At 36.3% G+C, this 144,179-nt stretch overlaps 9 protein-coding genes and 1 pseudogene across 11 annotated transcripts; 6 read left to right on the top strand and 4 right to left on the bottom strand.

Annotated features, from left to right (window-relative positions):
• Nucleotides 1-22,577: 22,577 nt before the first annotated feature.
• Nucleotides 22,578-26,566, bottom strand: LOC141824933 (coatomer subunit epsilon-1-like). Its single transcript, XM_074712281.1, has 7 exons — nt 26,265-26,566; nt 26,083-26,166; nt 24,838-24,989; nt 24,071-24,206; nt 23,842-23,997; nt 23,641-23,720; nt 22,578-22,851 (listed from the first exon to the last, which is right to left on the bottom strand). Exons 1-7 carry the CDS (start codon nt 26,514-26,516, stop codon nt 22,758-22,760), a joined length of 954 nt encoding a protein of 317 aa, XP_074568382.1. The 5' UTR covers nt 26,517-26,566; the 3' UTR covers nt 22,578-22,757.
• A 4,654-nt stretch (nt 26,567-31,220) lies between these two features.
• Nucleotides 31,221-31,754, top strand: LOC141823773 (glutathione S-transferase T3-like). Its single transcript, XM_074711013.1, has one exon. The coding sequence runs from the start codon at nt 31,221-31,223 to the stop codon at nt 31,752-31,754; it is 534 nt and encodes a 177-aa protein (XP_074567114.1).
• A 4,236-nt stretch (nt 31,755-35,990) lies between these two features.
• Nucleotides 35,991-39,712, top strand: LOC141825579 (uncharacterized). Its single transcript, XM_074712958.1, has 2 exons — nt 35,991-36,207; nt 39,085-39,712. Exons 1-2 carry the CDS (start codon nt 36,146-36,148, stop codon nt 39,710-39,712), a joined length of 690 nt encoding a protein of 229 aa, XP_074569059.1. The 5' UTR covers nt 35,991-36,145.
• A 4,764-nt stretch (nt 39,713-44,476) lies between these two features.
• On the top strand, nt 44,477-47,689 carry LOC141824904 (transcription factor HBP-1a-like; annotated as a pseudogene).
• A 5,969-nt stretch (nt 47,690-53,658) lies between these two features.
• LOC141824232 (heterogeneous nuclear ribonucleoprotein 1-like) lies at nt 53,659-59,346 on the bottom strand. 3 transcript variants are annotated; one of them, XR_012601426.1, is made up of 5 exons: nt 59,197-59,346; nt 58,601-58,830; nt 57,302-58,496; nt 54,119-54,366; nt 53,659-53,909 (listed from the first exon to the last, which is right to left on the bottom strand). XR_012601426.1 is itself a non-coding variant. In XM_074711481.1 (4 exons), exons 2-3 carry the CDS (start codon nt 58,820-58,822, stop codon nt 57,303-57,305), a joined length of 1,416 nt encoding a protein of 471 aa, XP_074567582.1. In that variant the 5' UTR covers nt 58,823-58,879; nt 59,197-59,346; the 3' UTR covers nt 53,916-54,366; nt 57,302. The 3 variants fall into 3 exon arrangements, 2 of the variants coding, with proteins under 2 accessions (XP_074567582.1, XP_074567581.1); XM_074711481.1 differs by lacking the exon at nt 53,659-53,909 and having other exon boundaries at nt 53,916-54,366; nt 58,601-58,879; XM_074711480.1 differs by lacking the exon at nt 53,659-53,909 and having other exon boundaries at nt 53,916-54,366.
• A 5,806-nt stretch (nt 59,347-65,152) lies between these two features.
• Nucleotides 65,153-79,243, top strand: LOC141824300 (transcriptional adapter ADA2-like). The gene is made up of 13 exons (XM_074711563.1): nt 65,153-65,420; nt 67,242-67,297; nt 69,692-69,870; nt 71,047-71,112; nt 71,206-71,331; nt 71,441-71,516; nt 75,752-75,815; nt 75,908-75,963; nt 76,150-76,215; nt 76,911-77,130; nt 77,754-77,964; nt 78,253-78,597; nt 78,871-79,243. Exons 1-13 carry the CDS (start codon nt 65,368-65,370, stop codon nt 79,078-79,080), a joined length of 1,728 nt encoding a protein of 575 aa, XP_074567664.1. The 5' UTR covers nt 65,153-65,367; the 3' UTR covers nt 79,081-79,243.
• Nucleotides 79,244-80,883: 1,640 nt separating this feature from the next.
• On the top strand, nt 80,884-81,512 carry LOC141822700 (uncharacterized). Its single transcript, XM_074710035.1, has one exon. The coding sequence runs from the start codon at nt 80,982-80,984 to the stop codon at nt 81,309-81,311; it is 330 nt and encodes a 109-aa protein (XP_074566136.1). The 5' UTR covers nt 80,884-80,981; the 3' UTR covers nt 81,312-81,512.
• A 629-nt stretch (nt 81,513-82,141) lies between these two features.
• LOC141822652 (uncharacterized) lies at nt 82,142-83,511 on the bottom strand. The gene is made up of 3 exons (XM_074709985.1): nt 83,219-83,511; nt 82,740-82,824; nt 82,142-82,648 (listed from the first exon to the last, which is right to left on the bottom strand). Exons 1-3 carry the CDS (start codon nt 83,509-83,511, stop codon nt 82,331-82,333), a joined length of 696 nt encoding a protein of 231 aa, XP_074566086.1. The 3' UTR covers nt 82,142-82,330.
• A 6,731-nt stretch (nt 83,512-90,242) lies between these two features.
• Nucleotides 90,243-93,738, top strand: LOC141825663 (luminal-binding protein 2). The gene is made up of 7 exons (XM_074713045.1): nt 90,243-90,380; nt 91,198-91,465; nt 91,544-91,758; nt 91,856-92,578; nt 92,650-92,804; nt 92,880-92,962; nt 93,065-93,738. The coding sequence occupies exons 1-7, from the start codon at nt 90,323-90,325 to the stop codon at nt 93,561-93,563; spliced, it is 2,001 nt and encodes a 666-aa protein (XP_074569146.1). The 5' UTR covers nt 90,243-90,322; the 3' UTR covers nt 93,564-93,738.
• Nucleotides 93,739-125,835: 32,097 nt separating this feature from the next.
• Nucleotides 125,836-138,076, bottom strand: LOC141823455 (protein VERNALIZATION 1-like). Its single transcript, XM_074710741.1, has 8 exons — nt 137,892-138,076; nt 128,064-128,142; nt 126,842-126,906; nt 126,631-126,730; nt 126,494-126,535; nt 126,296-126,337; nt 126,069-126,187; nt 125,836-125,947 (listed from the first exon to the last, which is right to left on the bottom strand). The coding sequence occupies exons 1-8, from the start codon at nt 138,074-138,076 to the stop codon at nt 125,836-125,838; spliced, it is 744 nt and encodes a 247-aa protein (XP_074566842.1).
• Nucleotides 138,077-144,179: the final 6,103 nt, after the last annotated feature.

Here is a 144,179-nt window from a genome sequence, read left to right as displayed (position 1 = left end):
ATCCATTCGCCGGAGCTGGATCTGGATATTCCTAGATGATGTGTTTCAAATCCAAGTAAGGATAGTATGATTCTTACTATCCCAGTCATCAATAGCCATACGATAATCATCAATTTCCTTTGTAGTAGGCGGAGTAGTGGGAGTTCCAACAGGTCGCACTGGCACCGTGAAGTCACCCGTGACATATCTCCACAGCTTCTTACCAATTAGAAAACTCTTCATAGATTCGGACCACAAATCATAATTGTCTCCTGACAATATAACAGTAATACCAGATGCTTCCACACGATCCATATTGAGAGAAGCCACCAAAAAAAAAAAACTCTTTCGCGATAAAATTCTCTGCTCTTTGCTTTTCTCCTTTGTTTGTATCTTGACTGCAATTAATTCAAGCTTGCAAAAGAAGCTTTGATATCAAAGTGATCTCATCATAAAGAAGCTTGCAAAAGAAGCTTTGACTGCTCTTTTGCCTTTCTGTCACTATCAAAAGAAGCTTGCAAAAGAAGCGTCGTTCAGTGCAATGTTGGCAAAAGGAGTCCTGTTTTGCTTTGCAATTTGATAAAACCAAGGCCTGCTCTCTGGAGCTTGGTTCGAGGAGGAGAAGCAAAGGAGTCCTGTTTTGCTTTGCAGTTTGATTCCTGATAAAACCGAGGCCTGCCCACTAGAGCTCGAGTTCGAGGAGGAGAAGCTACGCAACGCGGTGGCCGGCTTCCCCTTCTACACGTCGCGGTCGGCTTCCTCTTCGTGAGGAGCGGCAGCCTCTCCAGAGCACGGCTAATAACAAGAAGGGTTCCTGCGCCGAAGCCGCCTCCGGTGGTGTCGAACACGGGGAGAAACAGAGGCGGTGCGATTCCTTCTTCCTCGGTGCTCTCAAGATGTCGTTCAAGCGGAAAAACAGAGGCGGCAGCTGAGAACTTTTGCCGCGCACGAGGAAGAGGTGGTTCTGCCGCGCTCGAGCAAGATCACGCAGACAGCAAGATGAAGCCCGCCGGTGGCTTCGAACAGGGCGCGCGAAACGAAGGAAAACACGAGTTTCCTAGGCGGCGGCGGCACCAAAGAGAAGAGAAGTAGAAGCCAGAAAACCCTAGGCGGCGGCGGCACCAAAGAGAAGAGAAGTAGAAGCTAGAAACCCTAGAGCTCTGATACCATGTCAGAAATAATTGTATATTTTCTTAATCATAAAACAAAGAGGATACAGCCATATATATAGATAGTTAGGGCGGACCGGTTATATGACCGGGTCACATAATAATATTAATATATATTATATTAATATTCTAACAAGAACAAAAGGAACATTGATTTTGACAATATAGTATCAGGACTCGATGAGATAATAGTACATTAGAAAAATTTAGACTAAGTATATGTCTAAGCTGGATAAGACGTATCCTACCTAATACACCTAACTAAGTGAAATTAGTTGAAATTAACTCACTACATCCTAAATTAGTTAGACCAAAGTTTTGTACTAAGTGGGTCAAGAGTGTAATTTCTTATATTGACTTTGTCTATGGAAGTAATCGTTGATCTGATTAAGAATGTCTCTATGCCTCACCCACCTTGGAAACCATTTTAAGAAATGTTCACTTAACTAACTCAAAACTAAACTTAAATTCAACCCAAGGTCAAATATCCTTCCCAAATCATCTCTTATTCAATCATGTAAAATTGAAAAATTATTTCACAAAACTCATAAGGCAACTGTATATTAAGACACATAGCACGAGTGAGATGCTAGGTTAATCAATTGAAAATATTTTTAAAATTTATAGAAATATTTTCTTAAAATTATTTTCAAAAATATTAATGTTTAATTTAGATTCATGATTGAGTGAAACTATATGAATTTTTAAAATATATATATATATATATATATATATATACAATTTAAAAATGATGATTATTAATTAACACCTAAGTTTATAGCACCCTTAGATCAACTTTGAACACCTAGACTCCTAAGACACACATATGTGTTCTTTGTAGCTACCAAGAATATCATAAAGAAGTATCAGGTTAAGAAAAGATACTTAATGAAAGATCAATATTTAAATTAAAAGAGAGAGTTTTTCAAAATTAATTTTAAGATGAAAAAAGTATTTTAAAAATTTTGAAAAAAAAAATATTTTAAAAAATCTATTTTATAAATTCCTTTAAGAATAATTTCAAATTATCTTTATTATTTTCAAAATTGTGCCTTGAAAAATATTTTGAAAAAGATTTTAAAAAATATTATAAAAATTATTTTAAAATGTGTTGAAAAATTGTGTGAGGATGTGTTTTAATATTACTTTGATAATTATTTTAACAATTTCTTAAAATTATTCTTTCAAAATTACTTTGCAAAAATTCTTTGAAAAATATATTTTATAATATTTTGAAAACGTAAGATTTTGAAAAACCTTAGAAATAGATATTTTTAAAAATATTTTGAAAGGTTTTTTCAAATTAAGGTATAATAATAACAATAATAATGGCAACCAAACTTTATCCCACTAGATAGGATCAGCTATATGGATCCTTCTATGTCATTGAGCTCTATCCTCTATTATATCATTTTTATATTTAAATAAATTTTATCTTATTTTATTATTGCTATTAAGTCTTTTTTTATCTTCCTCTTCTTCATTTGATGTGCACATTTGTTATAATTTTACATCGTCTAACTGGAGCATTTATTGATTATCTAAATACATATTCGTGTCATCTTAAACATGTCTCCTGGAGTTATTCCTCAATAGGTGCAACCCCGACTTCTTCTTCTTAACATCTTCATCTACAACTCTTATCTTCTATTCATGTGCTCGAGTCATAACCCAATATTTAGCTTGATATAACATAGCAGGTCTAACCGTCATTTTATAAAATTTTTCTTTAAGTTTTAGAAGTACTTTATGATCACACATAACACCTAACGTTCTCTTCTATTTCAATCATCTTACTTGTATTCTATGTAAAACATCTCTCTCAATCTCTCCATCCTTTTGCAACATGATCCTAAGTGTTTAAAACTCTCAGTTAAAATAATTCATCATCTCTTATCTTGACAATTGTCTCATTACGTTTAATATTACTAAACTTAAATTTCATATATTCTATCTTTACTCTACTAAGCCTACAACATTTACCAAGATTTGAGTTTAGTATTTACTCATTCACGTGTTTTATTTATTAAAACAATATTATCTACAAACAACATGTACCGCAATACCATATCTTGGATGTGTCTAGTGAGTTCATCCATGATTAGTGTAAAAAGATAAGGATTTAGTGTGGATCCTTGATATCTTTATGGGAAATGCTTCGGTTTATCTGCATAAAGTCTTCACTCTTGTCATTATATCTTCATATATATCCTTAATTAGTTCAATATGTGTTATGCTAACAGCATTCTTTTTAAAATTCTCTATATAATTTCCCTTGGGACTCTATCATAAATATTTTCTAGATTGACGAATACCATATATAAGTCTTACTTCTGTTCTCGATACTTTTTAATTAGTTATCTTAGAAAATGTATAACTTCTATTATCGATCTTATAGGCATAAATCCAAATTGATTTTCGATCACCATTGTCTTCTTCCTTAATCTTTTTTCTATTATTCTTTCTCAAAGTTTTATGATATGACTCATTAATTTAATACTCCTATGGTTTGCACAATTTTATACATCTCATTTATTCTTATATAAGAGAACTAGAATACTTATCCTCCACTAAAAAGGATGAGAGTTTTAAATAAGGAAAACTTTGTAATTGTTGATGCAAAACCTAAGGAGGACCTTAGGTAATTATCTTTTGATGTGTGCCAAAGGGAGAGAGTAAGGTTTAAGTTTGAAACATTTATTCCCTCTTGGTTTGACATAAAACTTGAAAAGTTAGGTTGAGTATTTTTAATCCAACTTAAATGTATTGTCAGACATAAAAAAACCAGAGAGATTGTTAGTGTAATTAGCCCAATGTTTTGATGTTTGACAATATACTTATGTTTGGTTAAAGATTGGTCAAGGATTGATCTAAATATGTCAAGGTTGACTAAATATTTAGAAGTGAGTAGGTGAGAAGTACAAACAAGTTAAGATTGACATGATTCTTAATAGTTTAATAAGAAGTCTAGTCAGGTCAAAGTTGACCGATAATTAATAAAGAGAAAGTTCAGACAAGTCAAAGATGACCAAATATTTACAAATGGCAAGTCAAAATATGTCAAGATAACCAAATGCTTGGCAAAGAAAAAAACCCTAGGAGAGTGAATCTTAGGTAGTGAGAAGACTTAGAGAAGTAAACTCTAAGCAAAGGGAAGTCTTGGAAGAGTAAACTCCGAGTAAAAGGTAAGTAAGTCAAGTAAACTAAGGCTTGTTTGCCTGCATGTACTTGCATGTTTATCTTCCATAGAGTAGGAATTAGACAACTGAAGGAAGACTGAAATCAGACATAGATAAGGGTGGTCGACAATTTTTGGTCGACCTAAAAACTCAGATAAAGATGAGATCGTAACGCTCAATCTTCAGATAGAGTTTGACCAAGTTTTCAATCGGTTGGATGGGTTTTTCAGTCAATCAAAAAAGGTTGAATCAAGCTCTATAAAAGGGAGGTAGAGGAACTATTTCAAACAAATAATTTCAATCTGATACAGTGGAAGCCTAAAACTGCCATGTGGTCCTAGATTTGGAATGAGGTGGAGCTATTAGGCAAGATCAAGGATGATTAGATAAATCTCGGAGGATGACCTATTGGCAACCTTAGCATTGGGTCCCTGACCTCGACCTCTACTAACCTCCATCTAACCTCATGTGCCAACCTCATCTCACTCTCAGGTCCTAACCTCGTTTTGACGTCTATTGGATCTCATGCATCGACCTCATCTCTGCCTCGGGTCTTTTGTCATTCGTTTTAGGTTGAGCCCATAAAATTAAGTCATCCACAAGATCACGAAACCCTATGACTGTTTCTCCTGAAAAACAAGAAAATATCCAAAAGACATGAATAATTAGAACACAAATATCAGAGTATACCATAAACGGTAGCACATATTTCAGAACATATCTTAAACGGATGCTAATGTTTCAGATTGAATACATTAATAACTCTATAAAAGGTTGTTCATACCCATGGGTATAGGTATGCACACATCAAACTCTAATTTTTCCAAGTCCTTAATCTCCTTCCTCTTGTAGAAATTTATTTGAGCGTTAGAGTTGCGTGTCGGGATCACTTCTGACGTCATTCTCACTCTCTTTTGGAGTGCTTTTCAGGTCCTTTCATCCTTTCCATGACTACTTCTGGGAGTGTACATTTCAGTCTGTTCGTTGATCAGTGACTTGATCATCCATAATATTTGGTCGGAATAAATTGACGCGTGTCTATGGAAAATGTGAGCTAGATGCTATGATGGTTAACATCGAAGAACTAATGACAATCACAGCTCTATTGGAGAAAAAAGTTATGACGAAGTAATAGTCATTACCATTAATGAGTTGGTATCCAAGTGATGCTAAAGGTACTGCAACAATACCTGTTATTACAGACTTCATCCCTAGGGGTTCCTCCTCCCTCATAGGACGAATCTTTTCTTTATGGCAAAGTGTCACCACCATTAGGGGGCATACCCATTATGAACCCTCTTAACAAGGAGATAACCCTTCCTGGTGAGGATTCACATGAATCTCAGGGCAAGATGCCCCCTCGAGATCGCAAAGGCAAGATAGTAGTTGCTAGTGAGATAACATACAAGGAACACCTTTCTTCTAGGAAATTTCTTGAATAAAGTTTACCTCAACACTTTCAGCAATTGCAATTAGGGGAGTACACAAGATCGTCAAATCTGAAAGATCATCTATGTTGCTTTGAGAATGCTGCTTTATTACACCAATATCCCGATGGGGTTAAATGTTGAGTCTTCCTAACCACATTGTCAGGCTTTGCCTAATGGTGGTTCAATCTTCTTCCTGTCTCTTCCATCCATTTCTTTGCAGATTTTAAAGTCACATTCCTACATTAATTTGCCAATAGTAAGATGTATCAAAAAATGCCTCTAAATTTGTTTACCATGAAGCAGAAGCCTTTGAGAAACTCTTCACAACTATATCCAGCGGTTCGATCGAGTCATTTGGGATGTCCCCTCAACTCCTTCAGAGGTACTAACCAGTGCCTTTTTCCAAGATTTGGTGGATGAAGAATTCTTCAGATCTTTGGTGAAAAAATCCTTGACGAATTATTCCAAACTACTAAATGGGCTAAGAAGTACATATATTTAAAAGAAACTCAGCTCGCTCGTAGGGATGACATCTCAGTCGCTTCTTGATTGGATAAGAAACCTTTTTCAACCTACGTTGATGAGTAAAGACATACCACAACTCAATTATATGCCCCCTCGATGAGAAGGATGCAGTACAGGTCGTGACCTCCCATCTTGCTCTTGCAGAAATACCAAATCAGATTCCTCCAGTAGAGCAGATTCAATTCTATACATACCATCAATCACATAATGACACTCAAGAATGTTGGCAGTTAACTCAAGAAGTCAGACCGAGTTATAAAGGAAAGATAGCAAGGAAGGAGGACCTCACCTTCAGCAGCTAGGCATCTATCCCATAAGTATTCTCGGTGCGAGGACTCAGGGAATAGATCGAATCAGCACCGACCCAGTCCTATCCGACATCAGGAGGCAGGCAGAACCCCCACAACAATGTTCTCCTAATCGACATCACATCATTGGGATGATCGACAGGAAGATCATCCAAACCCGGACAAAAAATCACCTAAGAAACACACTCCCACCATAGCATCATTAATATGATCTCAGGTGGTCCTACCGACGAAGACTCCGATCGAGCAAGGAAAGCTCATGGACAAAGGATTAAAAGTTATTGCATAGGCACCAGGAGGGGCCAAGAGAAAAGGCTCATCATTAACTTTGGATCACAAGATTTGAAAGGAGTCTCCACTCCTCACAATGATGTCTTGGTGATTCATGCAGTGATAGCAAATTACAATGTGGCTAGAGTATTCATTGATATAGGAAGCTCCATCAACGTATTATTCAAAGAGGCCTTTAATCAAATGCAGATCGATCGAGAAGAACTAAGGTCCATGTCAACAACTCTATTCGGATTCACTAGACATGAAATACAACCATTAGGCCAAATCAGCCTCCCTCTTTCTTTAGGCCAAGAGCCCTTACGGCAAACTCGGAACACCATCTTCATAGTAGTAGATGCTCCCTCCTCCTACAATGTCATTTTGGGAAGGCCAGCACTTAGCACATTCCAAGCGGTAGTTTCTATTTTTCATCAGAAGTTAAAGTTTCCGATTGCTGATTAGATCAGCTCGGTCAGTGGAGATTAGGTCGTCTCTCGAAAGTGTTACACCGCAATGGTTCATACAAACCTTAAAAAGATGCGAAGAACTTCACAAGAGGAGGTACACTCTTTACAAGAAACATCCGCCCAATAACTGCCACATGAGAAAGAAGAACCACATATTGTACCTAACCTATCCGACAGAGTCACTCAAATCGTAGTCGACTTGACACTAGAGTTTAAGGCAGGGTTGATCGCTTATCTCATCCAGAATAATAATATTTTTTCCTAGTCTCCTCATGAAGTTACAAGGGTAGCATCCACCATAATAGAACATTGACTCAACATCCTCTCAGAGTCTCGACCTGTTCGATAAAAAAAAGTGACACTTCGGACCCGAGCAAGACAAGGTAATCCATAGTGAAATCACCAAACTCCTTGAGGCTGGACACATCCGAGAAGTTCAATTTCCAACATGGCTAGCAAACATAGTGTTGGTACCCAAATCCAGAGGTAAATGACGAGTCTGTATCAACTTCCAGGACCTTAACAAAGTCTGCCCCAAGGACTGCTATCCGCTCCCCAGAATCGATTAGCTAGTAGACTCGATATCGGGATGCAAACTCATATGTATGCTAGATGCGTATCAAGGATATCATCAAATCCCTTTGGCTAAAAAAGATCAGGAAAAGGTTAGTTTCATCACCTCTGACATAACTTTTTATTATATGGTTATGCCTTTTAGGTTAAAAAATATAGGAGCTACTTATCAACGGCTCATGGATCGGTCTTCAAACACCAGAAAAGGTGCAACATCGAGGTATACATGGATGACATACTAATCAAATCAGTTCAGGCTAAAAACCTGATCAATGATATCAAGGAGACATGCAGTACCTTGCAGAGGTATAATCTCAAATTAAATCAAAGCAAGTGCTTATTTGGCATAAAGAATGGTTCACTTAGTCCTAGAAGCCAACCCAGAAAAGTTCAAGCTTTACAAAATATGGCTTCACCGTGAAACATTAAGGAGTCTATACATTATCACGATTCATATCACAATCAACTGAAATTTTTCAAAATATTACACAAAACTGCTAGATTCACCTAGGATGAAAAGTGTGAGCAAACTTTTAATGATTTGAAGACATATCAACTCTTTCAGTTCTGTCTAAACCTTATAATAAGTGAACCTCTGTGGCTATATTTGTCGGCTTCTGCTTTAGTTTTGGTACAGCAAGAAGGGAACATCCAACAACCTATCTATTTCACCCACCTATTGAAAGACAAAATCATTACACTAGGTCCAGAGAAGCTAGCTCTAGTGTTAGTATTAACCGAATCACTCTGACATTCCTCTCACATCCTATCACAATGCTCAAATAGTACTGGCCAAATGTTAAATCTTGAAGCCTTCCATTCTTGATCAAATGGACCATAGCTTACGAATATGACATCCAGTATCAGCCAAGGATGCCCATAAAGGCCTAGGCCTTGGCTGATTCACCGAACCTAATTGCAAGAAACCTAGAAAATCTTTGTGGACAAATCAACTACCAAGAAAGAAAGCGGAGTCAGAATCTTATTATGCTCACCTAAGGGGGATATGTTACAGCTCACAATAAAACTTCATTTTAAGGCCTCCAACAACGAGGTCGAATATGAGGTATTACTTGTTAGTCTTCAAGCAGTCAAACATGTGGGAGCAACCCAAATAATCATCCACTTAGACTCACAATTAGCCACCCAATAGTTAGAAGACACTTTTGAAATTGTAATGACAAACTCCGAAGATATACTAAAGCCTTTGAGAAAATGAAAGTTGACTTCCAAGAAGTTATCCTCCAAGGAGTGCCTCGATCTGAAAACTAGAAAGCTAATGAGCTAACTAGATTGGTCAAGTGCCTTGATAACTTGGGAACAAGAAAAACTTATAGATCAAGACAACTGATCGCCCACATTGATAGGGCCACCTATGTGTCTAAACCCGCTGATTAGAGAGTTCTCATCACTGCCTTCTTAAAGCATGAAACCCTATCTCTGGATTCAAGTCAAGCCAAGACACTTAAAAGGTGAGTGACCCGATTCACCTTAGTAGGAGACATCTTGTATAAGCAAGCTTTCTCCCATCCTCTACTCAAATGTCTCAGATTAAATGAAGCAAAATACGTCATGCAGGAGATTCATCAAGGTATTTATGGAAATCACATCAGAGGACAAACTCTGGCCCGAAAGATCTTGCTAGTCGGATATTTTTGTGCCCACTCTACAGGCTGACATGGCTCGGATGGCTAGCACCTGCCTGAATTGTCAAAAACATCAACATCTCCCCCATTATCCTACAGAGTTACGAAAAACTACAACTGTCTCATGCCCTTTTGATCAGTGGGGATGATATTGTAGGTCCTTTCCTGATATGGCCTAATCAGCAAAAGTTTCTTTTAGTAGAATGTTAACTACTTCTCCAAGTGGGTCAAAATGGAGCCATTAGTATGGATCACTGAAGAATAAGCCATCTTAAAATTTCTTTGGCAGAACATCATTTGCAGGTTTGAGATCCCTTGCAAGTTGGTATCAAATAACGGTCAATAATTTCAAGGACGTAAGCTCCAAGAATTGGCTTAGAATTTTACAAGCCTTCACTTTTGTGGCCTATCCCCAAAGCAATGGGCAAGCGGAGGTGGTCAATAGGGAGCTTCATCAGAGGCCTCAAGATAAAGTTAGATCAGGTACATAGAGCAATTAGGTTAATGAATTACCTGGTATCCTATGGGCTTATAGAACTACTCTAAGAGATAGCACTGAGATGACACCTTTTCATCTCATCTATGATGAGGAGGTAGTAGTTCCTATGGAAATCAACCTAGAATCTACACATATCAATGCCTACGGAGAAGACAACTCATGTAAATGACTCCTCGAGTTGATCTTATTACCAAGACCAAGGAGATAGCAGCTGCTCGTCTCACTTTATACCACCAGCGTATGTGCCAAACTTATAACAAATGAGGTCATTCCTCATTCTTTTCAAGTAGGAGATTTCATCTGGAAGAAGGTAAAGCCCGTAGGAGATGTCAAAAAATTAGAACCACAATTGGAAAGGCCTTACCGAGTTACTCAACGACTCAGTAGTGAATCTTATTATGTGAAAGACTCTGAAGGAAGAGAACTCGGTAGACCTTGGAATGTCACCCACCTTAGGCCCTATCATACCTAGGTTATAAAGCTGATCGTCAGAATCTTAACTTATCTAGTTATTAGTTTGCTTTCCCATTATATCGACACATTATATTAAATAGGGTAGTATTTTCTATTCACATCTCTGTCCTCTTACTTTATACCCCAATGACAGGCATGGAGCCCCGAGCTCACGAGCCTTATAACAGGCATGGAGCACCAAGCTCCGGACTTGTGGCATAGCCTTACAACAAGCACAAAGCATCGAGCCTCAAGCTCGCGACATAACCTTACGATAGGAATGGAGCACCGAGCCCCGAGCTCACGACATAGTCTTATGACATACATGGAGCACTGAGCCCTAATCTCATGACATAGTCTTACTACATGCACGGAGCACCAAGCCCAGAGCTTACACATAGCCTTACAATAGGCACGAAGCATCGAGCACACAACAAAGCCTTACGACAGACAGAACACTGAGCCCTGAGCTTGCGACCTAGCTTTATGACAAGCACGGAGCACCGAGCCCCGAGCTCGTGACATATCTTACGACAAGCATGGAGCACCGAGATTCGAGATTGTGACATAGCATTACGACAGACACTAACCACTGAGCCCCAAGCTCCCGATATAGCCTTATGATAGGCATGGAGCACTAAGTCCTGAGCTCGTGACATAGCCTTACGACAAGCATAAAGCATTGAGCTCTGAGCTCGTGACATAGCCTTACGATAAGAATGGAGCACCGAGTCTCGAGCTCATGACAGAGCCTTACAACGGGCATGAAGTACTGAACCCCAAGCTCGTGACATAGTCTTACGACAGACATGGAGCACCAAGTCCCGAGCTCGCGATATAGCCTTACGACAAGCACTAAGCCCTGAGCTCCCGACATAACCTTACTACATGTATAAAGCACTGAGCCTCGAGCTCACAACACAGTCTTACGACAGACATAGAGCACCGAGCCCCAAGCTCACGACACAGCCTTATGACAGATACGGAGCATTAAGCCCCAATCTCATGATATAGTCTTATGACACGCATGGAGCACCGAGCCTCGAGCTCGTGACACAGTCTTACGACAAGCACAGAGCATCGATCCCTAAGCTCGCGACATAACATTACGACAAGCACGGAGCATCGAGCCTTGAGCTCGTGACACATCCTTAAGATAGGCAAGAAGCACTTAGCTCCGAGCTCACGATATGCCTTATGACAAGTGTGGAGCCGCAAGCCACATGCTCACTTTATGTCTTACGATAGGAAGAAAGCATCAAGCCTCAAGCTTGCATCCCAACTTTACTCAAGAGGTGAAACTCTCTCATTTAAGTTATACCTTGATCTGGTCACAAACACACATAACTCTGGTCATTATTTTATCAATAATGTTATAAGTGGGGTGTTCACATACTTTGAGGATTCGCTATACCACGACAAATAGCGGTAGGAAGAAGATACTCGTTCCTTTGAGGACTTGTTATATCGACACAAACAACGACAAGGGAAAGATACTCATTCTTTTAGAAATTCATTATATCAAGACAAGGGAATTATAAGAAAAGGATATTCATTCAGTGGTCAAAATTATTACATCCAAAGGAAGAAGACAAATAGATACAAAAGAGATAACAAAGCATCAAAATTAGTCTTGTTTCTCAGAAGAAGGCAGATTATCTCAGACCTTCCTAAGGTTCAAAAAGCTCATGTCGGCACCTCGAGGATTAATTCGAAATTGCAAAAATTGACAGTTAGCTCCTTCAAAACCATGATGCAGCATGCTGCTGGCCGACGCCCCTAGCAGATCGTAGTATTCCTGAGAGGTAAGGAAAGTAGACTTCTGCTCTTGCCAGCGCCCTTCCTCACCTACTTTGTACTCGACCAACTTTCTTTTAATAACCCCCAGTTTGAAGGTTGTCTGCTTTAACTATGAGAAGGTTTTCTCTCTCTTCCCTTTCTCCTCGGTAGTTGTTGCTCTAGATCTTATCTCTTCACAATCGCTTCTCGTAGATTATGGCGGAGCTCTCCTTGTTACGTGCGGAAGGACACTAGTTCAGCCTTGGCCTGAGCAATATCCTTTTTGAAAGTCTTGGCCTCTGCTCTTGCCTTGTAAACCTCTTCTTCTAACACTTGAAAGGTGGCCCGGGCCTTCTCTAAAGCTTGCTCCATTTGATGAATCTTCTCGGTTTGGAGCTCGATCTCTTGGCTCAGTTTATCTGTCTGAACCCAAGCTACCTCAGTATCAGCTTGAGCTTTCTCTGCAGTAGCTGGGTCTCCTCAAAATCTCTAGTTGGTTGAGTTAACTGATTCTTGAGCTCGACTACCTAAGCTTCTAGGTGATGATGCTCTCGAATATAATGGGGCAGCAGGCGATGAAGCTTTCTATGCTCCTTCCAAGTCTGTGTAAGCATGAAAAATTAGTGTGCCCATTGAGGAGTTCACTCAGACTCTCTAAGCCCATGCGGGGCAGGACTTTGGTTTCATACTGGCGAATCTCTTCCACATTATGCCTAGAACGTTCCTCGCTCTCTTTTGAGGAAGCTCGAGAAGCCCTAGGAGGAAGGGTGTGACAACCCTAGATTTGATGGATATGTCATGATTAGGGTTGCAAATTGATTTAGATTATTGAAAACCCACAATTAATTCAAACAAATGAAGTATAGGGGTCTCGAGTCATATTTTTCCAAGGGGCTAATAGAAAATTGTTTAAACTGAGCTTTCATGTCGTTCTTTTTGGATTTTCCAGATATAAATGGGTTTTGGGTTTTGGAATGAAATGACAAATGATGGAATGAAACCTATTCTTGAAGCTGATACTATCAAGCAAGAAAGCTAGAGTGGCAAAACCTAACACTGAAGTAAATGAAAAAGAAACAAATGCAACAATCAAAAGCGAGAAACATGAAATCTAAGAATAGGTCTAACAAGCAATTGTATGGATTCAATCTAAGGCAACAATGCAAGAAATAAAATTCAAATACTGATGCATGAACTCAACACACTTTAAACTAATGAAAGATGAATTAACTTCATAAACAGGTAAGCAAAAATAGTTTGAAAAATTCAGCTAAATGGAAAATGCAATCTCGTGAACACAATAACAATTGTAGGGCACAAACTCAACTACATGAATTAAATGCAATGAACATCAACTACACTAACCACATAAGCTAGCTAATTATAATCTGATACGCAACCAAAAAATTGGCACGGAACAGTACCCTATGAAATAGGAATGAAACAGATTCAAAGAGTAATTCAAATCAGAGAATTCAACAACTCAAACTAATGAATTAAACAAGCAAATTGAATTTAAAGAACCGTTGACAGCCAGGTTAAACAATCCATAGGTTCAGAATTGAAATTAATAGAAACAAACTAAGACAGGAATAAACAGAAACAAAACTATCAGCTATCAGAAACTCGGATTCTCCCTTCCATCTCAATCTCCTCCTTGCCGTCACACAAGGCCTGATAGATGATCAGAAATCCCAGAGAAACAGCTCTAAATCTTGGCTCAGCTTGCTCTGAATCAACTCCAAACAACGCGGTATCAGAAACCCTCCGAACCAGCGCCGAACAGAGCAAATCCTGATTCTGGAAATCTAGCCAAACTTCTCCAAATTGCTTGCAATGCGATGCTCGGAAACCTTCTAGGACCCTTGGAGAACCCCTCCTCACGACCTTGATTGCTCCGATTGATGAAACTTGAAGAACCCAGCTGAAACACCATGGTGGAACCGAGCTCTGGCGAGACCCTCACCAGCGCTCCCGATCGCGATTTACACCAAACCGAGGTTGTAGATTGCCTTCTGGAATCCGGAAGTTAATTTGGAAGGAAGAAATCTGGAGTTTTGGCCGCGCGAAAGCGATGAAAAAAAATGCGAGGAGGAAGACGGCGCTACAGTGTTAGCGATTTTTCTACTGTGCATTCCTCGTTAAAGCTAGGTTCTGGCGATTTGAATTGAACCAGGTTCAGCTCTGGTTCAGTGCTGGTTCAGCCTGGTTCAGCTCCGGTTCAGCATTGGTTCAACCTAATTAGCCCCTGATTCAGCCCAATTTAGCTCCGGTTCGGCTCTAATTCACATGGGTTCAACTATAATCAACTTGAGTCTTGATCATGAGGTTGGTCAATCACTTGGTCAATTTTGGTTGGATTCGATCTCAATTTGGCTCGATCTTGGTTCCACTTGAGCCCTACAAAGAGTTAAATTCAATTAATACCAAATTAACCATCAAAATCACAGAAATTATGATCAATCATTTAATTATACCACATACCACAAATGCAATCAAATCATATCCATTAAGCATTTAATTTTTTTGAAAGAACCCAAATTGAATCAACAAAATACAATAAAACCCTAGCTTATCAGGGTGCTAGGTAGTGTGGGTCCTATCTCGGATGCAAGGTGTGGTCCAACGACTCAGTCTTGTTTCGAAGCTGGGGCTGGCGCATTATGCTTATCATGACGGTTTTTGGTGCGACCTTCAGGAGGCAAACTTGTTAAAGGAAGGGTTGCCAAAGGAATTGATGACATTCGGACTCAAGCTAGTTCAGTACAAAAGGATTTCGTTATCCACCAAGGTGTTCATGTTGAACTTCAGGCCCGTTAGGGTATCAACCGCAGACAAGTTGGCGGACTCTAATTTACACTAACCAAGGGCTAGTTGTGGAGGCATTTCAAGGCACCAAGCAATGGACCAGGTATAAGGTTGAGGGAGCTTGATAAAGAAATATCTATTCTCCCATCCCTTATGGGAGGTTGGGTATTTATCCAGAAAGTTACAATCCAACCTCACTGCGAAGTAAACTACACCGGGCTCTCCTCTCTTAGGATTGAACAAGTAATGAAAGGTGGTGGAATCAAATGGAACTTGATATATTTGGAAATGATAGTCACTATAGATCAAACGATAGGAGTTCGGGGCAAACTTAATAAACAACACTGAAAATAGTTAGCCAGGTCTTGGAGAAAAGAAGGGATAGGAAACCTAAGACCGTTGGCTAATTGATCTTGAAAGAAGGTAACGTAACCTAGTGATGGCTCGTGGGGATGATGTTCTGGGGCCGAAATCCTAATACAATAGTCTAAGGGAATGTCATATAATTATCTGAGCAGAGCAACAGCTATCACCGAAGGTAAACACAGATTGTTGGATCTCATACTAGGGAACCGACGCATCGCCAACAATGATGGGAGAATGGAGAAGGCAAGACAGACGGGAGAATGAAAAATTCAAGACAAATAGGGGAAAAGAAAAATGGATACAACTAAACTTATGATTGTCGTCGAGCGTTAGAGGAAGAAGAATATACAGGAGAAGACGAGCGCGAATGAAAGTGACATGATTCAGCGACGTTTTGATATATCTTGAAAATCACACAAGAAGGCTATCACATTCGCTCACTGAATCGTCAGATGAGGATAAAGAACGGCAAGATCTCATCTTAGTTGTCGCATCGTACGGCCTAGTCAGGAGTATCGTGGTATAATCTCTCTCCTTAATGATTGTTCAAATGATGTCTCGGACGACGTGATGATTCAAATTCAACTATCAGATGCTAAACCATATAAACGAGAGATCAACATCACCATCCGATTTGCGATCACGTTAGCAGGATCATTTTTCCATGTTGCCACCATTAACGCGACAAGGTATTCTCGCAGCTCGAAGAAGATAGAGCACGCCATCATCAATGCAGCTGTGAAATATGTCAATGATAAGGCTAATAAGTGATTTAGCGTATCTCCAACATTTAATGCAATATCTCCTCTCCTCAGGAATGACAACCTGACCAGTAAGGTGTCATTCGACACATTTTACCGCTACTCACATAGTCCAATCAGTCGGACTACGCCTCTTTTGACTAGACTAATTGGGGAAGTTTGTGATACGGCAGAAATCCAAAGTTTCCATGTGACCCAAGATTTAGAATGACGTGGAGTTATTAGGCAAGATCAAGGAGGATTAGATAAATCTCAGAGGGTGGCCCGTTAGCAACCTCAGCATCCGGTCCTAACCTCAGCATCTACTGGATCTCATGCGCCAACCTCATCTCAACCTCTGGTCATAATCTCGGCGTCTACTGGATTTCATGCGTCGACCTCATCTCAACTTCGGGTCTCAACCTCAGCCTCTACTTGGTCTCATGCCTCGACTTCATCTTAGTCTCAGGTCCCGACCTCGACATCTACTGGATCTCATGCGCCGACCTCATGTCAGCCTCGAGTTCTGATCTCGACGTCTACTGGATCTCATGTGCCAACCTTATCCCAGCTTCGGATCTCGACCTCGATGTTTACTGGATCTCATATACCAACCTCACTTCAGTCTCGGCTCCCGACCTCAGTCTCTACTTGGTCTCATCCGCCAATCTCATCTTAACATCGGGTCTTTCATCATCTATTTCTAGGTTGACTCCATAAAACTAAGTCATCCATAAGATCAAGAAACCATAAGATTGTTTCCCTTAGAAAAAAAGGAGAATATCCCAGAAGACATGGGTAATTGGAACATATATATTAGATAGTATAAATGGTAGCACATATTTAGGAACATATCTTAAACGGATGATAATGTTTCAGAGATGAGAACTCTCAAAAAGATTGTCCATATCCATGGGCATAGGTATGCATATACACAACCCTAATTTCCCTTAGTCTTTAAACTCCTCGCAGAATCCTAACTTAAGCGTGGAGTGGCTTGTCGGGATCCACCTTCGATGCCCTTCTAACTCTTTTTTGAGTGTTTTTCAGATCCTTTAATCCTCTTCGACGACTATGTCTTGGGAGCATGCACGGTAGTCAGTTCATTGACTGATGGCTTGATCATCCACTGTATTTGATCAAAACAATCTTTATGCCCGAATATATACTTAAGACTTCTGGACCGAATCAACAACCTTGTTTATTATATTTAATACTTATTTTACTTTATCATTTGTGATTGTTCTACTTACAATTGTAAGAGATTTCTCCACCTTTGAAAAAGTTTCATAAAAGATAAGCATAGTGGACTTGCTCTAAGTACATAAGCCTTTAAGTAGCACCAGGGGCGGAGCTAGGATCTTGATTCACTATAGGCAACAATATAATATAATTAATAAAATAAAATAAATATATCAAATGTTATAATTATAAAGCATTATAAAATAATTAATTTATAATTGTTCTTTTCGGATCTTTAAATTTTAAAACTTTTATACAATAACTTTATTATTAACTGTTAGAAATATATCCTTCTTTACATATACAATAAAACGTGAACATATACTTTAGAGTTTTTGCATATTGTATCAAGTTGATGTTTGCGTATTGTATCAAATCTATTGTATTCATAATTAATATCCTAATCTTTTTTTGTAACGTCGTTTAAAATATCTAAGATATTTTACTTAAAATATCTAAGACATATTTCATTAAGTGTAAATTGAATACAAAATCAAATGAAAGTATTGACTTTAATAAATTAAATATCTCAATTTTTTAAAACTTAAAATACTACTACTTGCTGGTAAAACTAAAGCTTAAAGGAGTCAGAAGAGCACACATCCAATAATCCTTTCGACCTCATATCAACGAAGCTATGAAAATAGTTGATGGAGCAAACAAATCAGCCGGTATATCAATAACAGAGAGGAAAAAAACTGAAAGAGGATGAAATAGAAGTTGAATGAAGAGAGATCCCAATAATAAATCTCTCAATGAGGCATCTTCCTAAAGCGGCGCATACAAAAGGACACAATAGATCCCAATAATAAATCTCTCAATGTAGGCCCAGTGTGGGCAGCCTCCGCCCTTGAGTAGCACCCTAAGAGTGTGAACCAAGTAAACTCAGTGTTTCTTTTTTTGTCTTAAGTTCTATTTATTATTCCACTATACATACACTAACTCTGTAGACAAGGAAGAACGAATATGACTCAAGAACAACAAAAAGTAACTCATGACTATCTAGAGGATAGACATTATACTTTTTGATAGATGATGGAGATATAAGAGCACTTATTCTTTAGGTGCTCCGATTACGAACCCATGCATGAGGATCAGAAATTGATTATATATGGAATAGGAGATGTTTACCTATAGAAGAATGTTACGAGTATTTGTGCATTATCTCCGTGATGGATGTTTATTAACCAAGGCAAGACACCTTATTGTGTCTGTTTTGATATACCTTGTATGGAGGGTTAGAGATAATAATTTTTTTTATAAGGATGAGTTGGATAACGAGTGGAGTGTGCAAATCCATTTTTATCAGACATTGATAATGTATTCTGATCTAGTAATTCATCAAATATGAAATACTATTAATCTTCAGATATTGTACCATGATATGTGGATATACATTTTACTTATAAAATAAAAAATAATTTTAAACAAAATTGTTAAAACGGTATTGAAATAATTTGATCACTTTAACTAAATTGATTTTTTAATGTAATAATATTTAGAGAGTAATTTTGCTTTATGTATAATAATTTTAATTAAATTCATTATAACATACTAAAATAAAAGTATTTTAAAAATATATAGATGACTATTTAATATTTTATAAATCTAAACCTTCTTTTTAATGATAATGAAAATTAAAGATGCCCTAAAGTATTCTTTAAATAATTTTAATTTGAAATTAATGTCCATACAGAAAAAGATTATTAGAACTCCAAATTTTAAACAATATTTTAAAAAATTAAACTAAAATATAATTGAGAGGTGTTAAAATATTCTTTTTATAATTGTTTTACTTAAAATTATTTTCCAAAAAAATTAAAAGCCATTTTTAATAAATATAAATATGTCAACTACTGATTAATAATTAAATATGAAGTAGAATATAATTTTTTAGTGAAGAATAATTTGTAAATGAGATTTGGACACATTTTGAGAGAAAAAAATCATGGAGAAAATTAAATTTAAGATGAGTTTTAGTTTAAAATTTTACAGGGACGAATATGATAAATAATAATTATTCAATATATTATATGATAATAATTTAAGACCAAGTGATGAGGACTAAAACATGATTATCTTTAAAGATAAATTTTTAAATATTTTATTTTATTAATATTTTTAATTAGTAAATGGATTAAAAATATTATTTTCATTTTAAAAAAGTACTTCAGTTTTAAAACATTTTAAAATAACATTTCATCCTTTTTTCATATTTTTATTTTAATATTAGTATAAAAACTTTAATTACATTACTATAGCGTGTAGTATTTTTATTTAAAATTATTATAGTATAAAATAATTTTATAAAATTATAATGAGATGACGGACTATTTTAATATTTTATATATCTAACCGTTCTTTTTAATTATAACGAAATAAAGGACGTCCAAAAGTACTCCTTAAATAATTTTAGTTTGAATTAATGTCCATGGAGAAAAAATACTTTTAGATCTCAAAAATTTAAAGAATATTTTAAAAATTAATTAAACTAAAATATAATTGAGAGGTTTATTAAACTATTCTTTTTATGGTTGTTTTTACTTAAAAGTATTTTCCAAAACATATTAAAAGCCATTTAAAAAAAATATAAATTATATATATATCAACTACTGATTAATAATTAAATATGAACTAGAATATAATTTTTTTAGTGGAGAATAATTTGTAAATGAGATTTTGACACTTTTGGGGGAGAAAATTAATTTTAACAGAGATTTAGTTTAACATTTTATAGGGACGAATTTGATAAATAAAAATGTTTAAGACTTTTGGACAAAATATTCATTCAATAATTTATTGATTACATGATAATAATTTAAGACCAAGTGGTAAGGACTTGAATACGATTATCATTAAAGAAATTTTTTTTAATATTTTATTGTATTAATATTTTTAATTAGTAGATGGATTAAAAATATGAATTTGTGGGCTCCAAAAATTGTGAGAAAAATTAAAAGAGGAACCTTTAATAAGTTTTCATTAAAAAACTATAATTTTAAATAATATTAAAATATTTTTTATATAAATACTTTTATTTAATATTATTATAAAAACCTTAATTAAAATTATTATAATATATAATAATAATAATTTTAATTAAATCTAATATTGTACTACTTATACGTTGTAACAACTGTCCCAAACTGTTATATAATTTTAAATTAAATTATTAAAATAATATTAAAAATAAATTTAATTAAGTTTAAGTAATTTGAATTAAATTATCATTTTTAAATATAATAAAATTTTAGAAATAATTTTGTTTTATATTACAATAACTTTAGCAAATCCATTATAATATGCTGAAATAAAAATATTTTAGGGTGAAAAAAATTTGAGATGGCGTGCTATTTTAATATTTTATAAATCTAAACTTTTTTTAATAATAACGAAAATAAAGAATGTCTTAAAGTACTCCTTAAATAATTTTAGTTTGAAATAAATGTCCATTTTTAGATCTCAAAAATTTAAGCGATATTTACAAAAATAATTAAATTAAAATATAATCGAGGGGTTTATTAAAATATTCTTTTTATAATTGGTTTTACTTGAAGTATATTCCAAAACAAATTAAAAATCATTTTTAATAAATATAAATGCGTCAACTACTGATTAATAATTAAATAATGGTTCGATCATATCGAATTTTAAAATATGCACCAAGATTTTTTAAAAGAAAAAAATATTTTGCAGAGATCTCGAGAAATAATTTTCTTAATTTTTTATAAATTTAATAATTTCGAGGTTAAAAGGTTGGAAACTAGTGCTCTTAGAGAAACAATTTAATAAAATATAAAAAAATAATAAGTAATAAATTTGACCTCCATATTTTAATATTTCAATTTGAACCATTAGCAATTAAAATATAATTTCATGTATTAAAAAAAATCAATATCAATCAATTATTGGCTGGCTGGTAATTAAATAATATAATTGCAAAAAAGAAAAATGATCTTCACATGTATCGAGGAGTTTGGATTAGGACATGAAAATAGATAGTGCCGTATCGGTGGGAAACTAATGGCCACTAAAAAAACATTAAGTTCTCAAATTTTAAAATATTAGTAAATTTATATTTGAATAATTCAACTTGTTTATTTTAGCTATTTTTTATTTCATCTTTATCAGTTTTTAATTGTAAAAACATATACAGCATATTAATTTTAATAAATTAAGTTCTTAATTTGTGCATTATTTTATATTGGTTTCCTTTGTAATATTTACTATATAAATTGATTATTTATATTAAGTTAATGTTAGTTGGAAACTAGTGGTCCGAAGAGGAAATATTAAATTATAAAAAAAGACAAGTTGAATCGACAAATTATTTCTAAAAATATTTTGAAAATATTCGATTTGGCTTTTGTGACAAATTATTTATTTCAGTTTTTTATTAAATGAGTTTCTAATTTAGTTATTGATACATTACTTAGATGACTCAGAACCAGATAAGATTTTGATTTTTTGAAGACATCTTAATCCGATTATATATATTTATATATATATAATAAAATATCTAAAATGTATATTTTAAAATAACAAGAATATTTTTCTACAATTATAAATATTTTTATTTAGATTATATATCTTTTAAAAAAATAGATAATTCACAATTATATCAAACAACCTAATCCTCATTTCACATATCATCATATCAAAGACAACAACCACTCCTTAATAATTTAATACAAAAAGAATAGACGAATGAAGAACGACAACACAACCTCCCCTCAACATAAATACACATCTTTCACTTCTCCAATATAAAATTTCTAATTCCGTCTTGCTCGATATGGGACCGACGAAGCTAACTAGACCTATCCCATCACACCATAAAAATGGACCGACCAAGCTAGACTATGCCCCACCCAATCTACCCATTTTGACACATCTAGATATGCTTTGTGTTAGAAGTTTTTTTAAGGGATATTTACCAAAAAGAAACTATGTAGAGGAATAAAATTTTCCTTTAAAAAAAATTAAAAGAAACTAGAGGCCATAAAAAACATTAAATCTCAAATAAAAAACAGTCGAATCATACACCGATATCTAGTTAATTGTTGGATCATTTGTTCCAACTGTATTTAATGATGCTTCTGACTAGTATGCAAATTAATATACCGAAGAGAAGTCGCAGATTCGAAGTCGATATTTATTTGACAATTCAGCTTTGCAGGGATACCAACATTGAGATCCATAAGAGCTCTTTAGTGATAGAGATGAAACAAGCATTACAATCACAAAACAACACCGAAATAGGATTGAGAATAAAGCGGAGACGGTGCCGAAATCACTTTTGTGATCGATAATGTCAAGTTTCACGCAGAAGATTCAAGAGCTTTATCAAGGTTTCCTTCAGGTGCTACTAGGCGCCTCGCAAGCACATAGAGTGGGTGCAGCAACTTTAGCTGACTGCAGAATCAAAGCACAAGGTAACTAACAGCTATCGGAAGCAGGATGATATCATTTGAGGAGAAATGGCAAACATAACAAAAACACACTAGAATTCAAGATGCATGTTAGCTTGTCTCCAGTCCTATAGGCCGAGAGTGGAATTATGTGAACAGCCACATAATGGAAAACCACTTTCCAATTTGGTTCAGAGAGCACAAGTTGAAAATTCTTCATTTTCTTTTGTGTAAATTCCACATTAATGAATCATCCCCGTCTCACTTGGATTTGATCTCTCTCTTTTAACTCGATATGTGTGAGCACCTGATATCCATGAGGGTTCACCCACCCTGATGATAGTTCCTTTCAATTGCACTTAAAATCTCTATTTCTGCAAATATGTTACATGTTTCCAGTGTTGGTTCCTGTGGATTAATATCTCACTCCTGAACCCTTTAAGTCATAATAACTTGGGCCATTAATTATGTGTTCCATAAATCTGCTTAAGAGGGTCATTTAAAGATAGAAACATCATGGACAAACGAAAGAGTCAATTCAGACAAAGCATGGACTTTTCTAATGTGGCTCATATTGGGATGTAATCAACAGGTATTGCTCGTGCCACTGTGCTAGTGCTAACCACCATGTGAAGCATGCCAGCTACCATAAAATGATGCCATTAGTTCACTGGTATCTAAGTTTTGCAAAGCTTTTAGCTAAATGTAGAGTTGAATAATATTCACAAGTCAGTGGCTTTTACCTCTAAGAATTTCATTAAAATGGTTGAGAAAAAGGATATAAATTCCTTACTCGAGAAATGTTGTTGAAGTCTTGCCTCGGTGGAGACTGCAAACAGCAAGGTTAGCAAGAGCTGCTGCATCCTTTGTATCCTGAAATCAGAGTTCTCATATAATTTACCACTCCAAGTGGAATTTAATAGTTACATTATCATTCATTAAACCATAAAAAGACAGTTCTTTAGTGAAACAAACCACAAAATTTCAAATTTACCTTGTTAAGTGCTTCAACAAGTAAGGATTCAGCTTCATCAAAGCGGCCCATGCGCATACAACAGACAGCCTTACCATTTAAAATTGTTCCAGTCATCTGATATTTCTCAGACAAGTCTTGGTAAATTAGATAAGCTTCCTCTATTTTAGAACCACCCTGAACCACAAGATAATCAGATGAAACTAAATAAATGTCTTGCTGCAATCACTTGATTACAAATGAGCCTTACCGCTGCCAAATCTAACCATGCATTTGCAAGTTGGGTCAGCACATGGTCCTCATCAATTTGTTGCATGATTTTAAGTTGTTCCTCAGCACAGTCTAACCGGTGCATTGTAATGTATATCTGAACATTCAGTGCATGCCTGAAAATAACAATTAAATCCAGTCATGATTCAGAAGCCATTCACAGATTAGCTGCAATAAAGAAGCCGAATTGAAACTTCAGTAGCCACCTTTACCTATTTTTACATAGCCTAGCTGTTCTAAAGGTCCATATAAGGACTATATGGTCAAAACAATTATAGTTTTTGACTACATGAAATATGGTTTCCAAGCGCAACTGTTTAAAGCAAATGAGCCCAAATTTACAACAAGAGAGTCCCTAGTGCTTGAATATTCAATGTTAGTGTTATTGAGAATATGAAAAAAGAAAAATTTTATGAAGCTGTTGCATAAGAGTCCCTAGTGCTTGAATATTCAATGTTAGTGCTATTAAGCATATGAAAACAGAAGAATTTTATTAAGCTGCTGCAGTACTCGATACAGGACTTAATAAGCAGCAGAAATTCGAGGCCGAAATTAAATGTGATTTCTGTAACTTTCCATGAATAAACCATACGATTTCAAGCAAATCAATTCGTGCGAGCTTATTGAGAAGGTTATAGTTATGTGAAGTGAAACAGAATACAAACTAGCAGATACTTCTTACATGTGAGGCACCAAATTATACAAGAATAGGCATTTATCCCAGATGAAAAAAAAGGTAGCACCCACAGTTCCATGGTTCCTCCAGCATTGGTGTGTTCGAGTGCCTCATCATAGTCTCGTTCATGCATGTATATGATCCCAGCAATCAGTCGAAGGACAGGATTGTTGCATGTTGCAGCATCACTTAACAACTCCTGGATACTTGAAATAGCATCTTCCTAAATAATTGAAAATATGACAAAATAAGCACAATGAGAGTCCATGACTGGTGAATTTATTATTGAAAAATGATGAAAATAGCTATTCTCCATGTTTAAGGGGGGAAAGATCAAAAAGATTCCTGAAAATTTTAGATATGACTTTTAGCATAAGATTTGCAAAATAAACATCTATAATTAGAGTATCAACCAAAGAGCAAATTTTGACAAGCAAAGAGAAATTCTTGGAGTGATGAAATGCAAAAACATAAATGTAGTCTTTGCACAACATAGTAGAAACTGAGAGGAATATAATTTGAAGATAACACTCTAATTGACAGAGAAACAGTGTGAGTTGTGGCAAACGAATTTCTTGAAGAGCATCTTTAACTGCTGCATTATAAATACCATCCTAGTTTCAAAATTTTTCTCAATCCTTGTCTTCAATCATAATTTCTTTTTTCCACCAGTTGTTTTCACAATTTAGCATTTCAAAAGTGGATTTGATTTATAGAGAGAATTTGTATCTATTCTGTGGAGTCCATTGAATTTCAAAATTATGTAAATTTGTGATAGTTAAAATAGCATGTTGAAATTAATATTCTTTGTCATTTTGATAGATATTGTATGACAATAAAGACAGACCTTGTGTCGTCATCGAGTTCAAGGGATATGTTTCCCGTGGTTGAATAAGCATAATCTGCTTGCCAAGAATTGTAATCTCCCATCAAAAATGATTCTGTTTTTTTTCCCTACTAAACGCTCATATTGTCAACACAATAAATTATTTGGTTTTCATTGTTACACATTGTTACAGTTACTTATGATTTGAAAACTAAAATCGCATGGATTAAATTGCTGGGTTAGTCTATGAACATTTCTTAAGTGGTGACAAGCAAAGCTGCTGGAATACCAGAAGATAACTACTAGTTTTGCCAATCAAATTTGCTATTTAGAGATTAAAACAAAAATATCATGAAGGTGGAGTAACCTGAATCTCGATTTTGCATAAGCGTCCCGGATAGAAAAAAAACACGACCAAAACGTTGCAAATCAGGCCTATGCAATTCAACATATGATTTCCACATAAGAAAAAAGGAACGAAAACTCAAACCTTGCTTCCAGATAGGTAAATGGAGAGCAACTTAACAGCTTGGAGGGAAGTTGGAGCCGATGAATCGATCTCATCGATGACAAGCTGCAAGGACCCAAGAATCTAGTCAGAGAAAGATAAAAAGTCGCACGAACAAAAACGGATCCAAAGGAAGGGGTAGTGATAGGGAACGTGGAAACAACCTTGTAAGACCCTAGGGCGATGTGGGAGCGGTGGACGATGACGTCGCGCTCGAGGGCGTCGTCGGCAGGGAGGCTAGGGATGTCACTGCTGTTGATGGCAACCTGGTAGGCGCCCAAGTAGAAACTTTCGCGGAGGCTGAATAGGAGGTCGGCAGATGTCGTCATCGCCGCCGATTTGTGGTGCCGCTGCCGACGGAGACGGAGACCGGAGATCGGAGATCGAAGAGGAAGGTGAGCGAGTTTCCGCTTCATCTCTTCCCGAGTTCCGAGCGTAGTGGGCCGGATTTGAAAATATATATATAAAAAAAAAAAGGTTTCATTCTTTGTTAAAATTTATAAATAAATTTTTTAAAATATATAATACTATTTAATCGTTTTAAATATATTTTCCCTCGTCAATTAGGGTTACGAAACTAATAAAGATTTTTATTTTTTTTATAATTCAAAAATCTAATTTTAAGATATGAATTTGATCCTATAAAATTTTTTAATTAATCATTAAAATAAATTTTAAAAATATAAAATTATCCAACGCTCATAGTCGAACTTTCTACTATCAATCAACATATAACGAAAGAGACAATGATGAAACGGTAGTCAATAACATAATAACATAGAGCTATATCTATGATAAGTCTCCGAGGCAATGATGCAACGGTAGGACATTCAGATTGTGACTTAGGGATCCGTGGTTCGATCCCCAGCTACGGCGTATTTGTAAGAATTTTCTTTTAAATGGGGAACGTAATCAAAAGATGTTGGGCATCAGATTGATCGCTATTTAGGGAGGAATGAAAAAAAAAAGAAAAATAAGAATTTACATTTAATATTAAGTATGTTTAATTTAGATAAATATTTTTTAACTAAAATATAAATAGATTTTTCTTCCTTAATTTATAGACTTATCATAGTTCAAAATCGATAATTTGACGGTTCGATAATTTAGAACCGTCGAAGTTTACCTTTAACCTTAACTGCCCAACCCATTTACAATTCATCATATTTTTAAGATTATTATTATTTAAAAATTATAAATTTATGAATATATATATAATGATTTATACTTATTTAAATAAGTTGTATATGTATTTTTTTACTATTTTAAAATAATATTTTAAATTTTAGAAGTATCATCTCGGATACTTTTTTATATTTTAGGTATCAGAACTTTCTTCTCAAGTTTATCATCGATAAAATTGAATATCCTATCAAAATTATAAATCTTTTTTTTTCATTACATTATAATTGAAGAATTGAAATAGAAAATGATTGAAATTTCAAAATTTAAAGTAAGAATATAATATGAAAATGATGAAATTATTTCTTTATTAACGAAACTATTGATAAAATATCAAACAATCTCAATTAAAAAATAAAAATAAAAAATCACTCTTCCTGGTGATCAGAATTACTTTTACTCTTTCTCTCTAACCTTTAAATCATATTAGTATAACAAACCGTTATATACAAAGTTTTAAAAAATTACTTACTCGTGTACGTTTCTTTCAACTATTAAAAATAATAATATAATTAAAAAATTATTAATTAATTATTAAAGAATTAGCTAATATATAAAAATATTATAGCCTAGTTGGTTAGGATATTTAATTCTCATTTGTAAGGGCATCTCCAATAGGAGATATTTGGAGGGGATATTTAGAAAAATATCCCCATGCATCAAATATCCCCTATTGGAGGGGGATACTTGATGGGTGATTTGAAATCACCGGGCAAAGAGTTTTGCCCGGTGATTTCAAATACTTTATTATAAAAATATATATATAATAATTAAAAGTAAATAAAAGAAAGATTAGGCTAGGGAGGCTAGAACGTTGCCAACGTTCAATTTTTGAAACGTTGAGCAACGTTCATTTTTTTTACTATATATACACCATATTTTCATCAATCTTTCATCACAAACTCCCCTGCATACTAAAAATTTAGAGAGCGATGGATAAAAATTTTAATCATTATTTTAGGGATTTGTTGGATTCTCCAAATGTCGACGAAAATTCCAGTGAAGAAAATTCTCGAGTTATTCTGTAACGCCCGCCCTTACATAGGCCTTGACGGACGCTACAGTTTGCTTTCATTCATTCATACAACTAACCACATACGAAAAACCACAAAACTTCACAGCGGAAAAACATAAAACCTATAACATGGCAGTGATTTCATATGTGATAAATAAAACTTATTATGCATGTATTGTCTAGATATTCAGTTCTAAATAAAACATCTTAACATATCAAGTCTTAAAACCAAACATTCAACCATCCAAACATTTAACATGCAAATATAAAATTTCTTATTGCCAGGACCATCTGCCACGTCACCATCACACACATCATTGTCAGCCTTGTCCTGCTGCCTCCCATTGCTTAGTGATTTCTAATTGGCTCTGCAACATAAGAAAGAAAACTATAAGCACGAGGCTTAGTAAGCTCCTTTCCTACTCACCAAAAACCAATCGTCACTTCAAGCATAACATTTGTATCATATAATAAACACATAGGCATGGAAACACATTATCATTTGCATAAAGCACATAAACATACTTTCACCTTAACATTAAAATCATATGCATACCAAATGATTAATATGCCTTTGAAAACTTAATACTATAATAGATTAACATAATCATCATCATCATTATTTGGGGTCCCCGGCTTGTACCCATTCATTCTTTGCGCGCCTTCCTTCAAGTGAGTACGAGATAGCTAGTCTCGACTACTTGGTAACTAGGTCTTCTCAATGTACTTCAACCTAGGGGCGTTCTTAAGGTGCCCATCCCTTGGAGTCCCTTTCGGGATCCGGTACAAGCCATGCATTAAAGTAACATAATGTACATGCTTTCATTTTCTTTTCATCATGAATGTTCCTTAACATTTCATCATCCATTTAACATGGTGAACATTCAAACATCATTTCATGTAGCATGATACAACATAACATGATCTCATTTCATAACCTTGGTATGAGATAAACATACATCATGGATAACATTATTGAAACCCTAATTTGACCCAAACCCTAACCTTTCCTTAGGGTTAGCCAAAACTTATAGGTTTTCTTTCCTTAGGGTCTTGCAAATTCTTACTACTTGAAACTTTAACAAGTTAATTGTAGCCATTCAAGGTTGAACATACATGAAACCCTAGACCCAACCAAAACCCTAATTTCTTAAGGTTGGCCGAATCATCTTAGAGTCCCCTTTAGATTCTCAACCTATCATAAAACCCTAATCCATTATATCATCATAAGAGAACATCAAGTGATATTTAAACCTATTAACTAGATTTACACACCACTTAAGCTCCTACTAGACTTGGCCGAAACCTCATGAGCTTGAAACCCTAGGTTAGGCTTAACCTCATGACACCCTAAGTCATGTTAAAGTTCCTCTAACATTTGAAACCATTTATTAGGGTTAGAACATCACCTAAGTTCCTTGGTTTATGGTTTGGCCGAAACCCTATCATAACATGGACCCCTTGATTAGCTTTAAATCTAACCTCATGAAACCTTAAACCATGATAGGAATTCATCACATAGCAATTGACAACATAGTTAAGATTGAAACATAACCTAACCCCTCTTACACATGTCTTGGCCGAAACCTTTTAAAACAAATAACATGAAGTAGATCCAATCAAATGAATCCTAAAACATGTTAAAACATCTCCTAGCATATTCAATCATTACTAGGTTAACACCTAACTTAAAAACCCTAAAGTTCTTGCATGGCCGAAACTTAACATCATGTAACCTAGGTTTCTAAACCACATGAAACCTAACCCTCATAAAACATCAAACAAGTAACACTTGCAAACATAGCATGGTGAAAACATAATTGAAAAAAAACCTATCTTCCCTATCTTAGCCGAAACCTAACATCATGAAACATGATATTTTTAACCACATGGAAACAACATAAAATTCATATACATCATATGCATCATATGGATACATAGCTTATTAAAAAACATATTTAAAAACCCTAACATCATCATGGCCGAAACTTCAAGAAGAGATTTCTTCATGCTCTTATCAACAACAACACATAAAACATTAGAAATTCATGAAATCATCATCATAGAGCTATTATGTTGCAAGGTGAGGGGAGTCTTACACTTGGTTCCTTAGAGAATTTTATACCCTAAAGAGAAGAGAAGATGAAGCCTTGTGAAGCCCTTAATCCTTCCTTGTTTCTCCTAGATCCTCCTAGCCTTCCTAGAGCCCTTTCCTTTGCTCTCTTAGCTTTGTTGATGAAGATAGCTCCCAAGGAGCTCTCGGCCACAAGAAGCACAAGAGAGGAGAGGGAGTTTTCGGTGAGGAAATGGAAGAAGGGAGAGAATTTCGGCAATAGGAGGTTTAAAAAGAATGGTGGAGAAGGGAGTTACAACTCCATCTTGCAACTCCTCCATTAACTTCCCTTAAATCATGAAGTAAAGGCTACAAGGTGTCTCTTCACTTGTTCATGTGTCCTTTCATGTGCTTTCAACCTTAAATAGAAATTCCCCTATCATTTTCATAAGAAAAACTTGCTAGACCTTGTGGTTACCCCATGCTTCTCCTAGGCTTGCCATTTCCTTGAGGTCCAAGGTTCAATCCTTGGCACCTCCATTCTTTTTTTTTTTTTCTTTTTATTTTAGCAAAGCCCACATGAGATAAGCCCATTTAAGTTATCCATTCCTTAAGGCCCATTTTCATTTCTTTTTGTCATTGGCTAGCCCATATAAGAGAAAAGCCCATTATAAAAACATTAACCCATAGAGCCCATTAGGAAAAATCCTACTAATGGTCCATTAAGGGTAGAAGCCTATTTAATATTAAGGCCCATTTAGTATTTCTACTAAATTTTCCTCTAAGCTATCATTCATTAATATCAAGGAATTATTTAAGGAAAATTGCGGGTGTTACAACGAATCGGATGGAGACCATAGCAAGCGAACAATGTGGACAATAGTAGATGATAAACTCCTTGTGGCAGCCTACACAATTATGAGCGAAAATCTAGTAGTTGATAATGGCCAGAAGAATGATTCTTTTTGGAAACGGGTGGTGACATACTACAATACCAATCAAGAGAAGGGAGCTAAAAAGAGAATTGCGGATAAAGCAAAATTACATTGGGCTGCAATGAAAAAGATCATGAATAGATATAACGGAATCTACAATAAGTGGTACAATGATAGACCAAGTGGATGGAGTGACGAAGATTTGATGGTGCGAGCTCATGAAGAGTACAAGAGTACTTTTAAATCTACTTTCCAATATGAACATGTATGGAGGATTGTGAAAGATAGTCCAATGTATGCCCCTCAATCTTCAGGGCAACGAGCTATAAAGAAAGCAAGGACATCAGAATTATCAGGTGCACATACTGACTCTTCTAATCCTAATACAACTATTGATGCAGATGATAAGAAGTTCGATCTCGTCCGATGGAACAGAAGGCAGCAAAGAGGAAAGGCAAAGAAAGAATGAGTTTAATTGATGAATTGAGTCAGGTTGTGCAACAATCAGTAGCACATTTGGAAGAGTATAATAACAGTAAGAAAATGGACCAACTCATCCAAGCACATCAACTCCTCGTAATGGACACACGAGGTATGACAGATGAGCAACTTCAGAACCATCTAGTAATATGTGAGCAGTTGAAGAAAAGATTGAATATGTAGTAGTTTTGTTTGTTTTAGTAATTTAATGCAGTTTGTCATATCTATGTTTTATTAAGTTAAATGTGGTTTGTAGTTAATATTTTCATGTCATGTGTTTTAGTATTTATGTAATCCACTTTTTAATTATTAATATTATATATACTAGCCATTACAAACTAGCCGTTACAACTAGCCGTTACAACTGTTATAAACTAGTCGTTACAAACTAGCCATTGCGAACTAACCGTTACAAACTAGTCGTTGCGAACTAGCCGTTACAAACCAGCCGTTGCAAATTAGCCGTTACAAATTAGCCGTTGCGAACTAGCCATTACAAACAAGCCATTGCAAACTAGCCGTTACAAACTAGCCATTGCGAACTAACCGTTACAAAATTGGTATAAAAGTAAGAGATGAAGCATTCACAATAATCCACACCATATCTATTCTCCTCTTTCTTCTACTAAACTCTTCCTCCCACTAAACTCTTCATTTGTTCCAATATGTCTCAAGATCCTAACCTTCCCAACACAGAAGACATTCCCGAAGACACAACGAATCATTCTATATCAGATCCTGGGGAAGCGTTATTCATGATGGTGGTGTACAATCAATTTAGAGTGGCTGAATTCGTGCAAAATTATTATGGGGCACACAAAGAAGAAGGTCGATTAACAGAGAACGTGTAAGTGGACACACCCAACTTGTCAATGATTATTTCTCTGCTGAGCCGGTGTACACTGATGACATGTTCCGATGATGATTCCGAATGAGAAAAAAGTTATTTTTGCGCATAGTTACTGATTTGGAAAATCATCCCAGTGGATATTTTAAATGGAGGAAAGATGCAACGAGGAGAAAAGGTTTATCACCGCTTCAAAAATGCACAGCAGCTATTCGTCAATTGGCTTATGGAGGTTCTGCTGACCAATTGGACGAGTACCTACGGATGGGTGAAACAACTACCCTCGAATGCTTGTCAAACTTTTGTCAATGTGTGATGCAAATATATGGATGTGAATATTTAAGAAAATCCAATGCAACTGACATCGCTCGTTTACTTGAAATGCATGAACGCAGGCACGGTTTTCCTGGGATGTTAGGAAGTCTTGATTGCATGCATTGGGCCTGACAAAATTGTCCAGTTGCATGGAGGGCACAGTACACACGAGGCGATCATGGTTACCCAACAATTATGCTGGAGGCGGTCGCATCTGCCGATTTGTGGATATGGCATGCCTTTTTTGGAGTTGCTGGGTCTCGTAATAACATTAATATGCTTAATGAATCACCTATTTTTAATGATGTCTTGAAAGGAAATGCACCGGCGATTAATTTTATTGTGAATGGTACACAATATACAAAAGGGTACTACCTAATAGATGGTATATATCCGGAATGGGCTACTTTCATCAAGAGTTTTTCTTGCCCCCAAGATCCGAAAAGATTAATGAAATTTAAGGAAAGACAAGAAGCTGCAAGAAAAGATATTGAGCGGGCATTTGGGGTGCTTCAAGCTCGTTGGGCAATTATAAGAGGTCCAGAGCGACATTGGTTTATGAATAAATACAAAGAAATCATGTATACATGCATTATTTTACACAATATGATTATGGAAGACGAAGGTCATGCAATATCAAGTTGGGATCGCGAAGAACAAGATATTATTACGGTGAATCAGGGTTCAACCACCGAATTTACTGCATACATTCGAAGAAATTCTGAGTTACGTGATATTCAAGTGCATCATCAGCTTCGTCACGATTTGGTTGAACATATCTGGGAAACATGTCGCCGTGATGAGTGAAGAACTAATTTATCATCTATAAAATATGTAATTACTTCAATTTCGAATTTGTGAAATATTTGTATTTGTGTGTTGTACTATTTCTTTTAAACTTTATGCATTCTATATTATATTATTTCTAGTTAAATAAAATAATATTATTAAATTAATTTTATTTAATATTAAATTAAAAAATTAGAAATTATAAATAAGTTTATTTAAATATAAATTAATAAAATAATAAAGGGACTTAGTTATAATATTTAGTTATGATATTTAAGTATGATATTTGAAAGTGAGATAATGGTAATAGACGGGACCCATAAATATTTGGTTTGTGGGATATTTGATTGTGAAAGTTGGGATATTTGATGAAAAAGATATTTGATTGATGATGTGGACGTGTGGACCATAAATATTTGAATGAAATATCCTCCTGTATTGTGGATGCCCTAAGTAATATGAGTCTCGAATCGTAATCGGCCCAATAAGAATTGGCCCGACAACATGAGTCAATGGATAATCGATCCATTAATCCAATTACTGGCCTTGGGGATCTGATTATGATCCGACCCATGAAAAATTCAGAGATGGTCAACTAATCCAGAGATGGTTGATCCCGTCCCATAAAAAATTCTCACCGAATAAATAAATCTGAAAATACCACAGTCTGCATCCATCGGTATTCGGTAGACCAATCCCTATAGTTATTTCACCATAATAGATAGTACAATTGTTCAATTGTTCGGATCCCAAATCAGATAAATCCCTGAATACAACTTACTTCTTTAAATTAAGCATCCAAATTCCAAATACACTTTAAACTACTGTGGTCTACAATACATTACCCGCGTTTACCATCTCTTTTGTTTGAACAGCATAAAGTGAAGTCACACGAAAGCGACAACTTGAAAAGCATCAAATAAATACACCCCTGGATTCCCCATTTCGCATCACGGATCTACGCTATTCATTCCACCGTCAAATAACAGATCCTTGTTTACCGTCCATGGGGACCACGACCTGTAATCGTTCCTCGCCAATTGTCTTGCTGGTAGTAAATTCGGTTACCGAACTTAATGATTCTTAAATTTCTCACATTTTTGTCCATAGAATCCGAGGAACCGATATTGAAAAAGGAAAGTTTATCCTCCCATTAAATTAGTGGGATATTTTTTGTTCTATTAAATATATTTTTAAAATTATTGAAAATACATGAAAACCAAAACACACACTAATCATACTATTTTAAAATAATTTTGACTAAAATTATTCTAATAATATAATTTTAGTTAAAATAACTTTAAGATAAAAACACAAAAGAATAATTTAAGTATTTAAGATAAAAATTAAAAAGACATCCTTAATTATCATAGTTGTAAAAAAAACACCCATTTTCAAAAGATTAAAAAGGAGCCCATCATAATTTTATATTGGATATATCCTCATTTCAATATTATTTTAGTTGCTAAAACATATTAAAAAAATCAATTCCGACTTGATTAAAAAATTTATACATGAAGTATTTTTATATAAATATATATTTATCAGATTAAAATTATTTAATTTTTATTAAAATTATTTTAATTTAATATGAGAATTACTAATGAATTATTTAACTATTTCAATACTATAATAATTTTATAATGAATTTGATATTTAAATAATTTTGATTAAGTTGATAAAGATTTTTTAAATCACTTATGTAAAAAAAGTTAATTTAATTATAAAAATATAATGAAGGGTTTTTTATATATTTAAAAAAAATGTTTTTAGACTATTTAGGTAATTCGAGTGAGATATTGATTTGATAATTTATAAAAAGCATTTTTTATTTTTAATAATTTAAATATTAAACTTTAGAGTCAATTAACTTAGAGGTGTTCGATTTTCACTTAATTCACTTATCGAGTAAATAGAGAAGCTCAAGAGATTCCTTGTTAAATATAAAAATATTATAATATATTATAGTTAAGATATTAATCTATTGATGTATTATATCGAGTATTTTTTTTATAATTTAATTGTTTAATTTTTATGATTCATTAATTTTGAAGATCACATATTCAATCGTCAAAATAAAATAAAAAATAAAAATGTATTCATTATCAAGATAAATCAGGTAGATGCGTCAAATCTCATACGGTTTTCAAATTTACTCAGCGTAATGAATGAATTTTGATTTTGTTCATTTATTTATTTTTTTCTTCTGAATAAAAGTATAATAATTTATTAACAAATCAGTATTTCCAAGTCGTGCTACGGTTTCTTCCTCGATTGTCGTTTCTTTTCCTTTTTTTTTACTTGTCGTCTCCGATCTGGAGACCCAAATCCGTCGCCATGGAATAGGTCAGAGCGGTATCGCAGGCGTTGCGTCGCAACTCAGATACTTTTTTTTTTCCATCTTCAGAGTCTTCGTGTTGAAGCTTCTTATGAGGCACAGAGCTGGTTCCTCCCCTTGCGGAGCATCCTCCTTGACCCCCGGCAAAATGAAGTAATTCGTCCTTACATCTCTCTCTCTTTTTCATGTTTTAGTTTGTTTTCTAATCTGCTTTGGGTTATTACTACTCGCCTTAAGAATGTTGACTTCCTTTTGATCGGATTTAGGAAAATAGTGATTGTTCTTGAATCTTGATACTGATTTAAAGCCCCAAAGTTTAAATGGGAGGAACTGCGTAATGCTTCTTTCAGTATTTTTTTTATTGAAAAAAAATTGTTTCTTTGTTAGTTGAGATGGATTGGAATTGAGTTACTGATATATGATCCAGCTAAAGTTGGGGGTTTTGACAGCAGGGAAGATTCTATGGCATTAATGAGTTGATTTTGACTAATTATTTCCTAAGAACATGAAACTATCGAGCTTGCTGTTGCATTACATTCTCGCGGAGTGTGCTAAAACTATCCAAAGCCTAATTATTCTGTTGAGGCTATTTAAGTTTGCTGGATTGCAAATTGGCATGTTCAACTACTTTGTTGGTTTATTCAGATGCATATACGTTTAAGGAATGTACTGAAAAAGGATAGGGCATCACTACGGAAGTGGAGATTGTTTTAATTCAAAAGTTAGGCTATAATTTCATCCTTCAATACCAGAAAAAGCACATAGCAGTGCTCTTTAATCTATTTTGATATATGGAACCAATCACTCTTACATTTATAGTAGCTGTAAATGGGTGAGTATGTTGGTGTACCTAAAATTAGGAAGTTTGAATGCATAAAAGACAATCTATCTTTCTTAGATGATGCTTGATGTGTGACAAAGCCATTCCATTCCAAGATAATAAAACACATTCTCAAAATCTGAGGGATTTAAATGAAACCAGATGAAGTTTTGTTTCTGTCTCAAAATATTCTTAGATGGTCATTGAAATTACTCCATTTACCTTCAAGGTGTTCATAATTCTCTCATCATCATCCTATGGAAGCTAAAGAGAAGGTTCTGCTGGTATGGTAGGGTAAATATGTTTGGCTTCTAGCTTTTATTTAGTTGAATTGGGAACAATTTTAGATCCATAAGTACAAGTATAACTGGAGGCTAATGACCAAAAACAGTCTAGGTAGTTAGATTTAAGATTCAGTTTCAGGGAGCTTTCATTCCATTGGAATGTGAAGGCCTGACTAGAACAGGCTGAATAGATAATGACAAATCCTGGTGAATAGATAATGACAAATCCTTGCAATCACAAACTCAAGACAATTGTTTTATTCAAATGCCCTTGTCACATTTGGTGTGAGACATCCTCAAAGAATATTCACTAGAAAATCAATTGAGCAAAAGTGCTCTTATACATTTATCTAGATATAGAACCTTAAATCTGCTTGAATACAAGAATACCCTTAGTTCAACACTAGAGCATTATTTTCTTTTGAATACAGGCTACAATATGCATAAAATAAAAATAAAAATTTTAATCTCACCCTATAAACATAGATGAAGCCCTAGGTGAGGAGAGGGGCAATCAACACGAGAGCTTGATGTGCTCCTGAAGCCTTGATTGCACAGAAAAAATCCCTTGAAAGAGTTCTTGTTAAATACAATTGAAAGGATAACAATAGAGGATGATGATCTCTATCTCCAGACCATTTTCGAAAAGCTATATGAACAAGATCTCCAACGAATACTTATGGACCATATTTGTCAAGATTTAGATTTTCTGTTGAGTGGAGAACCAGTGATTACAAGAGAAAGGCCGTTATGTGGCACAGGCACAGGGGAAAAAATACTCATGCTGGGGCTGAGATATCGAGGAAAGCTTGCTGGAAAAAATGTAGTTTTGGCGGAGAGGGGAAGGAAAAGTGGCATGGAGAAAGGGAGAGGTTGCACTGCTATTATACCAAATTCACAATGCCCCTCACACTAGAAAAACTCGAACTGTTGAAATGAACTGTGTGATCCAAGTGAAGAATAACATAGTATTGTTCAATGAAAAGAAGACTACTTACATCATATATAGGACCATAACATGGTTAAAAAACATCTCATTTAGGATTAAACTATATATTGTGACAGTTTCTACTTCCCAACAAAGAATCTGTGTTTTTTTTCTCTTACTAGTTTCTACTTTCCAACAAGAATTTGTGGTTTTTTCTCTAATCACTAGATTAACAACAATGATATTATCTGCTATTTAAATTTCTTGAAATATCTTTGAAGGTTGAATTGTAATAAAATTTGCGCTACTTGAGACTCTTTAAAATCCCATTAATTGAACCCTGGCTGAAAGCTACGGATTTTCTGAAGCTGTATATTTTGGTTCATCTATTCTAATTAGCAATTGAAACTCTCTTGTATAATTTTTTTAGAACTTGCTTCTTGATAATATTTCTATCTTATAACAAGCAAGAGGTTCATATACTCCTAACAGATAATTACTCAGTTTGAATGGGCATGTGAGTCATACCCCTGTGTTTACTAAACACTATATGATTAGGATTCTTCTCGGCTTTATTTACCTTGGACATGCATCAGTCATCAAATACCATACTGTACTAATTTAATGTTATATATATATATATATATATAATATTATTGTACTAGTCTTCTTGCTGTAACTGTTCAGTCATCCAATTGAGAGTTTTGTTGTTTATATATATGACTGCGCTTTTATGAGCATTATCCCAAATATGATCACAGACTTTTTTTTTCAAAATTTTCCATTTTCTTTCTATCAATAAGTTTTATGGTTATAAAGTTGTAACATTTCCTTCTGGAGGATCATTTTTGCTCTAGACAACAATAAGTCAGCTGCCATGCCATTGTCTTCTTTTATGAACTGCGTATGTACTAGAATAATTTTCATGTCAGAAAAAAAAATACAGATTAGAAGTTTAATTGTTACCCAAAGCTTAACATTATTGTTTATTAAAACAGGTCAAGGAGGATATTTGGATTCTCTGTGTCTCTCATTCTCATCAACCTTGCTTCTATTATGGAGCGTGCAGATGAGAGTCTACTGCCAGCAGTTTATAAAGAAGTTAGTCAGGCCTTCAATGCTGGTCCTATTGAGCTTGGATACCTAACTTTCATACTAAAGTTTGTTCAGTCAATAGCATGTCCTGTGGCAGGCGTGCTAGTCCTTTATCATGACCGTCCTGTTGTTTTGGCAATGGGTACTGTCTGCTGGGCTTTGTCCACAGCTGCAGTTGGTTTGAGCCAGCATTTCAAGCAGGCTGCATTTTGGAGGGCAATAAATGGGTTTGGGTTGGCCATTGTCATACCTGCACTGCAATCATTCATTGCAGATAGTTATATGGACGGTGTCCGTGGTACTGGATTTGGCTTGTTAAGCCTTGTAGGTGCAGTAGGGGGTATCGGAGGTGGTGTTCTGGCTACAATTATGGCTGGACACGAGTATTGGGGAATTCCAGGATGGCGTTTTGCTTTCATCATGATGGCATCACTGAGCTTGCTGATTGGAGCTCTGGTATATATGTTTGTTGTTGAACCTAGGAAAGATCCTTTGGCTGCTCATGGTGCTGATGATGACACTGAAAGGTAAGATAAAATTTTGACCTTCTATTCAGTTTCATCTTGCTGCTTTTCAAATTCTTCTTAATTCTTTCTGCATTTTATCAGTTCCCAGTTGGAGTTGAGTATACAATTATCATTTCCCTCCAGATTGTCATTCTCATGCTTGCTACATTATTGAATAGTTCTGTATATGTTATTGATCATCCTTCATAGTAATCCTTCACTGCCTGGAAAAATCCACTATAAGATTTTTTTTTTCAGAATGATATATTGTTGATCACAAGTTCATTTAACTTGGAACTTGTAAGGTTTTCTGCAAAGTTTCATAATTATTTTTTGATTCTTGTTAAGACCTAGCGTGGAATAATAACTTTTGAATTCAACAATATGAATTGCCTACCATGAACTAAGCTAATTCTTTTTGATCCTTTCAGTCCTTTTTTATAATCAGAAACCTGGCAAATAATTGAGAAAAATGTTATTGTGAGGTGAAATCTCAGGAAGCCATTTTTATGCAAATTGATTCAGACTCTGGATCATTGAGGTACTGTCAGATTTGAGAATGATAGCTACATTGCTATTACTAAAAAAACATAGCTTGACAGGAAATCTTTTTGAGTTCTATATAAGGCCTTGAAGCGTTTCATACTCATCATCGAAAGCCCAATCATCATTAATTTTCTATTTCAACCTTACCGTTGTTTTTTCAACCTGTTTAAGGGGTATCTCATATCTCATACATCAGTTTATCTCCGTATTCAGTTTCTGATTTTCAAAGGACGTTCGGTTTAGTTCTTTTGTCTCACATTCAAATTTACAGTTATAATATTTGACTAAATATGCATCAAAACTTAGGAAGGATATAGATGGATAGATCATGCCGACAACATTCCTACTTTTTTGCTTATGCTTCTATTTATGCATATTGTGTTTCAACCAAAAAATTAAGCAATCTTCTCTGTTCTAATGCCTAATTCCGGAGATGTGCAGAATTAATATAATTTTGTTGGATAACAAAATTAACAAAATTTTATTGGATAACAAAATTAATATAATTTTGTTGGATAACAAAATTAACAGAATTTTGTTAGATAACAAAATTAACATAATTTTGTTGAATAACAAAATTAATAAAATTTTATCGGATAACAAAATTAATATAATTCTGTTAGATAATAGAATTAATAGAAATTCTGTTAGGTGGATATGAGGCTTTATCCAGAGGCTACAACAGGGACCTAGAGGAGGAATTGGTTTAGGCCTCCTAATGGGCTTGGGCTTCATGTGTTCTCCCTGAACACCCAACTCAAGTCCATCAATAATAACTCATACCACTAAAGGGTTATTATTGAACTACCACACCAATCCCATATTACAATATGAGCTCCTTCTTATCATGAGTGCATTAATCTCCTTATGTTTAAGATATTGTATGTCCGTCAATTAATTAAATTACTGACAACTCAATTAATTAACTTCTAAATCCAAGAGTAGTACCACTCAACTTTATTATCATGTGGACTAAGTCCACCTGCAGGGTTTACATGATAATCCTTATGAGCTCCTCAAGGGGGCATCATCAGCCTAAATAATTAGGACACAAATTCCTTCTATAATCAACAACACACCATATAAATAACACTATCTCCCAACTCATCGGGTCTTTTGATTTAACGAATAAATCTCACCCTTTGATGAATTAAAGAAATAAATACTAAGTATATGTGCTTGTTATTATATAGGGATTAAGAGCATGCACATCCATAATAACAGAGGTCTAGTTCGATTATATAGTCAGTATAAATCGAACGACCTCAAACGGTCTTGCTCAATACACACAAAGCGTACTAGTGTAATTTTATAGTTAAGATAAACTAATACCAATTACACTACAACCACTCTAATGGTTTGTCCCTATCCATCTTAGTTGTGAGCTACTATTTATAATTTATAAGGAACTGATAACATGATCTTCTGTGTGACACCACACACCATGTTATCTACAATATAAATTAAGTGGACAACTGCATTAACATATATAAGAATATAAAATACAAACATTTGACCAAAGTGATTCTCATTTCAAATTATTTCAAAATAGATGTTTATACAAAAGCTAGGCTTATAGTATACATCCCAACAGACCGACATTCCTGAGACACCTTTCACTCGCATAATATTAGAGCAAGAGCTACCGCATCATTTCCACCCCCCGCAGGTGGGAGATTACGATGAGTCGGCCGACCCAAAAGATCACTTGTGCCGTTTTGAGAATGTCTCCTTGCTGCACCAATACACTGATGGAATCAAATGCCAAGTTTAGAAGTTTAGAGTTAGAAATTTAATTTTTTTTCTTGTGAACTCTCTCTAAGTCTGTGTACTTTAACTTGTACAAAGGCTTCTCCGCCTAAAGGAGTTTCTTAGTTGAGCTTCAATTGTCTTGGATGCAACCATCCAGTTGTAACCAAGTTTATAAAAGACGAGTGTCTATTCTTTATTTCTTAATCCGTCTATTCACCCCCCTCTAGCCAGTCCACTTCGATCCTACAGAAATGTCATGATCTATTCAGTGTATATGTCTTTGTGATATTTGAATAAAATCTCGGTGAGCATATTGGCAGGTTGAGCTTGTTCCTATTACATGGACAATCATCTCTATTTGTTAAGTATAAATAGAGGTAAGACTATTACTTATGAGACAGCTAATGAAGTTGTAAATGAAAACATATTTATATGTTGGAGTTGCCTTGATAGTTGTATCAAGATGAGATCATTCGTGAATTAATAATGATCAGAGTAAATGAACCTACTATTTACTAAACTTAAAAGAAGCCAAATCAGAATTTATTAGTTGAATTCAGGATTAGACATTAGGAATGTCTAGATCAAAATCTATACGATGTTTGAAAATAACATGCGCTCTTTATTTGTAAAGAGAATAATATATCGTAACATATGATTCATACCATATGTGCAATAGCAACAATAAAGGTAGTAGGGAAATGGATTTCTGCTTCTTTACTATGTGAGACCTTTGAGATTATGAGTTAATCTTGATTTTACTCTAAATGACTATTTATCTATTTACTTGAAGTTTTAATCAGAGTTTACAACTTTAGCATGTATCTATTGACCATGGATGATTCGGTCTGTAGAACATGTCTAGGAAAATAATTGATTAAAATGAATGGATTTTAGCTAAAAAGCAAGATTAAAATAGATTTATATCTTTGTTATTTATTCACTAGTCAATCAATTATATTTTTGTATTGAGTACATAAAATGTAATTGTAAATAATTGTATTGAATGAAGATATTATAAATATGATCTTAACATAATAGTTATTATAAGAGATTAAAAATATTTATATTGATATAAATGATTTAATTTAAGATAAATGCAAGATGTTGATGTCTTCAATTTGTTTGAAAGAGTGACTATATAAGGTATAACAACTTTCTTAGTATTAATCGTTTAGAATGTTTGTTGTGGCATATTTTTCTGATATATGAATTAGATGTTCTATTTAATTTTTATGATTAATTTGTCTTTATGATTATATTTTTATTTTTATGACTTAAATTGTGACTATCATGTCTGCACAATGTGATAATTATTCATGTCTACATGTTATGCAGACGTGGATGGTTTACATTTTTTACTTTTAAAAAAGCTCCATTGTATGGTAAAATAAGAGAAGAGCGTGAGAAAATGATACAGAAATTTTTAAAGACTATCTATTTTATAAAAAATATCTTTGAAGAAGAAATATCTACCGTCAAAGGAATTTTGATTTGTGAAAAATGAAAAGATTGTTCATTGTAATATTTTTCAGACAACGAATATAAAAAATAAATTCGGTAAATAATTACTATAAATATATAAAATTATGTTTTATTTGATAATCTCATTCGGTTCGATAATTTATACAAGGAGATATAGACGTGGGCAGCGAGGAAGGATGGGGAAGACGACGAGAGCCGAGAGGGGAGGAGTGGAAAAGGAGGAAAAGAGGGAGGAGGACGAGTACGAGAGGGTGTAGAGGAACTTGAGCAGGGCGACCTACAGGAAGGTACGGAAGAGGCGGGGGAAGATGCGGCGGACGGCATCGAGGGAGGAGGCGAAGGTCGAAGGAGACGGGCTTGACAGCGTAGAGTGAAGCGACGGTGAAGACGACGGAGGCGGTCGAGAGGAGGGAGAAGGTAAAGAAGAAGAGGAGGTAGCGGAAGAGGTAGAGGAGGATCCAGTAAGCGGCGGGGGCGGAGGTGGAGGAAGAGGGGGTGGGTGAGAGGGATTAAGCAAGGACGGAGAAGGAGAGGGGGAAGACGACGGCAAGAGTGAGGGAGGCGAAGGTGCGCGGGGCGGCTCGCGAAACCGCCACCGCCTCCCGGAGCACGTCCGCCGCCGCCAACGCCAACGCCTGCAGCTCCTTCCTTTTCTTTCCCGTTTATTTCCCGACTCCTTCCTTTTTATCTGCAGTCTAAGCCCGTTCACCTTTCTAACGATCCAGCCTCTCACGTGCTGCCACCTCATCACTTACCGTTTTTATTTAATTTTCTTAGAAATTATTCATCTACTCACACACCCAGTCGCTTGCGGGCTCCACCTCAAGATAGCAGATAGGTGTCCGGGTCCCATTCCTATTGTTCCAATTAAAATTTGGCACGTACCATCTTTGCGTGCGATATCTGCGTGGGTGTATGGCTCCTTTGCGCCGCGTCGGATCGGGTCCAATCCTCGCTGGTAATAAAACCCTAGCGCTCAGATCTCGGCCGTGGCCGAATCGATCCGTTTCCGCTTGCCATCTCATTCTCGGCCTCTCCACCTCCTCGTCCCGTGTCCTACGCCGCTGCCTCCACTTGTGGCGGAATAGATGGGCTCCCACAAGGAGAAGGCCGCCACCGCCAAATTGTCGCCGGAAGCCCCTTCCAAAGGTCCACCAGAACCGCCACCGATGCGGTTGACCGCAGTCCACCCCATGCAGGCCTTCTACGGACACGGGGTCCCGGCCGTGATGGCCCAGGCCTTCTATTCGCCTTCGCCGGTCGCCGCGGCGCAGCCGGTGGTCTGGGGACCTCAGGTTTGTGGAATCCCTCTTGGTGGAGTTGGAAAAAGTTTGCATCGGAGTTAAAATTTACATCTTTTAACCGTTTTTTTTTGATATCTGCGGGTGATTTTTGGCAATGGAATCTCCTAGCAAGTGATGCCGGCACCCTTCGGAAGCCCGATCCCTTACGCTTCGTTCTACCCGCACGGAGGATTTTATGCTCAGCCTCAGATGAACGCGGTAGATAAATATTCGAGAAATCCCTTTTGTTCTTTGTTTAAATTTCTTACTGTAGCTTTCCGTTAGCTCCGATTTGGGGTTTTGATCGGGGTCGAATAATGTTTGGAGTGGGTGATTTTCTAGGGCATGGCTTATCGGACGACTGAAACTGAAGGGAGACTTCGGAGCAGAAGGACCAGCGTCCGGTGAGCAAGGATGGTTCTGGAGGTGAATCTCTAGGGAAACGAGAGAATAATGGTAGAGGAGCCTCCATTGTCGGGGAGGATGCCACGCAGAGGTTAGCTTTGCGGACTGGAACGATGGACTGTTGATATTTGTTGACGTTTCTGTTGATATTGCTTTTCTACAGCGATCATACTGAAACAAATGGGTCATCTGATACCGTAGGAGGCGATGGGCAACCAAAGGTAAGCATGGGAAATTTCCCCTTGATTCTCTATTTTTGTTTGGGGGCTCACAGTTCTCCTGCTATTTGCACCTCTTTGGAAGCCTTATGAAAATGATGGGGCTATGTCTTTGTGACATTTGTTTATGCCATTTCTACTTTTGCGTTGTTGAAAATGTTATCTTGGGACCAATTGATACTGTTACTGCTCAGGCTCCTTGCCTGATTAAAAACACAAGAATATATTTCAAATTCAGTTAACACAAAGTTCTCTTGATTATTCAGGAGCATTTCTCAAATAGAAATAGAAGTCATGACACTGTAGTTCCAAAAGGTAAATCTTCTATATGAAAAATGATTAATCTCTGTCAGTTTGAAACTTTTTGGTCATAGCCATTCCTACTGAATTTGCTCAGGTGGAACCTCTCATTCCCTCAGCAATGATGAATATAGTGGTGCTAATGCTCAATCTTCTTATAGTGGAAGAGTGCGAACTGCCAAAAAACTTCCAGTCTCTGCCCCAGGAAGAGCAGCACTGTCTGGTTCTCAAAATAATATTGAAATGGATTTGTTAAGTTCTTCCATTTCTGGATCTGTCCCCATGTATGCTAGGTCTAATGGGGCAAATTCAGGAACCATAATGGTAGGATGTGAAAAGGGCATACATGATGAACCATGATCTAAGTTTCTCTTTTTAAAATATGTTTTTAATAATAGCTTTTTCAGGATGAACGTGAACAGAGGAGGGAAAAACGAAAACAATCTAACAGGGAATCAGCTAGAAGATCAAGGATGAGGAAGCAGGTATTATTTAGACTATTGAATTGTGTTCTTTGTTTCATTAAGGCGATGAAACACTTATCAGTTTTCTCTTTTCTTGTTCATTTTCTTCAACTTATCAGTTATCCATACTGTCAGAGTTACCAAAAATTTTGTAGTCTGTTGTATCTCTCTTAAATTTGTGCTAAAGATGAATGGAATTTTGTGGAGTCGACTTGCTTAAACAGAAAAATGAACTCTATCCAGTTTAAATAGTACGCATTAAGGTGCTGTTCATTTGGTCGGTTTTTGTAGAGTACAACTATGATGTTGCAATCAACTACATTACCTGGTAGTCATACCATTTGGTATTTGCACTTTTGTAAAAGTCCCCTAAATGTCCAAGTTAGTTTATTGTCAATTGATGTTATTCTATTTTATTTGTGATTTTCTTCTATCTTATACATATGGCGAACCATTCTTTGCAAGTGTTAAGAAGTAACAGTATATAAAACATTAAAGAAATAATACATAAAACGTTGTACCCGACATAAAGATCTTCAAATGCATGTGCAAAGTTATTATGAGAAAAAATATATATGAAAAACTAAGGAACATTGAGGCGGAATCTTTATTTATGAAATGATAAAAACACCATGTTCAAAGATGGCCATCAAATGTCTAAAGTTGAGAGGGTTGAGGGAGAGGAGAAAATAAATATTAGATTATGCAACAGTTACTGGTCATATGAGCTACTCCGAAGCATCATTTAGAACAGGATAATGCTTACAATTTTCCTCTTATCTCAAAGTCACCTATCAGATGAATGTCATAATATCAAATTTACAGCCTTTAGGATTTCATTATTTAAATAGTTGTTAGGCTTGACTCTTTTAGTGAATAAAAATGCATACACTTTGTACACTTGTTTTTCTGATCTTAATCTTATGATTCACATTGACCTGGAAAAGTTTCACTGCATAATATCTAGACAACCAAATTGAAAGTACCTTTTTCTCTCCTCTTGTACCAGCAAGAATGCGAAGAATTGGCAAGGAAAGTGAATGACATGAGCAACGAGAACGCTGCCCTCAGATTAGAATTTCAAAATCTCAAGAAGTTGTGTGAGGACATGGAAACTGAGAACAGAACAATCATGGTTAGTTTCTTTTCTTATTTGTATTATATTGGAGGGTGTCATGGTCAGTTTCTTTTCTTATTTGCATTCTGCTGGAGGGTGTATGCATCTCCTTCTGATAACTTTGTACTTATGTTTCTTGGAACAGGAGGATCTAAAACAAACTCAAGGAGCAGAGCTTTTGTCTGAGCCTAGCATCGGCCTAAACCAATCAGGCGACTTGTGAAGTTAACATTTTCCAAAAGCTAATCAAATTCTAAATGGTCTAATGGGGCTTCTTGGTAACTTTGTTCTACGTCCAATTCACTGGCGGTCCACCCTTGACACATTTTTTGTTCATTGAGAGGATCTTTCTTTCTCATAGTTGGCTATATATTTTAGAAAATCAAGTTAGAACACTTTCATTTTTTTATCACAAGAGAATTGCAGCTTGTGGTGCCAAACTGTGTTACCTGATGTGTGGAGTAATTTAGTGTGCTTTCCGCTTGAAAAATCAGAGGGAAATGTGCGTTAGAATCCTAATTCTACTTTAATATCTTGTAAAATGACTGTTGAAATATAATTCTCAGTGGATCAATATCAAATATGGTTGACGGTTTGGCACTATCTGTTCATGCAGTGTGGCTGTGTGTGTTTGCACTTTGCTGTCAATTTGTCTTGAAAAGAGAATGATCTTTATTTATCTTTTTGCATCAGACCTGACTCAGCTATAGAATTACTGATGTCTACCTTAAAGGATGGAATTTAGGGTTCATCTTTTGGTTCCACAACCATATGTGCCCTCCCAGTACAGATTTCAATGCTGCTTCTGCACACTGCAAATCAGCATGTCTTCCTAATGGCTATCAAGTTGGAACTTCAAAAAGGTAAATAAAAACACATGATAAAGCTAATGTAACAGCATTGTTTATATAAACTTTTTTCTGGAAAATGCCAAACAGATGACTCATCAGGAGCATATGCACTACAATACAAGAAAGAAAGATGAAGTCTTCTATCAAGAGCTCTTTGCAGTGACCTAAAGGAAGAAAACAGACAAGGAGAAACAAATATGTGATGATGAAGTGAAAAGACCAAAACTCAACAGTAATCAAGTCTTTGTATATTAACAACTAGGTCTCTAATTGTTCAATAAACATATATAAAACCTTAGCTTATTATAAATATATTCAAGTTTAGGACCTTCCAAACACTTAAATAGGAAAACTATTATCATCAAAAGTGATAGACTCTTTATATTGCAGATATGCTGATGCGTTTAGTTCACTCATGAAATATTAGTGTCAAAACAAAATGCATTACACCTTGATTATTATGACAATATTGATTTGTTGGTTTAGTAGTAATGTTACGAACTCAATCATTTACTATTTGAGGATATTCTCATAAGTGGTTTAGTGGTAATTTCTTATAAAAAATCATTTCATAAATTAAAATATTAATATAAATGCTTGGATATATAAAGCCAAACTTATAAAACTCTATGAAAATTTGTTCAATTTGTATATTCTTAAATTTTTATAGAATTTTTAAATAAAATAAAAGAACAGAGCTTTTACTATTCAAAATCTAATTAAGATTTTATAAAAATCTATCCTCGACATGGATATAGGAAAAAGAGATTATTTTAAAGTTTACTCTTTTTTTACAATAGACTGATTTTAATTTGAGTGTAAAATTATAAATTTCTACAAAAATGTATTTGATTTTTACAATTTTCTTTTATAATTGTGTAACTTGTAATTAATATGAAAAATCAAAATTCTATATCTACATTCAACGTTGGTCCGGGCGCGATCAACGCGCCGCTCGCCAGCGCGTCAGTCGGCGTCGGATTTCGATCGGATTGTGGTCGGATTCCGACGCAATTTGGTCGAAAACCGCACGAGCCACTACCGATCGCGTTTCCAACCAAATCGCAGTCGGATTCCGGCCAAATCGTGATCGGAGACTGGCCGAGGAATGACCGGCGTGCGACATCGGTCCTTCCTCGACCGGTCTTCGACCGCGATTTGATTGGAAATCGACGCGTCACTGTCGGCCGCGTTCCGACCAAATTGAGCCGGATTTTGACTACAATTCAACGCTGGACGATGTGCCGACGAGCGACACGTCGATCGCGCCTGAGACAGCGGCCGGCGAATGGTGCGGCGAGGGCGGCGGCAACGGTGATGGGTAAGGGTGACACTTGCGGACGTGCACGAAGGAGACGCTCAGGAGAACATATATATATATATATATATATATATATATATATATATACTACGCGACACCATCGTGCGCGCCCGTGCGCGACAGCCAATCCACCGTCCATCACGCGCGATCGCGCAAATCTGACCGTCCAAAAGTGGGAATGCACAGTGCCGCTCCCTCAACCCCCGCCGCTTCCCGCCACCGTCGTCGCACCGTCCGGCCACCGCCGGCAGCCGGACCGGGCCCGATCGACGCGCCACTTGTCGACACGTCGACCGATGCCGGATTCCGGTCGGATTGTGGCCGGAATCCAGCGCAGCCACTGCCCACCGCGATTCCGACGAATGGCTGTCGCGCGCGATCGCGCAAATCTGGCCGTCCAAAAGTGGGAATGCACAGTGCCGCTCCCTCAACCCCCGCCGCTTCCAGCCACCGTCGTCGCACCGTCCGGCCACCGTCGGCAGCCGGACCGGCCCGATCGACGCGCCACTTGTCGGCGTGTCGACCGATGCCGGATTCCGGTCGGATTGTGGGCGGAATCCAGCGCAGCCACTGCCCGCCGCGATTCCGACGAATGCCGGTTTCCGGCCAAATCGCGGCCGAAGACCGGCCGAGCCGGACCGCCGGCGGCCAGCGGTCCTTCCTCGGTCGGTCTCCGGCCGCAATTTGGCCGGAAATCGATCGCAATTCGCTCGCAAATGGCTCAGCACTACAATCGACGGTTTCCGGCCAAATTCCGGCCAAATTCGTCGGATTCCGGCCACTATCCGGCCGGAATCCGACGCCGGCCGGTGCGCCGGTGAGTCGCACGTCGATCGCGTCCGGTCTGGCGGCCGGACGGTGCGGCGGCGAGGGCGGCAACAGGCGCGGGTCGCAGGTGTCACGCAGGGATCGCGCATTTCTCCGTCGTGCAGTATATCAATTTTTCTATATATATATATAAGAGAGATCTAGTAACTAATTTTAGAACAAAAATATATAAAATACACCCGTAAATCAACAATAATATGACATGAATGCAAAGGGTTGAGGTAAATCGGCAAAATTATCTTCAAATTAGAGAAGTAAAAGAATGAAAAAGAATAGAGTGCGAGCTAGGAACGATCGCGTTTATCATAAAGGAGCAGGGGCTTCGCCGGGCAAGAAGGGCCGGCCGCCGGCGAAGTGCGGCGGCTGGTCTCTGATCTCGTGGAGGCCACGGGAGAAGGTGCCGAAGCCGGAGGTGAAGCCCACGACGAGGATCACCAGCAGCAGCAGGAAGCAGAGGCAGCAGCACTTGCTCGGCCAACACATCCTCGTTTATCTGTATCAATATTAAGAGCAGAATCAAAATAGAAAATCTAAGGAGAGGAAGAGATTTGATGCAATCTAATGGGAGGGCGGCGCCGCCGCATTTAAATAGCTTTGCATTTGCCCGTTTAGAATAAATAACTAATTTTTCAGGAATTATAATGTTTTTTTATTTTTATTTTTTTTGAATTTGTCTTAAGTTTATTTGAATATATCCACTGCTTAGAATTAATTATTGTAAACTTAATTATATTTTTTATTTGACTCCGGATAAAAATCTAAAAGTATTTCAATCAAAACAAATCCAATTCCTATTGAAAGTACACATCCTACATATTAAATTAAACAGCACTCTTAACATAAATATAGGTTTGTCGCCACCAATCAACTGGCTACCTCCTTCCATGTCATAATATATCCTATTATCCATGTTCAAATATCATTTGAATATTAAGATATAATATAAATAATATATAAATTTCACTCTTTAATTTTATATTTTTAAATTTTCAAATGTTTTTATGTATCAAGAATTATACATCAAGGAAAGTAGGATTTATAAATTCTTTTTTGAAAAAAAAATCATAGAATAGAATTTATAAAATGTTTTTATTTATGAAAAATATAAATTTATTTAGTGGAAAATTTTCCTTATTTCAAGCTCTAGCTAGCATTAGAGTAATTTTAATCTTAGTTAAAACTTATAATATTAAATTAATTTTGATCAAAATTGTTAAAATACTGTTGGACTAATTCGATAAAAAAAATAATTTAATAATTACCTAAACACATCAAATTAGGGAAGGTTTCTTTCCTCTTCCTAATTTTATTTTTTTCCTCCTCAAGATTCTTCTTCAATGGAGTAAAAGATGATTAAATCAACAAGTGCTTAAAATCCTTTTTGTTACTAATGTAATTTTTTTAATATCGATTTAGTCATATGGTTAATTTATATATCAAGAATTAAAATATATATATATATATATATATATATAATTTATTTAAAAATATATACAAAATATGACCCCTACAGTTGATGGTACGGCTATTAAGAAAAATACAAATTAGAAAAAAAAACAAAAATGATAATGTTGCCATGATGTGAATTACAGGGAGCTTGAGCTAGATGAATGGTATAGATATATGTGAAGGAGATCAAATCGATTAAAGTTAAAAGTTTAAGAAGCAAATGATGTTATAATTATAAGAAACCCAGAAGAAAAAATTAAAGAATAAGTATACGTAGCTTAAAAGGAGAACTTGAAATTGATTAAATATTTGGGGCATAGAGATAAAATAAGATTGCTTTGAAATGAGTTTGTATACATCTTTAAAGTTTTTTTTTTTTTTTTGCATGTGGGATATAGTTGAGTTGATTACGATAGGACAGACTTGTTAAAGTAAACAAGGGTCGAGGCAATGCTTTCTTCCATCGTGGCCAACTGTAGTTTTCGATTTACCTCTTCATAGATGGTCGTGGGGCCGATCATGTGGAATTACTGGGTGACGAATTTCATCTTTTGCTGAAGAAGTAATATATTACTTTTGATTAGTAGCAAAAATTATTAAGAGGTATGGTTTGTATTGTAAATTTTATGATCGTAGGGTCGACCGTATGGGACGGCTGAGATCATGGATTTCACGAATTTTGTTATATTATAAATTTTACTAACATTAACTCATATCAATTCGAGTTCATTAAAAGTCATTAAAATTCTTCTTGTATTTTCATTTTTTATAGTATAATTTAGTTGTATGTACACTCCGAGTTTTAAATAAGTTGATTTTGATTTGTTTACGTCAATTTAGACTCAATTCGACCATTTAAGAACGGCATAATTAAATAAGAGAGATCACTCTTTAATTTTATATCTCAAAAGCTACAACAGAATATCATACATCAGAAATGATAATTCTGTCTCTCTTTAGTGAGTAATAATAGTGAAATCTTCTGTAAAAGATAGAATCCACCCGGCCTCACACGATCGGTCTCACGATCATCAGTTCATGCCTTTTAGGCACAAATTCTTAGAATAATTAATTATTCATGCTCATCTGCATTCAGTCGGTCAATGAATTGATCAAGCCATAGAACAGAACACAGTCGATTAGACTATTCAAGACGGCAAGTTTGATCAAATGAACTTGCTCCAATGGAGTTTACCTAATCCATTGATCAAGCATTGATTTTACTCCTTATTGAAGGTTATGTCCATGATGTCTTTCTCCTTTAGCTTCTAGCTTCCCAACTGAATGTTGATCGAATATTTCCACAAACACTTTCCTGTATGAAAGTAAAAAATTAAAAATTTAAATTTAAATTATTCAGCTTGTTCAAGACACCGCGAGTTAACCTGTATAGTTCGATCTCTTCATCTCGAGCAAGTTCAACAATTACAATTATATTAAAGACAATGCTGAACCAAAGTATTTGAATGAATTATGATTTTGGATAGGTAGAGAGATCCATTCAAGAACTCCTCAAGGAACGGTAACACTGATTGGTTCTTATTAACCTATCCATTCTCTTTAATAAAGGAAGTAGAGTACATTAACATAGAGATTATCATTAAAACAGATTATCATTAAAACATTCTCAAGAAGATCCATTTCTGCTTGAAATTATTGAAGTTGCCATAAGTTTCTAACACACATCAATTCAAATTCATTACTATTCTACCAACAAGTTTTTTTTATTGGTAAATATAAATTTATTAATCAAATTGAAACTGCAGGAACAACATTTCACCATTTCAACCTTGAATTGGCAGGCCTTTTCCTTGTTAGAGCAAAAGTAAAACAAAATAAAAATTAAAAAACTTAAACAAAACAGTGCCAATTAATAAAGAACATAACTTTCAACAAATTCATTGGAAGATCCTTGGCACAAACATTCACTATATGAAATCAAACCACAATGCTCAACAATCTTATGTTTGGAGGCAAACATTAACACTTAGAGTTCATGCTTGTAAACAATTATATCTATAAAGTCTAATATAATGAAGAATCGAAAAAACAGAAAGAAAGAAAGAAAAAGCATGACATAAAAGTCGAAAAGCAACAATTATGTCATTTCATTGAACCTTCCTATCTTTAATTTATCAGAAATACTTCTAAAACTCCATTCAGGGCCAACGCCAGCATGAATCTCAACTCTTCTGAAGACATCCTGCAACCACATTCTACACCTCAAACAAACTGGAAAAAAAACTAATTATTGTAAAATTGAAAGCAAAACCAAAATCAACAAGCAAAATCTTTAAATGTAAATCTAAACTTATTTGGACGCCTTTGTTAGCTCTGTATGACTAACTGATCCATATAATGTACCCAATATGTAATATATATAACTCACAATCCGCACCAGGTTCACTCAACTGTTGACTTATGATGAGATCAGAACTAGAAAAGAGAGAGAAAAAAATCCCCCAAGGTGGCAATCCCTGCATGACACAGCAACCATTGTGCAGTCATATCCAGGAAATTTCTTTGCAGACCAAAACACCAAATGTTGGAACTCAGGCAGAATGGAAAGGAAAATATTTGTACATCTACATTGCAACTCTGTTGCAGTCTTGATACGAACATATCTACCAGGGAAAATAAGCTGGCTAGCATTCATCTCTCTGCCAAAAGATAAATATATTAGTGTATGACGATACATGGGAAGTAGCGCATAGAGAAACTATTTGATAGAGAAGCAACACCAGCAAGATAAAGCCTCTTTAGTTGTAACAATGCAGATGCACTTTAATTGTCATTTGCATAGAATCACTAAAGTTGGTAAATTTAGTGTTTAATTTTTTTACAAAAGAACAGTAAAAGGCTTCACTTTTCTTTATTCTTATTTCAAAGAACTGTTTAAAATTAAAATACATTACAAATAAAGTTTTTCAGGTCCTACTCCTAATCTGTCACCCGCATGTATAACACATTCATGTATCTCATTTTGCAAGCTATACACTTCTTAGTTCAGTAGGTCATACTTTTTGAGGCAGCAGACAGAAAACCCATTACAATTTGTGGAAAGAACAAAAGATGAGCGACCAATTCAAGAATGTCCATGGTTATTACCTACTATAATTTGGACATAAGGCTCATTGTTGATCTCTTCAGCTATAGAAAACATCACTAGAATAGACAAATGTATGATGGAAGAATAACATGTGGATCAGAATAGAGAGCAAAGCTCCATTTAATTAATACTTTATCATACACTTTTGCCTTCCAGAAAACACACGTAATAAATTCACTTGCACTGTCTGTGACTGAGTGTTTTCTTTCCGTTGTACAAGAACAGCATAGTAATTTGCTAAATGATTGCAATGAATGAATACTATACCTCTTTGATCAAATTTCCATCAAGATGTATTACTAACTGATTTAGAATTTAAGTGAATCATAGGAGGATGCCATAAATTGTACCTTTTCCTTTTCTAACCTATCAATAAGTTATAAAAATCATCCATTGACAAAGGCAACTTAGCGAATTTAGTGATTGATATGATAGTATCTTTACCAGAATACCTATTTCAACTTCATAAAGTTAGCTTCCCTAATTTATTGAATATGGTGTTTTCTATTTTCCCTGAATTAATGGTGTCCCAATCAATGTCATCGTCTTCCTCATCATCAATTGATTTTAATTTTTCAAAAGTATGGATTGATTGAAATACATAAACCAAGGTAAAATGATTCCATGAAAAAATATTTAGGACTTGGAATTGGCAAAAGCTAATTCAGACATGTAAATTTTCAACCAGTGCTCCAATAGAAAAGCAAAACTTCGATAGATTGCCATTTCTTAAAAGCAGAAACATAGATAAGATCAGTTTGATGAAGTTTGGATTTCTCCTAAATAAAATTTCAGTTAATAGCATGAATTCATTGAAGGTTGAAGCATGTTTTCAAGTGTTGATTAGTATCGGTTGACATGGCCAAAAAGTACCATTCCAATCACTGACAATATTGATACTTTGATGGCAGCAGTAAATTTCACTGTGTTATGATGGTAGCATGGATCAAGAATAGGCTTGTCTTAGTCGGTACTCCAGAATCAACTAAGATAAGAAGATTTTCTACTCATAGCTTGTCATTTGATTTTGTTTGTCGATAATGAGGACACTATAAAAAGAGAGGGGAGGCAAAGAGAAGCACCAACCAAAACAAAGTTGAAGAATCTGAAATGTATTCATATCCAATAATTGTGTTAGTCCAGTATCCTATTGGTTAACCAGGATACATTCATGTGTTAGTCCAATATTAGATGTCTTGAGAGCATTATTTAATTTTGTTTTAAAATTGGCTTGATTTGAATGGGTGCTATAAGAACCATTGGTCTCATTCAATGCAACATGTAAGAATACTTTAAAACTTAGGTTGAGATGAAAGTCATGGCTTCTCAGAAATATTTGATTTTGTGAAATGGAATCAGTTGAGAACTTGGTCTTTCCACCATCAAAAAGGTCAATTCTCTCATGTAAAAAAAATGGCATTCTCAATGTAAAATGAGAAAATTACAAAGTTACATCATGGACTCTTAATGGAACATCATCACTAGAAGTAGGTAAATTGAACATAAAACTGAGGCAATCAAACAGTAACATGCTAGCATGCCCTTATTGTATCAATGATTACTATATCTCAGTAGATCACACATTGTTGGTGACATACAGCAACATTATCCAACTGAATTATCATCTTCCTATCCTTCTAGAGAAGGGAACTCTGAAACCTTATAGACAATGTGTGGGTTCATATAGAAGAGTGTATTACTCTTTCTATTCAATAAACTTCTATCAGTATTGAAGCTGGCAAACTTTTTCAAGCATGCAGTAAGCAATTCATTTCACCTATGTGGGGTCAACTATAAGAATCTTATCACTCTAACTTATCCACTTATATTATTTAACATTTTTTAAAAATTCCAAACATTTTATGCAGAAAAGGAAAGAAGAGGAAAAAAGCATTTCATCTTGTCTCTTGAGGTAAGCCAATATTGTGAAGCTTTTTTCCCAACTCCTATACATTAATTCTCTAATTTCATGCTAGGAAGATTTATTTTTCAAGAGCATGGAAGCATTCTGAAACTTGGCTTACATAGTCACTTGCTAAAACAATTAAAAGATACTTAGATATCACCAATGGCATAGGTTGAGATGATAATAATCTTTAGTATAAAATCCAAAGCTAAAACAAAGATAGCAATATATGTACTTGATGAATATGTTTCAAATAAGCAGTATACCAGCATGTATCTAGTAGCAGCTATTTACTAGATCTAAAAAGAAATCATATGCTTCTTTCACATAACAATAGATACTATATTCAAAAGAGTTAGAATCTATTAGAGTGGAAGGTGCACATGATAGAGAGAGATCAAATTGATTTAATTAACCTAAAATTTACTAGTAATATTGTTTTGCATATAACTCAATGGAAGAATAAGATTAAGTAGCCGACCCAAATCGTTGGGATAAATGCCACATGATGATGGTGATGCTTCTCTTACATAACAAGGAAAGTAAATTTAATTACCAAAAAGTTAGAAGGTTGAGATACCTCAATCTGTTTGCCTATTGTTAACATGATAACCACCTATATAATCTGCAAAGTCTTTGCCTGAATCAGCATCTGAATTGCCAAGCCTATAGCTGAATGAACCAGTATCATCAACATCTGACAATGAAGGTCGCCAAGTAGGGTCCCCATAAACCAAATTTCCACCATATAAATCTTCAAAGTGTACTTCATATCCAGAGTTCAAACAGGTAAGATTAGTACTGGCCACAGGAGGAGAGACTCTTCTTTCAAAACTGTTGCCACCCAATGCATTATTATCAGTGCCAATATAACTCACATTGCCACTGCCATAGCCTGAGCGGCTCCCCCCAAATTGCAATGAGTTAGGAAGAGAACTGCCCCAGTTCAAGCTACTGTTGCTAAAGCTACCAAGGCCACCACTCCCAGAGGTCATGGAGGCACTTGCAGTTGAAGAATTTACAGAATAGTTGAGGCTTGTGTTTCCCAATAAAGTTTGAGCCATTGAACTACGAAGTGTGCTAGTATTTCGGTTCAAACCACTATATGGAATGGGACCATCGTACCTACTTGAATTCCCACCACTGTAAAAGGAGTTTAAAGCCCGTTCATAATTAAGAATGTTACCTACATCTGTATTCCCTACAATTCCTGAGTTCAAAGTTGGATTGTAATCGAGTCCCATTCCAAAACCAGGACCAAGTGAAGGGAGCCCATTCCTCCCAGTGGATAGTGCTCCCAATCTGCTATCCATCCTCATACCATAGCCACTTATTGAGCTTGGATTATGCCCCTGTGCATACCCACTAAGAAAATTATTTCCTCGATTCACACCATAGTTAAACCCAACAGTCTGCAATCGTGTGATGGGCCCAGGCGAAAGCTCTTTAGGCACAGCCCTCTTGACCTCTACCTTCTTACCATTCAGATCATGGAAAGTATTGAGCAATACCTTATCCACAGCTTCCTCAGAATCATAGGTGATGAAGCCAAATCCCCTAGGTCGCTGTGTATTGTGATCGTACATAACCACAACATCAGTGATCGTCCCAAATTGATCAAAATACTTCTTAAAGTCATTTTCTGTTATGGTAGATGGCAGACCCCCCACAAATATCTTCTTTGTGCGACCAGGGCTAAGAGAACCATGGATGCTGTTGCTGCTTCTATTAAGAACTTGTTGGTCGTCCCTAGGAACAGCTTTCTTGACATCCACCTAAGGGATTAACCAAGAACCGCCGCTTGAGCTGAAGTCCACGCTTAAGAGACTATGACAATAATCTAAAATCGCATTAAATCAGTGGAAAAGAATCTACTTACCACTCGACCATCAATTGTGTGTTTTTCCATCACGACTCTTTCCGCAACGGCAGGGTCAGAGAACACGACAAACCCGAAGCCGCGGGCGCGGCCAGTGTTCCGATCCTTCATGATGACGGCCTCCACCACCTCCCCGAACTCGCCGAAGTGCTCCCGGAGACCATCCTCATTGGTGTCCCACGAGATTCCGCCGATGAAGAGCTTCCCCCGATCCATCCTCATCCGCTTTCCTGCAAATTAAGCACCACCCGGACCGTCGTCGTCGTCATCGACATCACCCTCGAATCAAAATCCGAAATTTAATCAGGAATTCAAACCGGAAAGCATCAATGAGGATCAGATCCAATCTCGAGCTACCAATCAACACACGAAACCAAAACTCGGTCAACAAGTCATAACCACGTCAACCGATCGGCGAGGAACCATTGCCCCGCCGTCCACTACAGATCCGACAAGAAAGCCACCAAGCATCGACAGATGACGAAAAGGCGCGAAAGAATACGAAACCGATGGCAATCGGATCGCGGGAAATCCCCATACATCAGAATCAATGAATCGGGGGAGTTGCAGCCAGAATGAGAGAGGAAGCGGCTTACCAATAATCCGAGACGGAGGGTATCAGATGCGGAAGCGATGCGGAGATCGGTCTGGAAGACGTTGGATTTGGAAGAAGAGGAAGAGAAGGTCGAACGAGAAGAGTTCCACTTCACCTCTCTCTCCTCTCTATCTGTCTCACTTTTCCTCTTCTCTTCCTTTTCTTCTTCTTCTTCCTCGCGTCTATGAAGTAACTCATGCGATTTCCGTAACTATTTACGCTTCACGTCTTTCTCCTTTTCATCTCTTATCTTTTTACCCGAATAAAATTAAAAAAAAAAGGCAAAAATTAAAAGGCTCACGCTTCTTTTTTTATTTATTTATATTTATTTATCATTAAAATAACATCCATCTTATTTTAATTCTTTTTTTATACTTAAAAATATCTTTATTTGATATTATATTATATATTTCAAATAATATTATATTATAATAATTATAAATCATAACCATTACAATGTAAATATTTATACTTTCGTAAATTGAGTCTCAAATGACTTTTCGCTTAAGTTTGATGCTAAAAGATAAGCAATTCATATACCAAGAAAGGCATTGTCAATCTTTCTTATCAAGTTTTCTCAATCTTTTAAGAGTTAATTTCCTTCCTAATGTGTTATTCCTCGAAGGACAAGTCTATCATATCAAAAATTGACAATTCATCTCATCTCTAATCAATATTATGTTGTATTACAGAATCATAATTGTTATATAATAGTAATTATTATAATTATGTAGTTATAGTAACTATAAGATCATAGTTGCTACATAGTTATAATTATAATTTTATAACTATTGTATTAACATAAAAAATAAAAATATTTTTGAAAATAAAATTGAGATGAGGCAAGATAAAATACCATTTTGATAATAAATGTAAAAAATACTTTTTGATTTTTTCCCCCCAAAAAAAACAAAATAACAACTAATATTTTGTTTTGTAGGCAAAAATTAAATAAACATCTTTTATTAATAATATTTTATTATATTTCTCATCTTAGAAATACTTATTCTATGTTGATGTCGAAGTGATTATATTATAACATACTTATTAATATAAATTAACTTAATTATTACATATGGATATATCAAAATATTAATTTAGTAAAAAAATACTCACACTTATCAAAATCGCTTAATGTTGTAATACTTGTTACGAACTTCTTCAAAATTGCTTAAACTTAATAAATAAGTTTGAAAAATTTTGACCAAGTAAAAGCGATTTTAATTAAGTTTGAAAATTTTTGACCAAATTAATAAATAATATTTTAATATAATAATATTTTATATATAACAATTTTGATTAAATTAGTACACTTTTGCTGCTACAACAATAAGAGTACTTTTAGGATTAAAAAATATAATGACATGTCTTTTGATATTTTTTAAAAAAGGATCGCCTATTTGACAAAAATAATAAAAAGCATTTTTTTTATTTTTGCCCAAAAATTAAAAGGTCGCACATTTAAAAAAATATATCCCATTTTTTATTATTAAAAAAACTTGTATTTCAGATCAAATTACCCCCATATTATAATAGATATGATTAAAGCAATTTTGATTAAGTTTTAAATAATTTTAATTAAGTTAATAAAAAATATTGTAACATAAGAATGTATTCTATCCGCAACAATTTTAACATAAGTTAAAATAATTTTATTTTATATTATAGCAACTATGATAAAAAAATACTATTTGAACACTAAATATATATATATATATATATATATATATATATATATATAATAAAATTGAGCACCCTTTTAATATTTATTTTAAAAATAGAATGCCCTTTCGACCATAACAGAATATGGCAAAAAAAAAAAACATACATGGTTGTATTATTGTCAATTTTAAATTGACATTTATAAAATATTATAACATAATCTTTGAACATCAATTTAATATTAAAAGCTTCTGTGTACTTAATTGAAAGGAGTTATTCATTTATAGTTTAAAAAAATAAATAAGAGAAAAATGAAAATTTGAGTGATTTAGTTGAAATATCATTTTTTTGTGTGTGTAAAACACACTTTAAAATGATCCTTTATAGTAAATAGTATTGCACGAAAAAGTAATTAATTTTGAATGCATTTAATTGGTAAAATTAAGGTGAAATTTCTCTTTTCTAAATGTTCCAGTCAAATATTATGGATGGTCAAGCCACCAACTAACGAACTATTAACATGTATGCTCCTCAAATATAACTGTCAAAGAAGATAAACAGGACTTGAAAAATACTTAAAAAGAAAGTTAGAATGACATTGGAGTGGGTTCCGACAAGTCATTTTGATGTTCAAGTTAGAATTTTGCGTGAGAAAGGAGTTCAAGGGTTTGGAAAAAATTAGAATTGATGTGTGCATACCTGTGCTCATGGGTATGAGCTCTCTTTTATATTGTTATTAATATACGTTTAAGATATATTTTGAAATATCCGTTCTAGTTTAGAAAGATTCTGATCATCCATGTCTTTTGAAGATATTTTTATATTTTTTCGGAAGAAACAGTCTTAGACTTCCTTAATTGCGTAGGTCAACCAACTCCTAGGATCAAGTAGGCTCTAAGGTTGGGACCTAAGGCCAAGATAAGGTTGGCATGTGATATTGAACAAGTGCCGAGGTCGGAACTCGAGGTCGGGACTTGAGGCCAAGATGAGATCGACATGTGATGTCGAGCAAGTGCCAAGGTCGGAACTCGAGGTCGAGATTCAAGGCCAAGATAAGGTCGGCATGTGATGTCGAGCATGTCCGAGGTTGAAACTCGAGCTCGGAACTCGAGACCGAGATGAGGTCGGCAAGTGATGCCGAGTGACTGCCAAGGCGGGAGCTCTAGGTCGAAACTCGAGGCCGAAATGAGGTCAGCACGTGATGCAGGGCAAATGCCGAGGTCAGAGATTGAGGTTGGGACTCGAGATTGAGATGAGGTCGGCATGTGATGCGGGCGAGTGACAAGGTCGGAGCTCGAGGTCAGGACTCGAGATCGAGATGAGGTCGGCACATGATGTGGGGCGAGTGTCGAGGTCGCAGCTTGAGGTCGAGACTCAAGATCGATCGAGATGAGGTCGGCACATGATGCGGGGTGAGTGCCGAGGTCGGAGCTCGAGGTCAGGACTCGAGATCGAGATGAGGTAGACACGTGATGCGGGGCGAGTGCCAAGGTCGGAGCTCGAGGTTGGGACTCGAGGTCGAGATGAGGTCCGCAGGTGATGCGGGGTGAGTGCTGAGGTCGGAGCACGAGGTCAGGACTCGAGGTCAAGATGAGGTCGACACGTGATGCCCAGCGAGTGCTGAGGTCGGAGCTCGAGGTCGGGACTCAAGATCGAGATGAGGTCGACACATGATGTGGGGCGAGAGCACATGATGTGGGGCGAGTGTCGAGGTCGAAGCTCGAGGTTGACACGCGATGTCGCCCGAGTATCGAGGTTGGAGCTCGAGGTCGAGATGAGGTCGACATGTGATGTGGGGCGAGTGTTGAGGTCGGAGCTCGAGGTCGGGACTCGAAGTCGAGATGAGGTCGACATATGATGGCGGCCGAGTGCTGAGGTTGGAGCTCGAGGTCCGGACTCAAGGTCGAGATGAGGTCGTTATGTGATGCCGGCCGAGTGCTAAGGTCAGAGCTTCAGGTCGGGACTCGAGGCTGAGATGAGGTCGGCACATGATGCCAAGCGAGTGTCGAGGCTAAAGTCGAAGCTCGAGATCAGGATTCGAGGTCGAGATGAGGTCGAAACGCGATGTCAGACGAGTGCCGAGGCCAAAGCTCGAGATCAAGACTCGAGGCTGAGAATAGGGATGTAAATGAGCCAAGCTACTCGTGAGCTATTCAAGTCTTGATTTGAAAAAAAATTCGTTCGATTACGTTAACAAGCCAAGCTCAAGCCTGATTTCAAACTCAAAAATATTATCGAGCTGAGCTCGAGTTTAACAGTATTTGGTTCGTGAGCTTGTGAACATGTTCGTTTAAAGGCTCACGAATGTGTTCGTGAAGAGACTCGTGAACGTGTATATATCTATATATATATATTACATGAATTATAAATATTATATATTAATGAGTCGAACTAAGCTCATTTAACTTTTAAACGAACTATTTTCGATTCGAGCTCGAACTAAACTCGTTTAACTTTAAAACGAGTCATTTTCGAATCGAGGTCGAGCCGTTCGCGAACTATTTAATTTCATTACGAGCCAAACTCAAGCTTAAGAATTAAAGCTCGAATCGAACTCGAGCCGAACTCGAGCTTAGAAAAAATGAACCGAGCTTGAGCCTCTTACTGTTTGACTCGGTTCGGTTTGATTACACCCCTAGTTGAGATGAAGTCGACACGTGATGTCGAGTGAGCACCAAGCCAGAGCTCGAAATTGAGACTCGAGGCCGAGAAGAGGTCGGCATGTGATGACGAGCGAGTGCTGAGGTCGACGCTCGAAGTTATTTAGCTCTAAAAATTAAATATGTTATTGTGTCAGGATCCAAAAATTATAATTTCGCCCAAGAATCCTTGTACAACAAGGATCGACTTTGGACTTAGCTATCCTTTTTCCCTCTTTACAATGACAACTCCATCTAAATCAGTATACTATCTCCTTTTGCGGTGACTACAACAATGACCTTCCTATCATGAGATGAAATTCCCCGATGTTCCTTTGATTGCGTTCCCCATTTGGAGAAAAAATCCTGCAAATACGCCGTAGCTTTTGGTGGAGCAAACAAGAAAATATTATGAGTGGTTATCAAAAAAATTCAATATTCGATGACGACCTTCATCCAGTTTGGAGCTTTTTTACTACGAAGAAGAAAAAGAGTATTTCAATGGAATTTGCAGTGGCAATTCAAAAAACCTTGATTTTTTTTGTTATTTTTTTTATGTTCTAAATATTATTTAGAAATTCTTTTTTTTATCCTCGTTGCTTGGAGAGCATTGTTTCTTATAAAAATTTTTTATCTTGAAACTCTTATTGATTGAAAATTTTAATTTATCAAGCTCGAAAAAAAATTATAATTTCGCCCAGGGTAGGTCAACCTTTTCCGACAACTTCCAAATCAGTATACTATCTCCTTTTGCGGTGACTACAACAATGACGAGGCTTTCTCCCCTCGACGAAAATAGGTCAACCTTTTCCGCTTCCCGAGGAGGAAGCAAGCATTGACCATGCTTGCAACCCCTCCTATGCTTAGTGTTCCCTCACAATCCATCATCGATCTAAAACCTCTTTCTCTTTCAAGTCCCAACATTGCACGAGATGAATCTCCACACCATATTATTTCTTTTAGTCGCAACATCTTCGATTCTTAGTGACTTGCATCGCTTTGTTAATCATCCTGGTAGACCTACCTCAATGCCTGATTTTAGACCTTTTTGATGAAAGACTCGATGAGAAAATTCTAATTAACTGAATTATAAATTATGATAAATATTAAAAAAATAATTTTAATTGTGTAGAATAATAAATTTAAAGGTTAAAAATAGTATTTAGTAAATATAAGAAGTAGAGCAAGTAGGTGTAGATTCATGTGTGGTTGGCATGGCACTGTTTGAACATTCTCCAATGTTCTCGTGAGTTGTGATGAAGGAGACATCTTTGGACATTTTGCATTAATTTAATCACATGATGAATTGTGCATGGACAAGACATCCTAAATTAAATTATATTATATTATATTATATTTGTTAATTTAAATTAATATTGCTTTGTGTCATGGCTTATTCCATGAAAATGTCCGTCCATTTTAAAATCCTAATTATATCATTTATTAAATATAATAATATTGTCTTGACATTTAAAATCTAATTAATTAAATATCAATATTAGCATCTATATAATATAAAATTTTAATAAAAGTAATAATAGGAGCGGCTCAAGTGAAATTTAACCATTTTTCCATTGTCAGATGATCTGAACCGTTCGTCACAGGAACGCTACGGCCTTTCGTCCATCGGATTGTTGTGTCGGTCACAGGTTTTGCCGAGACAAATGCTCGATCGGTTGTTCCGCCTCCTCCGCCGATCACGACGCCTCTGCGAAATCGCCGCCCCGATCCAGTTCCCTTCCGAGCTCCTAATGGAAGAAGAATAGATCCTCTAGATCCCTTTCTTGCTTCCTTGTCCTTCTCCGCCCTCCGTGACGCGGAATCCCTTTTCGTGGACTGTTAGGGCTTTTGCTTCGTTCCCCGTATCCTCGATGGGTCGCTCCCGCGCGGTGCACAACTCCGGAGACGATGACACGAATCCGAGGTAGATTTGGATTTTCCCCTTAAAGAAAGTTTTCTATTGACAAATCATGGTCGTTTTATGGAGTTTCCTTGCCGTTGATCATTTGCACAATATTTTGTATTTATATGTTACTTTTTTTTAAAATAAAAAACTAAATAAGGAATCAATGCACTAAATATTGTTTTTATATATATATTTGAGTAAGGGGTAGAATTATACTCACATAGTTCGCTACGTTTCTAAGATAGTTGAGCTCATTCTATGCACTATTATTTTACTGGAAAAGATAAGTTTGAAAAATTCAATATTGTTTTTTTTAAAAATAGACTTATGCTTTTTATGTATTATTTTTGTCCCTTTTTTTTTTTTTCAACAAATAGGTACCACAATGCTGTGAAAGACACAATGAATTGGTTGATAAATGGAAAATATGGGTTTTTAGTTTGTAATAGAGGTTTCAGAGAACACTATGAAATTGATTTGGTGCACAATTACATAAAGAATTATCTAGGCACACCATTAGTGCAATTCAAGGAGTCTTGTTTTTTTTCCTATCTAAGTCAGCTGATATTCAGCATTTAAGATGTGGAAACTATAGTACTTTTTTGAAACAAAATGATACTGCTTTTGCCCATTATTCTTTCACCATCGGATAATAAGATGTTTAAGGAAGTCTAATAAAATGGAACAGGTGACAGATTAAATCAGGAAGAGAAGGACCCCTGTAATATCTTCATTAAATCAATTACATTGTTCCTGTGAATGTGGCTATGTAGTCTCTTTTTGCCTATGTTTGGTTGAATGCGATCCATTTCATTGGCTATTGATACTTAACCATCAGGCCAGTAAATGTAATACAAGTTTAACTGGCCTGTTGTTGAAGCTTTTATAATCTTTAAATTCAATAATAAAGCAATACAGTTGAAAATAACATAGCAAGATTGAAACACAATAAGAATAAGCAGTGTTAGTTCCGAAATTGGTGTTAGCCAATCAACCATCATACTATAAAGAAACAACTTTAATCAGCAAAAATATCTTTTCTCAAAGCTATGTACATCATGGTTTAAAATTGTTCCGTGCTAGGTGAAACAGGCGAAATTTATCATTCCATCTGCTACTCGGCACCAGCATGGATGCCGCGGGTAGCTGTGGGGTGGCGGCGGAGACACTTGCTACCTCTGCGGGGTCGTGGAGGCCACCGTGATCTCCTTGGGTCACGGAGGGGACTCCTGCCACTTCCATGGGTCTTGTCAAGGACGCCCTCAGGCGAGCGGGTCACGATGGGGACACTCGCGGGCACATTTTTGTATTTGGGATGTGTATAATTAAACTTAAGGTTAATAATTTCAATAAACTCCTAGCTATAAATAGGATAATCTAAACATGCTTAATCAAATCCTAATAAAACTATCCCATTAATTTAATACATATATATTATTTATTTTAATTTTAAAATATATGATAAAATTTTTATTTATTTATTTACCATATTGGAGATGCAGTGATTACTCTGTAGTTGTTAGGTTATTTTGCTAGTCAGATTTTTAAGGTTAAGGCATTTTTATTTTATGTCATTTTTAAACTATCCAAGTATGTTAACAATCAAAAACATTTAGATACTAGAGATATGTCTTGTAGTTGCTTTTGTTGGTTTCTTGAATATGTTTATCAATCAGTAATATATACTCTTCCTAAGTAGCAGTGTGTTAAATGATAAAAGCTTTGCAATGGTGGCTTAGGTTTGCTAAATGTTTATATGGGTTATGTGGATAAACTGTGATATTTCCTCTGTGATCATTTTCTTTTTACTGTTTACTTCTGACATCTCTTTTCTTTCAGATCAAAGAGAAGGAGAGTTGCTTCAAGTGGAGAAGCTTTGGAAACTGCAACGACAGGTTTGTTTTTGTTCATGTCTTCTTTTCTTTCTAGAATTTGGAGTAGCGGAAGTTTCTTGTAACCATTTTTCTGTTCCTATTTGGTCAGCTGTACCAATGATGAGAATCATTTCTTACTAGAAAAGGGTTATGAAAATCTGTTGTCTCATGATAAAAATGTTTTAAAAATAGCACGTTATCTATCAAACCACAAACAATAAGACTTGTTGGTCCCACCTATTTGGGGTCAACTAATGGATCTTATGCTTCCATTCAATTTTATGGAAGACTATATAACTAGTGGTATTATAATAATTACAACAATCACATTGGATACTATTATTTCACTTTTAATTGGTCAAGGTCAAACACAGTCTTCAACCTTTGATAGTAATTTAACATTATCTGTCAAATATAGCGGAGTTGGATAACTAGCAATTTTGAAAAATATTGAGTAATTTTGAAGGATGGATCGTGAACATTGACTGTAAAACAATATGTTTCTGGATAAACCTTCATTTTCAACGGATAGCTTTACTTTTATGTACAAGCTACAAGGATGCTGGAGAGTAGTATCTTCCATCATTTCCAATGATGTTCTACGAGACCATGTTGAAATTTTCACTTGTATTGGTTGTCATCTACTGTGCATTTAAGTTCAATGAGGATTCTTGTATTGTATCACCCTTTTTCGGACAAGATGGAAGAGTCCTTTGACCATTCTAGAGAAGATTGTGCATGTCGATTACAGGAGTCTACAGTTTTGAGCCCATCGTGAGGATGGAAATGTTTATTTATTTGACTTGCCTTTGCATATAATGAGGAAAATATAAGCATAGACTACTAGCATGTGAGTACTATTTCCATCTAATAGACAAATAGATAACCAAGGTTTGAAATTTCGAGTCGTTTTGCTTAATACCAACGAAAATTTTCATTCCACTAGTGGACCGACACTGGCACAACGTTCTGGTCGGGATGGAGGCATCGCCTAGGTCCGGCGACACCTCGGAGGCGTCGCGCATGCCGTGTGTGCCGCTTGTGCCCCAGTCGAGCAACCCACATGTGTACTGGTCGCGATCATGTGGATTTTTTTTACTTTGGTTTTAACACTTAGGTTTTAATAATAACTCCTGGCTATAGTTGGGGTAATTTAAATATGCTTAATTAAAATCTCTTAGAATTATCCTATTATTTTTTAAAAAATATTTTATTTTTTATTTTTAAATATTTAGATTAAATTTTTTATTTGTAATTAATATATGTTATATTTTAAAAATGTCGAAATTATACTGGCATAGCACAATACGGTACCGAAACTGTATCGTTCCAATCCAGGACTGAAATCTCGGCACGGCTCGATATTTTAAACCTTGAGGTGAACCATAGTGATTCAAATCCATGATAGGATTGACCGTGATCTGGTTTCAAGACACTAGTAGCTTAATTAAGTCACAAAATTGGCAGCTGAGCCCCATAATTTGCAATTCCAATCTGAATTCAGTTGCAACCCTAATTAGGAAAAAAGGGCATGGAAGCATTATGCTTACACTAATCCTTTGGATGTGATTTACAAGGATAAGATGGACATGAAAAGATACCACCTCTCTTTCGCTCGAATAGTTGTTCCTTGTGAGGTGTCCCATGATTCAGTGGAATAAGCAGTTGTCTAGAATAATGGATATAAAGGTTAGAGATGATGATGCAAGCAATCAAGACAAAACTTGTTTTCCATCAACCCACAGTGCAGTTCCATTAACGAACTATTGTAATTAATTGAAGTATATAAATTGTTTGAAATTTATACATATCATATAGGATTTTGACATGTGCTATGCATGCTGAATGGCAGAATGTTACAATATCAAAATCATATCCTTCTGGCTGTGAACCTAAACTTGGCTCGTAATGATACTATAAACTTTGGTTTAATGGACCCTACGATTTCTCTTTGACTGAAAGCTATATTTGGTAGGATTACACAATGTGTTGCTACAAAAGTAACATTTTCTTTCTTTTAGAGGGAATTTGCTCCCTTTTTTCTGTAAGGCCAACATTTCTTGTTTTTAAGGCTGTAGGATTATGTTATACTGAAGTTTGGAGTAAGTTCTTAAGAGCATGCCACTGCAATCAAATAAGTTAATATTAAACTACACTGAAGTTGCTTTCTATAGTTTTCTTGTGCTTGTGTTTGTATCCCTAAATGGTAGTTTGCTAATCTTATACGGTTACACTTGACTCAAAGTGGTCCATGGTGTATTATATATTTTAATTTCTTACCAATTGGAATACTTTTTGCATTACATTATTAGAATTATCAGTGATAACGCTATGATTCTCATTCCTTTTTTATTGTTGAAATCTCAAACTTTAAAAATAAACTCATGATAGCTGTCTGACTGATTACTGATGCAGGCCCAGGATCTAGTGAAGGGAAAAAAGTTTTGTTTCACTGCAACTATTGCAACAAAGACATTTCTGGGAAGATTCGCATCAAATGTACAAAATGTCCTGACTTTGATTTATGTGTGGAGTGCTTCTCTGTTGGTGCTGAAGTCACTCCACACAAAAGCAACCATCCATATCGAGTTATGGTTAGCACAATTTCTCCAATCTTAATCTTATATCATTCACATATATGTTTTTAAATTACCGCTGACAATATTGTTATAAAATTCTCATTCTTAAACTTGGGCCTTTTTGTGATATGTTAAGGTTTTCAAATTGAGGTGAAAATTATAAAAATGTGTGAACTTTTTTGGTAAATTTTTAAATCATGAATTGTATGATGAAAATGAAATATTTAAAAATGTGTTAAAAAAGAATCTTACTTCATAACATTTTGATATAAAAAAATATGTACAATATTATGATATTCCATTTAATGAATACATTTTGATATCAAAAAATATGTACAATTTGTTAAATCATGACAAGCCAACATCTGGATGTTTTAGTCAGATTATATTGAGTTTCATCCATTTCTATTTTTTTGATGTGATAATCTTTTGGTTCAGAACAACTGTCATTTTGCTTTTATTAGATGCTATAGCTGCCTTTATGCAGAACATAATTTCAGATTCTTTTGAACTTCTCTGGTGTTGATAAAGCTGTTATTCATCCCTGTTGTCAATTCTAATTATGGAATATTTTTGCCTCAACCTTAGCTACACCTTTGTTTTATAATGATCCAATATCAGCATCCTCATCTTGACCAAAGTTTCAATTGTATCAGACCAACAATTAATACTACAATTATTTCTCTTTTTGGTCCGACATTCTATTACATGTAAATGTCATATATGTAATAAGAAATACTTAATCATTGGCTCTACAACTGGCAGCAATTACTTAATCATTAAATAACACAATAAAAGTCCAGTAATTATGTGAAAACAATATAAGAAATACTACACAGACCTTTCTCTATGTGAAACTGGAATAATGGACTAATATATAGTTCCACCAGATTCTATTGTATCAAACCATTTGTTTTGAATAGAAAAGAAAGAGAAGGGAGGAGCAGTGAACAGTTTGATTGATGTAAGTTATGCACCGAAGAGGCAAAATGGTTGAAACTGGAAATGTAGTGTTCTTAGGGAAGATTCCATCTAGCTGAGTTTTCTTGATGCAAATGATTATTAAACTGTTTAAGTAAATGCGTCTACTAATTTTCATAGTCCTTTACTTCTATTTCCTGTTTCTCTACTAGGATAGAGTTTTTACTTTTTGGTCACTTTCCATGGCTAATAATACTGATTTTCCTACAGGACAACTTGTCTTTCCCTCTTATTTGTCCAGATTGGAATGCAGATGAGGAAATATTGCTTCTAGAGGTATTTCCATCCTTCTCTATCTAAAATATTTTGTAGTTCAATATCTTGGGCCTTGCATAAAACTTGAGAAATAGCTTTTTCGGTTACCTTTAGGGGATTGAGATGTATGGGCTGGGGAACTGGGCTGAAGTTGCCGAGCATGTTGGAACAAAGAGCAAAGCACAGTGCATTGATCATTATACCACATCATACTTGAACTCACCTTGTTATCCTCTTCCAGTACTATATCTTCCCATAACTAGTTTGCTCTTTTCATTATTTAATCTTTTGTGGTACTCATTTTACAATGTCAAGTCTATCCTTTCTTGGTTGCTGGAACCCACTACAGGATATGTCTCGAGTTAATGGTAAGAATCGAAAGGAACTCCTTGCTATGGCTAAAGTACAAGTTGAGGGAAAGAAAGGTTAGTTATGGTTTCTCTGCATGAATCAGTTATGTTAAACTAGTTCATGGGTTCATACAACCATGTTGTTACAATTATAGTCAAATCCTTTTCATAGAGTTGTCACTTATCCATTTAAATGTTTCTTTCTCTTACCACTGATATAACTTCCCCTTGCAATCTCTCATATTCATTTATGGTAATTGTTTTTCTAGATCTGGAAGATCCATTTTTAATTTATGCAACATTGTAATTGTGTTATGACTAGTACCCATGGAATTCTCAGTGCATTAGCATTTTATGATTGTTGTTGTTTAATTATCAAATAATAAAAAAAAAATCTAGGACACCTGTAGGTTGAAGTAAAGAAAATGAAAATCTTAGTATGTTTAATATACTGAAGTTATTTCCTGTTTGTAATCAAATCGTTCCATCCTACCAGAAGTAAATCTTGTCTCAGAAGATTTCTAAGTAGATCTTTCTATTGTTTGCTACCTACTTTACATATATTGTTGTGTCAATCTAGTTTTCGCATTGGTAGTTTTTATCTAATAACAAACATGATATAGAGTGAACCACAGTAACTTATAGAGTGAATCACAAACAGTGGTAGTTGTTAACATATACAATGAGACCCTCCAACCATGGCTATGAGCATCTTCTCGAAGGACGGTACAACCACTCTAGTTTTCACATTGGTAGTTTTTATCTAATAACAAACATGATATAGAGTGAACCACAGTAACTTATAGAGTGAATCACAAACAGTGGTAGTTGTTAACATATACAATGAGACCCTCCAACCATGGCTATGAGCATCTTCTCGAAGGACGGTACAACCACTCTAATGGCAGTTAAAGAATTGTGCCACAAAAGTGCTTGTTAACATTTGCACTAAGCATCCAGGATAACAATAGAAATAATGCAAGTAAAACATTAACAATACAAAAATGATTTATTATTAAGAAAACATGAAAAGTATTACCTAATAAAATAGTCTTAAAGCATCAGAAACATGTCCAAACAGGGAAAAATACACAATGACTAAGGTAGTAATTGTGCTGGTAGAACTTGAAAAGATGCGAAGACGTTTCAAGTTGAGTAGCAGTGATGTCTCAAAGCAATAATGTAGTAGTACGCCTGACAATCTATCTCGATGCCAACTTCTCGCCTTAGGTTAATGTGAGGTTAAAACAAAATTTAGATTGTCAGTAAAAAACTAGGAAACCAAAAATAATAGACAACAAAATAATCAAGTAGGAAAGATAAATGTTGTATTTCTCGTTTATCCAAAGAAAATTTCTAACATGTGTATGGCCATGCAAACACCTCATGCTCTGTATAAGTAGGAGGTCAAGGCTTCCACACCAACCCAAGGGGGCTTCTCAGCGTAAAGATGGAACTCTTTCACTAAAGCTGATAGGCTTTATGATCGTGGATCCACATTATCTTATAATGGCACACATGATCTCCAGAGAGAGGAGGAATTTGTGTTGGAGGTGTGGGTATATGATCACTGGTTTTGCTTGGGATCGGACCACTTTCTCATTGTTGGCGTTGCTCACATGTGAGGGGAGAGGGCTTGCTTATTGTTCACAAAATTGGAAGGAACATGACCATCTCCAGCTGCTTGGATCACATAGAAGGCTACTGGATGTTAGCATCGCTGGAAGAGGTAGCAATTAAACCACTTAATTTGTAAGAAGGGAAAAAGGCTCAAGATGGATAAAAAGGAGAGGATGAAGGATAAAGGTCAACAGTGGACTCCATCGCCCCCTTGTTTGTGATTGAATGATGAATAGGATAGAGGATGAGTTTGTGTCACAGGGATCCCAATTGAATTAAAATTCGATTCCTACAATTAGTTACTGAAAGTAAAACAATAAAGATATCCAACATGCATGTGATTCTCGCGCTCTCAAGTTTCAAGTGGCCTTCTGATTTGAATGGTGTTGGCGTGTTACTACTTGACCTTCACAATTTACATATTCTCGATTTTTGGTTCCACTAGTGATTCTCCTTATGGTGTAGAATGCAAACCGGAGGCTCATTATAAGTTGTATCAGCATTAAGTGGTGCTGCTAATCTCTATAAAATGTGAGTTGAGATTGGCAAGTATTTTCATGGACACATAAGAGAAGTTGTGGACAATATTCAAAGCTGTAAAGCAAACCTTTAGACCACTAAACCAATTTGCTCAAGGATTTAAGATGACAAATAGATTTGGGGGCCAACATTCTCTTGAAATCGAATCTAGTCACCCCCTCGGAGAGGGCATGTGGAAGAAGGCATGGTCTTAATCTGAATTCGTAACACTTGAACACTCTACTTCACATAACTCTTCTGTCGACTCTTTGGGTGGTGAATAGTCTCTATCTCACCCTTTGTGCTACTCTGTATCTTCCTAAATCTACCATGGGCCTGTTGTTTGCCGCTCACCAGTGTTATCCTGAGGCACAAAAGATTGCTAAGTTATCTCTTAAAGTGCCTTGAATAGTGGCCCCTTGAATTGATGGCTGCAACTATTGTTTTATGTGAATTCCATTAGGTGTAGATGCTCCTCTCAACCACCACTTATGTCCTGTGCACTCACAGAAAGCCATCAAGAATCTAAATAATGCTCTCTAACTGATTATCTGTCTTTGAGTGGAAGATAGTGCAAAATCTAAGATCGTACCCAAAGCCTTTTGCAAGCTCTGTGAGATGAAAATGCAAAGTCTCAAAGTGAAACGAGGGTCATGGTTCAAGATGATGCTTAGAGCAATCTCATGAAGTTTGATGATCTCTACAATTAAACTTGGCTAGTCGATCATATTTATGGATGAGCAAGATATGGGTTGACTTGGTTAAGTGGTTGACTACGATCTGAATTGAGACGTGCTCCTTTCACAACCAACCCATAGTGATTTACTTCCATCAATTAGGGATTTAAATATTCTGAAGCAACCCTGTAATTTGCTGATCTTCTGCCTTTATCTACTAGCACATCAAACAGTGAACCACAATTTATGATATTTCTCTTGACATGATCTCCCTATGTTTTATGAGTATATTGCAAAGTGTAAATAGTACACCTCAAAAGTTCATCATTAATAGATGTCAGGAACACACAATCTTTGGATCTTGGAATTTCAAAACCCTGTCACCATGACAAGAGAAATCTAACTTCAGAATCTGCTCTAGTTCTTCAGCAATTGTAGTTACTGATCTTCCTTTTGGCATTGTGTGTCACTGAACTTGTGGCGATAGAGTGAGCAATGAAGTGTGCCATTTGTGGTGATAGAGTAAGCAATGAAGTGTGTCACGTAACTCATATTTTGGTAATTTCTTTGAATCTTAACTTTATTTAAACTTCTTCAAACAATCTTTATTTAAATTTCTCAGTAAAGATGATTGGCTTTGTTGATACCAATCTAATTTGAACGATCTGTGTCAATACCAATCTTGACAACAATAATTTCAACTAAGTATCTGGTAGACCCTTTCTTACCTGTTACCTCTCTCTTAGTCTCAACAGGTGCAAGACACTTGCACATCTTCACCCTTAGTACATCCATCAAACATATCTCATACCTAACATCTACAATGATTTGGGCAACAATCACATATCTCATACCTAACATCTTCACCCTTTCTTGAAGGTATTGATCACTGCACAAACAAGAGGGGAAATAAATTTTAGCCCAAATTCAAGACAAAAGAAGAAAGGTTAAAAGCTCTAATCCACCGGTCACCACTTATAACTTTCACTGCTGTATGTTAGTGATTTGGCTGGCGATGATTTTGCTTCTCACAGCAAAAGGAGGTTTCATGTGGAAGGAGGAGGATTAGCTCACTTGCTCACTGATGAGGCAAAACCATCGGCATTGTCATGTGCAAGGAGCAGACCAGAAGGAACAACCATCTCTGGTTACTTGGATTACACAGATGGCCTGCTGCTTACCAGCATGGCTGTAAGAAGTAGCATTCACTGCTACATTTGGAAGGAGTAGGGAGATGCTTGAGAAGGTGGATAAAGAGGAGAGGGCGGAGTGGAAAGGTCACAGCAAGGGAATGTGAGTGGTTCATGCACTAAAGGGGATGCAGTGGGTTCCCCTGCTTGCTTGTGATGGAACAAGGGATAGAGTAGGGGTAGTCTGGGTTGATGAGTTGAATGGGCGTAAATTTGATTGTTATATTCAATGAACTTATACTTAGTGTGCTTGCCCAATAGGAACAATATTGATTATCTAGATGCCAATGCTTCCTTATTGTAGGCACTTCATTGCTTGGTGATGTCATACCAAAGGATGAGTCACCATTTTCACCTGCAAGGGTCAAGTATGCAGTTTGACAAAAAAATTGCCCTTTTTCCTTTTTTCCTTCTAAAATCTTTTCTGAAACCTTTGCTTCTCTGTGTGTGTGCATGACAGGGTTGAAGATTCAAGTGATGGTTCAGTTAATCGGTCACCATCAAACTTAGCTTCAGGTAGTTCTCTTTGTTTCTTTTCTTTTCTTTTTTTTTTTTTTTGTTTCTTCCTGGTGGCCAGATGTTTTCTTGGTTCTTTGTTGCTCTGGAGACAAACATGGACTGGGGTCTAGGCACTAAAATGTTTCACATTTAAGGTTAGAGCTATTCCTTGTATGATTGATTGATTTCCATGTCTTTCTGCAGGTGCAAGTAAGATGGCTTCAAACACAGGACAGATTAAGGATAATGCTGATGGACCTAAAGTAGAAGGTTGACATCAGGATGAGCATACATGTGCTAAATTTCTTCTGAAGTTCTGATTTTTGTTTTTGTATGGGATAAGCATTAAAATATTTGAATTTTTTTTTGTTAGTTCATTTGCTTCAATGCATTAGGTTTTCTTTCTACTTCTGATCTTTTCACGTTGGTGCCTTAAGATGCCATTTTCTCCTACCATAACAAGTTGTGGATACTAGACACTGGTGCAATGCTACGATGGATCTGGATGCCTTTGACTCAGTTGATAATCTTGTGAGAGTGAGAAGGGGAAATATATGAAAAGAGAAACTTTATATTATTGATTAAACAAATGAACAATGAAATGGAGATCTCTTCTATGGGTTTTACAATAACTTGGTTTCTCATAAGACAAGCAAAATAGATTATAGGTGCTAGGAAAAATAATAGTAGGGTTAAGATAAAATTATATTTTGACCCAAATAAAAATTAGAAATTTAGATCCTGAACAGGATTTATTTTATTTGACGAATTTATCTTTAAAATGGTCTAGTTCCATCAAACTCATTGCCCACTCATCTTGCTGCTTTGTAGATACATGCCTCACTGACTATTATTTCTTATTTTATTGATAAGTGCTAAGTGATGTTAATTCATTTCATAATGCTTTGTTTCTTGCTTTTCTACTTTAATATGTGATGAACCTGTTTGACATTTTTGATTGCCAGGTTCTTATGTGGATAGGACAGTTGGTGTGAAAAAGCCCAAGTATTCAGGAGAGGAAGATCCTATGTTTATTGAGAGTGGCTATAATCAGAAGAGGCAAGAATTTGATCCTGAATATGATAATGACGCAGAGCAGGCATTAGGTGATATGGAGTTTAAGGAAAATGACTCAGAAACTGAGCGGGAATTAAAGCTGCGAATGCTACGAATTTATTTGTCAAGGTTAGTTGCAAAATATTACATCCATCACTTATTATCATTTTGGTTCCTACAAGGGAGGCCAATGGAAGGGAGAGAATTGAAACACCCAGCCCATTTCACCTTCCGTTCCATCGCAGAAAATATGGGTCTCAACTGAATGATCCTTTTGACTTAATTTAGCATAAATTTAATTACCATCCCAGGTTATGTACATGATGTTAATCTCATTGTTTGTTTCATAAAGGTGATGAGAGATGATTTAATTGATTTCAATATTACTTTTAGATATAGCCTTTCTTACTTCATTTCAGGGATAAGATCATGTTGTGACCTTAGGTAGGACAAATTTGGTTTGATGATGATGTTTGTTTGCTTGCTTGTTTTGTGAGAGTAATATATGTATTTTGTGTTCCTGAAGAATATTTGGCTGGGACTTGATCTCTAAACAATTTCATTTTAATTGTGGCTTTTTATCACAACTTGTGTTCCTGGTACGATATTACTTTTATGTATGTTGTTGAGTACCATGTGAACATAAAGCAGTTTACCCTTTTCAAATTGTTGCTCAAATGGCCTTTGGTATGCATATTTATTGCTGTGGACTTGCTAAAATTGTGACTGATGCATTGATCACTATTTGATAGGCTTGATGAGAGGAAGCGAAGAAAGGAGTTTATTCTAGAAAGGAATTTACTTTATCCTAATCCATTAGAAAAGGAGATTTCTAATGAGGACAGAAACATTTATAATCGTTTCAAGGTCTTTGTGCGCTTTCTTTCTCAAGAAGAGCATGAGGACTTGGTCAAGAGTGTCATTGAGGAGCGCAAAATTCAAAGAAGAATTCAAGAGCTTCAGGTGCAATCTTTTCTATAATTAAGCAGGGTTGTGGATTTACTTTTATATTTTAATCAACAAGACAAAGGAGATTTGGTTTAAGAAAAAGGAGATCCGGATTAATATCATTAAGGGTTATATATAAAGATATGTAAAATGCTTGAAAAGGTTCTCTGATGCCATCCTGGTTATCCTGAAAGAGTCCTTAACCACCTGGTAACTTTCAGAAGAGGGGGGAAAAAAGTTTAAGACCCTTACAGAGAAATAATTTTACTTGGGCACATTTGTGATTTCATGTCTGTTTGCCAGGAATGTCGATCTGCTGGGTGCCGCACACTGGCAGAAGCAAAAGCATACACTGAACAGAAGAGGAAGAGAGAGCTAGAGGCTAATGCACAAAAGTCCAAGGAAAGCTCTCAGGTTCTTCCTGGGGGAAAACTTATGCAAAAAGCAAGCCGTCCGTTAAACCGTGAAAAGGGGGAAATTGATGGAAGTCCAAGAAACACGAATGACGACCACAAAATAAAAGGTGACATTGGGTTAAATTCTGGCAGCAAAGGCTCACCTTCAGCTAATGCAGGACAACTTGCTGCGAGACCATTTGATGAATGGGATATCGCTGGATTTCCTGGGGCAGAATTGCTTAGTGAGATCGTAAGAACTACTGATTTATTATTTGTGCACTATCCTTTATTTCTTTAGTTTGTCAATATTTGTTTTTAAGCCATGCCATTTTACTTGTGAATTAGATATTTCTGTCCCTTTTTGTTTTGAGGTCCTGAAACCTTTTCGAAAACTCAAACTTCTTGAACTTAAAATATGACTGGGTGATGACGAATATGGTTAGATAATATTCTGGCCGTGCTACATTATTCTTTGTATTTTTCATTATAATTATAATTATTATTTTGTCATTGATATCTGCAGGAGCAAGAACTGTGCTGTCAAAACCGATTGCTGCCCAGTCACTACCTCAAAATGCAAGAGGCACTGGTACAAGAGATATACAAAGGCAACATTGTCAACAAATCTGATGCGCATTGTTTGTTCAAAGTTGATCCAGTGAAAGTGGACAGAGTCTATGATTTGGTGAAGAAAAAGTTAGGCCAGCAGGAAGAGTCTACCATTGTTCAGTAATTGTTTCTTTTTTCTGCTTCCCAGATCTATTTTATCATCAAATAGTCTGTAAAAATAAGCCCAAAAAACTTGACAGTGATCTACCTCCCGTATCCCTCTATTCATCAGCAAAATCACTTGTGCCGCCTCATCGAAGATGAACTAATTCAACAGTCTGCATAATCTCAGTTTTTAAGTTTTGGTTTTGCTATCAGGAAAATGAAGTCAGTCTATCAATGCATCCTAATTCTAAAGTCTTTCCTGTCTTGTTGCAGTGTTACTGGATGGGCTAAAGTATAGTTTATTAAATTCTTAGGGGTATAATAGAAAAATATTGAAACTCGTGAATACAAATGATAGAAAATTAAGAGGGTTCCTTTTCATCCATATCACCAAAAGGGGCGGGTTTTATTGTGAAAGAAATATTAAAACAACATTTTAAATTTTCTATCCACTTCCTGCAATTGCAGGTGGAATCAGCCACTTTAGCGGTCTCACAATCGGCCCCACGATTATCTGTGAGGAGGTAAATCGAGAAAATACAGTTGGTCACGACGTAGGAGAGTATTGTCTGGCTTCGTAAGGATTCGAACCCTTGTCTTCTTCTGCAAGTTTGTTGCGTCGTAACCAACTCAGCTATGCTCTTGGGAGACTAAATTTTCTATCCAAAACTTCACTTCTGGAGGATTAAATTTGTATTATTTTTAAGCTCTCTGACCAAATCAACTCCATTGATCAAAGTTGTTCCATGACAATCATGTTAATGGTAGAAAAGTGCGGATGAAGAGTATTAAATTTTTTTATCGCTTGAGTAAATATAAAACTATCCTAAATTTCTGTTATTATCATTTGTTTATTTTCTTCTACTCTTTTTTTTTAAAATTTTCATCGAGAGTCTTCAGATTTTTTTTTCATCTTTCCTTTCTCAAAATATTAATTTTTAATTTTTCTACTAAAAATAGACGTAATATTTTGATAGGTCTAAGTTTAAAAGAGAAAAACAAGCTTTCTACTTAATCCCAAAAAAATAGAGAATTTACATATGCGAATGTGTTCCAAGATCGAGGCCGATTGAGAATTGGACAAAGATGTTTTATCCGGGTTTACTTGAGAGGACATAAATAAAAATTAAAGAAAGTTTTTCATGTGATTTTTTTTTCAATATTTATTATCCTAGCCGTTGCTTATCTATTATAAAATAATAGAAAGATGAATTTAAAAAATCCATTCAGGAATTATTATTTTTTAAAATATTTTTTATCTGTCCAAATAAGATAGAATAAATTTGTCTCAGTCAAATCACTTTCAATAACGCTCGTGGTCAGCCTCGCATGTGGTCGCCTGGAGCCGCCGTGGGCGGCCTAAGCGGCTGCCTTGTGTGGCTCGCCACTGACCTTGCTTGCACGTGGCCGTGGCCGACCTGCACGATCGCATCAGGCGACCAGGAGCACTGGGCGGCTTCACTCGCAGCCATGGTCGATCTTTACGCAGTCACCGACGACTTCGCTCGCGGCCGTCAGCTTCTATCATATTTGTTCCCCTTTCTCTCTTTTTTTTTTTTTTTTTCTCTTCATTTTCACCTGAAATTTTTTCCCCTTCTTTTTCCACCGTGAATTCCAATTATTTTTTTTTCTCAAAGTGGCACATCACAATAATAAGGGGCATTTAAAAATAATTTTTACCATTAATAATCATGTAGCATTAACGGTCGTATTCAAATGCGAAAAAAGAAAGGGCGAATTTGCAAAAATCTTATATTCTGTACTGCACGCCCTCTTTATTTTCCCGACACCAAAGTAAACAAGACGTTGGGGCAAAGAAGAGAATCCGTGCAACGCGATATAATCCTAATCCTTCTCCTCCTCCGCCCCACTCTCCTTCCTTCCTTCCCTTCCTCTTCCTTCCGCCTCCTATCGATTTCGATGGCGATCCATGTCCAGCTCGCGGAGGCCGCGCTGCGGAACCGGCTCGCCTTCGGCGCCGTCGCCGCCCTCGTAGCCGCCGGAATCGCCCTCCTCAGCGTCGGCCCGAGCTTCTCCGCCGTCGCGGCCTTCTTCTGGCCGCTCCTCCTCTCCACCGGCTTCCTCTTCGTCGCCGTCGCCGTCATCCTCCGCATTTCGCCGCCGCTCCCATCGGATCAGGGCCCCTCGGGGGAGGATCTCATCGACTACGTCTCCGGCCGCGGAGGCGCGCAGATCGGATACGGCGACGCGGAGGACGACTGCGAGGAGCAGCGGCGGGAGAACTCCTGAGGGCGACGCGAGCCGCAAAGGGAAAAACAGATCCCGGAGGTTGCAGTGCTCCGCAGGAACTGGTTAGTGAGTAGTAGTCCCGCTTACGTGGAAGTCTGCCATTGGGCCAATAGAATAAGGTACGATCCAACCTTCAAGTTGTTGCAAACATTAATCATATTTGTGATGTGACGTGGAAATGATTAATTAGGTGTACTTTTACGTCGTTTTCTTCGTGCAATTCCCTCCTATAATCCCTGGCGGGTCCCTCCCCCACTGCCTACCGGCTGGCCCCACCTTTTTTTAATAATAAAAAACACTTCTTAAAAATAAGTGTATTATTGTTTTTTTAAAAGAAGAATAGGCGTGAATAGTGTGACTAAACAATATCCATATCCATATTGGAAAACATAATTTTCATTGCTTCCATCATAAACATCTTTGATGTTGAAGTAAATTATCATCCATTTAGTTCAAAATTAGGATGGAACTAGGATGCAAGAGCTTGAATATGAGCACCAAGTGTAAGGGGGAAAAAAATTAAAAGGATGCTCTTTGATTTTTTTTTTCAAGTTTAAAATGTATTCTATCATATTTTTCATATTAAAAATATTTTAATTTTAACTTTTATAACGGCTATAATGTATTAAAAGGATGCTCTTTGATTTTTTTTAAAAAAATTAAAAATGTATTTAATCATATTTTTCATATTAAATAATCAATTAATTTTAACTAGGATTTATCATTTTATAATGTATTAAAATAAATATGTTCAATTTAATAACAAATATTATGTATAAAATACTTTTATATTAATTTGATTAAAATTATTTAATCTTGACAATCATTAAATGACAATTATAATATTGTCCAATCCCCATCAAAGGTTGAGCTCATTTCCAATCCTTTTACAATGTAGACCACCAATATACAACAAGATCACATACGGAAAAGCTCGCGATGAAGACGAAGATGAAGAAGAAGAAGATCGAAGTAGTAGACTAGTCAGACATAACATTTACTCATCTGTTCTATTTTGTTCAAGCCAAGAGCCAAAAGTTCTTGTGGTGCTTGGTGGTGATCAAGTAGCCTCCTCTCTTGCCCTTCTTCCTCACTGCCAGTGTCATGCAGGAGGCATTTTGGATGCAGTAATCCACCACATCTCCACTTGATGAGTACCTAACCCTACTACCACCACCACCACCATTACTCCACAACACTGCCATGAACCTCCATGCCATGGACCTCCTCCTCTGCCTCTGCCCCAACACCAGAAGGGAAGCCATTTGCCTCCTCGCCGCCTCCACAATCGCCGGCCCCGGCTCCCTCCCTTCCACTAGCAACACCTCCACTTGGATCTATTGAAGCCAGTCAGTTAAAGTTTAAGGGCAAAGAATGATATCGATCGATGCATCATCAACAAACAAAGAATTCGATTCCACCTCTCACCTCTGGTCTTCTCGAATGGCATATGCTTTGCAAGGCATAGAGCAGTTGGTACCTTGAGTTCCTCTCCTTGTGATGATTAGACTGCCTACCTTCGGAGGAAAATTTATTGCATGTTTTAAAATTCTGAATGTTGTAAAAAAAAAATTAAATAACTTTTTAAATTTTTTAAAACAAATTATAAAAATTCACTATTTAAATAACTTTTAATATGATTAAATACAAAGATGCATTTTCTTGTTTACATTGAAACTATAATAATCTTAATTTTGTGAATTTTTCATTACAAAACTTGTAAGATATATTTTTTTTAATTGGCAATGTTGGTTTTTAATTTTAAACATTATGTGAAATGCATAATTTATTTAGTATTTTAGAATATCATTTAAATATGATTACAATGGAATAAAATTAATCACTATTATCCTAAATTTTCTGTAATAAAATTAAAAAATAATAAAAAACAGAGGAGAGGAGTCGACGTACTGCTTCTCGACGGCGGCTTGACGACGGCGACGAGGACGAGGGTGTCGTCGTCGTGGAGCGAATGAGACAGCGCCCACTGCACAGCGACCTTCGCCTCCGCCTCCGACTCCACCGCCACCACCACCCTCCTCCCACTCCGACCCTTCCCGCCCTCGGCCGCCGGCGCCGGCGCAGGCTTCGGCTTCGCTGCCCAGCTCGGCCGCGGTGACCCAAGTCGAATGCTCGCCGCCGCCGCCTTCTTCCTCTTCTTCACCCCGAAACACGAGAGCCTCTTGCCGTCAATTCCCATCTCTATCGGAATAATTGAGCCAGAACAGAGCAATTTGATTCCTTCAAAGAAGACGAATTTATACACACATAAAATTTTATTTTATTTCTATCCATATAATTTAAAATATTATATATTAACATTTTAAATATAAAAATTACAAATTAAAAGGACATCTTGTGTTAAAGTAATATTAAAAAAATATTCCACTCTAAGTTTTCTTTCTGAATTATCTCTTCAAATAAAAGCACTTTTTAATTTATTTCTCATGAATATTGTTTTATTTTCTTTGTAGCCTGATGGAGGAGATTCTTTAGGTTGACTTAGACTTACAATTTTAGCAAATACAAATTGTTAAAATAACCTAAGGTTTAATAAATTTTCAGCATAACCTTCAAGAATAATTACCACTAACATTTTAATTTTTTATTACCAATCTCTTTAAAAATTAAAATACCAATTTTATCTTTCTAAATTTTCATTTGATGAGATGAAATTTATGATAATAAAATAAAAATATCTTAAGCATTTTGATAACAATAAAACCTTAAAATATTTTTAAAAAATAAAAAATTATAATTTACCACGATAAAAACAATCTTAATACTGTTGAGTGGGATCCATTATATACCTTCTCTTCTTATACTATTACACTCAATCTTTTATTATATTATCACCTATATTTAAATAAATTTTATTATAATAATTAAGTTTTATTTGATCTCTCTTTGATTAATGTATATATATATCTAATAATCTTTGTCGGAGATATAAGGAGAACTTACTAAATTAAAAATTATAAAATTTTAATTTTTGACTTATTTGTTGAATGACCTAAGCTGATAATCTCAACCTTACAACAGAGAAGGAAGATCTATTGTAATATTAGCGTTGCCAAGAAATGGAGTCGATTGCTTCTAGATTTGTTTGAACCCCAGTGAGTTATTGCTAGCAAATCCGAGTACTCCCGAGTGCGATGAGATTTGCAACCCAAAGCTTCCCAAGCTCGAGTGGAAAGCGGTGTCACTCGACTGCCAAGTTCCAATGGGTTGAGCACTGAGTTGAGAGACCCAATCGCACGACTGTCGAGTGCCAAGTCGCTCAAGTGGGATGCTGAGTACCAAGTCGGGAAAGAAAATGTTGAGTGCTCGGGAAGTACTCCTGAGTCCGAGTGGGTTGCGGCCTGAGTGCCAAGTCGAAAACACTAGAAGTCGAGTCATGTGTTTAATGTAGTTTCCTTAAAACAGATTCATCCCCCTCCAGTTGCGCTTCGAGGTTACGAAGAACGTCTATTTCTCACGATACAACAGCTTGTAGGACCGGTGGGATCGATAGAAGGGGGTGAATATCGATCATTTTCCTTTTCATTTCTTGTCTTTCTTTCTGTCTATCAGGGTTAGTATATAGCGGAAGTATAATAAAAATAATAGGAAACAGACATGCGGGATTTACTTGTTCCCAATCTCGCGTTTAACTACAAGCAAAGGAATAAAAAAGAGTAACGATTGTAACTGAAAACAAATAGATTTGTCGTTGGTCGATCAGGAAGCCCCTGAGGGTTTTACACTCCTACTGATACTTCCCCGGTAGCACGAGCAGAGTCTTGTCGTCTTTTGAGCACAGAGTCGGAGAGACGAATATAAGAATTGTTAATCTGAACGTCATGCTTGGGGTTTCTTTTATAGATATTTTTCAGTCTACCGATAAGCTCTATCGGTCTATCGATCCTAGATAAAACTTGATCTAGAAGACTGAACTCTTCGCGATCTGGACCGAGCCTCACGATCTCATTCTATCAAATTTATCGATCTACCAATCTACATGATCGATCTATCAAACCAGGCACCGCATCATCAATTCAGGTCCAAACTCAAACTCGATCAGCTGAACCTGATCAGTCTACTGATCCTTGGGATCGATCGATCGAATTGGCTTGGGTTCTGTTAGATTCGAGTCAAGTTCAGCTCCGGACTTTATCTGATTGTGTCTGATTTGCATCTGTTTGTTTCCTTAGTCTTGCTTCCACCTCTAAGTTCCTACAAGATAGACATACAAGTACAAACAAACAACCTAGCCTAATCATATAAGTATACCTAACCTACTAGGCTTACTTAAGCCTTATCCTGTGAGTCTAACATACTAGACTTACCTTTTGTTTGGAGTTCACTCCTCCAAGATTTTTACAACCTAGAATTTACTCCATAGGATTCACAAATCTAATTTTGTAGTCTACCTTGATCTACTAGGCTTGTCTCACCACCTAAGGTCCACTGCCTTAGAATTTTTTCTTTGCCAAGCATTCGGACATCTTGACCTGTTTGGACTTGTTAGTTACTCAGTAGACTTCTCACCCTTTTCCAGACATCCAATTATCTTGACCTGTTTGGACTTTTCCTTATCTAACATTCAGTTCTCTCTTAACCTACTAGGGATTTCTCATGCTAAGCATCCGACCACTCTTGACATGTTTGGACTTTCCCTTGTTAGTCATCCGATTAACTTTTGACCTGACTAGACTTTACCTTTGCTAGTTATCTGGTCAACCTTGACCTTTTATTTTTACTAGTCATTTTGTCAACCCAACCTTGATCTAACTAGGCTTAACTTGCTTCTATCAAATCCTGTTTAGATCAACTCTTAGTCAATACATGACAAAACATACACTACATGAAAAAGCAGAAGTAGCGATGGAATATTCCATTGCTAATTAGTTGCTATTCCCAAATAGCAATCAATTAGAGACTGATTATTCTTGTCGCTAAAAAATTGATTGCTGACATAATTTATCATCTTTAATATCGTAAACGGAATTTATTGTTCCATCTCAGATCTAGTTATGAAAGTTTAATTTTGTCGTTAATATTAACGATGGATGTTTAATTTCATCGTTAATATTAGTGATGGTAGTTTAAATCCGTCGATAATTAGTGACGGAATAGTAAATATCTATCGCTAAATTTCTTAAATATTTTGGCAGAACCTCATTATCGCATTTACATAACTAAACAACATACCATCACAAACGATGATTTTCATAATACATTCATATTCACATCACAACATATTCAATCCACGTATTCACATCACAATCTAATTAACACAAACACAAACGATACAATTGTATCAAATCCATAACTCATTCACAAATCCATATATACACAAACAACATCTTATACACTAAAAATGATACATCTCAAAATCAATCCAACAAGTTTTCAATTTTAATCCCAACATATTAAATCCAATACAACAAAGATCCAACAAAGATGAATATCTCAAATTTAACTACCAACATATGAAACCAATAAATCCAAATACATTACCAATGATAATAAAACCTTCTAACGAACATATCAACTCCCACTCCAAAACTAACTAGTAGTATTAAATCTTGTAGAAAGTATAATAAGATAGATTATTAATAAAACAAAGAAAAATCACATCATTACAATTATAACTAACAAATTGAATTTAAACTAAATTGAACACTATAATAAAAAAAGATTAGCTAGATAATTATTTTACACATTTAAATGCTAGTTTAGATATTTATTGATGGTGATATATAGAATATATTATTATTTATAATAGATTCCCCTTCTCGAGCAGAGTCGATTCCCTTCGACTCTCCTTGTCCTATTCCTTGAAAGGTCACTCCCCCATCGTGCGGTTGTAAATGTCCCCTTGCCACCTCTACAACCAATCATGGTAACACTTTGACAGATGTAGTGACATGACTCCTCATATATAAGTCAATGATGGGGCATACTCTGAATATACCAGGTCTCCTGACACATTCATAATCACGATGGGACCTCAGTCATACTCATGATATGACATGACTCCCCAGACTCATATATAAGGTTGGTTCTGTAAGGGAGGAAGGTATGCATTCTCGCCATTTCTACTTTCTCCTTACTTTCTGCTCGCCATCTTCCTCCTCCTTCACGAACTGACTTAGGCATCGAAGTGGTCGCGCCAGGATAACCCCTGACCTTTCTTCTCACGGTTGCTGTGAGTGCAGGTTTCACCATCTTCACGGCTCCTTCCTCTCCAGACTCCGTTCGAGCTTGGTGTTGAGAAGAGTCGGGCGTGTCTAAGAGTGGATCTCAACGGGAATATAGGATTATAAAAAAAGTGGTGGAGGTTTAAGGGTTGACAAAATAAAGTTGGTTAAAGCATATTAGAAGTTTTGTATTTCTCTGATTATTCCTTTTTAATCCCGTTGTTTATTAGCCATTTTTTTCAACTTTAGTAGTTGATCAAGAAGAGAAATTAAGATAATAACATTTTTAAATAAATAAATAAATAAATAAATATATATATATATATAATATTTTATATTTTAAAGATATTATTATCCAAGCCTTATTATAGTAATTTTAGCTAAGATTAATGCTCCAATTAAAATAACTTAATTTCATAAAAAATGTTTTAATATGAAACAGCTATAATAGTTTTAATTAAAACTAACAAAATTGTTTAAAATTACTCCAATTATATATAGCAACTCTAATAAATTAAGATTATTCCTATAATATTTGATAAATTTTGATTAATATTAAAATAACTTTAACTATAATAATATTGAAATAAAAATATTTTTAAAATATACGATCCTCTTGATTTTTTTTTAAATGAAGTAGTTTTTTTATAAGAATAAAAATAATAGATGTCCTTTTAATTTTATTTATCATATTCTAACAATGCAAGGTAAGCATGTTCATTGTGTTGGATATTAGAGTCTTAACGGACCAATACGATTTTGTAAAAAATCAGAATGTCATCAATTAATGAAAGTCATAATTAACTTCAAAATCGAAATCTATGTCTCGCGTAGATAGATTTAGACTATTAATTTATTTAAAATTGATTAAGGATGAATAAAAAATTAATTGTTTAAAGTCAGTCCATAACAACATGAATTATTAATTAATGTTATATAAGGAAGTGAATGGGAAATAGTCCCTCATCGAAAATTTTTTATGGGCTTCATTTCCTTATTAATGATGTTGTGTTAATGGAGTTAACACAAAAAGCTCATGTGCTCTCTTTCACGGCGTGCGCGCACGCACGCGCACAATGAGTGTTTTGTCGGTGCACTTTGCACTTCGCACGTATGTGTCGTTGCGAGGAGCTTAAATTTATGCTCCAGATGACGTGGCAGATGCCTGGATTGTTGACTGGGTGAACGGATGTCAATCATTGTTCACATAGAGGTGTGATGGATCGCATGTGATGTGATTTGGAGTGTTGGATCTAGAAGAGTCACAATCTGATCACTTGGGATGAGACTTGATCTGAAGCGTCAGATCGAATGGATCATTGGATCCAGATCCGACGGTTGATGACCAGAGGAGAGATCTGAAGGTCTGTGACCTTCAGATCTGATGGATGAGATTAAGAGGGCTATGTGAAGGGTTACAACCCTCCAGATCGAACGACCCAGATCGGTCGTGCCCAAGGGCCACATCCACTCACCCAAAGGGTATTCAACTTCTTCATTTGGTATAAATAGATCCCTCCAGATGCTGAAAATTTCATCGATCTTCTCATTCTATTTAGCATTCATCTCATCTTGTGCATTCGGAGTCAAAAAGTCAACGAGAAGGTTCGCTATCTTAAAATTTGAATCTTCTCATTTTATTTAGTATTCATCTCATCTTGTGCATTCGGAGTCCAAAAAATCTACGAGAAGGTTCGCTGGTCTTAAAATTTGAAGTGCTACTATTCCGAGACGTTCGTCGTTGTATCTTGGAAACGAGTTGCTGCAATCCATAAGCACCGTAGCGAAGCAATATCGTTTGCGGAGATAGTGTTGAATACTTAGCCTCGATAATCCATATCAGTTTGCATCCTCCCCGGAGCTACCGATAACAACACATTGGATATGTACAATTTATCATTTTACGTACTTAATTTTGAAAAATTTTCAAAATATAAGTACTTAATTTTTATATTTATCAAAAGTCACACTTTTTTTTTCTTCAAAATATCATTTCCCCTTCTTAATTAATTATTTAAAAATCCTTTTTATTATATTTTTTTAGGGGAGTGCAAGAAATCTTAACTACGATTTTTTTTTACGGTATAAAAGATTAACATTGCTGATCTTTTTAAATAATTATATATTAATTTTCTACTATAGGTATTTTGATTCTTATCCTCATTCGCTTCACTTTGCATCTCAAATATGTTTAAGAATATATTTAAGGGCCATTTTATTTTATATATATTTTAAAAATATCTTTATCCTTATCGCAGTTTTGATAAAATTGCTCTTTAAAGATAATTTTAAAATAGAATCGAATATCATTTTGATATTTTTTATACGAGACATAATAAAAATAAGGGGTATATATATATATATACACACTCAATGACTCACCTATTCTGCCGTTGAGTCCAGAAACATCGAGAAACGCCACTCGGTCAAAGATGAAGTTTCCAGCCAGTCTCAATGGGTCCCACTTTACTCGCCGGCCGGTTCCCGATCTCTCTCTGCGACAACGAGATCGCCTCTGGCCCGTCAGATCCACGTCTAACGGCTATCGTCGTCGCAACGACATGGTCGCATGCCATTGGCCGAGCGGGGAGCAACTCCAGTTTTGATTGGTCCACGTTGACAAAATGACATGTTTTCTTCGCCCTCAATGGCTGGGACACGAGTCCAAGTGGCAATCACCGTCCGACTCAGAGCTCATTATAAAGCCCGCTTTGGGTTCGTTAATTATCAAATCGCTCGACCGAGAGAGATCGAGAGAGGACGATCAAGAGGGAGATCAAGTTTTCTTGGCGTTCTCGTTGGAGAGGAAGCTCTAAGGAAGCGTCTATGGCTTCATCTCTGCGGAATCGCGGATCCCTGATCCTGTTGGGTCTCCTGCTCGCTGGTATGCGTTTCTGATATGATCTCGTGTCGCATTATACTTCTGATTCGGGTTTGTTGCTCTGATCTCGGCCCCTGGGTCTTGTTTGTGGGGAATGAATGCGGGGATCCTAATTGAGTTTCCTTTTGATTAGTCTTAACTCTAGATTGGTTTGATTTACGTTCTCGTGTTAATCATATCTGGTGTGAGAGGAGCGTATGTGTCTATTTTTTTTTATAGAATCGAGCACAAATATGTTTCCGGCGGTTGCTCTTCCTGACTGGTTCTGATTTACTCATTTTTGTTGAAATAGTGGAATTTCTTCAAATAGAGCTAGCTCTGTCAGACTCAATGGATCGCTTTCCTGGACAGAAGTATGAAACTCATAATGCTTGGAAATATATCTTAATTTTATCGTGGCTCGACTAATTCCAAGGCCTTTTCATCAGATTTACTCATTTTTTTAACGTTGTTACATGCTCGATGGCTACCTAAAAATTTCTCCCTTATGTGCTTGATTCAACTCTTACAATTAATTGAAATAGGAGAATATTTCGATGGACATGTCGTAACTCTGGTCTCCGCTAGGAGTTATAGTTGGTATCTTATGTAAGCATTCTTAGCCAACATATACAAGGAGTCTGTATTCCTTACGTTGAGTTTGTTAAATTATAAATGTACCATGTTGAGACCCCCTCACCTCGTTTAGCTTCTCCCTTTAGAGTTTCACTGGACTGCTTGAGAATAATTAATGGTATCATGGAGTTGAATCAGTTTTGCCGGTTTGCATGAAAAGTTGGCTATTTGATAAGGCTTGTTAATTTGATGAATATATTTGCAGGATCTTTGATTGCATTCTCAGTTGCTAAAGAAGAAGCCTCTAAGTTGGGAACAGTTATTGGGATTGATCTTGGGACCACCTACTCTTGCGTTGGTGTCTACAAGAATGGTCATGTCGAGATCATAGCCAACGACCAAGGAAACCGTATTACGCCATCTTGGGTGGCTTTCACTGATTCTGAGAGATTGATTGGTGAGGCTGCAAAGAATCAGGCAGCCGTGAACCCAGAAAGAACTATATTTGATGTCAAAAGATTAATTGGAAGAAAGTAAGTTTACTCTTCTTAATGCGTAAATATATTGTTTTTTCTTCTTCTTTAGTCTGAACTAAACATTTCCTGATACAGATTTGAGGATAAAGAAGTTCAGAGGGACATGAAACTTGTCCCCTACAAAATAGTGAACAAAGACGGTAAACCTTATATCCAAGTCAAAATCAAGGATGGGGAAGTAAAAGTTTTTAGTCCCGAGGAGGTTAGTGCGATGATTTTGACTAAGATGAAGGAGACAGCAGAAGCTTTCCTCGGAAAGAAAATCAAGGATGCTGTGATTACTGTTCCTGGTGCGTGGAGAGTTCTAAGATTGTACCTTCCTGTCAAATTCTATATATATATATTTTTATCCTAGAAATCTAATTTGCATTCTTTTTTATGCACCAGCTTATTTCAATGACGCTCAAAGACAGGCAACCAAAGATGCCGGCGTAATCGCTGGCTTGAATGTGGCCAGAATAATCAACGAGCCAACAGCTGCTGCCATTGCATATGGCCTGGACAAGAAGGGTGGCGAGAAGAACGTTCTTGTTTTTGACCTTGGTGGTGGGACGTTCGATGTTAGCATATTGACAATTGATAATGGAGTTTTTGAAGTTCTGGCAACAAATGGTGATACTCATTTGGGAGGTGAGGACTTTGATCAGAGAATAATGGAATATTTCATTAAATTGATCAAGAAGAAGTACGGGAAGGACATCAGCAAGGATAATCGTGCTCTTGGGAAATTGAGGAGGGAGAGCGAACGTGCCAAGAGAGCTTTGAGTAACCAGCACCAAGTCCGTGTTGAGATCGAATCACTTTATGATGGCTTGGATTTCTCTGAGCCCCTAACACGAGCCCGCTTCGAGGAATTGAACAATGATCTCTTCAGGAAGACTATGGGGCCAGTGAAGAAAGCAATGGAAGATGCAGGACTGGAGAAGCATCAAATTGATGAGATTGTTCTCGTCGGTGGTAGCACTAGGATTCCAAAGGTGCAACAGCTCCTCAAGGATTACTTCGATGGCAAAGAGCCAAACAAGGGGGTTAACCCTGATGAGGCCGTTGCTTTTGGTGCAGCCGTGCAAGGAAGCATTCTCAGTGGAGAAGGTGGTGAAGAAACCAAAGGTACTAACTATCATGGCCTGCCTATCTTAAATGCATGCTCAGTCGTAACAGTGTTGATCTTTTGCGTTCAGACATTCTTCTTTTGGATGTTGCTCCACTCACCCTTGGCATTGAAACTGTTGGAGGAGTGATGACTAAGTTGATTCCAAGGAATACAGTGATCCCAACCAAGAAGTCTCAAGTTTTCACAACTTACCAAGATCAACAGACTACTGTCTCCATCCAGGTAACACCGGATTTCTTCTTCTGCGTCAATTTTTACTAAGACAAGTAACTCAACCGGGGATGCGATGCACTGTAGGTTTTTGAGGGTGAGAGAAGCCTCACAAAGGACTGCAGACTGCTTGGCAAGTTTGATTTGTCTGGAATTCCACCAGCACCAAGGTTTGTCTGTCTTTTTAATGCTATTCAGAAATGGAAATGCTTTCTCATCTTTCAAATTTCTTGCCACTAACTTTGTCTGCGACCGACGATAACACAACACAGAGGCACACCTCAGATCGAAGTCACTTTCGAGGTCGATGCCAATGGCATTCTGAATGTGAAGGCAGAAGATAAGGGCACTGGCAAGTCCGAGAAAATCACCATCACAAACGAAAAGGGTCGTCTCAGCCAAGAAGAGATCGATCGAATGGTTCGCGAGGCAGAGGAGTTCGCAGAGGAGGACAAGAAAGTGAAGGAGAAGATTGATGCCCGGAACCAGTTGGAGACTTACGTGTACAACATGAAGAACACCATCAATGAGAAGGACAAGCTCGCCGACAAGCTTGAGAGCGAAGAGAAGGAGAAGATAGAGGCAGCCCTGAAGGATGCACTCGAGTGGCTCGATGACAACCAGAACGCCGAGAAAGAGGACTACGACGAGAAGCTCAAGGAGGTGGAAAGCGTCTGCAACCCCATCATTTCTGCAGTGTATCAGAGATCCGGTGGTGCGCCAGGAGGTGATGCCGAGGAGGATGATGATGACTCACGCGCCGAGCTTTAAGCTGTGCAAGAAATACCTTTGGAGATCAATAATTCTCTTTCTTTTCTTGTAATATTATAGTAGCTCATAGGTTTTTAGTGATCAGGCCAGGAAGGTTTTGCGTTTTTGCTTTTTAGAATACTTTTATGTTCGTTTGTTTAATGGAAACGTGGTCCTAAATTTGGAGTTCACGATATGTTGATCTGCTCTTTTACCAATTTGCCAAAGTTGTTAAGGTATTAGATCATGTTCTCATTTATAATTTTATCAGAGCATGAACGTGATCAAGTGACATTCGGGACATGAGCATTCGGCATATGGTTAAGTGATTATTACAGGATAGATTTATTAAAATGAATAAGGATTGAATATCGAACCTAAGATAATACTTTCTCTTATAGTAATCAATTATAAGTTATTGATTTATTTCTTCATATATAATCGTGAAGTGTTGAAATGATAGAGTTCATTTTTTACTAAAGCAATACAACCAAGTGAATTTGGATTGAAATAAGTCCACCTTATTGGCATTTTCTAAAGAAAATTAAGTTTCATTGAAGAGTGTCTTTGTCCACAAATTTAAAGTAAAGATTTATATATTTATTAAATCTTGCTCTTTCATCACCTCCATCGTCTTAAGGGACACACCTAATCTCACAAAATGAGCGTCCCTAATTATACATGTCATTTAAAGATCTTTCAAAAATTATTAAAATAACCTCTCACCCATAATTTAATACAAGATAACTAGGATAGTAAATGAATCAAGTTCGTGTTATGTTAGTTCAGTTGTTAAAAAATATATAAAATAAACAAACTTAAATACTAGTGAGTTTGGAATAATTTATGAATAAATTTATTTAAATTTAAATTATAAATAATAGTATATATGAAAAATATTCATGAATAATTTTATAATTTTTGTATTCTTTTCAAATCTAATATTCATAATAATATGTTAAAAATATAGAAATGATATGAATAAATAAATAAATAAAAATTTAACATGAATTATAAGAATTACAATGTTAATAGTTGACCTCGGTTAAAAATTTCAATAATATTCCTTGAGTTTGAATTGAGCTTGAGAAGACTTTTAATAAACAAATTTGATTAAGTTCAATAAGTAAATAAGTAAGTTTGACACAATTAAATCTGATTTGGTTTGACTCATTTATGCCCCTAGAAATAATCCTTAGTCCTTCAACTTAGAACAAATTTATCACACACAAAAAAAGTAGTCTTATGCATGAAGCTCCCATCAATGTTGGATTTTGAAAAATAATCTATTATATATAGTTTTATCATGTATTATAAGAGATTATTTTCGTGACTCAAATTTATGACCACTAAATCATACAATAGTAATTTTATTGTTATGTCAATGTTCCCTTTCAAATGGAGCAACTTTGTCAAAACTATTCTAAATTGGTATATTTCTAAATGGAGCAACATGGTCAAACTTGTACCACCTTAAAAAAAAAAAGTAATTTTGATCCGCTTTGATTAAAAAATGCACCACTTTGAGTAAATTAGTCAAAATGATGTAATTTTAGTCAAAGTTGCTCCAAGGTGGTGGAACATTTAGAGTATTAAATTATAAGAGAGTTGTTTTTTTTTTAAAAAGGGCTCTTTTGAGGAGTTGCGGAGCTGCTCTTGTGATTTTCTATAAATAATTGATATCAAATGTTATAATTTACTTAGATAAAACAACTAAGCTATTAATGTTATAAACGAACAAGACAAAGACTAATAGAGAGCAAAGGAGAGAAATTCTTATTGCTTGTCTCAAAGGTGCATTTCTACAATGCTTCATACATGTCCTATTTATAGGACTAATACAAGAACAAAAATTAATGAGTATTAATATGAAATTAAATTTCTCATATTAATGCTAGAATATAATGCACCAAGAGTTACACATAATGGTATAATGACATCCATTTACTATTACATTTATAATACTCCCCCTTGGATGCCATTTATATACTGTCTCATTAAAAACCTTATCAGGAAAACCCAGTGGGAAAAACCATGGTGAAGGAAAAAAGAGTGCAGTATGTAAACTCCCCCTCTTTGTAACATCACTTTAAACTTTCGAGTCTCCGCATGCCAATTTTATACACTAACCTTTTAAAGGTCGTAGTAGACAATGCTTTTGTAAATAGATCTGCTAGATTATCTGATGAACGAATTTGATGAACATCAATATCACCTTTTTCTGGAGATCATGAGTGAAAAAAATTTTTGGTGATATGTGTTTCGTTCTATCGCCTTTAATATATCCTCCCTTTAATTGTGCAATGCAAGCAGCATTATCCTCATATAAAATTGTTGGAGAATTCTTATTCACGGATAAACCACATGACTCTCGAATGTGATGTATAATTGATCTCAATCATACACATTCTCGACTTGCTTCATGAATTGCTATGATCTCGGAATGATTTGAAGATGTGGCGGTAATTGTTTGTTTCATAGATCTCCAAGATATAGCTGTACCACCATATGTGAATACATAACCCGTTTGAGATCTACCATTATGAGGATCAGATAAATATCCTGCATCTGCGTATCCAATCAATTTAGCTTCACGTACATATGGATAATATAATCCCATGTCCATAGTACCTTGAAGGTACCGAAAAATATGCTTAACTCCATTCCAATATCTCTTTGTTGGTGAAGAACTATATCTCGCTAATAAATTTACTGCAAATGATATATCAGGTCTAGTATGACTAGCCAGATACATTAGCGCTCCAATAGCACTAAGATATGGTACTTCAGGACCAAGTAGTTCTTCATCATTCATACGAGATCGAAATGGATCTTTATTTACATCAAGCGATCTCACGATCATTGGACAACTCAAGGGATGTGCTTTATCCATAAAAAATCTCTTTAACACTCTTGATATATAAGCAGATTGGTGGACAAAAATTCCATTCTCTAAATGCTCAATTTGCAAGCCAAGACATAATTTTGTTTTCCCGAGATCTTTCATCTCAAATTCTTTCTTGAGATAATCAACTGTTTCAGATAGTTCATCTGTTGATCCAATAATATTCAGATCGTCTACATAAATTGCAATTATTACAAATTATGATCCAGATCTCTTAATAAACACACATGAACATATTGGATCATTTTGAAATCCATTATTTAACAAATATTCACTGAGACGTTTATACCACATACGCGTTGCGCCGTGAGATCTACATAATTTAACCGCGTTTTACATGCTTCTGGCATTTTAAATCCTTCAGAGTTTTATGTATATGTTGTTCACAGCATCCATCAATCTCATCTGCAATTTCTCGAAAAAACTTAAATAAAATGTTGTTGCATCCACCACAGCTAAGTTATTACAACACTTGCGCAACCACGCAAATAACAAGCTAAGTTATTACAACACTCGAACCACGCATTACAACAAGATTGTATGACAGCAGAAAAATAAAATTTAAAGAATAACTTTTATTCTAGGTATACCTGCTGTATGACTTTCAGCGGAAAGGGCATGAACCGTTGAGTCGTCTCTATCGGTGATCCACGCCAAGTTTGTCGGGATGACTTCTCAAGCACGAGCCGCGTTGCTGGTTACGTCACTAGCCGTAAATCAGCAACGGTCGATACAGAAGAATACCCTAATATCGGAAACGCGCAACAACACACGTTGCTTTCGTTTCCGGGGTTTTCTAACGATCGCCGGTAAACTAATTTTACGGTGATCTTCAAAGGCAAATGAAACACGGGCTTCCGGCAGCTATCAAGTGGAAGTAGCAGCAACTTCCGGATAGCAAGATGCAGGACTTCCTTTACCGCGAGCAGCAAGGAACAGCAAGTCCTCCTTCACCGTGAGCAGCAAAACAGCAAACTCTCTCCACCGTGAGCAACAAGGAACAGCAAGCTCCCTTCACCGTGAGCAGCAAGGAACAGCAAGCTTTCGGCAGCAGGGAGACAAGAAGAAGCAGTAGCCTTCTTCTTCTTTGTGGCCGGCAGAGAACAGGGAATAGGAAGCGGCAAAGAAAGGGAGCAAGTAAAGGATTCTCTTACTTCGTAACCATAGCCAATCCCTTCTCTTATAGTGCCGAAAACCTAAATCCCAACAATGGCAGGAAATCTTGCCTTTTTTTTTTTTTTGCTTGCCGGCGAAACATGGAGGGAGATCCCATCTCCTTCCTTTTCCTTGCTTAAACTGCAGCAATCAAAGGGAGCTTTTCCTTTTTCATGCGCATAATGACTCCAAAGGAGAAAATCCATTGCCTTATCTTGCTAAATCCGGCCACCAAGGGATTTCTTTCCTTGTTTGCTTGCGGCGTCGGGTTGGAGAGGATACGGTGAAGACGCGTGAGGGAGAAAGGGAAGAAGGGATGAAACCGGTTTTTCCATTGAACCGGGTTTTAGGTTTTCAATTGAACCGGGTTCAATGTCATTTGGTTAGGTTCAACTTGGTTCACAACCAAAACTTTTAATTGAATAGCCAAATGAACTCCGATTCAACCCAAACAAGTTTCGTTTGTTTCGTCTTCTCAAGACGAAGCTTGTCATGCCTTCCTTTTTGCCAAAATGCCTTCCAACATGAACCAAACCAAGTTGGTTCAATCTTTGGTTCAAAATCGATTTGTCTGGTTCAATAACCAGATCATTTCCGATTTTGGTTAATACATCTTCATAAGATAGAATCCATCATTTGCCTTTGTCCGGTCTAACCAGATTTCTTCTGTTTCAAATTATCAAACTCGTTTTAAGTCCTTTCAAACTTGTAATGCGTGTGACCCAATAGGTTTCCGGTTATGTTGGCCGTCCGAAATTAACTCCTAATTTCGGATCGATCATGAGTGGCACCTAGTAGTACATCATGATCCCCAATTGACCGGAAAATCAATAACTGATTTCAGAACAATTTCTAAACCCTTCAGCAGCTTTACTGAAACGTGCCTCGTTCCTTTCACCGTCTTATACCCGCTTGGTTCAGGACATGGTCTATGTGTGTCAGTCCCCACTAGGCTGACTACGTCACACCTAGCCCAAGCTTACTTCCTTGTTCTGAGGATTCGAGTTACTCGTACACGTGTTCAAGAATACGTGTTGCTTTGGCCAAAGACTTTCAGTAACAATCCAAACAAGCGGCCGTAGGGTATACGTCTCTTTTTATAAAGAGCGGTGAATCCTCTGTGGGCTATTCAAACACCTTCGGGCACTTCAACTTATACCCAATCATCTCGGGTCCACACCTCCTTGGAGATGCTTACTTAAGATGTTAAAGTATAAGCTTCCGCGACCAAGGTGACTTGAATACCGCAAGTCTGAGGAAACTCGCACTTAAGCTGCACTGAGAACTTCATTGACATAAAAGGAAACCACATGAAGTCTCATGGCAGGTCACTCCAATGAACTAGCTACCTTTAACTAGCATCCACGTTTAACTCTCAACATCCAATGTCTCCAGCTAGTGAGAGCTACTGCTTGGTAAACCAAGGAGTATAAACGTGCTAGTCTCAACAGAATTGATGACGTCCGTGTTCATCAATTCATCGACTAGGGAAAGTTTCAATACTTTCATAATTACACATGTAGAGAAACTCACAGTTTGTGATCGTATCACAAATTCTCTCATGCTATGAAATGTATTGTGGACATTCAGTGAACAAGTCTAAGATCCAATCATGAAAATGGTGGTTTTTCATTCAACGTGAAGGCAATCTCATTTTCTCCTTCTCCTTGGATTTTCTCTCCTTCTCCCACTCCTCTACTTCTGACCGAATCCATTCCAAGGTGCTAGCACACCTTTAGGCTTCGGTTTTTCCACCAAAGAGTCCGTGTGGATACCATAGAGGAGTCTACGCGTGTAGCTCTCGAGATCCGACTCCGTTTGGATGAGCGGGATACGCACGCATCAAAGATAAAACTTTCTAAACTCGTAGATCTAGAGTAGATCTAGAATATAAAACAAGTTTTGCAAAAAAATTTTGTTCGCATGGATTCTTTGGCATGGACTTCTGAGGTTTCCGCAATGCAAAAAGAAGTTTTTGCGGCTCGGAAAGTCCAACAAATTTCCTAGATGGCATAACTATATAAGGAGGGATTTAGGGGAGGCAAAAGAACATACAACAAAATATTCTTCTCCTCCCCCTAAAGGTCGGCGGCACCAAGCATCCCCTTCTTCTTGTTGCCGCCGCCACCCCCTTCTTGCTTATTTTCTCTTTAGGGACGGCGCCCCTCTCTTCCCCTTGCTCCCTTAGGGCCGGCGCCCCCCTTGCCTTCCCTTAGGATCGTTGCCCACACAACGTTTGAGAAGATGAGAGGATATACAGCAGAAGATCGAGGGGTCATCCACCTCCTTCTAGACATCCCGAAGAAAAGGTATAATTTATTGCTTTCTGCTTTAAATAAATTATTCCTTTTATCTCAAATCCTGTAAACCAAACACAAGAGCCCAATGATTTAAATACGTCGATCAAACTTTGTTTGATTGACTATGAGACCAACTTAAATTCGTTTCTAGAAAAAATTTTATTCTGCAAGAATTCAGCAGAACGAGTTTTCTAGTGTTTCCCATTACTTCCATCTCCTGGTTCCTGCAAGACAAACATGCAAATATACAAACAATCCTAAGCCTTACCTTGTGGGTCTAACTTCGGATTTCTAACGAAATCCTAGGTTAGTCTGACGCCTACTGTTTCACTCCGGGAACGCGTCCTAACCCACTCCACTCTAGAGAATTTACCTTTGCGAACCAAGTTGTAATATCCTAGAAATTTTAGGGTTAGAATTAAACAATAAAAGGGTAAACTTTAATGGGTTTGGTTAAGTGGATTCATGATGGAAGAGAGTTCTATCAAAACAAACGCGATGAGGAGATTCGTCTTACAGAGACGAATCAAACGAAATTAGTTTGGCTCGAACCAGAGGTCGTTTGGTTAGTGAAAAAAATGAACCAAGATTGAACCAAACTGAACCAAGTTGGTTTGGTTCGTGCTGGGAGAGATTTTGACAAAATAAACCAGATGAAAAGATTCATCTTGTGAAGATGAATCCAACGAAACTGGTTTAGATCAAATCGGAGGTCGTTTGGTTGGTGAATCAAGCGAACCAAAATTGAACCCGGTTCGTTACAGTAACCAGTTCAGTAGTTTAATATATCTTAGGTTTTTAATTGGGTTTAGCCGATAAAAACATGATTTAACGGTGTTAGTTTAGAATTAATCGGTTAAATCGATTCAAGTTACTATGCACTCCTCGTTATAAAAGAAAGGAAATCTGCCACCTTCAAGCTGAAGCCTCCTTCCTTCTCCACCGTCTACCGCCGCCGCCCCTACCTCACCTTCTCCTCCTCTTTTCCCACCAGCACCGATGTCGCCCCTCTGCCGCCTACGACACCGGACGCCGCCTCCCCTCTTCTTCCTCTGCCCACTGCCGTTGCTGCCAGCCGCTTCCGCTTGAAGAAGAAGTCGCCACCCCACGAGTAACCCTAGCCACCTCTTGCCCTGCCCAGCCGCCACTGCTCTGCCCTCCTCTGCTTGAAGATGATGTCGCCGCCAACAGCATAGCCCGACGTCGCTACCCTTTGCTCACCCTCTGCTCAGCACTGCCGCATCCTATCTCCGCCGCCGCCGTGCCCTACTGACCAGTGCCGCTGCTGCGCGTGCCATCGACTCCGCCCACATCCAATCATTTTGCTCGATCTCTGGTGGCTTCAAGGTTCGGTTGTTTTGGGGATTTTTTAAATTTTTGGCATTTGATTCAGTTAGGACTTATGTTGCTATAGGAATTAGGGTTTTCGTAGCTACTGCGTGTTTTGGGTTTGGACCGAAGTATACTACGAGAAGATGGTTGGGGGTGATCTAAGATTGTTAGTACTAGAATCATTTAGCACCTGGAAGTTTATGAAAACCTGTTTATGTGCTAACCTCCTGAGTCTGATTCTAGAGTGGGAGGGATCTGTTAGGAAATTTCTTAACTAGTCGGGTAGATGTAATTGAATTTGGATTTGATTAGGGTAGATACGGTTAAAATTAATGAAATTAATTAATATTTAATTAGGAGTAATTGAATTATGAATCTAAGTGGAATTAGGGTTTCCTAAGGTTATGAATTAATTTATGGTTCTGGGTTAATTAATTGATATAAGATGTAATTAATTAGAGTGTATGCCTAATTAATGAAGAATGACTAAGTTATTCATCGATTTAAATAATGTAATTAAGTAATTAGTTATTTCATATTTAATTATTAGTTACTTTGATTAACTAATTAATAGGTGATTAAGATGTAATTAAAGAGGGATTAATTACATAGGTTAATTTGATTAGTTGTTGGTAATATTATACTTAGTAGTGTTGTATTTATAAATTTCAGGATTTTAATTGATACGGAGAGATTTTACTACGACGATTCGTCATTCAGGTGGGTAATCCCTATGTTTGGTCAACACAGGTTCAGTTCTTTCCAGTGCATATTACTTTATATCATTGTTAATTTTATGCCTTATCGTACTCCTGTTCCTTGCTACCTGGATACTTTAGTTGCACTCATGATTATCTCTTGCTTGACCTTATGTCTGTTGACCTTGGATTAATATTCCTGACTGTGCTTCTACTCTGATTATGACAATTGTGATAATTATTGTTATAGTTCTTTTCTTATGATACTTGAGATCATTATGACCTATACTTATACTTATTGATTAGCCTGGTAGGTGCTAATGACTATGAAATGAACATCTCATCATGACGCCTGATAACGATTGTAAATCCCAATGATGTGGGTCTATCGTGTCTATAGTTGGCCTTTAGTAGTATATTGATATAGGTGGTTATGACCCCTACTTCCATCATATGGATGGCGACTGTATAGCAGTGTACGCAGTTGATGGCTGTATGGCAGTGTACGCAGCCGAGTCAATGATCTGATCCCGACACCGGTTAGGGGTGGTACTCGGAGAGTATTAGAGGATAGATATCGGCCATAGGATATGGGATCACTAGACGCGGAGCACTGATCCCCTGATTTGGATCATCGGACTACTTTGTTGTAGGGCGCGGAGTACTGATCCCCCGATGCTGGTCATACCCAGTCTCAGATGCTTGCACGAGTGCTGTAGCATGTGGGGCAGTTGCATCATGCATACGCACATCATGTGCATGTTATATATATATATATTGGACCGTACTGATCCTGCATTTGATTGCTTATCTGTTTGATTCTTGATTGTTGCATTTTGTTTGACATGTCATTCATATGGTGTATTACATGAGACTATTCTAGTTGCTTACTACCTGCAGAGTTATTTCTGATATCTTGCTGAACTTTGGTATGTATCCTTGTTATCTTTATTTATCTCTTCATGCACTATCTGTCTCTATTACCCACTGAGTTTTGTACTCACGCCTTTGGACCCTGGGATTTTTCTGTCTTCCCAGGTACCAGGTAGAAGCTTATAGATGATGCCAGGGATGTGCCAGCTACGCCATCTCACGATGAGTATTTTGTGTGTGTGTGTGGATACTTGGAGCATATGATGGTACACTTGTATTGTTGGTTTCTTTTTACAGTTTCAAACTTTCTATTTCGGATTGTTGGTGTTTGTGGGTTTTTCTCACTTGATACTCTCAGACTTGATTCTGTGATGGAAACTTTACTGGATTTATGTTTCCGCTGCTATGATTCTGTGTTTTGCATATTTGACGAGGTTTTTCTCACTAGTAATTGTGTAGGATATGTATGTATCCGTGTGGGTCACCTTTTTACTTCTATTTAGCTATATAATCCATATTTTGTAGTAGGGATAGGTCGTGTTGGTCATATTATGTGTTTATATACAGGGAATTATCATGGATACTGGGGAGGTGCTGTCGAAATTTTTTGGATGACTATCTCCCGGGTCGTGACACAAGTCCTCCTGACTTGTTGGACTTTTGCTCGGCTCTATCCTCAGCCCCTAGGATTTATGCTGCAGTTCGGTTCTCTCTAACCAACCCAGACTTCTGCTGCGACTCGATCCTCCAGATCAGCCCAGACTTCTGCTACGACTCGGTCATCCAGACCAGCCCAGACTTCTGTTGTGACTCGGTCCTCCAAACCAGCCCAGACTTCACCTAGTGCTTCGACTATGCCAAGACTTCCGTCTGATCCTCCAAACCAGGACTTTCCCTTTGCCTAGCCTACAACTAGGACTTTCCCTTGCCCAGCTTCACTCACCAGGACTTCCCTTGCCCGATCATCCAGATCAGGACTTCCACTGCCTAGTCTAACCAACTAGGACTTCTCGCTAGTCATCTGACTAGACTGCACTCACTTCCACACATCCAAACATCAAGTCCTGTTTGGATCAACCCCTTGGTCAAACTGACCAGACCTAGGTGTATTGTCAAACATTGAAACTTTAGGCAAGATCTTAGTGCATCTTGCATCAACATAATGTACTTATAGTAAGAAAGAACCCATAGTGTAATATGGGTTTGGTGCGGTAGTGCAATAATAACTCTCTAGTGGAATGAGTTATTATTGATGGACTTAAGCTGTGTGTTAAGGAAGAACATGGGAAGCTCATGCCCATCGGGAGATCAAAATCAATTCCTCCTCTAGGTCCCTACTGTAGCCTCTAGAAATCCTCGAATCCACCTTAGGTAGAATTCATGGAGACCTTCGGAACAATTCTTGAAGACCTCTTGGAGACCTTCCGAAGAATTCTTGACGACCTCGGAAGACCTCCGAAATAATTCTGGAAGAATTCTGGGAGAATTCTGTGAGAAATTTCGGATAGGAAATTCTATTTATAAAAAAAAATTTTGAAATTTTATTAAGAATTTTTCCGGCAAAAATTCTGATAAAAAGTAAGAAATTTTTTTAAAGAATTTCCACTAAGAAATTTCGTCTCTTCTCGTACAAAATTTTATTATAAAATTTTGTGAATTAATTTTGTTAAATTAAAAGATTTTGTTAAAAATAATTATTATTAATTTTGTGAATTTCTACTAATAATATATTATTAATTATGGAATCTCATTAAAAATTAGCGAGATATAATTAAAAGATTTTATTAAAAATAAGAACAAAATTAATATAATGGAAACTTATTAAAAAGATAACAAATCTTATCCATAAGATTTTATTAGATTTGTTCTAATTAAATCTTATAAAATTTGTTACACTTTTTCTTATAATTTCTAGATGGCATAGCTATATAAAGAGGGGTTTAGGGGAGGCAACGAGAACACAACAATTGGTTTCCTACTTCCCTAGGGCCGGCGGCACCAACAAGAAGTTCCCCTTCTTTTCCTTCCGCTGCCTACCTTCTCCTCTTCTAGTTCCTTTAGGGCCGGCGCCCCTTTGGTATTCTTATTCCATTAGGGCCGGCGGCCAAGAAGAAGAAGGAAGGAGAAGATAAAGAGGAGGAAAGGAAGATCTTCGCTTGCTTGATTGCCATCGGAGAGAAAAACTTTTGGTGGAGAAATCTCGAAGGATCGTTGTCCATGCATCGTTCGAGAAGAGGAGAGGATATACAGCAGATAATCGAGGGGTCATCCACTGCTTCTAGACATCTCGCGAGAAAGGTACAATTTATGGTTTCTGTTATAAATAAATTGTTTCTCTTCTTAAGGATCCTGAAAACCAAACACAAGAGCCCAATGATCTAAATGCGTCGATCAAACTTTGTTTGATCGACTATGAGGGCAAAATTCACCGAAACGTTCATGACATGACATAATTAATGCAACTAATTATGATTATTTCCAACCATAGTTATCATAAATCTAATTTAATAAAATATGATAAAGAATCTGATTTCTCAAATCGAAATTCTTTAATAGATTAGGAAACAAATTTCCACATCTAATCACATATTTTATTTTTAGAAAATATAAACTTTAATTAAGAAAATCAAATTAATTAGGAAACAAATTTCCTAATCTAAATTTTTTAACAAATTAGGAAATCCTACAATTAGAAATTCTAAATTAAATTATCAATATTTTCTTTTAGAAAATAAATTATTAATTAAGAAAATCTAATTAATCAAGAAATAAATTTCCTAATATGAAATTTCCTAACAAATAAGAAAATTTCTACAATTAGAAATTTTAAATTAAATAATAAATTTCTCTATTTTAAAAAATAAAATTTTAATTAATAAAATCTAAATAATTAGGAAATAAATTTCCTAATATGAAATTTTCTAACCAATTAAAAAATTTCTATAATTAAAAATTTAAAATTAAAATCTAAAAATTTTCTAAATTAAATTTACGACTAACTACTACGCGTAAACAATTTTACGCATAGGCCTTGCACGATCTGGCTCTGATACCACTGTTGGGATCGTCCCCGTGCAATGCGCGTGATAACACGTTTCAGAAATGTGCGCAGCGGAAATAAAATAATAATTAAAACTAATTATCATACAACACACGCATGCTAAGCAGGAATTAAACAAGTACAAGGCATGGCAGGAAATTAAAATTTTCTGAATAACAATTATTCTACGTATATAAATAAAATTTATAGAATAAAATTATTCTAAACGTGTACCTCGCGATGACGATATTGAGCCATGTTGAATCAATCGAGCGATCCTCGTCCAAGTCCCGCCTCTACTGGTGATCCACGCCAAGCTCCCATCTGGACGGCTTCGGAAGCCACGCGTCGCGTCATCGTCTTCGGTACTAGCCGATGATCAATGACGATCGAATCGAGAGAAGTCTTATTCCAGAAACCACGCAACAACATTTATCGCGATTGTTCCGGGACTTTCTAACTATCACCGAGAATCATATTCGCGGTATAGTTATCGGTTGTCAACCTTTTGACTGCTGATTAGGACAGATAGGTAAGAACTGTTCCGACAATGATGGAACATTCTTTAGAAACTTCATAAGTTTGGTGACCGATATTGCATTTGTCCCCATGCCCGAACAAAGTCGGATTGCATCCTTTCCAACACAACCAAAAACAGACTGTTGGGGCAACACCGACAAGGGTTGCTATGCTCCAACAAGGGAAAGATCACCGGCGACGTTCTTTCACGCAGTTGCTGTGAGAGCCCTTCTCATCACAACCGCACGCCTAAGAAGAAGAAGGAACAGAATCTTCACAGCAACAAACATAGAGGAAGAGATCAGGATAGAAAACTTCGCAGCTTCTCCTCACTAAGGCCCGCGACACTCTGTCTCAGAGAAGAACAGGGCAGTGTTTGTTCCTCTTCTCACATGACGTTTTCTCCCATCAACCATAAGGGAGAAGCAGTGCCAACGTCCAATGCCGGCGGCGGTGGTAAGGGCTCCGACGTCCTCACGAAACTGGCGCCTCAAGAAGAAAACACAGCCGCGAGCAGGAAGAAAAGAGGGCCGACACTCACACATCGCGAGCGTGAGGAAGGAGAGCGCTCGGGTGAAAAGGGAGGCAGCAGCGAGGGTTTCGTCGTCGGAGCTCCACACGGCAAGGGTTTCGCTGTCCTTCTTCTCCTTGTTGGGATGTATACAAGAATCCTAGCCATTTATGTAAATAAACATTCTGAAATGAGAATTACTTTTGGTCAATGTTTGCATTTAGTTTTTATGTAAGTGTCCACTTAATCTATATTGTAGATAAACATGGTGTGCGGAGTCACACACAGAAGACCGTGTTATCAGTTCCTTATAGATTATAAACAGTATTCACAACCAAGATGGATTGGACAAACCATTGGACTGGTTGTAGTGTAATTTGGTCTTAGTCTGTCTTGGCTATAGAATTACACTAGTACACTTAGTGTGTATTGAGCAGGACCACCTGAGGATTGTTCGATTTATACTGACTATATAATCGAACTAAACCTCTGTTACTATCGATGTACATGCTCTTAATCCCAATATAATAACAAACACATGTACTTAGTATGTACTTCTTTGATTCATCAAAGGGTGAGATTTAGAGCGATAGATCAAAAGGCCCGATGAGTTGGGAAGTAATATTATGTACATGGTGTGTTGTTGATTATAGAAAAAAATTGTGTCCTATAATCTAGGTTGATGATATCCCCTTGAGGAGCTCATAAAGGATTATCATGTAAACCCTGCAGGTGGACTTAGTTCCGCATGATAACAAAGGTTGAGTGGTACAACTCTTGGATTAGAAGTTGATTAAATTCGAGTTGTCAGTAACTCATTTAATTGACGGACATACGATATCTTAAACACAGGGAGATTAATGTACTTGTAGTAAGAAGAAGACCATAATATAATATGGGATTGGTGCGGTAGTGCAATAATAACTCTTTAGTGGAATGAGTTATTATTGATGGACTTAAGTTGTGTGTTCAGGAGGAACATGGGAAGCTTAAGCCCATCGAAGACCAAAACCAATTCCTCCTCGAGGTCCCTACTGTAGCCTCTTGAAATCCTCGAATCCACCTCAGGAAGAATTCTTGGAGACCTTCGGAAGAATTCTTGAAGACCTCTTGGAGACCTTCAAAAGAATTCTTGAAGACCTCAGAAGACTTTGGAAGATCTCTGAAAGAATTCTGAAAAGAATTCTGTGACAAATTTCGGATAGGAAATTCAATTTATAAAAGAAAATTTCTGGAATTTTATTTAGAATTTTTTTGAGAAAAATTCGGATAAGAAAGAAATTTTTTATAAGAATTTCCGCTAAGAAATTTCGCCTCTTCTCGTACAAAATTTTATTATAAAATTTTGTGAATTAATTTTGTTAAATTAATAAAATATTAATTATGGAATCTCACTAAATATTAGCGAGATATAATTAAAAAGATTTTGTTAAAGATAAGAACAAAATTAATAGAATGAAAATTTATTAAAAAGATAACTAATCTTATCCATTGGATTTTATTAGATTTCTTTCTAATAAAATCTTATAAAAAGATTTATTTCTAAATAAATCTAGATAAGATAAGATTGTTAAATTCTTTCTAATAAAATCTTATAAAAAGATTTATTTCTAAATAAATCTAGATAAGATTGTTAAATTCTTTCTAATAAAATGAGATTTATTTCTAAAATAAATCTAGATAAGATAAGTTTATTAGATTGTTTCTAATAAATTTTTCTTAAAGATTCTATTAGAACTTTTCTAACTGAATCTGGATAAGAAAATTTATTAGAATCTTTCTTAAATTTCCATGATGGCTTGGCTATATAAAAGGAGGTTTAGAGGAGGCTAAAACATAACACAATTATTTTGGAGGTGCTCCTCCTAGGGCCGGCGGCAAAGAGAAGATCTCCTCTTCTTCTTTCCGCCGCCCACCCTCCTCTTCTTCTTCTCCTTTAGGGCCGGCGCCCCTAGATCTCTCCTCCCTCTCTTCTAGTTGTTTGCTAGGCTCGGACAACAAAGGTTTCATCCTTGGTGAGGGCCGGCGGCATTGAGAAGAGCAAGTAGAAGGGAAGAGAAAGAAAGAAGAAGAAAGGAAAGGTCCTAGTTTCTTGCCATCGGAAGAGAAGAGTTTTGGTGGAGATCATCTCGAAGGATCGTTGTCCACACAACGTTCGAGAAGAGGAGAGGACATACAGCAGAAGATCAAGAGGTCATCTACTCCTTCTAGACATCCCGAAGAAAAGGTACAAGTTTATTGTTTCCGCTTTAAATAAATTGTTCCTTTTATCTTGGATCCTGTAAACCAAACACAAGAGCCCAATGATCTAAATGCGTTGATCAAACCTTGGTTTGATTAACTATGAGGGCAACTTAAATCCGTTTCCAGAAAAATTTTTGTTCTGCAAGAATTCACCGGAACGGGTTTCCTAGTGTTTCCCAACAATGGTATCAGAGCATTGGTTAAGGGCTCTGTGTGTTTGGTTTCAGTTTTACATGCACTTTTATAAAATTAGGCAAAATAATAGTAGGATGTGCAAATAGAATAACTCTTTGGTTGCAGGCATCCTAGGTTCCAACTATTATGGTCTAGAAAAATTTTATAATGTGATGTGTGTGTTTGGATCCCTCGGGTTTGTCGAGGTTGTATTTTGCTGTAATAATAGATTTATTTTACTATTCGATCTAGAATTTTGTAAACTCTTTTGTGGAGTATAGGATCGAAAAGATGTAAAATTTTTCTATTAATGTTGCGACTTCTTCTTGCGTGGTGAGAACCGGATGCGCAGCGGAACAAGGAAGACGCGACTAAGTCAAAGGGAGGCTTCTTGAAGAACGGCGGATATTGAAAAGGCCATAATAGTTGGAAAAATTATTTTTTTGCATATTTTTATTGCTTATTCTTTATGCTGCTCTTTATTATATCCCTTGTTTTTTATGTAATTGCATATTATTTCTTTTATGCATAGAATTACATAGGTAAAACCCCTAAGGATTTGTCTAGAGGGACATTATGGGTACATTATTAATAAGTTCTTAAAATTGGTTTTGTCTAAGGAAGTGGTTGATGATCCAATAACCAAGAAGGCCATGTGCCTCGCCACGACCTGGAAATCAATTTCTTTGAACAAATTAATATGTATACATAATTAAAATACCTAAAGGGTTTTAGTGGGAAATTATGAATGCATAATTTAATGATGTCCTTAATTGGTTTTGTCTTAGAAAGTGGTTGATGCTCCAATAACCAAGAAGGCCGATGTGCCTCGCCACTGCCTGGAAACCAATTTTGGAATAATTAAATATGCATACATAATTAAAATTCCTCAAATCCAAATAACTAAGTGGGAGAGGGATTTTTTTTAAAAATCCCGCGGCCTCCATTACTGGTTTGATAGTGATGCATTCAAACTTATGTGTTGGCTCTGAGTGCCTTCCTCCCCATCGGATGAGTTTGCTTGCGGATCACTGGATCAAACTTCCTTAATGGATGACTATAGGAAATTATTTAGAGCGTGTGATACTTTCTCCATCTGAAGGCACACAATCCTAAATAATTACCTTAGTGTCAAGTAATGGTGAACACTTAGAACACATATAATAGTATCCTCCCCATCGGAGTCACTGCTATTATTTTGTGTGGCCAAAGATAAACCAACTATTAATTTTACTTGTCATAAAGTTAAGTTGACAAGATAGTAAAATTAATGGGTAAAACCTCCTCTTACAAATGCTTGAATTAGTAAACGTCCACACGATCGTGGCTTACTAAATTCCCGGTGTTTGAGGTGTTGGTGAATTTAAATTATATTGTTTGAGGAATCAATATAATTTTAAAATTCTAAAGTTTTGACCAAATCTCACTTTGTGATTCTCAAGACTTTCAGAATGGCTTTTAACCCACTGACCGTTATACTCAAAGAAAATAAAAACTTACTGGTCCTAACTATATAGATTGGAAATAAAACTTGGACATTGTCTTAACTGCTGAAGAGTACAAGTTTGTACTTTTTAAGGTCTGTCCTAGCATGCCTAATATAAATGTCTAGTGAAGAGGAGATAGAGACATAGGAATTGGGTTAAGGCAGATGAGATGGTGCGATGTTACATTTTGACTTCTATGTCAAATGTACTGCAACATCAGCAACAGGCCATACCTACTCCCTATGACATCAATCTTGAAGAACTCTTCGGACACCAGAATCAGGCAGCCAAGCAGGTAGCCAAGCAGTATGGACATTTGAAAGTAGATTGACCTCTTAGAAAGGAGAACAATAGAGGTATATCTTATTCATTAGTAGTTGAAATATGTTTAGTGGTGTTATCTACTTGGTGTATAGATACGAAAGCCACTAATCATGCCTGCAATTCTTTGCAGGGGTTTTCAGTAAACCCAACAACTAAGTGAAGGAAAGATTACTGTCTACATGGGCAATGCTACGAAAGTGGTAGCTATTGCAGTGGGAGATATTTATTTATCTTCTGAGAAAAATAAAACTTTGATTATGAGGAATTGTCTTTACGTACCATATTTTAGAAAGAATTTAATTTCAGTTTCTAAAATTTAAGGATAGATATTTCGTTTCTTTTGGTGACAAAGTTGTCATCAAGAAAAGGTTAATATCTGTTTTGGTACGTTGGTTGATAATTTATACTCTTAATCAAATAACTCCCATGATGCAATAAATGAAAATTAATAACACATCTTTTAATTTTAATAAGAGAAAAGAACCTTCGCAAGTGAACCAAACATTTCTTTGACATCTAAGGTTAGGTCATATTAACTTAAGTAGAATTCAAAGGTTAATAGCCGATGGACCTTTAGGTTCACTGGTGGTGGAAAATATTCCAACCTGCGAATCCTACTTAAAAGGAAAAATGACCAACAGGCCTTTTAAGGCAAAGGGGTATAGAGCCAAAGAAGTGTTAGAATTGGTTCATTCTGATTTGTGAGGACCTATGACTATCCAGGCGAGAGGTGGTTTCGAATATTTCATCTTTTTTATAGACGACTATTCGAAATACATTTACTTGATGCACCATAAGTCTGAGTGCTTTGATGAGTTCAAAGAATACAAGACAGATATGGAGAAACATCAAGATAAAAGTATCAAGACACTACGATTTGAGCATACCTCTTGGGAGAGTTTAGGAGTTACTTATTAGAGGCTGGGATTCAATCCCAATTGTCTGCACCTGGTACACCCCAACAGAATGGTGTGATAGAGCGAAGGAATAAGGACTCTTATGGAAATAATTAGATCAATGATGAGTTATTAAGAATTACCAACTTCATTTTGGGGACATGCTCTGGAAACGACAGCGTACATTCTAAACTTGGTAACTTCTAAATCAGTACCTTCTATTCCCATAGAATTGTTGATTGGGTATAAGCCTAGTACACATTCAGATTTGGGATAGTCCAGCACATGTGCTGAAGGGACACGCTGATAAGCTGGAACCACGTTCAGAAGTTTGCTTGTTTGTGAGCTATCCTAGAGAAACGAAGGGTGGTTTGTTTTATAGTCCTAAAGATCAGAAGGTCATCGTTAGCACGAATGACTGATTTTTAGAGGAAGACTATGTAATGAACCACAAGCCCACAAGTAAGATTGTTCTTGAAGAAATTAGAGGAGACACATCCACTTCAGTACCAATGGTGCAAGATCAGATACCACAAGTAACTGCACCGCGTATCACAGAGAATGCACAAGAACAGATAGTGCCTCGTCGTAGTGGGAGGGTTGTTAGACAACCTGATAAATTCATGTTTTTGGGAGAGTCCTCGGACTTGGTCCCTGGTGAACATGAAGCTGATCCCTGGACTTATGATGAAGCACTCCAAGATAAAGATGCAGCAGCTTGGCAAAGTACAATGAATTCTGAAATAGAATCTATGAATTTTAACCAAGTCTGAGAGCTTGTAGAACCACCAAATGGTGTAAAAGCCATTGGATTTTTTTCAATTTACATTTACATAATCAAACAACATATCATCACAAAAGATGATTTTCACAATACAATCATATTCACAACACTTCCCTTTCAATCCATATATTCACATCACAATTTAATTAACACAAACACAAACGATACAATTGTATCAAATCACATCACACATCCATAACTCATTCACAAATCCACATATATACACAAACAACATAACATACGCTAAAAATGATACATCTCAAAATCAATCCAACAAGTTTTCAACTTTAATCCCAACATATCAAATCCAACACAACAAATATCCAACAAAGATGAATATCTCAAATTTAACTACCAACATATGAATCTAATAAATACAAATACATTACCAATAATAATAAAACTTTCTAACGAACACATCAACTCCCACTCCAAAACTAACTAGTAGTATTGAATCTTGCAAAAAATATAATAAGATAGATTATTAATAAAATAAAAAAAATACATCATTACAATTATAACTAATAAATTGAATTTAAACTAAATTGAACACTATAATAAAAAAATTAAGATAATTATTTTACACATTTGAATGCTAGTTTAGATATTTATTGATGGTGATATATAGAATATATTATTATTTATAATATTTTGAAAAGATGTAATACAATTAGAGATGTATCTATTATGAAAATTAATAGATATAATTTGCATGTTCATATGTGATACAAAAAAAGAAAAGTTAAATGTCAACACACCTCTTAGTCAGCTACTGAACAACATCGTGAGGGTCCTGAGTCTCCTGAGAGTCAAAACTCATGTGGTGTTTGACTCATTTGAGTCATGAATTCTTGTATTTTCCACCCAATTTGCTCATATCTCATTTGAGTTTGCTGAGACTCTTGAAATTCTTGCTCTAATGTGGAGAATCGATTCTTCAATTCTTAATTTTCTTGCTCTAAGGCTTCTACTTTAGTAGATGATCTGCTGGGATGATCCCTGACCTTGAGGTCTATCACACGATCATATACGACTCTCGCTTGAGACTCAAGGCTATATAAGATAGAAGTCTTTTTCCTTCCATCGACCACATCATAATAAATATCATTTATCTGGTGGAAAAATAGAGTTTGCGTCTCACCTCCCTTTGTATCATTGAGATGCTTGTACAATTCTAGCAGTCATTTCGTCCTATTTAAAAAAATTTATATCAGATATACAATTAGAAAAGCTAATCATTGTTAACAGTTAAAGATATTCAAGTTTAAATTTCTACGTCTAATGCCTTCGATCGGCGATCGACAAATGTGTCATCCTTTGACTTGTGTATCTTGGTAAATACCTCCTAACAAATAAGAGGTTGTTGTAGTTCATTTTCTTGAATATTAATAATGTAATTAAATTAAAATAAATTTATTAATAATTAAATAATTTTTATATAAATATATTAATTATAAACTCACCAAATTTATGACGTCTTCTACGATCGATCGAGATCTAGTTGTATGCTTTGTAGATTCGGTGCTAGAGCTAGCCAGCTTAGTGTTTTTGTTGGCTCGAACTGTCATCTTTCTGCAGCTTAGATAACTTGCCATGTAGTCCAAACATCATCTGATATAAAAGATGGTCTTGTTTTCGTTCTTCTACATTTATATAGCAGATTCTTGTAGAGTTTGGCACATTATTATTCTAGGTTTCTTTAAATGTCGTCTCATGCCTTGAATCCCACGTATATTTTTTTCTGTAATAATAAGTTCATAAATTAGTATAAAAAAATAAAATTCTTGATAATAAAAATTACTTACCAAAAATTTTTGATAATAAAAGTCTCTCATCCCCTAGTTTACATGTCTCCATATAGTACTAGAAGGACACACTCTTTCTTTAAATTTGCTAGATATGTACGTCACCACTTGATGGTCATCTGAAGTAAAATTATATTAAAAAATTATAAATATTATGTATATGTTACAAATAAAAAATTAATGAATTGAAAATTACTAATAACATCAATACTTACCAACCCCCAACAACCTGCAACATAGTTTGACCACCGAGTGATGCTACCAGATTTGACATATCTATTTCTGTAACATAATATTATAATACATACACATTCAAAATAATCATCAAATTAGAACAATAATGCCTAATATGGCATAACTAGTGAGATCTACATATAAAAAATAAATATTTTATATGTATTTTATAACTTATTTTGAATTGATGAACAATAATGTTAATATTTAATCATCGTTACAATAAAAATCATTAATATTAATATTTTATAGGTTCTCCTCACTAGACTCAATTAATTCAAAAGCTCTTCACTGTTGGACATCTCTCCATCATCTATCTTCTCATAAGGTACATTAACATCTACAAGTAAAACAAATATTGATTGAATCTAGGACACTAAATGTATCTCCACTTCTTTATTTCGAAATGCATCATGGTGTTGGGGCGTAATGGAGTTTGGTATTTCTATGGTTGAGTGAGCTTTCATTCAAAAAATTGCTAACCATTCACTAATTCTTCTTCTCTTTATCGAGTATTCAAGATAGAAAATCTGATCCGCTTGAATCACAAAAATGAAAGGTTCAAACTTATTGGACATTTTTTTTGCATTAACCTTAACTAAATTATAGTTTGAATGTATTTTAGTACCTATTCTTGGAGTTGATCATATCAAGAATATTTGAATAACACATATCTTTTTATAAGCAAGGTAAGATATTCAACCTCTATGGCTTCTTCAAGTCTCCCATAATAATTAAACTCAAAATTATTATTGTTGATAGATTCTTTTACGTATATACTAAAATTAAAGGTTAGTCTATGTGAATCCCGTTGTGCCATGTAGAATTTGAAGTTATTAATATAGTAACTAGAGTACACTTATATCTTAATTACAGAGGTGTCCAAATGCAAGATTGGTTATCCTTTCATCTTTACTTTTGATATTGTATGATTGTTCACCTATAAAAATAATTATGGTATCAATTATGTCAGAATTTGATATGGATGTATGAAAAATAATTTATTTTCTAACTTATTTAGATTTAAAACCACAATGCAAATTTCTTCTATAACTTTTCCTCTACCTCACTTGCACTGATTGATGGATTTCATTTTTGTAGTTGTTGTTTGTAAAAGTTGTGATGGAAGGTAAATTTAAGACAATTGGGATACCAAACAGACATAAGGGGATAGGTATTTGATTATATCAGTCAACTCACTTATGTAGAGTTTGACCTTATTATAATTCAGGAGTATGTATGTTCTTGCAACATGGTATTCGTGTTGATTTAACCATCTTGAAATAGATGCACCCATTGGTTTACTAGGAAACTTGAAAATAGAAAACATCATTGGGTCGATCAGCTCATTATCATTAGAATTTTGAGGATACTTGTGATGTCTAATTTTGACATTATCTGCAAAATAATATGAGTAGAAAGAAGTTGTTTCTTCAACTAAATAAGCATTACATATTGACCCCTTGACTCTTACTTTATTACAAATATTTCTTTAATTCCTAAAAAATTATTTAATGGATACATCCATCTGTACTACACAAGACCAGCTAGTTGTGCCTTGTAAGGTGGGTGAAAATGCTTAGTGGGAATATGCGCTCAAGCTTACATAGTATGACAGGAATGTTAATTTCTAGCTGAAGCATATCGGCCATTATAATGCATCTCGCTTTCAAATATCTGAAAAATAGACTCAATTCTGTAAGTACTTGTCAAACATTATTATAGGAGGTCAGGGAAAGTTATTGGAATAAGTCTTTAAATGAATATATGACAGTCATGACTCTTTATTCTAAACATTTTTAACTCGTTCATATCCACGCATCGGGCTATATTAGAGGCATACCCATCAAGAAATTGAATTTCTTTTAACCAACTATATAAAACTTGCTTACCTTCTTTGTCTAATGTATAACAAACTTTTAAAAATTGATTTGTTTCTTCTTAGGTATGCTAGCTAGTTCTTTTAATTCCTCATATGATTTTACGACATCTTTAGTTCTTTCAGAACATTCATCACAGTATTAAATATATTATCAAAAAAAATTTTCTTAACATGCATCACATCTAAATTATATCAAATGAGTAAATACTTCTAATATGACAACTCTCCAAAAATACTTCTTTTCTTCCAATCACACTTGCACAACCTAAAATGTATTTAGTTATCTCATCATAATTAGGTTGAGATACTAGTAGGAATCTATAGTGGTCTATTTAGTCAATGATTTCTGCACCTGATTTAGTTATTGGCGGAAGTCATCTAACTACAATATTTTTTATGAAAATTTTCTTATTTCACCTGAAAGGGTGTTCAATTAGTAAAAATTTGTAATGATTATCAAACCAAAATACCTTTTCACTGTAAGGTAATGAAAATACATCATACTCTATCATGCAATGTGGGAATGCTAACTTACCAGCCGTGCTCCATCCCGACAACATTAAATATGCTAGAAAATCATTAATCGTCTATAATAAGATAACATGCAAGATAAAATTGGTTTTACTTGCAACATCATGAGTCTCTGATCCTACATTCATAATTCATTTAACTCGATAATAAGAGGTTGTAAGAAAACATCTATCATCTATTTCAGATTCATTGGACTTGGAATAAGCACAGTAAAAAATATAAATTTATCTTTCATGCACATCCATGGTGGTAAGTTGTATGATGTTAATATAACTGACCAAGATGAATATTGCTATCCTGATTGACCAAATAGTTGAAATCCATCGTGGAAAGTCTCAGTCTCACATTATATGGTTCCATTGCAAAAGAGAGAATATTTTATCAAGATGTTTCCATGTAGGAGAGTTATAAGGAAGACACATTATACTTCCTTCGTGCATATGCTCATGATGTCACCTCATGTGGCAAGCTCTCATGGAAGATGCATACAAGCGTTGAAGTCTAGCAGTTAACAGGAAGTAATACATAACATTCCATGCAATATTTTTCTTTTTCTTTCCTAGTATGTGACTATGATTCTTATAATAAGGGTGAGTACAGATTCTGCATTCAATCAGTTTACTATCTTCATTTCAAAATATCATGCAGTTGTTTATACAACAATCAATCTTCTCTATAGGTAAACCTAAACCGCTCACTAATTTCTTTGTATTGTAGAAACTATCAGTCATTAGATGATCAGTAGGAAGCAACTCTGACATCAATTGACAAATATTATTTTAACATCGTTCTGAGAAATGATGATCTACCTTGATATTTAATAACCTTACAGTAGCTGATAGTTGGGAATGACTAGATGGAATGTCTTCTCATACTTCTCTTTCACTAGCCTTTAACATGTCATATAGTTATTGAATTTCAGGTGTTGGTATTTCATCTATATTGAAATGATCAACTGCATTTATTATGTCATAAACCATTAATTGTATTGCATTCTCATTAGATGATGATTCCCCTAGGGTAGTTATACCAGATGAAGAAGCAACTAAAGTTCGAATTGGATGAAACAAATAAGGCTCTCTGTGACAGTATCAGTTGTAGTAATTTAGAATAAAATCATTTATACATATATGTACTTTCATGATATCTTCATCACGGAAAGTTGTATTTCTACATTTGTAATGATTACACGGACAATATAACTCTGCACCATTCATGCATTCTAGATGACTTTTAGTAAAGTTCACAAACTTTTCAACTCCAATATAATATTCATCTTGGACAAATCTAATTTCTAATCTATTGTACATCCAAACTTTATTCATATACATTGTAATCTAATGAGAATAAAATATGCAACACCATTAAACGTGTAAAACTGAGCATGCATATAGTTTTAATTAAGCTTAATTATATCATTCAAACCTAATAATATCAATACAACTTAAACTAAAACTAAACATTAAGTATGAACCTCAAAAGAAGCACAACTGCAATGAAAGAGAAGATAGCAAACAAACTAGAGAAACATGCACACAAAACATTATTAAGTCAACATTCACAAACATAGGGGTACACAAGTAACATATAATATTTGTGATAATTTTTACCCAACAACTAGAGGTCTACACGCACACATGACAACCAAAGCTACACGGCGGGTCGGCTAGGGTTGCACGCACGCTCAACTGCCTAGTCGGCTACCCACGATTACTCAACAAAGCCTGGGCTAAGCTTACAGGTGGACAAGGCTGAGAGGTCAGGGCCGATCCTACGGTCTCTTTCGCAAGTGCAAGGTGTAACTAGCCTCGCGAGCACATCATGAGGTTGGTCAATGCGAGCAAAGGGCACAACCGACCTCACAAGCACAGCGGGAGGTCGAACCGGTGCGAGAACAGCATGAGACCGTGATGCAAGAGGATTTGACGATTTTTATTACTAATTTTGATAATTTTTATTTTTAGTATTTTTTATAGTTTTTAGTATTTAGAGTAGTTTTGAAAATTTTTATTTTTATATTTGAGGATTTTAAGTCCGTTTAGGATTTTTAGGATTTTGAGTCTGTTAAAAATTTTTCTTAGGATTTTATATTTGAAGTCCGTTTAGGATTTTTAGGATTTCAAGTTTGTGAGAATTTTTTCCTTTTTATTAGAAATTTTTTTTAGGGTTTGAGTCTATATAAACATCTTATGAGTTAATGTTTAGGGGAGAAGAAGTTTTGGTTTAATAATATTTTTGGCAGTGTCGTTTATTTCCCTATCTCTTGTTATTCTTTCAAATCAATAGGTTTTAGAAGATTATTTCTAGCATTCGTAGTCGAACCAACAGATTCAATATTGCCCACAGGATAATCACTATCCTGCCCGACGTCAGTTGGTATTAGAGCATTGCCCATAAGATAATCGCTACTCCGCCCAGCGTCAGTTGATATCAAAGCTCTTAGATCTGATGGATCGTCATCGTGGTCGTGATTATGGTTGTGACAGGCAGGTTCTAACTGACATCTCGCACTGTGATCGTAGCACCCGAGACAAGATACTTGAAGATCTATAAAGACAAGTCATGGAGTTATCCTAGCATCTAGCGATGCAATATCATAGAAGCCAGCTCTCAGATCCGATGGATTATAATCGTGGTCGTGATCCTGGTCATGACAGGCAGATTCTGGTGAGGAAGCCTTGCATCATGATCGTAGCACTCGAGATGAGATACTTCAAGATCTACAAAGACAAATCACAAAGTTATTCCAGTGTCTAGTGGCGCAAGATCGTAAAAGTCATCTCTCAGATTCGATGGATTATCATCATGGTTGTGATCATGGTGGCGATAGATAGATTCTGACTGAGGAAGCCTTGCACCATGATCGCAGCACTCGAGATGAGATACTTCAAGATCTATAGAGACAAGTCACAAAGTTATTCTAGCATCTAGCGATGCAAGATCATAAAGGTCATAAGTTCCTTTATTCCCCTTTTGAAAAATCATTAATTTCTAATCAAGGAGAGATGTCAAGAGCAAGTTTGGTTTCGAGGGATACCAGATCAACCACCCCGCCACCTACAACTTTGAGAAAATATCGGCTCCACAACCCCTCTACGTTCCCCCTTCCTCCTACGATAGAGATAACCATGAGGATGCAGACCTTGACAATATTGAGTATGATCAATCCTACTTTCTTGATCATCTGAACACAGGAGGCGATGGAGACGATGACAAGATCGAAATATTTGATGATCCAATTTATGAAGATGCTAACGAAGAGGAGATAGACCTAGATGAAGCGTTGATCGAAGACTAGAAGTCCACTTCATCCGATGGCAATTAGCAACCTGGTTCATCTATCGATGAAGCCCCAATCTCCATCGTCTCATCTTGCATTGATTCAACGTCTCAATTTATTCATCATGATGAAGACGAGATTGAGTCAATTGGTGAGCCAATATACGATGATGATGAAGTTGTCGATGAAATAATCGATGATCCAATTCTTTGTCTCAGCATCGATATTGGCAGGTTGCTCGATCAAGCTCTTGCCAATGCTTCCGGATGTGCTGATGCTTCCACTGCACAAGAGGCTTCTCCTTCAAAGCAAGCACTAAGCCTTGTCCATAACTTTGTTGACCATTCAGATTATTTAGCTTTGACAGACATGATATAACAACAAACAGATTTATCCAAGGATATAGAAAATATAGAAGTATTAGAATGACATTAGCAGATGCAAACAGAGGTTTCAAAAGAAATAGAGGTTTCAACTAATGAAACTAAAGAAATAGCAGATGATAGTGATTTGAATGAAGGCATTCTTGTGGACGAAGGAAAACAAGGGAAGCCAGCTAGCTCTTCAACAATACCCCCCTCTTCAATACATATACCTTGCCAATCTTTTTTCTTAAACTCCATGTCAACTAATTTGCCAACTTCAATTACTGTAGCTACTTCAATTTCTTTTTTGACATCCTATGGATGGATCTTGGAAGGTGGAGCTTTAAGCCTCGATCGTTGTGTTACTTGGGAGGTGGGCAACGACTCCTCGGATCCTCTAGGACCGGTTCTAGTAATCATGGGGAAGGTGGTGGCGATAAAGACGGTGGTGAGCGTTATGACTGCATGCGCAGTGGCGGTGCTTGTTGTGCGTCATCGTATGCGGAGTTCAAACTTGTGGTCGTGGGTCATTGCAGTGATCAAGGAGCTAGAGGAGCAGCCACTTTACCTATCTAAAAGTTGTGACAAGTAGCAGACACGATGATAGTAGAAATAACGGTGGATTCTACTCGAATTGATGTAAGAGGATCTTCCTCTGGACGATTACTTGATACTATTCTAAACTCGAGGATGAGTTCTTTCAACCTAGGACGACTGATGCAGGAGGATCTGACGATTTTTATTATTAATTTTGATAATTTTTATTTTTAGTATTTTTCATAGTTTTTAGTATTTAGAGTAGTATTGAAAATTTTTATTTTTTATATTTGAGGATTTTAAGTCCGTTTAGGATTTTTAGAATTTTGAGTCTGTTAAGATTTTTTCTTAGGATTTTATATTTGAAGTCCATTTAAGATTTTTAGGATTTTGAGTCTGTTAAAAAATTTTCTTTTTATTAGAATTTTCTTTTAGGGTTTGGGTCTATATAAACATCTTATGAGTTAACGTTTAGGGGAGAAGTTTGGTTTAATAATATTTTTTACAGTACCGTTTATTTCTCTATCTCTTATTATTCTTTCAAATCAATATGTTTTAGAAGATTATTTTTGACGTTCACAGTCGAACCAACTGGATTCAATATTGCCCGTAAGATAATCGCTATCCTGCTCGGCGTCAGTTGGTATCAGAGCATTGTCTGCAGGTTAATCGCTATCCTACTTGGCGTTAGACCGCAACCGACCTTGCGAGCACAGTGTGAGGCCACCGGCCTTGCGAGCACAACGGGAGGTCGGTCGGTGTGAGCACAGGGTGTAACCGACCTCGCAAGCACAATGGGAGGTCGACCAGTGCGAGCACAACATGAGGCCAGCTGGTGCGAGCACAGCGCAAGGCCACGGCTGACCTCGCGTGCATAGTGCAAGGCCGCAATCGACCTCGCGAGCACAACACAAGGCGACGATCGACCTCATGAGCACAGCGCGAGGTTGTGACTGGCCTCGCAAGCACAATGTGAGGCCGCGGTCGGCCTCGAGAGCACAACGTGAGGTCGGTCGGTGTGAGCACAGGGCGTAGACAACCTCGGGAGCACAGCGGGTGGTCGGTTGGTGCGAGCACAACAAGAGGCCGCAGTCGACCTTGCGTAAGCACACGCAACCTCGACAAGAGCCTGATGTCTCACCAAGGTCGAAGGGGAGAGGACAAGGGAGTGGAGAGGGGAGAGTTTTACCTCGCATTGGAGAGATCACACTGGAGGGGATTGTGTTGGATGCTGGGATCGAAGGAGATGAGATAGCAAGAGGAGAGAATGATCGAGAGAAATCAGTAAACCTAATTTTATCATAAATTAATGACATAATTAATAATTCATCGCTAAAGTAGCAACAGATAATTAATTCTATCGCTGATTAGCGACAGAATTATATTTTCGTCGCTAATTAGTGATGCATAATTATTTTTATCACTAATTAGTGAGGGAATTAATGTTTCGTTGCTAGTTTAGTCGCTAATGGTAGAGTTTTTTGTAGTGATAGGTATATTGTCAAACATCAAAATCTTAGAGGTTGATTGCACCAACACAGTTGACCACAATCACCACCAAGTATGGATTGGTTAGGTGAACTCAGCTTGTACTTGAACACTATCAAGATGATTCTGTCGAGCGAAAATGCATGATAGAAAAGAAGAACAAGTGAACAAAGTGGATAGATTTTTTGCTATTGCTCCTGCTTTCCTCGAGGTCATGACCTCCTTATATAAGAGTTTCATACCTCCGCTGCAGCAAATGGTCGAATAAAAATCATTCATTGCCTTTACTCGCTAGTCATGACATGCTAGTCACTGGTCGACTGTTTCAATCAGCGATTATGAATTCTACATTAATTACATTAACTCATCCATTACACTTGAGCAACAAGTAAAAGACTGATTCAGGTGGTAAAATATTAGCTCATTCACTTGGGTAAATTTTATCCCGATCGATTCGACATTGGACGCGTGCAAGTCATGCTCACACATGAGTCAACTTGGTTCATTACAATTCAAGCCCTGTATTTGCACTTCTTGCAAGCCCACGCGTGAGAGAAAGTCTCGCTTCATTCATATGTTCACAATATTAATACTTATGAAACATTATAAATTAATAATAAAATTATGAGACTCCCAATGTGAGACTAAACTTCCACTTACAATGAAATCTCTTCATTTCATCCACCTCCTTTTTTTAATTCACATTTCTAATAATATATTTATTATAGTTTCACATCGTCTAATTGAAGCATTTAATGATCATCTAAATATATATTTATACTCTTTTAATTTTTTTTTTTTCAATACATACAATCTTAACTTTCTTTCTAATATTTTTATTTTTTATCATCATATTCTTTCTCATATATTTATGCGCATTGACTTTAACCTCTTCATTTCATTTCTAAGACTTTTAACTTTTGTTTGTGTACTTCATGAGTCATGGCCTAACAACATTCATTATACTTTACACATGAATAGAAGTTATAAATAGAAATAACTTTAACATGGAGGGCATTTTTATTTTCATCTTATTATTATTATTATTATTATTATTTTAATGATGGAGTAATTAAAAGTGGGGTTGGGAGGTGAACGTGCATGCCATGTAATTGTGGTTAGATTAGATGTATATATTTATTATTATCTATCTGCACGTCTAAAGGTTTAATTTTAGCCTTAATTTTGTGGGTATAGCTTGCAGTATCAGACCCCACGAATTGGAATATACATGAACATCAATAATAAAAACAAAATTGCGGTGCATTGGGACAAAAAACAAAATAAATTCATGGTGGATGAATGATCACTTGTTGTCGTGCATATTTGAAGACAAATAAATGACACTATTTATTAATTAAGAGAATTAATTAACAACAATGCTCCAATAACTAGCACATTACATTGTCGGCAAACAAATCAAATAGTCATGTTTTTGACAAATGAAGACACTTGATTGAACTAATCGACATTAGTAGAATGCATGAAACTAATGCTTGTATCTTACATGAGTAGCGCGATTGCTATACAACTAGCTAAAAAAAATGATAAATTTCAGTTAGTCGCATTGACTGCTGGGGGTGACCGGTCCGGTCCTACGGAAGTTTCCCACCGACCACCAGGATAAATCGGGAAGCGCACACAGCGGCCAACCCAGATGTCCAGCATTCTTTGATTGCGATCCCCATTTGGAGGAAAATTCTATACGCCGTAGCTAGGGATCGAACCGTACAACCTGGATGTCCTACGGCGGCACCATGACCCCGGGGACTATTCTATTGACTATTCATTTAGTTATATCAGCTAATTATTCAAATTTTTAGTTAGCTATGCTTTGCCAACTTGTCCTTCTCAAAGGGCTCTCTATGTATCATTAATTGTCAATCAAAAGAATTTTTATTTTTAAATAAAATAATAGAGGAATATGTAGTTAAAAGTCAAGTTGAGGATTTGTCATCATCCAAAAAGTTCTTCTCTTATTCTTTGACTTAAAATGAGGAGTGCTGTCACCACTACTCTCCCATGCTCTGTTTTCTCACATTTTTTTTTCTAATTCGGATTTATTTATGATTGTCTTAAATAATGATAATTTATGATATTGGAGAATTTGGGTGAGTGTGGAATTTGGTATAATAATACGTGACACGTTTAAACAAAATTTTTACCACGATCCCCGAGCACCGTAAACAGTCAAGTGATATCTAATCCATAAAATGATTTGATCTATAGATAACATTGTTGTATTAAAAGTAGGTCATAATTATCTATGCCATAAAATTGATTTTTGATAGAATGACAAAGTAGGTAACTCAAAATCAAGAAACTTCCCTCGGAGAACTGTATATGAGAATTTCAGAAACACACAAATATTGATTATTTCAACTTATACAGAATATAAAATTCAAAGCTTCTTAGCTTAGCCACTTGATTTTCTCCTATCCAAAGTAGGAAGTAAAAAAAGGAAATCTATTCTTTGTATGATAATACCAATTGGTAGATCATATAAGAGGGATGCTTAGATTATGATATCTAACATGAGAAAAATGGGGAAATGCAGAATAATTTTATATTAGTGAAACACATTCACTGAAAGATAATTTGATAGAGACTACAATTTATTTTAAACAAATACAATCTAGAGTTAGGAAACTGAAGAATCCCTTGCCACCCTACTTATACACAATTCAAACTACTAGCACATGGTTCCATATCCATGGAAGTCAAGAAAAGGATTTGGGAATGCATATCTGATTATATGATTGCAGCATTATTCATTACAGATACACAGGCACAGGACTCCAAAATTTACTTATAGGATCTATTCTAGACTTGCATGAAGAGAACATGGATGGAAGTTGACCTTTCGTTGTCGTTGCCATTGCCATCGTTATAATATATATCACAGTATTTCCTCAAGGATGACAAGGAGCTAGCCATTCAAATGGTTGAGCATCCAGGAAGGTAATATGCTGCTATTGATCCGAGCCTGGGCCTCTACAGCTTCTACCTCCCCTTCTATGGTTGCCCTTCCTTGGTAGCATCTGCCTCATCAAACAAAATTGTGAAAATGATCATGGCCTGACACAATATATCTTCCTATTTTAATTTGATGAGTATTGTAAATAATAACAATGTAAAGTTCATATAGTTGAAGATGCATACCCAATATTCAAGGTAGGGTTAGCATCAGCCAACAAAAAGGGTGGAGAGGAGGAACTTGCTTGGGCTTGTTCCCAGTGTGCCTGCTGGGTGAGAGCCTTGGCCTTCTGCTTCTCTAGGATCTTGTTTAAATTAAATAAGATTTAATTTCCATGGTGTTCATAATCTATTAATGTTGTTTACAGAGTAGAAGAATTGCATTCACTTGGGCAAAAGGGTCACAAACTCACCTGCTTCTCCAAACTTTTGTTTTGCTCCTGTAGTGCCTTCTCCTGTAAATAAAAAAGAGATGGTTATGCACCAGAATGTAGTATTATTGTTAACCTAAATTTAAGCATTTTAGGCTCTTAAAGGATCATGACAATCTTATATATACATGGGGCCAAGGAATATTACAAAGGTATATTGACAAAAGATTTTTTTTTTACCTTCCTCTGAAGCTCAGTGATAGAGTCAAACAACACTTGGTTCTGCACCAGATAAAGAAAATCATGATCAATACAATTTCAGAATGTCTAGCTTAACCAACCTTTGTTTTAGCACGGGAAAAGGTTGTGTGGTTAACCTTTCTTGACCGGATATGTTTCAAGGAATTGCCTAGCTGATTTTCTAGCTGTTGGAGTTCTTTATGGCTCAAGGAATCGAGTTGCTCCCCCATTAGGTGCCTGAAGCAATTATTGTAGCAGGGTATCACTAGGTATGCCAAATTATGGAAAACCTTAGCTCCGATAATATGTTTCTGATGAAAAATCTAGATGTAACTATAACGGATCTACCTTTGACTTTTACTTAAAACCTCCATCTTGGCCTTAAGTTTGCCATATTCGTGATGCCAGTTTCCCTGTATGGTCCTCATGAGAACATTAGTATGAATGATTCAGACTTCAATGCTGAATATTTCACATAGAAGACCAATATAGGAATTTCATGTAAACTAACACCAATGAGAACCTCAAACAGAGACATGATCATAGCAGAAAAGTAATAATAGTATTTTTATCAATAACATAAGACTGTTTGCTTGCATGGGTCAACTCCAATAATCAAATTATGATTTGAAAGGGAAAAAAAAATCACATCCAACAGAACAGACCTTTTTCCATTTCCAGAAAATATATTTGTGCTTTGGAAGCCTTGATGTAACCAAGGCCTGTCCTCATCAATGATGATATGTTTTGGAAAATTAGGATGTGATGAAGAAAAGGCTTGCATCACTTTAGGTTTAAGGGTTATATTTGAGGAAACTACTTTTCTTTATGTTTTTTTTAACAGTATAGAAACTCGTGTGAAGTAGTTAGGCATGGAACTACGTTCATTACAAGAATTTTAAGGTTTCTGATCTATTATTATTGGAGAGATTGTTATTGTTTTGAGATGACTTCAACAAATAATCAATTCATATCTTTGTTTTGTCTGCCCAAGTGAATTTTTCCTCTGGCAAGATGATTCCCCAAGGCCTTTTTTCCCTTAGCTTAATTTTTAGGAGAACAATCTAAGCAACTACTTTGTTTCCTAGTTACTTGTGGTTTGACTCATTGGAGTTTTCGATCTCTAATAAGCAGCAATGATGAGGTGAGACCAGCCAAAGAGCACGAACCTCTTTAACTTAATAGGAATAAAAGGTTTCAACGAAGTATCAAGTGTTTTCACTCAACTAAACTTTAACACCCACTGTAATGCCTGTGAGAAAGTATAACGGAGAGAAACTAGGCAGAGGAGCATCACAGATTCAGATACTGAAACCAATTTATGACCTGAAATATAAAGCTTACAATTGTTTCTTAATGTGGGAATTTGGAGAATGACAAAAGATCAGTATTCTGTGAAATTGCTAGCATGAATTTAATCTAGTAAGATATAGTTGGGGTCCTAAATTCAAGATTATACAAAGACAGTAAATTCATGTATATGTATATAAGAACAGAACGAATTAGTTCCTATGGTTTGCAAGTGTACCAAATTCTATACGATGAATGGATAACAAGTGTTCTTACTAACCTGGCATTCAAGTTCAGATGATGTGAGTGCCTTTTCTGCATAGCAATATTGTTCATAACGTTCAAGAATCTTTTCCATACTGCCCAAGATAAGAAAAAAAAACCTTAGCAAATCATAACAGAATTAGCGGTTATGTAATTAGGTTGTCCAAATTATAGGAGTGTGCTTTCAGATTCCTAGAACTTATTCAAAATAAGATTTTCAAATTATCATTTCAATTAATCACCAGTAAAATTCAGAAACAAATAATGGGAGATGTGCATTCTTGCACATAAAGAAATAAAATTATACAACAACAACAATATGCCTTTATGTCACTAAGTGGAGTGTCACTAAATGGAGTCAGTTATATAGATCCCCTATGCCATCGGACTCGATCTCTTATTATATCCTCATCTATAAATGTATTTTAGTATGCTTTATTATTGTTAATTAAGTCTTTTTTATTCTTCATCTTCCTCTATTAATATGTGTATTTATCATGCTCTCACATTGTCTAATCAGAAAATTTATTAGATGCGTAAGTACATGTTCGTATCATCTTAAATGTGTCTTTCGAAATTTTCTTTCAATAGGTGCAATCATAATTTTTTTTTCTAATATTTTCATTTTTCTTCGTCTATCCTCTTATATCTACACATCCACCTTAACATTCTCATTTCTACGACTCTCATTTACTACTCGTGCACTTACTTCATAGCTTAACATACAACTCCATATAACATAGCAAGTCTAACCACAATTTTATAAAACTTCCCTTTAAGCTTTAAATATATCTTACGAGAATAAAGTACACCTGAATCTCTCTTCAATTTTAACCATCCTTCTTATATCCTATATAAAATATCTTTATCGACTTCTCTATCTTTCTGCAAAAACTCTTAGTTATAAATAACTCGGCATCTCCTATTCAATAATTATCTGATTATGTCTAATACTCATAATTTAGACAAAATATCTTTACAAATAAGAATATTTATTTGTCATGGAATAAGATTGTACACCTATAAATGTAAATTTGAAGTTAGTTATACAAGAGAAAACTAAGGATGTGGGGATGTCATGTTAAAGTGGAGAAATTATTTGGGTTATTTCTTCATGTAGACCCCTCCTAATAGACTTTTCCTCGGGATCCAACATTAGTGGGAGCTTCGCACACCAAACTGCCCTTTATGTAGACCCCTCCTATTGTAAAATAGATGGTTGTTTCTACATTTAGGTTATTTCTACATTTACATCTTAGATTTGTACAGTTGTATCAAATTCTAATTACAATTTGGCTCAACAAAAGCATTAATGAAATATAATTTTGAATATTCTATATTCTCAATACCCAAAGTAAAGTTCTAATTTACCATTTATAAACAATTTCATAATATTTTGAAAGCAACTATAGCATCTATTTTCATCATTTATAAAAGAACAGTCCGGTGCATAAAACTCCCATCAATAAGGGATTCCGTGGAAGACTCTAACCATATTAGGTCAATTGTACACAACCTTACCTTGTATTTTATAAGAGGTTGTTTTCGTAACTCGAACCCATGAACTCAAAGTCACATGACAATAATTTTACCATTGCATCAAGACTCCCCTTTATTTATAAAGCACAAAAAAATGAAGAGGAATCTTAACGCAATGATAAAATTATTACTGTGTGACCTGGTAGTTATGAGTTTAAGTTATAAAAATAGTCTCGTACAATACAAGGTAAGATTGTGTAAAATAGATTCTTCCAAAAGACTCCGTATTAACAGGAGTTTGGTACAACGATCTGTCCTTTATAAAGCACTAAAAATATTTAAATGAATAAACTATATCTTTGATTTACATTGGTACTTGAGTAGTTATGTATAATTAGGTGTCAAAGAGATAAAGAGGTCTATTAGGGTGGACTGAGATATATCTTCTTTTATTAATTGATGTCATATGTTACTTTTAGTCGATCCTATCTAGTGGGATAGGGTTTGATTGTTGTCGTTCTCATATATTACTTTTGACAATGTTTACATGATTGTGGTTCAGTTTTATCTGTGATCTATTTAGACTTGACATTATGGGCATTCGTCAGAGATGATGTTTTAATTATGATAAAATTTCAAAAAGATATATTGATAGAGCATTATTCCAGCCAAATATCACGAATGATCAAACTACTAGTCAATGAACGACCTGACGCGTGTGACTTCCTGGCGAAGCTCGAGGGAGGGATGATGATGACCTAAAATGCATTTCAACAGAAGGTGAGAATGGTGTCGGGAAGTCCCGGCAGGCCACTCCGACGCTCAAGTTAGTATTCTGTGGAAGGAAAAATGAAAATGTCGAAGAAAAAGAGTTCAGAAAGTCGAACCAGCCAACGGAGAAGAAGAAGAAGCGTCCTTGAGAAAATCTTATTTAGGATTTATATAGTCGTCGAGAGGGCATGATCTCCATGTCTGCTAGAGCGGTATCATTATGGAAGTGTATGAGGAGATCAAATATGCCATTCCGTTTTTTTTTGACATTGTGTGTAGGAGAAAGGGGTATCCGAGGGGACCAGGTCTGACAACTCTGTAACCGCCCTGGTTATTATGTGACAATCACTGAATATCCCTGCTTTCATTTGACGTTATGCAGATATGAGAGTGCTCGGGGGGTCAGGTTTGACAACCTAGTAATTGCACCCCTTTTATACCTTCTGGTTATTGCATGTTTCAAGAGTCTGTGCAGTCTCTGAATCAGACTAAAATGTCGGGAGGCTGAGTTACTGAGGTGCTAGGTTGCTAAGTGGCCGAGAGACTTGGATGAGTAGTTGAGTGGCCAAGAGACTTAGAGTGGCTGAGTGGCCGAGAGACTTGGATGAGTGGCTGAGTGGCCGAGAAACTTAATGGCCGAGCTGCCGAACTGTCGAGTGACTAAGCTACAGAGTAGCCGAGAGGCTGAATGGTCGAGCTGCCGAGTGACCGAGTTGTCGAGTGGTCGAGCTACAAAGTGATAGAGCTGTCGAGTGGTCGAACTGCTGTATGGCCGTGCTGCCTAGTTGCCGAGTGACAGAGCTGCCGAGCTGCCAAGTGATCGAGCTGGTGAGTGACAGAGCTGCCGAGTGAGAGAACTATCGAGTGGCCGAGCTGCTAAGCTACCGAGCTACCGAGTGACAGAGCTGCCGAGTGACAGAGCTGTCGAGTGACAGAGTTGTTGAGTGGTCGAGCTGTCGAATTGCTGAGTGACAGAGTGGCCGAATTGTCGAGTGGCCGAATTGCTGAATTGTCGAGTGACATAGCTGTCAAGTGGCCGAGCTACCGAGTGACAGAGTTGCTAAGTTGCCGAGTGACAGAGCTGCCGAGCTGGCCGATAGCTACTGAGCGGCCGAGCTGCTAAACTGCCATCTAACAGAGCTATCGAGTGGCCGAGTGGTCGAGTTGCCGAGCTGCCAAGTGGTCGAGTTGCCACTGCCGCGTGACCGAGCTGCAGAATTGCCGAGTGACAGATTGGCTGAGCTGCCGAGCTACTGAGTGGCCGAGTACTGAGTGGCCGAGCTATTGAATGACAGAGTTGTCGAGTAGCTAAGCAGTCGAGCTGTCGAGTGGCTGAGCTGCTGAACTGTTGAGTAATAGAGCTGTCGAGTGGCCGAGTTGTCGAGTGACAGAGCTGCTGAGTGACTGAGTTGCCAAGTGGCCGAGCTGCCGAGCTATCGAGTGGTCGAGCTGTCGAGTTGCCGAGTGACAAAGTGGTCGAGCTGTCGAGTGGCTGAGCTACCGAGCTATAGAGTGATAGAGTTGCCAAGCTACCGAGTGGTCGAGTTGCCGAGTGACAGAGCTACCGAGTGGTCAAGTTGTCGAGTTGCCGAGTAATAGAGTGGTCGAGCTACCAAGCTACCGAGTAGCCGAGCTGCCGAGTGATAGAATTGCCGAGTGGTCGAGTTATCGAGCTGCCGAGTGGCCGAGCTACTGAACTGCCGAATGACAGAGTTGCTGAGTAACTGAGTGGCCGAGTTGTCGAGCTGTCAAGTAGCTGAGTTGCCGAGTGGCCGAGCTGTCGAGTTGTCGAGTGACAGAGTGGTCGAGTTACCGAGCTACCGAGCTGTCGAGTTGCCGAGCTACCGAGCTGTCGAGTAATCGAGTTGTCGAGTTACCAAATGACAGAGTGGCCGAGCTGCCGAGCTGTCGAGTGACAGAGCTGCCGAGTGACCGAGCTGCTGAATGGCCGAACTATTAAGCTGTCGAGTGGCTAAGCTACTGAGCTGTCGAGTGGCTAAGCTGTCGAGTTGCCGAGTGACAAAATGACTGAGCTGCCTAGTTGCCGAGTGGTCGAGCTGTCAAGTGACAGAGCTGCTGAGTTGTCGAGTGATAGAGCTACCGAGGTGGCCTAGATGGCCGAGGTTTGTACATATAAGTCTTCGGATAAGTTTTATTTTTTATTGACTTTTGACTTAACATATCAGTTTGATTTTTTATTATATGTGTAACGTACGAGAAATAGGATTCCGCCCCATCAAGCACTAAAAAAATGCTATCAAAGATAGCAAATAAAGTTGAAGATGATAAAACAGCAAAGGATTAGGGGCTTTTGAAAGCCCGAGAATAACCTAACTCTAAAGTAAACAATTGACACCCTACAAACTTGAAATAAATAACATATACCCAAGAAAACTTGGTAAATAAATAATCCATTTTGTAAAACAAATTATTCCCCTAAAACAATCACAAAATTTATTTACTTTTCGATGATGAATTGAAATACAATTTTATGTGTATCAATTTTTTTATAATATTTTAAAATTTAGAAAATCTTATTTCTCCTGGCATTATTCTCCAATATGGAGAATTTAACTCTTAATGAGTTGTTAATATCTTCTGATCCGTAAGATTATCCAGTAGATACTTGAGCATCAGGTGTAAGTGGGTATAAGAAAAAAATAGTAAGTATAAGTATTGATTAATTAATAAAGGCTATTTCCTAAATCTCTAATGAACTCCCGAGATCTCCCTATGGTCTCGGTTGGCTTCCTTAAGCATGTGCCGAGACCATCCTTCAATCTCGGCGTGCTTCCTTAAGCTTGTGCCGAGACCGTCCTCTAGTCTCGATTTGCTTCCTTAAGCATGTGCCGAGATCACCCTCCAATATCGGTGTGCTTCCTTAAGCTTGTGCCAAGATCATCCTCTAGTCTCGATTTGCTTCCTTAAACATGTGCCGAGACCATCCTTTAGTCTCGGTTTGCTTCCTTAAGCATGTGTCAAGATCGTCCTCTAGTCTTGGTTTGCTTCCTTAAGCATGTGCCGAGACCGTCCTCTAATCTCGGTGTGCTTCCTTAAGCTTGTGTCAAGATCGCCCTCTAGTCTCAGTTTGCTTCCTTAAGCATGTGCTGAGACCGTCCTCATCTAATCTCGATTCGCTTCCTTAAGCATGTGCCGAGACTGTCCTCTAATCTCGGTTCGCTTCCTTAAGTTTGTGCCGAGACCATCCTCTAATCTTGGTTTGCTTCCTTAAACTTGTATCGAGACCGTCCTTTAGTCTCGGCGTGCATGCCAACCTCAGGACCTGGTCTCAGCTTGCCTACTGTATCTTGAAGTCATCTCGAAATCCGGTACCAATGCGATTCCTATATTTAAGGCTAATTTCCAGCACATGATAAAGACACGGTCGTTCTGCCTAAATAAAAAAAAGAACCGAATCAAGTCTCCCGCAATAGCAGGAATCAATATATATCGACAGACGGAATCTTTATGGAGCGGAATTAGTCTACTAGAGTATTTCGGAGATGGTTGCTGATATTACGGAGATCAACTGTTATAAAAAGGTACCCCATGTCCATGGGTAAGGTACGCACACATATCTATCATAATTTCCTCAAGTCATTATACTCCTTCCTCACGCCGAACCCTAACTTAAGTGTCGAAGTGGCTTGTCGAGGTCCACCTCCAGCGCCATTCCAACCCTTTTCTTTTTTAAGTGCTTTTTAGGATCTCTCTTCTCTCTGGACAATTCTCTTCAAGGAATGTGCACGTTGACCTAACCTTGAACTAGCATTTGTACTATCCACAGTGTATTGACCGGAACATCTTCCTTTAGTCATCTTTTCCAATTGTTGCAACACCATCCTGGTTTTGATCTTCAAGGAACAAACTTCATTTGTTATCTCTTTTGGAAATCGCTTGGAACAATTTAAGAATAATTGCATATTCATTACACTTGGCATCCGTAAGATATTGGGCATTGACTTCTTCCTTTCCCATAATATATCAGAAATATAATGATTGATCATGAGACGAAAATATTATCAAGTAATTTTATTGTCTAGAAATGATAGTAGTAAAGAAGATAGTGTTGACACCAAGATATAGGAGTGCATCCTTCGGAAAAAAAAATCACATGTAAGAATGGAGAGGCTCGAATGTTTTCAAGTAGGGAAGCAAATACCCTATGTTGAAATTGGATAACTATTTAGGTAACATGAGAAGTTGAATAAATAAATACTATAATTAATTGTTCTCGCTGTCTAACTCAATAAAATGAGTAGATGACTGTTTATGCTTATTTATGAGATTAGAGTGTTAGAGATACAAGAGGATAATTTGGGGTATCACCATATACTTTATAACTATAATCATTAATCGGCACAATTTGATTTCTAATGTAGATCAGCATCTCTCATGTAAGCTCAATAGAGTTCTAAGTGCAATGAAAAGAAATAGATATAGAAAGCAATTCTTTGGGTTGGCAACCATTGGAATCGTAAGCATATAAAGCGACACATAGGAATGCAAGTTCTAATAGATTTATCCATTATAAAAAAAAGTCTTATGAACCTCTAGTGCATCGGGTCATGGAAAGTCTTTAAGGGCCTTCCAATTGGCTTGATGTTATGGATGCAAGCATTAGATTACTGGCACAATCATGAGTCATATTGGCGAACACTCAATTAGTGGTGATTCGGTGTTGGATGAAACAATTTAGGTTTTTGATGCTTCAGATGGCATACAGTCCAAATATGTGGCATCCAGGTGCAGTGTAAACTCGATGGTCCTGCATTCTTATCTACTTCATTTGTGTGATGTACACATTCAATTTCATGCCAGCATTGAATCTATCAATTAAGCATTGTTCAATAGCTGTAAATCTTTGAATTTGGGATGAAATAATTGCTGATTTTGACATCAAAACCCAATAGTGTGGGACTTAGCTGTAATCCCAACAATAATATGTTATAACCAAGTAACTTTCATAGCTTTGATTCTAATGGTAATTAATATTTGGAATTTAAATCTTGAAATATTCATCACTACAAAGGACAACTTTCTAAATGACTATACTATCCGCAAGGTACTAATTATCCGACAGTAGTAAATTATGAATTATATATGGGTTTCTTAACTTCAATAATAATAAAAAAAGATAGTCCGATATATGAAGTTATTGTCAATGTAAGATTTCAGAGAAAGATTAAACCACATTGAATCTATTGTACGCATTCTTATTTTATATTACAAGATGTTATTTTCACTATTCAAATTCATAATCATAAAGTCAGCAACAACTTTACCATTGTGCTCTCCTTCAAGAATAATAATATATTTTATTGGTCTCAACTACAACATTATTTATGCACCCTGAATTCAGAATTAGACTACTATTTTGTTTCTACAAATGTCATATGCAACACCTAAAATCATTTTTATGAAGATAATTATTATTATATCTGAAATTTTCGCCTAATGATTAAATTGCTTGCAAATATTGCATTAAAGTTTTTCATTTTACGAACAAGCATGAGTATTATGATTTGGTTTCTTCTAAATGTTGCATGAAAAGAGCTCATACCACTCCTGTAGCTTTCTTTTCTAGCGTTATGGCTTTGTTTTCACTCAAAAATTATTTATTCACCGTACTACAGAAATTTATATTTTATTTTAGTAAGTAAAGTTATTTAGGAATTAATTAATTAATTATTAAATTTGTAAAATTAGAAGAGTGAGTCATAGTTAGACCTTTAAAAATGATATCAATCTCTTTTTTTAATTAATCTTTTACTTGGTAATATTTTAATATTTGAGTTCTTTTTTTTGTTTAATCATCTTTTACATAGAAATATTTTAATTTTTGAATCATGAGATTTACTGTCTGTGAGAGATTATTCACTCTGGTGGTGCATCATTATTTTTTTGTCAAATTCTTGTAATATGCTTTATGCTTACTTTGTTATGTTAGGATTCAACTATTTAGCATATCTGTTTGACATGATTCAGGATTTGAGAAAAATGTTTTCATGATCATGATAGAGACTCAATTTATTACGCATATACTTAATTTTAAGGTTTTCTTGAGGCTTTGATTAGCAATGCTAGTAATTACTTCATTAGAATTGCTAATTAAACGAGGTGGCAATTTCATTGGATATCTCTTTGATGAAGTGATAATAGATCTCTATATTTTGGCTTTCTCATGGGACACTAGATTAGAGGTTATAAGCATGGAAGTTCTAATTAATTTCCTAGATAATCTTCTCTACCTATATATATTATTAATCAACATAAATATTCCAAGTAGGCTACTGATGTTAACAGTACTTATACACATATCACATGTGACTAGAGCAGTATTCATATTTTAATTATTTTTTTAATTTTCATGTTTTTGTGTCTGACAATTATTTCAAATTGTCCATTTTAAAAGTTAAATTTATGATCAAGCCTACCAACCTAAACTAAAAACAGATAAGAACAACCATAAAATGAATCTAATTGTACCTCAATGAGATGTAGAAGCCTAGTAGGAAGAGAACACATACTGATTTACGAACGGATTTCACTTAAATATGCTACTACACATTGGGACAAAAAAAAAACTCAAAAAACAATATTGAGAACTCTTGAATTAAGTAAAACTAATATTGATTAGTCGTTGTAAAAGATTATGTAACCAAAAGAAATCTCCGACTAAGGTCAACGAGGTTGAAGATACTAAATTTATGGAAGTAGAAGAAAGGATTAAATGGACAGATTGTAAATTAATTTTTATTTAACAAAAGAAAAATGAGAAATTAAAACACTAGGGCTGTGGTGACTTTTATAATACGATGAGTAAATGATGATGTCTTTTGAGAAGTAAAGATTGCTTAACCACGGATAGATACAAAATATTAATAATAGTAAATAATCAAAATACTTCAGAGGAAAACATTTAGATTATAAAATTGAGAGTATTTAGCAAATGAGATAATGATATTATTTGAAAGCTTCACTGATCATTTCAGCGAGAAACACAAGTCGAATGGATCTTGAGGAACTAAAGTATGTTGAACTCAACTCATCTAAAGCAGCATAAATAAAGAGAAAAAAATTAAGATGATTAGATTATCATCCAGGAAAAGGAGAAACATGGAACGATTTGCTTCCGTCGACGCCGTAGGGGTGAAGAAAAAGTGTCAAAATGAACGGGAGAAAGATCGTATAGAAAAGTTAATTTCGCGGTTGCCTGACCTTGGAAATGGTTAACTTTCACATCTCAACCCTAAAAATAACATTCATGAAAGCCACGAACGAAACCCTAGATTTAACGCGAAGTCAAGAACCTTTTCTTGTTTGGTATCAATATGCATTCTTAACTACAACCCTGAGCCTGCATCTCCTTTTGGCTAGAAGTTAAACTCCGAATAGGAGAAGCATCCAGCCCACCCCCCGACAGGGAAAAAAACTCTTTTGGTATTTCAAACATAAAGAAGCAGCGGGACAAAGCTGGAAAGCTCAATTTATTTCGTAGATAAAACAGCACAAATGAGAGTGAAATACGCGTCAAACCGAAAGAAACCGAAGCAGCGAATGGCGAAACGCGACGCGACGCGACGCGACGTACCTGGAGTCGGTAGAGTACTCGTAGAGCTTGCCTTTGGAGGAGAAGACGATGACCGCGACCTCCGCATCGCAGAGGACGGAGATCTCGTGCGCCTTCTTGAGCAGCCCGGAGCGTCGCTTGGAGAAGGTCACTTGCCGGTTGATCTTGTTCTCGATCCGCTTCAGCTGCACCCTTCCCCTCCCCATCCCGCCCTCCTCGATCCCCTCGCCTCTCCTTCCTTCCTTTCTCGATCGGCCTCGCCGATTCCTAACTACGCGGCGACGGCGGAAGTCGATCGGGAGGGAGCGACCGACGGCGGCGTCGAGTGGAAAAGAGCGAGTGCCATCAGCGGTTTTATAGAAACCAGGCGGTAATGGCTTCGGAGAGTACCGCGCTGTCGAGTGGTGATTGGTGGGCATCGGGGAAGGAGACGGAGAGACATCGTACGGACCGAAGACGAGGTTTTAAGGATTTATTTAAATGGGCACGGTTATCACTTCCTGCTGTCGCTGTCTCGTCTCATTAAGTTAATTAATGTTACTTTTTTTAGTAAATATTATTTATTTATACGCCATTCGGTTGCCCATGCATCCCCGTGGGGGAGAAATTTCGATTTGTCACCATGGAATCTAGGTTATTACTCCTTTTCACTTTGCCCCTCCCTCGTGGTCTTGAATTTTATTTTTCAAGCTCTAAATTTAGGAACTATTTGATTTTGCTTAGGGGAATCGAAAATAATATCATTAGTGAGCTCGACATTGAATTACTTTTCGATCAAGTGCTTTAATTGTGGTAAAAATAATAGTTTTGTTTACATGTGTAACATGTTAGAAGAAAGTATTAAGCCTAAATTAAAGCACTTTCGAATTTGTTGTGTTTTTAGAAGAACCTTTACGCTTCTATTGTCATCTGATGCAGAAGCATCCAAAGATTTTTATTGTTAATTTTGATAATTTTTATTTTTAATAATTTTTAGAATTTTTAGTATTTAGAGTAGTTTTAAAAAATTCTAATTTTTTTATTTTAGGATTTTTTAAATCCATTTAGGATTTTTAAGATTGGGTCTGTTAAGAAATTTTCATTTAGGAATCTTTTTTTAAAGTTTGTTAAAAAATTTTTTTTTTATGAGGAATCTTTCTTTTAGAGTTTATTGAGAAATTTTCCTTTTTATAAGGAATCTTTCTTAGAGTTTGAGTTTATATAAACATCTTATGAGTTGATGTTTTAGGAGAAGAAATTTTTGGTTTAATAATATTTACGACAATGCCGTTTATTTCCCTATCTTTCGTTATTCTTCCGAATTAACAAGTTTTAGAAGAATATTTTCAGCATTCACGGACAAACCAACGGATTCAATATTACTCCCGCGATAATCGCTATCCCGCCCGGCGTCAGTTGGTATCAGAGCTCTCAAGATCCGATGGATTGTCGTCATGGTTGTTATCGTGGTCGTGACAGACAGGTTCCGGCAGAGGAAGCCTCACACCGTGATTGTAATACCCAAAATGAGATTCTTGATCCATAGAGACAAGTTACCAAATTATTCCAGCGTCTAGCGGTGCAAGATCTTGAAGATCGTGAGGTTCGTGATCGTGGTCGTGATAGGCAGGTTCTGGCTGAGGAAGCCTCGCACCGTGATCATAGCACCCAAGACAAGATATTTGAAGATCTACAGAGCCAAGTCATGGAATTATTCCAACGTCTAACGGTGCAAGATTTTGAAGATCGTGAGGTACGTGGTCAAGATCGTGATAGGCAAGTTCCAGATGAGGAAGCCTCACACTGTGATCATAGTGCCCGAAATCTTAATGATTATAAGTTCTTTTCTTTTTACTTGGATACAATTTTTCTTGAAAAAGATATGGACGACAAGATCGAAATAGTCGGTAATCCAATTTATGATGAAGACAAGATCGAGTTCCAACGTCTAACAACACAAGATCTTGAAGATCGTGAGGTATGTGGTCAAGATCGTGATAGGCAGGTTCCAGATGAGGAAGCCTCACACTGTGATCGTAGTGCCCGAAATCTTAAAGGTCATAAATTATTTTATTTTTACTTGGATACAAATTTTCTTGAGAAATATATCAACGACAAGATCAAAATAGTCGATGATTCAATTTATGATGAAGATGAGACCGAGTCAATTAGCGAGCCAGTGTATGACGAGGTATTTTAAGATGATGATTGTAAGATTCTAGATGACAGGCTATCTGAGGATGCAGTTTATGTTCAATCAGAAGTATAACAACCACCTAGAGATTTGACTGAGTTAATATCAGAGGATCTTCCTCTTATTCCATCACTTACGCGATGACTTTTAATTCATCAGCACTTAAAGAATTTTTATTTTGAAGACACTATCCTGAACTCGAGGATGAGTTCTTTTCAACCTGGACCGTCTGATGCAGGAGCATCTAGCAACATGATTAATTTATGTCTTCCGATACAATTATATTCCCCTTTGAGCTGTGATGAGAAGAAATTGAGGCTATCAACCTCTCTTTCGGGCTTTGAAGAAGGGCGATTGAGGCTACCAACAAGGAAGATGATCAACCCGTGGCCTCCTGATGTTATATTCGTCAGCGGATCGACGAGAATTTTTAAAGTCCAACAACTACTAATGAATTTTATTGATTTGGTGCAAGACGATCTTCTTCCTGGACGACCACCTGACACTACTCTAAACTCGAGGATGAGTTTCTTTCAACCTGGGACGACTGATGCAGGAGCATCCAAAGATTTTTATTATTAATTTTGATAATTTTTATTTTTAAAATTTTTTAAAGTTTTTGGTATTTAGAGTAGTTTTGAAAAGTTCTAATTTTTTTATTTTAGAATTTTTTAAATCCGTTTAGGATTTTTTAAATCCGTTTAGGATTTTTAAGATTGAATCTGTTAAGAAATTTTTATTTTTGTTAGGAATTTTTTTTTAGAGTTTATTAAGAAATTTTTCTTTTTTATGAGGAATCTTTCTTTTAGAATTTGTTAAGAAAATTTTCTTTTTATGAGGAATTTTTCTTAGAGTTTGGTCTATATAAACATCTTATGAGTTGATGTTTTAGGAGAAGAAATTTTTAGTTTAATAATATTTTCGGCAATGTCGTTTATTTCCCTATCTCTTGTTATTCTTCCGAATTAACAAGTTTTAGAAGATTATTTTCGATGTTCACAGACGAACCAACGGATTCAATATTGCTTCCGGGATAATCGCTATCCCGTCCGGCGTCATCATCCTTTGGCGGTAAGATATTTGGTGGATTGATAAAGTACTATAGTTTGAAATCTTAGGGCAAGAGTAGACTTTACAGTGGATTTTTGACTGTGGAAGTCGGCTACTAGATGAATTTATCCGATGGACGAATCAAGGGAAGACTGTCTGTCCATCTTCAAGATTAATTGAGTTTGTAAGAGTCTAGATACCTGTATTATATTAAAAAAAACAAAGAAGCGTTAGTTTAAATATGGTACATCACACAAGGTACGCCAACAAGGAAGGGATAACTAGAAAAAGAATGGTTGCTAGTTCAAATTGAAAAAAGATAGTCTAATCTATCAACTTGTCAAAAGCATCTTGCTAAAAAATGGCAAGAAATGAAGAAGTTACTAGATTGAATTTCTTGAGTGCCCTCAATATTGAAGTGTTTTCGATGATTATATTTTTCTATCACATTTTGAGTTGATTCACTTACTACTATTTAATGAAGTTATTTAATGAAGTGATTACATTAACTCTATTAGCTATGAATTATTTATTAATAAAAAATTTATTTGTTTTAAGACTAGTTTAAGAGCTTGAGATTGAAACTCGGCAAAAAATCAAAAGGACATCTCATATTTATTAAATCATCTGATGGGTGATCTTTTTGTTGTTTCCGGTAGCTCCGGGGAGGATGCAAACTGATATAGATCGTCGAGGTTAGTGTTCAACACTATCTCCGTAAACAATATTGCTCCACTACGATGCTTACGGATAACAACAACTCGTTCCCAAGATACAACGACGAATGTCTCGGAATAGTAGCACTTCAAATTCTAAGACCAGCGAACCTTCTTGTAGACTTTTTGGACTCCGAATGCACAAGATGAGATGAATGCACAGGAGATGAGTAGAATCGATGATTGATCGATGAAATTTTCAGCATCTGGAGGTATCTATTTATACCAAATGAAGAGGTTGAATACCTTTTAGGTGAGTGGATGTGACCCTTGGGCAGGATCGATCTGGGTCGTCCAATTTGGAGGGTTGTAACCCTTCACATAGCCCTCTTAATCTTATCCTTCAGATCTGAAGGGTTGTGACCCTCAGATCTCCCCTCTGGTCATCAACCATCGGATTTGGATCCAATGATCCATTCGATCTGACGCTTCAGATCAAATCTCATCCCAATGGTCAGATCGTGACTCTTCACAATCCAATGCTCCAGATTGCATCGCATGCGATCCATCACACCTCTGTGATCAACGATTGTCATCCGTTCACCCAGTCAACAGTTTAGTCATCTCTCCTTGCCCAAGTGGATGCCACATAGGCACTGCCACGTCATATGCGAGCTTGACATGTCACTCGAGTGCCACGTAAGCACTGTCACGTCACCTGAAGCATAAATTTAAGCTCCTCAATGCTCCTTGCGCAAAGTGCGCCGACAAAGCGCCCATTGCGCACATGGCGCGTGACGGGCCGTGGGCTCACAAGTGCGGGCACCTGCTCGCCCATGAAAGAGAGCACATGAGTTTTTTGTGTTAACTCCATTAACACAACATTATTAATAAGGAAAGGAAGCCCATCGAAATTCTCCGATGTGGGACTATTCCCCATGCATTTCCATATATAACATTAATTAACAATTAATGTTATTCTGTGTTAGCAGTTTTTGTAACTGCTCACCACCTTGCCCACGCTGCGCACGTTGTGCGCTCCGTGGAGGAAGCCTCCTCTCCCTATTAAAGGGAGAGGAAAGCTCTGCTGTGAGGGTTCGGTGGTTGAAGAACCTGCAGTGGCGTCCAAGCGAAGAAGACAGAAGAGGTTGCTGGAGAAGAACACCAAATCGGAGGATTTGGTTTGTGGAACTGTGAAGGATTTTCCGTTCGTGATTATTCTTCTGACAGAAGCAATCTCTGCCGTCGGAGCCGCCGCTGGAGCCGGAGTCGAGGCACGCTTCAACAGGTATATTCCGACATTGGTATCAGAGCGTAGAAATTTACCTGTTCTGTTCGGCCATCGGAAGAACAGCGCAGAGGCGCTGTCTGTTTTTTTTTTTCTTGTCCGATCTGCGCTTCCAGTCTGTGTGAACCTCGATCTGTCTGGGTTCTGACGCGGGAGGCCTCGCCTTCGGGTTTGACTGTCGTCGACGACAAGCTACGCCCTGGCACCGTCTTCGGGACGGCTGAGGGAGGCTTCGTCTTCGGCACGGAAAGGCCAGCAAGGCTGGCGTCGCCAGCGAGGCTGGGCGTCGGCAAGGCTGGCGTGGGCTGCCGGCAGGGCAAGCGCCGGCGGGGCTGGCACCGGCAAGAGGCGACGCTGGAAGAGAGAACAGCGGCGGTCGAAGTCCTCTGTGCTTCGTGCACAGTGAAGAAAAAAAAAAAAGGCGAACTCCTCTGTGTTTCGTGCACAGTGAAGAAAAAAAAAAGGATCGAACTGAGAGTAGATGGTTCGGCTGGGAAAAGAAAAGGAAACGTGCTTTTAGAGCACGAAGAAAAAAAAGAGATACGTGCTTTACACGTTAAAAAAAAAAGTTTTTTTTTTTTAAAAAAAAAAACAATTGGACATGTACGATTAATTGGGTTAAGGATCCAATAAAGCCCAAGTTTATGTTTGGGCTTAATTAAAAATCTAATTAATTGAATTAGTTCAATTAAATGATGGATCTCTCCAATTAATTGAACATGTGATCCAATTTTGGGCCATTGAATAGAAAGGCTAGGTTTGTGGTTGCAAACTGTTTTTATAGGGTCGGCTCAATTTTTGTAATTGGGTCAACCGGAATAAGATCAGCCCAAAAGAAGCTGTGGAGAATTGATACCTTGATCTCCCGGTTACAAACAAAACCACAAACCAACAGTCCACAACTTTAATATGTAAATGAATTTGTTTCATTTATTTATGTGGATCATTAATTAGATTTAATTAAATGAATCTGTTTCATTTTATTTATATAATCTGATTAATTAGATTAGATTAGAAATATGGATCTGTTTCATTTATCTAATAATTTGATCAATTGGATCTTGTTATAGTTGACATTAGTCAACTAAACTCATAATTAAGATAAGTTGTTTGAACAACTTAAAACAACTCTAAATTAAGTC

This window comes from Curcuma longa, chromosome 3 (assembly GCF_044706935.1).
Source record: "Curcuma longa cultivar G26 ecotype Majalengka, Jawa Barat chromosome 3, ITB_CL_G26_1.1, whole genome shotgun sequence".
In the NCBI taxonomy this organism is placed as follows: Eukaryota; Viridiplantae; Streptophyta; class Magnoliopsida; order Zingiberales; family Zingiberaceae; genus Curcuma; species Curcuma longa.
This window is presented reverse-complemented; position numbering and strand designations above follow the sequence as displayed.

Excerpts from the sequence above, each read along its gene's own strand:
- LOC141824933 (XM_074712281.1), bottom strand. The coding sequence starts at position 26,516 with ATGAAGCGGAAACTCGCTCACCTTCCTCTTCGATCTCCGATCTCCGGT. Across the intron at positions 24,990-26,082 it reads TTTACCTATCTGGAAGCAAG|GAAGATGCTATTTCAAGTAT; the intron begins GTTTGAGTTTTC and ends TCAATTATTTAG. Across the intron at positions 23,721-23,841 it reads TTGTTGAAGCACTTAACAAG|GATACAAAGGATGCAGCAGC; the intron begins GTAAATTTGAAA and ends CTCTGATTTCAG.
- LOC141823773 (XM_074711013.1), top strand. The coding sequence starts at position 31,221 with ATGTGGACAATAGTAGATGATAAACTCCTTGTGGCAGCCTACACAATT.
- LOC141825579 (XM_074712958.1), top strand. The coding sequence starts at position 36,146 with ATGAGGCACAGAGCTGGTTCCTCCCCTTGCGGAGCATCCTCCTTGACC. Across the intron at positions 36,208-39,084 it reads TTGACCCCCGGCAAAATGAA|GTCAAGGAGGATATTTGGAT; the intron begins GTAATTCGTCCT and ends TTATTAAAACAG.
- LOC141824232 (XM_074711481.1), bottom strand. The coding sequence starts at position 58,822 with ATGAGGATGGATCGGGGGAAGCTCTTCATCGGCGGAATCTCGTGGGAC. Across the intron at positions 58,497-58,600 it reads ACACAATTGATGGTCGAGTG|GTGGATGTCAAGAAAGCTGT; the intron begins GTAAGTAGATTC and ends TTAATCCCTTAG.
- LOC141824300 (XM_074711563.1), top strand. The coding sequence starts at position 65,368 with ATGGGTCGCTCCCGCGCGGTGCACAACTCCGGAGACGATGACACGAAT. Across the intron at positions 69,871-71,046 it reads ACCATCCATATCGAGTTATG|GACAACTTGTCTTTCCCTCT; the intron begins GTTAGCACAATT and ends ATTTTCCTACAG. Across the intron at positions 78,598-78,870 it reads CAGAATTGCTTAGTGAGATC|GAGCAAGAACTGTGCTGTCA; the intron begins GTAAGAACTACT and ends TGATATCTGCAG.
- LOC141822700 (XM_074710035.1), top strand. The coding sequence starts at position 80,982 with ATGGCGATCCATGTCCAGCTCGCGGAGGCCGCGCTGCGGAACCGGCTC.
- LOC141822652 (XM_074709985.1), bottom strand. The coding sequence starts at position 83,511 with ATGGGAATTGACGGCAAGAGGCTCTCGTGTTTCGGGGTGAAGAAGAGG. Across the intron at positions 82,825-83,218 it reads CCGCCGTCGAGAAGCAGTAC|GCAGTCTAATCATCACAAGG; the intron begins GTCGACTCCTCT and ends CTCCGAAGGTAG. Across the intron at positions 82,649-82,739 it reads GCCATTCGAGAAGACCAGAG|ATCCAAGTGGAGGTGTTGCT; the intron begins GTGAGAGGTGGA and ends TGGCTTCAATAG.
- LOC141825663 (XM_074713045.1), top strand. The coding sequence starts at position 90,323 with ATGGCTTCATCTCTGCGGAATCGCGGATCCCTGATCCTGTTGGGTCTC. Across the intron at positions 90,381-91,197 it reads GTTGGGTCTCCTGCTCGCTG|GATCTTTGATTGCATTCTCA; the intron begins GTATGCGTTTCT and ends ATATATTTGCAG. Across the intron at positions 91,466-91,543 it reads AAAAGATTAATTGGAAGAAA|ATTTGAGGATAAAGAAGTTC; the intron begins GTAAGTTTACTC and ends TTCCTGATACAG.
- LOC141823455 (XM_074710741.1), bottom strand. The coding sequence starts at position 138,076 with ATGGGGAGGGGAAGGGTGCAGCTGAAGCGGATCGAGAACAAGATCAAC. Across the intron at positions 128,143-137,891 it reads GAGTACTCTACCGACTCCAG|TATGGAAAAGATTCTTGAAC; the intron begins GTACGTCGCGTC and ends TATCTTGGGCAG. Across the intron at positions 126,907-128,063 it reads CATCTGAACTTGAATGCCAG|GGAAACTGGCATCACGAATA; the intron begins GTTAGTAAGAAC and ends AGGACCATACAG.